A 142,823-nucleotide genomic window follows, 5' to 3' on the forward strand; every position below is an offset into this window, starting at 1 on the left:
GATGTGAAACTGAATTTGAATATTTAGTATCTCGGATTATGAAAGATGAAATTGGGCTAAAGGGACTCGTTAGTAGGGTTTATAAGATTATAAATTCTGATGAAAAATTACAAAGAGTGATGAGGACAAATTGGGAAAAAGATCTTAATATTGAAATACCAGAGTCAGATTGGAATGTGAATTGGAAGAGTAGAATTATGAGAACTTTATCTATAAGGATTAAAGAGCACAATTATAAAGTTGTTTGGAAATGGTATTTGACTCCAGTAAGATTGTCACAAATGGATAAAAAATTAGTAAAAATGTTGGAGATGTGAGATGGAATTGGGGACTTATGAACATATGTGGTATAATTGTGATAAGGTTAAAAGTTTTGGCAACAATTGGAGAAAATGATATTTGAAATGATGGGGAAAGTAATAACATTGAGAGTGGAAACTATATTATTGTTGGTAATTAAGGAAATAGAATTAACAAAATATGAAAAAGAATTGATTAGAATTATGATTATAATAGGTAGAATTATAATAGCTAGATATTGGAAACTAGATGTGATTTTTAGAATAGAAGAGTGGAATTCTGAAATGTGGAAATTAGCTTTAAATGATAAAATGACATGTGATATTAAAATTAGAAGTGGGGTGTATAAAGAAGATATTTTCTGGAAGACTTGGAAACCATTTGTGGACTTTGCGCTTGGAACATTGGACGCTTCAGTACCTGTACCTCGAGAACGTGGATTTTGGCAATCATGAGGATATATCCGAAGACCCAAATCTTCCTTTTATGTATAGCACAAGGGTGTAATAATGTATTTTCTTTTTGTTTGTTTGTTGCAAAAAAAGTAATAAAAAATTAAAAAAAAAAAATGCTTTTAAAAGTAAAAAAAAAAGCCTCTGATGATCGCGCGGCTCAGCTGGACATGAGGAGGGGCAGGGATTTTTGCTACCGGTTCTCCAAACCACCCGCTGCCATCGCTACCGGATCGGTACTCTCTCTCTCTTTTTTTAATCTTTAAAATAAAACGTTACTTTCAAATACGATTACTTTTTTTCTTTCCCTTTTAAAATGTGGTGCCTCTCCCTTATTGGTCTGTCTGGATAGGAAACATGCAAGTGAATCGCTGCCTTCCATATTGTACAATTACAGGAAGTCCTCGACATACGACCCAAATTTCTGTTCTTGCTAAGCGAGACGGTTGTTAAGTAACCTTTGCCTCATTTTACAAGCTCTCTTGCCGCAATCGTTAAGGGAATCACCGCGGTTGTTAAATCGGTCACATGGTTGTTAAGTGAACCCGGTTTCCCCATTGACATTGCTGGACAGAAGGTCATAAAAACGGGATCGTGGGACATTGCGACCGTCATAAATATGAGGCAGTTGCCAAAGCCTCTGAACTTTGAACATGGGACCAGAGGATACTGCAATGGTTGTAAGAGTGAAAAACAATCCTAAATCACATTTTTCAGTGCCGTCGTAACTTGGAACGGTCATTAAATGACTGGTCGTAAGTGAGGATTTTTTTTTTCTAGCACTTTCTGCAGTAAAGCTAAATATCTCCTTCCTGGATTTTCCTTGGCTGTGTTCACACAACATCTTAAACTGACGATTGCATTAAACCCTTTTATGGATTTGCAACCAGCAAAAATCAAGTTCAAACAAAAGTTATACTTCCACTAACTACAGCACACAGGTAGTTCTCGACTTACAGCCACAATGGAGGCCACTGGTTTCCGTTGCTAAGTGAGGCATTTGTTCAGTGAGTTTGGCCCCGTTTTACGACCTTTCTGGCCTCGGTTGTTAAAACGTATCACTGCGGCTGATAAGTGAGGAACCCGGTTGTTAAGTGAATCATGCTTCCCACATTGACGTTGCTTGTCAGAAGGTCGCAAAAGGGAATCACGTGACCCCAGGACCGTCATAAATATGAATCAGCTGCCAAGTGTTTGAATTTTGATCACCTAATCATGGGGATGTTGCAAAGGTCATTACTGTGAAAAGCAGTCACAAGTCACTTTTTTCGGTGCAGTCGTAACTTTGAACGGTCACTAAATGAACTTTTGCAAGTCAAGGACTATCTGCACTTCTTTCGCTCATTGGTGTAAGCGTGTGTAAACCCCACCAAAATTTGCACTGTAAACTGGTGACGAGAGTTGTTTCAGCCTTAGTCCTTCCTTATGTAGGTAATCCTCAAGTTACAACGGTTCGAAGTTAGAACGGAAGTGAAAAAAGCCACTAAGTACCATTCCTCACACTTACGACCATTTTCAGCATCCCCCCCCCCCAAGTCACATCATCAGATTTTGGGCCCTTGGCAAATGGCATGCATTTACGACGGTTGCAACATCCCGTCGCTGTGTGATCACCATTTGTGACTTCCCAGCCAGCTCTCGATAAGCAAAGTCAGTGGGGGAAACCAGATTCGCTTAATGACTGCACAATTCATTTAACGACCACATGATACATTTAACAACTGTGGCCAAAACTGTCATAAAATGAGGCTCAACTCACTGAACAGCTGCCTCGCTTAGCGCTGGAAATGTGGGCTTAACTGTGGTCACGAAGATTTGCTTAATGACCACATAATTCACTTAACGACTGCAGTGGTTCGCTTCCCCGCAGGTTGTAAAATCGAGCAGGACTCGACCTTTCTGGCCACCGTTGTTAAGTGAGTCACCATGGGTGATAAGCTAGTAACACTTCACTTAACAACCGTCTTGCTTAGTGATGGAAATTCTGGACCCAATGGTGGTCGTAAATGGAGGACCGAAAGCAGGGGAAATGTAGATTTCTGCTCCCATCGACCCCAACAGACAAAACCCTTCCTTCCTCCTTGCTTTAACGCACTGCCACAAACCACAGCATGAGAACACAATCGCTCCAAAAGTGGCCAAGCGTTTTCAGCTCCTCCAAGCCGAGTCTCTGGGGAGAACTGTCACCCCCGTTCCCATGATCTCATTCCTCCCAAAACAGCCGGCCCCAAAATAAACACAGGCAGCAAAACGATCGGAGATAAAATTGCCCCTGACCCTACGCAGAATGCCCCTTCCTCAACAACCCTGGGATTTTTAAAAAAATCACCCCCCCAAAAAAGTCAAAATTTCCATATATATTTTTTTCTGGCTGGCATTTAATGTTTGCTGGCAGCTTTTTCCTTGGCAATTTTTGTTGTTGTTGTTGTTGCTGCCAAAGGCTGGTCTTACTAAGGGTTCAAACGCCCCCTCCCTCCCTGCCCACACCCACCCCTTATTATCCACATTGCAAGAGGTTGCAATGCTGGGTTTTTAAAGCCGGAATCCAAGGCAGGGCAGGATTTGGTCCCTCTGTGTTTCTGCCTTTCGCCTCGGGTTTCGCTCCTGCTGAGGTCCACGGAGCCACGGATTCTGCACAGAAGGGTGGGTCTTTTATTCCGATAAACTGAAAACTGTGGACTGATCAATCCGATGGGATATAATTGCAGAGCTGTGGAGGGAAGATTTCACTCTCACACAGCCCCCCCCACACACACATTAGTTCTGCCAGCATCCAGCTCCTAATCTCCAGGGCCTTCATGGGGACAGCAGGAGGACCCCTAGTTCCTCCCCATCACTCAAAAAGGAACATACCCGGAGTCCTGTAGAGGCAGTGGGGCAGCCCCAGCTGATAACTGTTGCCCCCTTGCAGGGAAAAGGGGCTCCCGGGCCAGGCTTCCTGCTCCCCTGGCAGCTGCCCGAAGGACGGGGGCTGGATGGGAGCCGCAGAATTGGCAGCGGGGGGTGAGGTCAGGAGGTGTTCCAAAGTGGGGGGCCGCCCGGCTTCGTTGACGCAGAAATTCAAGGCCTGCAGGCGGCACTGGTAGCCTCCACCTCGAGATTCGGGATTGGAGTAGCCGAAGACGGGCAGGATTGAAGCTTTGGGATAACCTTGGTTGCCGTCGATGGTGGGCGATGGATGCTGCCTGTGGGTGGGCTGGGATGCTTTGCCGGGCCCCAGAGGAGCTGGGAAGTTGGGTGCCAGCTGGCCAAACACTTCGGGTACCCCCTTGCCACCTTGCCCAGGTTTCGGGAGGCCCTGGGAAGGACGAGTGCCGTTCTGCAGGCTTCCATTTATCTCTGGGCTGGATCGGGAGGGCAGCCTCTCCACAAGAGGGACCAGTGGGGCAACCTCGAGGTCATCCAGAAGGGCCCCTTTCACCTGGTAATTATTTCCCGGAGGACAGAATCCCGATGGTTGGCTGTAGAGCCCAGCTTTGGGGCCCGGGGCCCCGTGCAGATGAAAACACGGCATCTTAGCTCCCGTGGGGTTGATCTTGGCACAGGGCTGGCCCCGGGGGCTGAGGGGCTCCGGGCAAGGCAGGGTTGGATCCTCACCCTCCTGCCCAGCCATAAATGGATTTGGGGGCAAGAGCCCCTGAGCCCCTGGCACGGCACGGCTGGAACTCTGGCCCTGCCCGGAGGCATCCGCTATCCGCGGGCTGTCTTCTTTCTTGACCCCCTTTCCTGGCAACTTCTGGCCAGTCGGCTGGCTCCTGCCACCACGGGTCCCCTTCTTGGGCCCTTGGCCGTCCCCTGTGGCCCTGGAGGGGCCTCTCTTGCGGGTGAAACGCTGCCGGCGCCGGAGGAAGGAGCCATTCTGGAACATGTTGTGGCACTCAGGGTCCAGCATCCAAAAATTCCCTTTGCCGGGTTTCTTGTCGTCCCGGGACACTTTGACGAAGCAGTCGTTAAGCGAGAGATTGTGGCGGATGGAGTTCTGCCAGCCCTGCTTGTTGTCTCGGTAGTAGCCGAAGCGGGAGGTGATGAAACGGTAGATGCCGCTCAAGGGGAGCCGCTGGTCGGGGCTGCTCTGGATGGCCATGGCAATAAGCGCGATGTAGCTGTAGGGGGGTTTGGTACCCTCGGAGGACGGCAAGCGGGCGCCCACGCAGGATTCCGGGCCGTAGGCTGGGGGTCCCGCGGAGGGAGGTCCACCCGCGGCGCCCGCTTCGCCCACGCGGGACAGGACCGGCCGTGGAGAACCTGCGAAGTCCAGCTGCATCGTCCTTTGGCTGCCCGGACGGTCACCTCGCCGGATTTAAATTGCGCTGCGGTCCGGCCTCTGGGCTGAGCCGGGGGAAGGCGCTGGACGGCCCCACCTCCGCCCGCGGGTGGGTAAAGCCGAGGCAAGACGCGGGGCCGGGCTTTGCAGCCCACGGGGCCGGACGGCCGGCCGGCTGGAGAAGGGTCAGCTTTGGAGCGAGCCCCGCCTCCGTCCGGAGCCGTTCCCAGGCGGGGAGAGAACAGGAGGAGGGCGGGGGGGGGGGGGAGAAAACCCACGCAGGACGCGAGATGCTGGTTTCCCAAATCCAGCGAAGTTGCAAAAACACGTCGACAGACAGACAGACAGACATTCACACAGGTCCACAATCGGATCTGGATGCTGCTCTTTGGGGCTAGTTCCCCAGACCCAGCAAGTTTTTGGAAATGCGCGCGAGCCCACGCAGACACACAAACCCAACCAACCAACCAACCCCGAGTTGCGCTAGAAAAAATCGAAGGGTTACGAGCCAGTTGCTAGTTTCCGAAAATCAAGCCAGGTGTTTCAAACATGCGCTCGCCTGCGCCGGACACCCGAGCAAACCCGTGGGGGTTTCATTCCCGGTAGCTTTCAAGAAGAGACTGGACAGCCATCTGTCAGAAATGGGCGAGGGGTTGGACTAGATGACCTACAAGGTCCCTTCCAACTCCGTTCTTCTCTCCTCTCCTCTCCTCTCCTCTTCTCTTCTCTCCTCTTCCCTATTCTATCCTCTCCTCTTCTCTTCTCTTCCCTATTCTATCCTCTCCTCTCCTCTCCTCTTCTCTTCTCTTCCCTATTCTATCCTCTCCTCTCCTCTCCTCCTCTCTTCTCTTCCCTATTCTATCCTCTCCTCTCCTCTCCTCTTCTCTTCCCTATCCTCTCCTCTCCTCTCCTCTCCACTCCTCTTCTCTTCTCTTCCCTATTCTATCCTCTCCTCTCCTCTTCTCTATTCTATCCTCTCCTCTCCTCTCCTCTCCTCTCCTCTTCTCTATCCTCTCCTCTCCTCTCCTCTTCCCTATTCTATCCTCTCCTCTCCTCTCCCCTCTCTTCCCTATCCTATCCTTTCCTCTCCTCTTCTCTTCTCTTCCCTATTCTTTCCTCTCCTCCTCTCCTCTCCTCTTCTCTATCCTCTCCTCTCCTCTCCTCTCCTCTCCCCTATTCTATCCTCTCCTCTCCTCTCTCTTCCCTATCCTATCCTATCCTCTCCTCTCTCTCTTCCCTATTCTATCCTCTCCTCTCCTCTCCTCTCCTCTTCTATCCTCCTCTCCTCCTCCTCTCCTCTTCCCTATTCATCCTCTCCTCTCCTCTCTCTTCCCTATCCTATCCTATCCTCTCCTCTTCTCTTCTCTTCCCTATTCTATCCTCTCCTCTCCTCTCCTCTCCTCTCCTCTTCTCTATCCTCTCCTCTCCTCTCCTCTCCTCTCCTCTCCTCTTCCCTATTCTATCCTCTCCTCTCCTCTCCTCTCCTCTTCTCTTCCCTATTCTATCCTCTCCTCTCCTCTCCTCTCTTCCCTATCCTATCCTATCCTATCCTAGCCTACCCTATCCTATCCTATCCTTTATTCAGTATATTCTCTTCTCTTCTCTATTCCATTCCATATTTTCTATTCTATTCTATAGCGACCCATCTTATTTTTTTTATTTCTTTTTGTCACAACAGTATACACAAACAATTGTCATAGATAAAACAACATATTTTGAAGAAAAAAATATATATATAAGTAAAAAAATATGCATCAACTATATCAATTTGATATAATGAAGGGAACAATAGGACAGGAACGGTAGGCACTTTTGTGCTCTTATGCACCCCCCTTTTAATATCTTATAATATAACCAACTCTATGTGGCTCCCAAATCAAAAGTAAAAACATAAAAAGCATGATATAATTATAAAATAGCAATAAATACATTAAAAGCAATTCATAAAATGTGGCCTCTGTAACAGGATCTTTCCTGCATATGGAACGGAATTGTCCAGTGTCCTTTGCCAGCAAAACAAGAAAAACAAAAAACTCAAGAAGCTGAAACCATCAGGAAGGAGGAGGAAAAGAGCCTGGGCTAAAATAGCCATGGCCTCCCTCTACTGGAAGATCCATAAATAAGCTTTAATCCAAAATTTAGATGGCTAGCTTGCATCTATCATCCATCTATCTGCCTATCTGCCTATCTATCTATTACTTCTTCTATTTCAACGTATCATGATCTATATCATATATCATCTACCTATCTTTTCTGTCTCTCTCTCTCTCTCTCATCTATTATCTATCTATCTGTTTATCTATCATCTATTATCTATTTAAGGGCCGGGATAGCTCAGGCAATAGAGAAGCCTGTTATTAAAAACACAGAGCCTGCAATTACTGCAGGTTCGAGCCCGGCCCAAGGTTGACTCAGCCTTCCACCCTTTATAAGGTAGGTAAAATGAGGACCCAGATTGTTGGGGGGGCAATAAGTTGACTTTGTAAAAAAAAATATAGAATGAGACTATTGCCTTATACATTGTAAGCCGCCCTGAGTCTTCGGAGAAGGGCAGGGTATAAATGTAAACAAAAAAAAATATTATATATCTATATATCTATCTCTGTCATCTATCTATATGTGTGTCTATCATCTATCTCTATCATCTCTCATCTATCTATATCTATTTATATATCTATATATCTTTTATCTATATCTGTCATCTATCTCTATATCTATGTGTCTATCATCTATCATCTACCTACCTATCTACCTATCTAGCTAGCTAGCTATCATCTCGCTCATCTATCTATATCTATTTATATATATATCTATATATATCTTATCTCTTATTTATCTATATCACGCATCTATTATCTATCTCCCATGAAGTATTAGTACCACTCTATAAAGCCATACTAAGGCCTTGGAATCCTGCATCCAGTTTTGGTTACAAAGAAGATGTTGAGACTTTGGAAAATGTAGAGAAGAACAACTAAGAGGATTAAAGGCCTGGAGACAAAAACATACGAACGGTTGCAGGATTTGGGTTTAGCCAGTCTGGAGAAAAGAAGGACTAGGGGGGACATGATAGCAGGATTCCAATATTTGAGGGGCTGCCACAAAGAAGAGGGAGTCAAGCTATTCTCCAAAGCACCTGAAGGCAGGACAAGAAGCAATGGATGGAAACTAATCAAGGAGAGAAGCAACCTGGGACTTAGAAGAAATTTCTTGACAGTGAGAACAATTAATCAGTGGAACTGTTTGCCACCAGAAATTTTGGGTGTTCCAACACTGGAGGTTTTGAAGAAGAGACCAGCCAGCCACTTGTCTGAAATGATATTAGGTCTCTTGCTTGAGCAGGGGGCTGGACTAGAAGACCCCGCAAGGTCCTTTCCAGCTTCTGTGTCTATTGTCTGTCTGTCTGCATCTTATCCAAGCATATCCTATCTACCATCTAATCATTTAGATAGTACACACTATTAATAAATAAATAAATGAAATCATAGCAAACAATGATTTTACTTAATGACTGCAGCATTCATTTTACGATTGCCATGTTTGTTTAATGATCACTAGATGTGATAAAATCAGGTTTATAACTTTATTATAAAACTGTAAACTGTAACTCTGTTGCTGGCAATCCTTATGATTTATATTGATATATTGACCATCATTTGTGTTGTAAATGTTGTACCTTGATGAACGTATCTTTTCTTTTATGCACACTGAGAGAATATGCACCATGACAAATTCCTTGTGTGTCCAATCACACTTGGCCAATAAAAATTCTATTCTATTCTATGACTGTCACAACATATGACCACAATAGGCAGGCTCCCTGATGGTCGTTATGTTGTGGACTACCTGTAATCTCTCCGTTTTCAATTCTGGAAAAAAAGAAACAAAACACATAACAAATCTGCAAACCTTCATTTTATTTTTATCTTTATTTATTCCATTTCTGTTGGCCGCCCAGTTCAACCGAGCGCAGCTCAGGTAAGGTTGGTCGAACTGTTCTGCATCCTAAAACCTGCACCAATTTGCTTCTCTCGCAGCTCAGTCCCCACACTCACACACAAACACACCCTGCAAAGACCCACAAGGGAGGCTGCGGCAAATAGAGACCCCTGATGTAACTTCACAGTTTTTTAAAAAATAATAATAGCAGGCATAACAAATAATTGCTGTGAAAAGTATCAAAAGCCAGAGGTGAAATCCAGCAGGTTCTGGAGAACCGGTAGCAGAAATTTTGAGTACTTTGGAGAACCGGCAAATACCACCTCTGGCTGGCCCCCGAGTGGGGTGGGAATGGACATTTTGCAATATCCTTCTCCCAGGAGTAGGGTGGGAATGGATATTTTGCAATATCCTTCCCCCCAGGAGTGTGGAGGGAATGGTGATTTTGCAATATCCTTCCCCTGGAGTGGAGAGGGAATGGGGATTTTGCAGTATCCTTCCCCCTGGAGTGGGGAGGGAATGGGGATTCTGCAGTATCCTTCCTCTGGATTGGGGAAGGAATGGGGGATTTTGCAATATCCTTCCCCTGGAGTGGAGAGGGAATGGGGATTTTGCAGTATCCTTCCCCTGGAGTGGGGAGGGAATGGGGATTTTGCAATATCCTTCCTCTGGATTGGGGAAGGAATGGGGATTTTGCAATATCCTTCCCCTGGAGTGGAGAGGGAATGGGGATTTTGCAGTATCCTTCCCCTGGAGTGGGGAGGGAATGGGGATTTTGCAATATCCTTCCTCTGGATTGGGGAAGGAATGGGGATTTTGCAGTATCCTTCCTGTCAGGCCCACCAAGCCACACCCACCCACCAAGCCACGCCCACAGAACCGCTAGTAGAAACATTTGGATTTCACCCACTGTCAGAAGCTATTTCTTTATACAGGGAGTCCTTGACTTAAGACCACCACTGAGGCCAAAGTTCCAATTGCTAAGCGAGACGATTGAGTTGCTAGGTTAGTAACATGGCTGTTAAGTGAATCTGGCTTCCCCATTGACTTTGCTTGTCAGGAGGTCACAAAAGGGGATCGCTGCAACTGTCGTAACTATGAGTCAGTTGCCAACGTCTGAATTTCAATCACATGACCACTGGGAAGCTGCAATGGTCGTAAGTGTGAAAACGGTCATAAGTCACTTTTTTTCAGCGCTGTTGTAACTTTGCGCGGTCACTAAATGAACTGTTGTAAGTTGAGGACTACCCGTATATCTTCCTTTATATCTTTTTTCTACCTTTTTCTTATTGCACTTTTAATTTTTTTCTGTTGTTTCTCTTTCTCTCCCCGTTTTCACAGTTCTATTTTAGTTTACATTTATTCCTGTTATTGTCCTTCAAGCGCTTCATAAATATTATACATATTAAAAAAAGGAACATCCAAGCCAAACACAGACCCCCCCCCCATTCAACAAATGTTTTCTGTTATTTCTTTTTCCCCTGTTTTCTCTGTTCTGTTTTAGTTCTTATTGTTTAATTCAACTGAACAATAGTTTAATTCTTATTGTTCTTGAAATGTTTAATAAAAATTATAGATATATATTTAAAAACAGGACATCCAGGTAAAATCACAGAGTTCTTATTCACGCAACCATTTTTTTAATTCTCTTTTTTTTCCTTGTTTCCGCTGTTCTATTTAATTTATATTCATTCTTATCATTGTTCTTAAAATGTTTAATAAAAATTATAGCTATATATTAAAAAAGCGAATTCCAGAACTCTTATTCATAAATGCTTTTTCTATTATTTCTTTTTTTCCCTTGGTTTTTGTTTCCTTTGTTCTATTTAGAACAGAACAATCTTGAACTAAAGGCACTCAAAACAGTAAAAATGGTGGTGGATTTTAGAAGAAAACTTCCTATACTTCCACCTCTTACAATACTAGACAACACAGTATCAACAGTAGAAACCTTCAAATTTCTAGGTTCTACCACATCTCACAACCTAAAATGGACAGCTAACATCAAAAACATCATTAAAAAAGGACAACAAAGAATGTTCTTTCTGCGCCAACTCAGTAAGCTCAAACTGCCCAAGGAGCTCCTGATTCAGTTCTACAGAGGAATTATTGAGTCTGTCATTTGCACCTCTATAACTGTCTGGTTCGGTTCTGCAACCCAACAAGAAAGACACAGACTTCAGAGGATAATTAGAACTGCAGAAAAAATAATGGCTACCAACCTGCCTTCCATGGGGGACCTGTATACTGCACGAGTCAAAAAGAGGGCTGTGAAAATATTTACAGACCCCTCACATCCTGGACATAAACGGTTTCAACTCCTACCCTCAAAACGATGCTATAGAGCACTGCACAACAGAACAACTAGACACAAAGACAGTTTTTTCCCGAAGGCCATCACTCTGCTAAACAACTAATTCCTACAACACTGTCAAATTAACTACTAAGACTGTATTACTATTTTTCTTCTCATCTTTCCTAGTATCTATCTCCTCCCACTTATGACTATAACCATGTTGCTTGTATCTTTACAGTTTATATTGTTTTTATTGTTTCCTAGTATGATTTGATTGCTTATTAGTATCCTATGTCTATCACTGAATGTTGTATCTTATTCCATTCCATTCCATTCCATCTGTTTTAATTATTTCAAATTCTATTCTATTCTGCATTTTATTCTCACTGTCTCTCTCTCTCACACACACACACAATACATGATAGATCTCTGTAATAGTAGTTTTTAATACTCTGAAAATGTCAGCAGATGGCTAACAAAAGCTTAGTAGAATGAAATTTTAATTATTTTAGTTCCAGAGTTCAGAGAATGTCTGTTTCTTGTTTTACAAATATACCTGGAACTCGTATTTTTAGAATAGTTTGTAATACACACACACACACACACACTTTATGTATATATATAAAACACATTTTAAGAACGATAAGAATGAATATAAACTAAAATAGAACAGAGGAAACATGTATATATATGAACAAGGCACTCTCTTTCCTCAGATTTTTTAATAAAAATTTGCATATATTAAAAAAGGAACAGCCAGGCCAAATACAGAGTCCTTCTTCCTACAAGATTTCAGCCAGGGCAGCCATCAATTCCTTAGAGAAGAGGCTGAATCTTGAGGGAGGGCTCCCCTTGGTCAGGACTTCTCCTTCCAGGTCCGCGGTGACATCCTGAGCGGTCAAGAGGAAGAGAGTTGCTGCAGGATCTGGATGATCTTCTTAGGCGTCTTTGGTGGGCAGGTCCGAGAGCCCTGGAGGTACTGCTGGGCATGAAGGCAGAGATCGCGGGCAAACACCGGTTCCACCTAGAGAGCAAGCAGGAAGAAAAAGAGGGGACATTTTTCAGAGTGTGCACAGGTCTAACACGCGCATCAACCCAGGAGCAAGTGAACAGCCAACAGTGGTTTGTATGATACAGTGGTTTTTATCTACAATAGGAATATAGGAATACTATACATACATATGCTACAAGCAGTATCTAAACAAACAGCACTTACAGCAGGGGAAAAGCTCTATGAACCAACCAACACTCCAGCAGGGCCTCTTATTATTACAGAGGCTCTTAAAGGGATAACAGCCCAAAACCCTGCTGACTCATTCCCTTCATTGCATCAGCTAATCAGCTCTTAAATTATCACCTTGATCACATTCAAGATGTATCCTCAAGCTTCTTTAAAGTGAGAAGGGCCCAGAATTTGCATCCTACTAATGTGTAGATAACCAGGAGAGCCTCTCTAGAAACCATGGTTATGGAAAAGAAGGAATTGAGAATGTTGACCAGGAATGAAGCTATCTAAGAAGAGATCTAGCAGAGCGAAATAGACATATCTCAAGGTTACATAGCTATGGAGTCCGAGAGGGACCTTGGAGTCTTAGTGGACAACCAGCTAAATAGGAGCTAACCGTGTGCGGCGGCAGCCAAAAAAGCCAACGCAATCCTAAAGTGCATTAACAGAGGGCTACAATCAAGATCAAGGGAGGTACTAACACCACTCTATAAAGCCTTAGTAAGGCCACACCTAGAGTCCTGCATCCAGTTTTGGTCACCACATTATAAAAAAGATGTTGAGACTAGAAAGAGTGCAGAGAAGAGCAACCAGGATGATGAGGGGGCTGGAGACTAAAACATATGATGGACGGTTGCAGGAACTGGGCCTGGCTGGTCTAGTGAAGAGTAGGACCAAAGAAGACAGGATAGCATCTTCCAATATTTGAGGGATTGCTACAGAGGAGGGGGTCAAGCTATTCTCCAAAGCACCCAAAGGCCAGAGAAGGAATAATGGATGGAAACTGATCAAGGAGAGATTCAACCTGGAAATAAGGAGGAATTTTCTGACAGTGAGAACAATCCACCCATGGAACAGAAGTTGTGGGAACTTCATCACTGGAGGCTTTCAAGAAGAGACTAGATTGCTAGAAATGGTGTAGGGTCTCCTGCTTGGGCGGGGGGTTCTCACTACTTGAGAAATATGTTCTCTGCAGCCCACCTGGACAGTGAGTTATGCAGTAGAGAGAGAGAGGCCTGGTTTTTTAAGCCTCTCTTTCTCTCCAGCTCTGTATCCAGGAGGATCAGATATGTAAAAATGGGATCCCACACGTGTGTTAGATGTTTTCAAAACAAAACTCATTGGATGGAGTTACTTAAACCCTGAATGTTCAGGGTCTGGGGATTAACTGGTCAGTGGAGTGACTCTCTTGGGTGTTTCTGCAATTCACAAACCCTCCATTAACCTGGTTAATGGGACCCTTCGTGGTCGCCAAAAATATTCACCTGGGCCGTAATGAACCTGTGGAGCTTCTGGTTGGGAACAGGCGGAAATTCTTCTCCAAAGCAGAGGTGGATCTGGTACTGTGGTAGCGGCTTTCCGTGTTTGAGGAAACCTCGTAACTCTGGGAGAAACACAAGAGTTTTAAAGGATTTTTCTTGATCAAAAAACTGAACATTTAATTATAGCTGTCAGTTTTGGAAGGCAATTTTCTTTTTGCTTCTTAACTGCCACATATTTTAGTTGGGGAAGTTGGGAGGGGGTTGTTGTTGGAGAGGTAGAAAGTTAGTCATAACAACATTCCATATTCAAGGACATCCAGCGTCTGATCGAGACTGCCTGAAGATTGTATCCAATTGAGTATGAAGAGTTGATGGGACCATGTGATGAACTTGTGGGTGTGGGGCAGGGCTGTGAACTGTCAACTGGGTATGGAAAACCTGGAAGCTTTCAGTTTCGGGTTTTCGCAGCTGTGCCAACATGACATCTCTAATAAATTGGAACTTTGAGGAACCTCAATCCTCAGAGCCTTATTTTGTTGGGGCTGTTCCTTGGAACCCCGACATTAACAAGTTGAGAAGTAAAAAACATGGACCTTTTTTGCGAGAAACGGAAAGAAATGAAATTTTAATTCTGGGAATTGATAATTAGAATTAAATGGGAGTACAGGAGTAATGTAGACTAATATAGGCCTCTTCAAGATCCAGATAGCCTTGGGCCTCCAGTTTCTGTTAAAAAAACACCCACTCACACTAGTGTTGCTATGAGCATCGGAGGTGTGTTAGTATCGGCATGAGTGCCATGAGGGCACTACCATCACCAGGAGTGCTGCAGGAACCCTATTGTCACTGTGAGCGCCGCGCACACATTACCCTCTGTTGTGACTCGTCCTCCCTCTTCTCCTCAGCCGGGCCCCTCCCGTCTCCAACCGGGCCTTTTATCAGACTCCGAGTCTGATAATGAAGATGAACGGCCTGTCATGACTCCAGCCCCCAGCCCTGGCCCCATGCCCGGAGAGGATTCCAGGAGTGAAAGGACAAGCCCGATAAACCTCACTCATACAGCGTGTGTTCCTTTGGCTCAGCCTTCAGAGCAGAAAGCCAGCAGGTGGTGGAATTAACCGGGCCTACTCTCTCTGACCCTTCCCTTTCCCAGACGCTGACAGCAGATCCAGCTGAAGACAATTCAGAGGAGGTGGACCCTCGCTTCCGGAGATCTGAGAGGCGACGCCAGCAGAAGGAAGGGAGGGGCAGGCCTGGATAAATGCTGAGTCATGGAGCCACACCCCACAGCCTATATAAAGGACCTGCTTTTGGCATTCCAAACTTGAGTTAAGCGAAGTCTTATCGAGTTTGCTGATATCGGACTCTATCGCTGAAGTCACAACTTGGACTCCTGCCTGCCCTGATAAACCTCGAAGGAACTTGGCAAGCTGCAGAGGCTTCGTTGCCAAGTTTGTTACGGACTTCTTTGACTCCTTCGTTGGAGTGGGAGTGGGACACGACACCGTCCCATGAGTGGTGCATGCGCACAACCGTTGCCTTAAGGGCCACATGTGCACTCACGGCTCTGTTCATGCACGCACATGAATGCATTGCCCCCCCCTCCTTTGGGCCGCCAATCCATAAAGGTTGGGGAACTCTGTTCTAACCTCCGCAAGCGAAACCCGAAGTGAGCACATCTGGACTCACCCTGAAGGAATTGTTGCGTATCCAACAGCCAATAAGTTTTCTCCCTCTCCAGCTTGTTGGGCTGATCCTTGTGAGGTGCCAGAGGTCCCTTCCAGTAAACCCGACTTTGGCACTGGCGTTTCATGAAGACTCCTTCTGGAGCTACCCAAAGGAGCGCCCCGCGATTCAAATGGGGGAGCAACCTCTTCAAGACCCAGATGGCTTTGGGCCCCCAATTTTTGTAGCCCAGGACATCCGGAGGAGGGAACTGGATTTCTTCCATGCCGCTTGGACCATACAGGTCATCGTTCTCTGCCACCACCGGCTCGTAGGTGATCCGGCAACCTTCTGGTACACTTGTGGTCATCTCTTTGACTAGCACATCGCAATAGTACAGGCGAACGTGAAGGCAGCAATCTGGAAGGGGTCCGAAATTGACACCAGAGACATAGTTATGGAGTCTGTAAAGCCATATGTGTTGTGTCTTGCCCGCCCCCTTCTCCGCAGCCGGGCCCCTCTCATCTCCTGTTATCTCAGCCAGAGACTGATAATGCAGACGAAGGGCCTGGCATGCCTCCAGCCCCCAGTCCTGGCACCATGCCCGGACAGACCGAGCAAGACGAATGGCCTGGCATGCCTCCGGCCCCTGGTCCTGGCACAATGCCCGGACAAAACGAGAAAATAACCACCACCGCCACAGCATGTGAACATGAAGAACCTGAAGCCAGTCACGAGCTGGAATTGCCGGCAGCTGGAGGGTGGATGGATCCACGCTTCCGGAGAATGGAGAGGTGATGTCAGCAAAAGGAAGGGAGGGGCAGGCCTGGATAAGTGCTGAGTCATGGAGCCACACCCCATGGCCTATATAAAGGATCTGCTTTCTGGCATTCTTTGAGTCAGGCAAAGTCTAATTTGGATTGCTGAAGTCACATCTTGGACTCCTGCCTGCCCTGAGAACTCTGACAGAACTTTGGCAAAGCTGCAGAGGCTCTGTGGCCACGCTTGATACAGACTTCCCCGACCCGGCCGTCAGAGGAGGAGTGGGACACGACAATATGACTCTTATGGCTTGAAAGCAGAATCACAGAATTCTACAGCTGGAAGGGACCTTGGAGGTCTTCTAGTCCAGGGGTCTCCAACCTTGGTCCCTTTAAGACTTGTGGACTTCAACTCTCAGAGTTCCTCAGCCAGCTTTGCTGGCTGAGGGACTCTGGGAGTTGAAGTCTACAAGTCTTAAAGGGACCAAGGTTGGAGACCCCTGTTCTAGTCCAAACCCCCTGCTCAAGGCAGGAACCTTATACCATCCCAGTCAAACGATCGTCCAGTCTGGTTTTTTTTTGAAAGCCTCCAATGATGGAACACCCACAACTCTGGGAGGTCAGCCTTTCTGCTGTTTGCAAGTAGTCCTCAATTTATGACCCTTGAACCCAAAATTTCCGTCGCTAAGCGAGACAGCTGTTAAGTTTTGTCCCATTCTGCAAGCTTTCTTACCACAATTCTTAAGCAAATCCCTGCATTGTTCAGCTAGTAACATGGTTTTTAAATGAATCTGGCCACTTAAGGGGATCACATGACCCCCGGGACAGTGCAACCGTCGTAAACATAATTCATTGGTCAAGCATCTGAATTTTGATCACGTGACCATGGGAATGCTGAACACTTATGACCATAGAAATATCCCCATGGTCACGTGATCAAAATTCGGACCAGTGTGAAAACCGGTCCTGTCTCTTTTTTCAGCGCCGTTGTTCTTTTGAATGGTCACTAAATGAACGGTTGCAAGTTGAGGACCACCTTTCGCAAACGTACAGGCTGATCTACGTTTTTAGTTCATCCCAGAGAAGGTCAGTCTTTGTGGCTACGAATGGTGGACACTCATCAGAAGGCATTTAATCAATTAATCAGGGGTTTTATGGTTGCATTTAGCTATTTTTTTTTTTTTTGGTAAACTGCTTCAACTTGCAACTTCCTTCCTCCAAATGAAGAAGAAAACAAATAGTTTTTCGAATTAATTGCAATTCCTCTTTTTTTGGTGTTTTGTTTTGTTTTTCCTGGCCAATGATAGGGAACTATTTTGTGCAAACCTCCTCTTGGCCCACCTCCCAATCACACCTCCCATCCTAAAGCCAACCAGGCCCGACCCAGCTTAGCTTTTACAAGCTTCAGCCCTGGTCAGTGAGGTGCTGAATAGGACATGATGAAGAACCTTTGAAATCAATGCCCTTTGTACCTGAGTTGATGCTTTTGCTGGGGACAAACTGTGAACTGGGACTAACGAAAGCCCGGTTTGGAAGCTGGTAGATCTGTGATGGAGCCCAAGTGTGGAAAAAACCTTTCACCTGATACCCTGTGGAGTGGAGCACAACAAATGTTAAAGTGTTGCTTGAATAATGTACAAATTGCATTTATCCTCTTTGGCTGAATCCATTCTGATGGGTTCGTAGAAAACTCACTACCTGTTCTGTTTCCCTCCCCCAATACTCCCAACAAAGAGTCAGTCAAAGGCCTCCTCTTCTACTTTATTTACATAGATACATGTCCTGGCCACGTCTACCCACGGGCCTGCCAAGTTTCTGGAGATAACGAGGAAATTATAGATAAGGCCAGAATTACTCACGAATATATTCTTCCCTCCATTGATACAGTTTGCCCGCGCAAATTCATTGCTTTGTCCAAGACAAAAAACCAGGAAGTCCCGCCTCCTATTTATAGTCTCTGCAGATGTCACTGCATGACCATCATTCCTTGGCTTTATCCCAACGCTGCTTCTGCTGCGCGCGCCGGTCACGTCTGCGCAGTCTTGCATCACTCCAAAACTGTTCTTGGGGCGTTGCCAAATCAGAAGGCTCGAGAGAATCAGGCCTTGCCAGCCCCTCCTCCTCCCTTTGAGTGGGTGCCAGGGAGGGAGAGGGCCCAAGAGAAGCAGGGCTTGCCAGGTCTTCTCCCTCACTTTCTGAATCATCCGAGTCCAGGAGTCCGGGTCCAGGAACCTGGGTCACAACACTACCTGACTCTGTGGTCTCTTCTCAAAATTCCAAAAACTTCAACCAAAAACTGTCTACCATTGACCTCACCCCATTCCTAAGAGGACTATAAGGGGCGTGCATAAGAGCACAAACGTGCCTACCGTTCCTGTCCTATTGTTCCCTTTCATTATATCCAATTAATATAGTTGTTGCATACTTTTGCTTATATATATGTTTATATGATGTGTTGCTGTTTTATGTCAATGTTTGCGTATACTGTTGTGACAAATGAAATTTTTTAAAAAAATGCTGAACTAATTCCAGGAGCCAATTTTTCCAGCCGGCTTCCCCAGAAAGTCATTGGGGAAGCCAATGGGGATTTTTTAGGATCCAAGCTTCGTTTCGCCAGATCAGAACCGGAGTTTCCTCCTGCCTCCTCCTTACTAAGTAATTCTTTTCTCTCCATCTGCTTAGCAACCACATGGTTGCTTAACGACTGCAACTGGATGAGCCAGGATTGTGGTCGTTGAGCAAAGTAGTCACGTGGGCGTCTTATTTAACAATTGCTTGACTTAACAACTGAGGTTCTGGTCCCAATAAGTCGAGGACTACCTATACTGTAAATCTCTAGAAAAGAACTGTGATCCTGGAATACCCACTTTGTTGGTGCATTGTTCTTTTTGTTGTTCCACTCCATTATAGTATACAAACCCACCCCAGTTCAGACATCACTAAACATACAATGCTGTTATTTTTATTTTTTATTTATTTGAATCCCTCCTTGAGCCGTGGTGGCGCAGTTGTTAAAGTGCTGTATCGCAGGCCACGGCTCAAGGTCAACCCAGCCTTCCATCCTTCCAGAGGTGGGTCAAATGAGGACCCAGATTTTTGGGGCCCAGAGGCTGACTCTGTAAACCGCTTAGAGAGGGCTGCAAAGCACTGGGAAGCGGTATATAAGTCTTCTGTAAGTGCTATAACTTTTTTTTTTTTTTTTACAAATAACTCAAGGCAGTGCTCCATAATTTTTCAATCCAAAGATGCAGAGAAGTCTTTATTTCTACTTTACCCTGGAGGTCTGCACTGCTCAGCTTTATAAACCATTTAGAGGGGGGCTGTAAATCACTGCGAAGCGGTATTATTATTATTATTATTATTATTATTATTATTATTATTATTATTATTATTATTATTATTATTATTATTATTTATTAGATTTCTAGACCGCCCTTCTCCCGAAGGACTCAGGGCGGTGTACAGCCAAGATAAAACATAAACCATGTACAATTAAAAACGAATTAAGAAACTTATTATACAATTGGCCGAAAAATTAAAATATTTAAAATCTAAAAACCCCAATTTAAAACATAAATAGAATTTAAAATTTAAAAATCTAGACAGTTTAAAAGAAAAGCCTTAAGCCAGCCCCGCGCGAATGAACAGATGTGTTTTCAATTCGCGGCGAAAGGTCCGAAGGTCAGGTATTTGGCGTAGACCAGGGGGAAGCTCGTTCCAGAGAGTAGGAGCCCCCACAGAGAAGTCTAAGTGCTATTGCTATTGCTATTGCTATTGCTATTGCTATTGCTATTGCTATTGCTATTGCTATTGCTATTGCTATTGCTATTGCTATTGCTATTGCTTGCTTGCTTGCTTCCTTCTTAGCTGTGATAGCACAGTGGCTAAAATGCAGACTAATTCACTGCTCACTGCCAGCAGTTCGATCCTGACCGGCTCAAGGTTGACTCAGCCTTCTGTCCTTCTGAGGTTGGTAAAATGAGGACCCACATTGTTGGCGGCAAGCGGCTGACTCTGTAAGCCGCTTAGAGAGGGCTGTAAACCACTGTGAAGCAGTATATAAGTCCAATTGCTATTGCTATTGCTTTCTTCCTAGCTGTGGTGGCGCAGTGGCTAAAATGCAGTATTGCAGGTTGACTCTGCCCACCCTCAGCAGTTCGATCCTGACTGGCTCAAGATTGATTCAGCCTTCCATCCTTCCGAGGTGGGTAAAATGAGGAGCCAGATGGTTGGGGACAAAAGGCGGACTCTGTAAACCGCTTAGAGAGGGATGTAAAAGCATTGGAAACAGTATATAAGTCTAAGTGCTATTGCTATTTGTACAACTAACTCAAGCAAATGTCCTTAAAACAGATCTCCTTAAATTTTTCAATCAGAGACAAAGAGATGCCCTCTCTTCTGCCTTACCCTGGAGGTCTGCACTCCTTAGCTTCTTGGGGAGCAGAGCACCTCCTGGGTCATTTTGTGTTTTCTCATCAGGCTCCGAAGATGGTTTGGCCTAGAAAGAAATGAAATAAAAGAGGTTGAAATTGGGAAGAAGGCACCTAAATGCGTATTCTGGAATTTTGTGGTGGAGGAGATCAAGGTATTTTCCAAAGCACCTTTGAGGGCCAGACAAGGAACGATGGATGGAAACTGACCAAGGAGAGATTCAAACCTGGAAATAGGGAGAATTTTTCTGACAGTGAGGACCATCAACCCATGGAACAGAAGTTGCCTTTGGAAGTTGTGGGAGCTTCATCTCTGGAGGCTTTCAAGAAGAGACTGGACAGCCATCTGTCAGAAATGCTATAGGGTCTCCTGCTTGGGAAGGGGATTGGACTAGATGACCTAAAAGGTCGCTTCCAAATCTGTTAATCTGTAAAGAATATTGAGACTCTAGAAAGAGTGCAGAGAAGAGCAACCAGGATGATTAGAGGACTGGGGGATAAAACGTACGATGAATGGTTGCAGGAACTGGACTGGCTAGTCTAGTGAAGAGAAGGACCAGGAGAGACAGGAGAGAAGTCTTCCAATATTTGAGGGGCTGCCACAGAGAGGAGGGGATTCAACTAGTTTCCAAAGCACCTGAAGGCCAGACAAGGAATAATGGATGGAAACTGACCAAGGAGAGATTCAACCTGGAAATAAGGAGAAATTTTCTGACAGTGTGAGCAATCAACCAATGGAACAAAAGTTGCCTTCGGAAGCTGTGGGAGCTTCATCACTAAAGGCTTTCAAGAAGAGACCAGACTGCCATCTGTCAGTCTGTAGGGTCTTCTGCTTGGGCACGGGGTTGGGCTAGATGACCTCCAAGGTCCCTTCCAACTCTGTTAATCTGTAAACCTCCAGCAAGAGGATGTTAAAACTGTAAGGTGGAGTCCATACAGCGTTGAAAGCAATGGAGACATTTCTCTGCCCCCACCCAGCCAAGAATTCCTAAAGTCTGTCAATCCTTCTTCAACTTGAACTCTTGGAAAGAATGAACCACGCCTCCATTGTAAGTATGAAGTTTAGTGTTACTAAAATCAAGTACAAGCAGTCCTTGACGTACACCATAATTGAGCCCAAAATTCATGTTGCTAAGCAAAATATTTTTTAAATAGTTTTTTTTTTGCACCTCTATAACTGTCTGGTTCGGTTCTGCAACCCAACAAGAAAAACACAGACTTCAGAGGATAATTAGAACTGCAGAAAAAACAATGGCTACCAACCTGCCTTCCATTGAGGACCTACTGCACGAATCAAGAAGAGGGCCGTGAAAATATTTGCAGATCCCTCACATCCTGGACATAAACTGTTTCAACTCCTACCCTCAAAACGACGCTATAGAGCCCTGCACACCAGAACAACTAGACACAAGGACAGTTTTTTCCCGAAGGCCATCACTCTGCTGAACAAATAATTCCATCAACACTGTCAGACTATTTACTGAATCTGCACTACTATTAATCGTTTCATAGTTCCCATCACCAATCTCCTTCCACTTATGACTGTATGACTATAACTTGTTGCTGGCAATCCTTATGATTTATATTGATATATTGACCATCATTTGTGTTGTAAATGTTGTACCTTGATGAAGGTATCTTTTCTTTTATGTACACTGAGAGCATCTGCACCAAGACAAATTCCTTGTGTGTCCAATCACACTTGGCCAATAAAAATTCTATTCTATTCTATTCTATTCTATTCTATTCTATTCTATTCTATTCTATTCTATTCTATTCTATTCTATTCTATTATTAGTTTATAATATAGCATACAAAGAAAATATAAGAGGAAATAGTAGGGAAAATAGGAAAGGGAAATGGGAAAAGTGAAGGGAAAGAAGAAAGGGAAAAAGGAAAAAAAAAAGGCAACTTCCAACTCCCTTTGATGTCGTAGAATAAGGCATTAACCTCAAACCTCAACTTTTTACTTTTATATAATCGTATTAAGTAGCCATTTCTTTAACAACAGATCTATCTAATCGGTATACCCCAAAATCAAAGTTTCTCTTTTTTTTCCCACCTCGAGCACAAAGTCCAGAAGCGATTTCCAAGTAGAAATAAAAATATTTGTATTTTTCCCCCCCGTTGATCAAATTTATTTATTTTTTATTTATTTATTATTCAAATTTCTATACCGCCCTATCTCCCGAAGGACTCATGGCGGTTTACAGCCTTATAAAACATAAAGTATAAAATAAATACATGTTAAAACAACATTTAAAAAACTTATTCCATTAGGCCAAATTTAAAACTATAGTTAAAAATACAAAACCCCGTTTAAAATTAATTTTAAAATTAAACCCTAGGCCAGCCCTGCATGGATAAATAGATGTGTCTTAAGCTCGCGGTGGAAGGTTCGAAGGTCAGGAAGTTGACGTAATCCTGGGGGGAGCTCGTTCCAGAGGGTGGGAGCCCCCACAGAAAAGGCCCTTCCCCTGGGTGTCGCCAGTCGGCACTGCCTGGCGGACGGCACCCTGAGGAGTCCCTCCCTGTGAGAGCGTACGGGTCGGTGGGAGGTAGTCGGTGGCAGCAGGTCGTCCCGTAAATAACCCGGCCCTCTGCCATGGAGCGCTTTGAAGATGGTAACCAAAGCAGTCAATTTAACCATCTCTGCTAACTCCATCAGTTTTTGCAGCCGTTGTGGGGATCGAGGTGATCTTCACTAAGCGAAACATTTGTTCAAAGAGTTTTGACACGTTTTACTTCCCCCCCCCCGCGGTTGTTAAGTGAGTCACTGCAGCTGTTAAGTTAGTAACCCGGTTGTTAAGTGAATCAGCCTTCCCCATTGACTTGGCCCGTCAGAAGGTTGCAAAAGGGATCACGTGACCGTCATAAATTTGCCAAGTGCTGAAATTTTGGTCACGTGACCACGAGGCTATTGCAATGGTCTTGAGTGTAAAAAATGCTCATGAGTTGCTTTTTTCAGTGATGTGACTTTCAACAGTCACTAAACGAACTGTAAGTTGAGGGCTACCCATACAATAAGGCAAAGTCAGGTCTGAAGTTCCCCCGCCAGTTGCCTAGAAAAATCCCCCCCGTTCCCCATAGCTGCCCTCCCGTTGCTCCTCTTGTGTCCAATCGTATCACCTGAAATGTTAATACCACTTTGTAAGGCCTTGGGAAGGCCACACTTGGAATTCTGCATCCAGTTTTGGTCACCACGATGTAAAAAAGATGTTGAGACTCTGGAAAGAGTGCAGAGAAGAGCAACAAAGATGATTAGGGGACCGGAGGCTAAAACATATGAAGAACGGTTGCAGGAACTGGATATAGTTAATGAAAAGAAGGACTAGGGGAGACGTGATAGCAGTGTTCCAATATCTCAGGGGTTGCCACAAAGAAGAGGGAGTCAAGCTATTCTCCAAAGCACCTGAAGGCAGGACAAGAAGTGATGGGTGGAAACTAATCAAGGAGAGAAGCAACTTAAAACTAAGGAGAAATTTCCTGAAAGTTGGAACAATTAATCAGTGGAACAACTTGCCTCCAGAAGTTGTAAGTGCTTCAACACTGGAAGTTTTAAAGAAGAGATTAGACAACCATTTGTCTGAAATGGTATAGTTTCCTTCCCGAGCGTGGGGTTGGGCTAGAAGACCTCCAAGGTCCCTTCCAACTGTCCATTACATATTCTATTCTATTCTATTCTATTCTATTCTATTCTATTCTATTCTATTCTATTCTATTCTATTCTATTCTATTCTATTCTCTCTTGTAGTCTAGTCCATTCCATTCCATTCCACTCCACTCCACTTCCTTTCTATTTGTTATCTTCTATTCTATTATCTATCTCCTCTCCTCTTCTCTCCTCTTCTCTTCTCATTCAAATGTGGCTGCATTCTTTTCTCTGGCCGGGTGTCCTTGAGGCGGTGTCTCCAGCCGGCACAAAGCAGTCTGGAGTTCCCCTTTACCCAAACAGCTTCCCTCTCCCCCCCCCACACCCCTCCAAGGCCATGGCAGGCTGGCATTGACGCAAGGCAGAAGCGGGGAGCGAGGTGGCAGATCTGATAAAGCCTTTTTTTCTGGCTGTTCCCTTGAGAAGGGAGACAGTCTGGGGAGATTCTTGTAAATATGCAAGCAGCAATAAAGAAGGATGGTGCAGTTCTGGTTTCTTGCGCCCGGCAAGTAGTTCCAGATTTGACGCTGCTATTTTCATCTTTAGGGAAGCTGAATTTCAAAAGAAAAATCCAGAGCAAGAAATTTCCCGTTCGAGGCAAAAACAATCTCAGAGGAAGGATCTGTTGTTAGGATACAGAAAGTCCCATCCTCCCCCTTTTGCAAAATAATGGCTGCTATTTATGTTTTAAAACAGGGGTCTCCAACCTTGGCAACTTTAAGACTTGTGGACTTCAACTCCCAGAGTCCCTCAGCCAGCAAAGCAAAGCTGGCTGAGGAACTCTAAGAGTTGAAGTCCACAAGTCTTAAAGTTGCCAAGGTTGGAGACCCCCGTTTTAAAGACATGCAACGAAGACTGATAAGATTTTAATTTTGGTATTCATGGTGCAAATTGTTAACAATAACAATAACAACAACAGAGTTGGAAGGGACCTTGGAGTGTTTATTTTGATTCAATTTAGGTAATAATTAATTAAATTAAACTAAAGAAAATAAATTTAAGTTCACCACCCAGAGTCAGTGGTTGGGATGGGCAGCAACTCGAATGGGCGGAGGGAGGGAGGGAGGGAGAGAGAGAAAGAAAGAAAAACAGGGAGGAAGGAAGGGGTGGGAAGGAGAAAAAGGCAGGAAAGAAAAGGAAAGAGGGAGGGAGGGAAGGAATGAGGGAGGGAGGGAGGGAGGGAGGAGAGAAAGGGGGGAGAGTGGAAGGGAGGGAGAGTGGAAGGAAGGGAGGGAGAAAAAGGCAGGAAGGAAAAGGAAAGAGGGAGGAGAGAAAGGGAGGAGGGAAAGGGGGGAGAGTGGAAGGAAGAGCGGCAGAAGAAAGGGAGGAAGGAAGAAAGGAGGGAGGGAGGGAAGGAAGGAGAGAAGAAAGATACAGGCTGGCTTTTCAAGCAGAATATTCTTCGAAATCTCCATCATGATACATTTAAAACAGTGGACTGCATGTTTATTCATTAATTCCGCAGTCAAAATGTCGCCCCAGCGATCACCTTTTCCTATATGCTGGCTGGGGAATTCTGGAAGTTGAAGTCCGCACACCTTCAAGATGCCAAGTTTGAGAAACATACATGCTATCCATACAGGCAGACGTAACGCCAATCAATGCTTCTTTGCCAAACCAAGTTAAGGCAAAAACATGCAAATATTCCTCCCTCTGTTACCATCATCCCCAGCTGCTTGGTGCAGGTGAGCAGAGATCTCTTTGAGTAGGAATCTGTTCAGATGATGTTTACAGGATCTGAAGAGATCCCACGCAGGTGCTTACCTTGATGGACAAGTCATGGGCTGCGGCCACTTCAGGTACTGATGCTGAGGGACAATTCGACTGCAGAGGAGAATCCATTCCACTTTCCTTCTCTGAAAACAATAGAGGCAAAAGATAGATTCGCACACACATACACCCCCCCCCCAGGTAAAGCTAACACCAACCTGGACTAGACTAGATTTAATATTTTGTTTATGGCGGGCAGGCAGGGCGGGCGAGCAGCTAGCTGGCGGGGCCAGCCAGAGGCGGTATTTGCGGGTTCGGCAAACCAGTTAAAATTTCCGCTACCGGTTCACCCGAACTGAATACTACCTCTAGTCGCCATGATGTAAAAAAGATGTTGAAACTCTAGAATAGAATAGAATAGAAATAGAAATAGAAATAGAAATAGAAATAGAATAGAATAGAATAGAATAGAATAGAATAGAATAGAATAGAATAGAATAGAATAGAATAGAATAGAATAGAATAGAATTTTATTGGCCAAGTGTGATTGGACACACAAGGAATTTGTCTTGGTGCATATGCTCTCAGTATATATATAAAAAAAGATACCTTCATCAAGGTACAACATTTACAACACAATTGATGGTCAATATATCAATATAAATCATAAGGATTGCCAGCAACAAGTTATAGTCATACAGTCATAAGTGGAAAGAGTTTGGTGATGGGAACTATGAAACGATTAATAGTAGTGCAGATTCAGTAAATAGTCTGACAGTGTTGATGGAATTATTTTTTTAGCAGAGTGATGGCCTTCGGGAAAAAACTGTTCTGTGTCTAGTTGTTCTGGTGTGCAGTGCTCTATAGCGTCGTTTTGAGGGTAGGAGTTGAAACAGTTTATGTCCAGGATGCGAGGGATCTGCAAATATTTTCACGGCCCTCTTCTTGATTTGTGCAGTATACAGGTCCTCAATGGAAGGCAGGTTGGTAGCAATTATTTTTTCTGCAGTTCTAATTATCCTCTGAAGTCTGTGTTTTTCTTGTTGGGTTGCAGAACCGAACCAGACAGTTATGCAAATGACAGACTCACTAATTCCTCTGTAGAGTGGACCGAAGAGCAACAAAAAGAATTAAGGGACTGGAGGCTAAAACATACGAAGCACTGTTGCTGGAATTAGGTAGGTCTAGTTTAATGAAGGGATGCGGTGGCTTAGTGGCTAAGACGCTGAGCTTGTCGATCGAAAGGTCGGCAGTTCAGCGGTTCGAATCCCTAGTGCCGCGTAATGGGGTGAGCTCCTGTGACTTGTCCCAGCTTCTGCCAACCTAGCAGTTCGAAAGCAGGTAAAAAAAAAATGCAAGTAGAAAAATAGGGACCACCTTTGGTGGGAAGGGAACAGCGTTCCGTGCGCCTTTGGTGTTGAGTCATGCCGGCCACATGACCACGGAGACGTCTTCGGACAGCGCTGGCTCTTCGGCTTTGAGATGAGCACTGCTCCCTAGAGTCGGGAATGACTAGCACGTATGTGCGAGGGGAACCTTTACCTTTACCTTAGTTTAATGAAAAGAAGGACTAGGGGTGACATGATAGCAGTGTTACGATATCCGAGGGGCTGTCACCAAGAAGAGGAAGTCAAGCTAGTCTCCAAAGCAAGGGTCTCCAACCTTGGCAACTTTAAGACTTGTGGATTTCAACTCCCAGAATTCCTCAGCCAGCTTTGCTGGCTGAGGAACTCTGGGAGTTGAAGTCCACAAGTCTTAAAGTTGTCAAGGTTGAAGACCCTTGCTCCAAAGCACCTGAAGGCAGGACCAGAAGCCACACATGGAAACCCGTATTTTTTGGCATATAAGATGCACTTTCTCTCACCATTCCCCAAAAGTGGGTGGAAATGTCTGTGCATCTTATAATGTGAATGTTGCCGAAGCCCCACCCACCCACCCACCGGCTCCCACTCTTCAGCTTCTGCTTCCCAACAGTTTGCCTCCTTGCAGCAAACAGCAAACAGCAAGGTCAGCTTCAGCACAGCCTAATTTAGCACGAGCAGTTGATTGGCGGTTAGATCGGCCTCCTGGAATACCGCCAGGAGGTATTCCTGTTCCAGGCTGCAGGGATCGGCGCTGCCCGTTGCCGCTGCCTCCGTGTGCCCCATTTTTGGTCTCCATGCATCCCATTTTCAGCTCGTTCCCGAAGGTGAGAATTGCCGGTGCTGCCTATCGCCACTGAATGGTGGCAGAAGTGATTGGCGGTGATCCCACCACCTGGAACGGGTCAAAAACGGGACAAGCGGAGGCAGAAAACGGGACATGCGGAGGTTGAAAATGGGGCTCACAGAGGCCAAAAACAGGGGCGTGCATGGGTGGCGACGATCTCTGCACCCCGGAACAGCTGATCGGCAGTATTCCGGGAGGCCGATCCAACCGCCAATCAGCTGCTCCTGCTAAATCAGGCTGTGCTGAAGCTGACCAGGCTGTTGGCTACAAGGAGGCAAATTGCTGGGAGGCAGATTTTTTCTTCTTCTTCTTGTTTTCCTCCCCAAAAGCTAGGTGCGTCTTATGGTCCGGAGCGTCTTGTAGTCCGAAAAAATACAGTAATCAAGGAGAGAAGCAACCTGGAACTAAGGAGAAATTTCCTGACAGTGAGAACAATTAATTAGTGGAACAACTTGCCTCCAGAAGTTCTGGATGCTCCAACACTGGAAGTTTTTAAGAAGAGGTTGGATAACCATTTGTCTGAAGTGGGGTAGGGTTTCCCGCTTGAGCAGGGGGTTGGACTAGAAGACCTCCAAGGTCCCTTCCAGTCCTGTCCTGTTGTGTCCTGTCCTATTCCTATTCCATTATTATCTAGGTCTTTGATACTTTGTGGAAGGCAGCTAAAGGCTTGTATGCCACGAGGGGTACGGGTGGGCTGGGCTTTTCGTAGCAGGCCAGGGAAGAGGCACAAGTTTCATCAGATGCCAATTAGTGTGTGTAAAAACCTTGAGGGTCCCAGAGGCCCATTCCTCTCCCCTGGACCTCAAGTAGAGTCTTCACAAAAGTGCCCCCATTGGCACCATAAAGGGGATAAAATGCAAATTCATCTTTTGATTCTGAATTTATGGAAAGGAAGGTGCGAAAATGAGACCTTGCAGCCTTGCTTGGGGTCCAGAAGGGAGCACACTGGTGTGGGAGGGGTGAGTGCCGTGAAATTTCTCCCTCTGCTTTTAAATTCAGAACTGAACAGAATCACTCTGTTGATTCTGTTAGACTAGAAGACCTCCATGGTCCCTTCCAACTCTGGGAGTTGAAGTCCACAAGTCTTAAAGTTCTCAAGGTTGAAGACCCTTGCTTCAAAGCACCTGAAGGCAGGACCAGAAGCTAGTCTAACCCCCTGCTCAGGCAGAAAACTTTACTATTCCAGACAAATGGCTGCTCAAGCACCCACAACCTCTGGAAGCAAGTTGTTCCTTTGATTAATTGTCCTCACTTCTCCTTATTTCCAGGTTGAATCTCTCCTTGTTCAGTTTCCATCCATTATTCCTTGTCTGGCCTTCGGGTGCCTTGGAAAATAGCTTGACCTCCCTCCTCTCTGTAGCAGCCCCTCAAATATTGGAAGATGCTCTCCTGTCTCCCCTGGTCCTTCTCTTCACTAGACTAGCCAGGCCCAGTTCCTGCAACCGTTCATCGTATGGTTTAGCCTCCAGTCCCCTCATCATCTTGATTGCCCTTCATCCTTGTCTTTTGGAATTTTAAATCTAATATACTGCTTTTACGTTTAACTCTTTTATATGTACATTACCCTCTATGAGGGAGCTGAACGGTTTTAAAATTTGATAGGTCAGGAGGTAGGCTGATAGACAGACAGATAATATAGGTGACAGAGAGATAATAGGCAAGCTGTTAGATAGACAAATTAAGATAAAAATATAGAGAGGGAGAGAGACAGACAGACAGGCAGCCAGAGAGATAAAACATAGACTCATAGGGCTGGAAGGGACCTTGGAGGTCTTCTAGTCCAACCCCCAGCTCAGGCAGGAGACCTTGTATCAATGGAAACAAATGGCTGTCCAGGTTTTTTTAAAAGAGAGACTTTTAAAGAGAGACTAGATAAATGATAGATAGATGGGGGGGAGGGAGAAAGAGAGAGAGGGATGATAGATGGATGGATGGTTGGATAATATAGATAAGGAGGGAGGGAGGAAGAAAGATGGATATATATAATAGATAGGCAGACAGACAGACAGACAGATGATGAATGGATGTACAGGGAGCAATTCACAAATAATTAATTCAATTTTATTCCCATCAGATGTCACCAAAGTACCTTTTGGTCCCAGCCCTTGAAGTTGTTTTTGGTCTCCAGCCCTCAATCTCTGCCCCCCACCCACCCATCACCCTAAAAGCAAGCAAAACTTCCCTTTTATTTCCAGATTCACCCTTTTGTGTCTGTGTGGGGGGGAGACAACTGCAAATAAGAGATAGACTGGCATGCAGAATTGACCCAGCTGATTTCAGGGGGAACACCCCCCGCCCCCCCGGAAAGAAGACGCTTGGAGTTCTCCCCCCCTCCCAGAGGTCCTGAGTCTATGCTCCTGTCCCCAGCTGGGGGGTGGGTGGAGTTGAGCTCCTTTCTCAAGCCCCCTCCCCCGGGTGTTTTTAATCCTACCTGCGTCTGCTTGGGCTGCCTCGGGACAAACCACCTGGTAGACTTTGTAAGGTTCGGAGGCCTCCAAGAGACTTTTTTCGGGCACCTCTTTAAAATCGGGGCTTTTGTTGAGGGCGCAGCGGAGACGCGTCTTCCAGACGGAGGGGTCGGCTTGATCCAGCCCTTCCCGGTACTTGCCCTTGTAGACTGCCCAGGCCTGCGGGGCGGGGGGGGAGGAGGAGGAGAGTGGGGGATGGAGGAAAGGGAGGGAGGGGGCCGTCAGAAAGCCCAGGCAGAGACCCTCGCCAAGAACACCCCTCCCATCCGCTGCAACTCCTCTCCATCCCCTTGCCAGCCCGGGAAGGGCGTCCCCCTGAATCCCCGGGGCTGGGGTGGGGGTGGGTTGTTGACCCAGGCGGGGGTCTCCCCGACCTCCCACTACCCCGTCGTACCTTAAAGAGCGCCGCGTCCTCCCGCTCGCGGTAGTCCTGCTTAGCGGCGTGTTTCCAAGGGATGCGGAAGAGCGTTTTCCGCCCGTCCACCCAGCGCAGTCCCGGATAGCGACCGCTCTCCACCTGGGCCAGCAGCCACTCCTTCAGCCGCATGGGCTGCGGCGCCTCGGCCATGTGGCGCGGCTGCCTCCCCTTCCTCGGGACTGGGGGGCGGCCCGGATTGAGTGCTGAGAGCCCGGCCGAGGCGAAAAATCCCCGCCGCTCCTGAAAGTCGGGCTGAGCTGGAAAGCGCCACCAGCACCAACCGCGGGGAAAGCGAAAGGGGAGCCGCGGCGGCACTTTCACTTTCGCTCTCGCTCTCGCTTCCCCTTTCGCGCGGGGGGCCTCGTCGAATCCGAGGGCTTGGAAGGAGACGCCGGGACGGGCTCAAGCCGGAGAGAACCGAGCCGAAGGCCTCGTTGTCCGCGCTCTTAAAACCGCCTCCCAGTTGATGGGAGCGGCACCCGAAACTTCCCGAGGCGGGCGGTTCCACGGGTTAACTTAATTCTTCTCACGGTCAAGGAAATTTCTCCGTAGGTCTCGGTGGGATGATCGCTCCTTGACTGGTTTCCAGCTATCGATTCTTGCTTTCATGTGCTTCGGAAAATAAGTTGACAGACACCCACCCCCGTTTGACAGACAATCCCCCCCCCACCTTACCCCCACCTTCTTTGTGGCCGCCCCTCAAATATTGGAACACTGCTACTATCATGTTACCCTTAGTCCTTCTTTTCTCTAGACTAGATCTCTCTCCCACTCCCTCCCTCCCTCTTTCTTTCTCTTTCCCCTTTCTCTCTCTCTCTCTCTTTCCTCTCTCCTTTCCTCTCTTTCTCTCCCTTTCCCCTCCCGCTCTCTTTTTCTTGCTCCCTCTTTCTCCCTCCCTCCCTCTTTCGCTCTCTGTCCCTTTCTCCCTCTCTCCCTATATCTATCTATCTATCTATCTATCTATCTATCTATCTATCTATCTATCTATCTATCTATCTATCTATCTATCTATCAACCTACCTACCTACCTACCTACCTACCTACCTACCTACCTACCTACCTACCTATCTATCTATCTATCTATCTATCTATCTATCTATCATATAACCATCTTTCTTTCCCACACCCACCCTCCCTCCCTATCTATCATCTATCTAGATAAATAGATAGATAATTATATTTCTATATATCTGTTTGTCTATCATCTCTCTATTATCTATGTATCTATCTATCCATCCATCCATCATCCCTCCCTCCCTATCTCTCTCTCTCTTAGAAATCCTGACTTTTCTGCTGGAGAGGGGGCTGCTGGAATAGAATAGAATAGAATAGAATAGAACCGCTTCAAACTTGATTGCAGAAAATATGACTTCTGTAACAGAGTTGTTAACGCTTGGAACTCATTACCTGACTCCATAGTCTCTACTCAAAATCCCAAAATCTTCAACCAAAAACTGTCTACTATTGACCTCACCCCATTCCTAAGAGGACTATAAGGGTCGTGCATAAGAGCAGAAAAGTGCCTACCGTTCCTGTCCTATTGTTCCCTTCATTATATCAATTTAATATAGTTGATGCATATTTTTTTACACACACACACACACACATATATATATACATATATATATATATATATATATATATATATATATATATATATATATATATATATATATTCTTCAAGATATGTTGTTTTATTTATGACAATGTTTGTGTATACTGTTGTGACAAAAAGAAATTAAAAAAAGAATAGAATAGAATAGAATAGAATAGAATAGAATAGAATAGAATAGAATATATTTTTTTTATTGGCCAAGTGTGATTGGACACACAAGGAATTTGTCTTGGTGCATACGCTCTCAGGATACTGTATCTGCGTCACCCCCAAAATATATAGAACCAGCCTCTTTTATGTTGCTGGCCCCCTCTGGTTAAAGCTACCGGGGCTTATTTAAGGCATTGAGATGAAGCAGGCCACCCTGCGTGATGGTGCTTCCAGGCCACCAAGTCCTTCACACTGTGTGTGAAGGCCACGGTCCAATTGTGGAGGACAAGCCTTCCAGCTTTCTTTGAGTCAGTTGGAGGGAAGCCGTCAAGGAAAACTCCCGCCCGCCCTTGTTAAACCTTAGACTGCGTTTGCGCAGGACCCTTGACTTCGGTTAACCTCTTTGGTGCGTTTACACAATGCACTGAATTCTAAATTAATCAAGTGGGTTAGAGTTGTTTAGCTGAGGTTGATTGTAGCCAAGCGCATTTTGGAGAAAGGGGTAAAGAGAAAGTGGAAGTGAGTTTTTTTACAAAGTGCTTTGTACGGTTTTAAAAAAAATATTTTCTGGGTTTGTTTTGCTTTTTGAAACATTAAAAAAAAATCTTTTCATAAATCATATCTTGTTTGTTTGTTTGTTTGATTGATTTCTATAGCTACCCATCTGAGCAAACAACTCTTGAGAGTTCGTTTTAACTTCCACCTTCTTCTTCTTCTTCTTCTTCTTCTTCTTCTTCTTCTTCTTCTTCTTCTTCTTCTTCTTCTTCTTCTTCTTCTTCTCCTCCTCCTCCTCCTCCTCGTCCTCGTCCTCCTCTTTCTTCCTCCTCTCCCCTCCTCCTCTTTCCAACTCCTCCACTTCTTCTCTTCTCTTCTCTTCTCTTCCTTTCCTCCTCCTCCTCCTCCTCCTCCTCCTCCTCCTCTTCTTCTTCTTCTTCTTATTATTATTATTATATTATTTACTTTATTCATTAAACATGAAACTCAGTCAACTGAACATTCAAAAATGCATCAAAAATATCATTGACTGGTTGTTGTTGTTGCTATTATTATTGTTGTTGTTGTTGTTGTTGTTGTTATTGTTGTTATTATTATTTACAGTAGTAAATTTAAATGCTGATCAGTGCCCAGAGTTGTGGGTGGTTTGCTCTTTGCTTCTGCTTTTTGTTGTTGTTGTTGGATTTCCTTTATTAAGAAGCAAAAAATAACCAGGAAAATCCTGAAAAAACTCAGCTTGCCATATGTTCTCGGAACACATCTGGTTAGCTATGTTGTGCCAACTGAACTTAAGTCTTTGATCTTTGGTCCTGGGCTGTCCAACAACAGCTGGTTGGCCCAGAGTTGCTGCAACTGTGAGATGGTCAGCATAATAAATTGAATAAGGAAAGAAAGGTAGAAAGAAAGAAAGAAAGAGAGAGAGAGAGAAAGAAAGAAAGAAAGAGAAAGAAAGTAAGAGAGAGAGAGAAAGAAAGAAGGAAGGAAAGAAGAGGAAAAGAAAGGAGGGGAGGAGAGAGGAGACGAAGGAAACAGGAAAGGAAGAGAAAGGAAGGAAGGAAGGAAGGAAGGAAGGAAGGAAAGAAGAAAGGAAGGAAAGAAAGAGAAAAAGAAAGAAAAAAGATGGTAAGGAAGGAAAGAAGAGAAAAAGAAGAGAGGGGAGGAGAGAGGAGAGAGGAGAGGAAGAAAACAAGAAAGAAGAGAAAGAAAAAGAAAGAAGGAGAGAGGGAGGGAGGGAGGGAGGGAGGGAGGGAGGGAGGGAGGGAGGGAGGGAGGGAGGAAGGAAGGAAGGAAGGAAGGAAGAAAATTAGTTGTCCACTTGGGGTCTCTTCTGCATTTGGTGTACTGCATTAGGTTTCCTTGTCTGATATGGAGCAAAGCTAAGTAAAATGTGTCTGAGTTAATGCTTGGATAGGAGGCCACTAAGAGATTCCAGAGAAGGGGAAAACAGCCTGGATGATGATAGTGGCAAATCATGTCCATATTGCCATTGACAAAATATCTGTGAGTTTACCAGGAGCCAAGGTCAATTTAAAAGATGATTGATGATATTATTTAAATGTATTGATCACCCAACTCCCGTGTACTCTGGATAGGGGCACCTGTTTCCTGGTTCAGTGGTAAAGACACAAAGTTAGAAAATGGGAGATGGTGAGTTTTTTGTTTTTTTTAATTTGCATTTATATCTCGCCCTTCTCCAAAGACTCAGGGCGGCTTACAATGTATAAGGCAATAGTCTCATTCTATTTGTATATTTACAAAGTCAACTTATTGCCCCCAACAATCTGGGTCCTCATTTTACCTACCTTATAATGGATGGAAGGCTGAGTCAACCTTGGGCCTGGTGGGACTTGAACCTGCAGTAATTGCAGGCAGCTGCTGTTAATACCAGTCTGAGCCGCAGAGGCCCATCAAGTTCTTGTCCCGTCTTAGTATGAAAGCCAGTTGGGAAACTTTGGCCCAATCACCAGGAGATGGTGAGTTCTAGTCCTGCCTTCTGCACAAAAACCAGCTGGGTGACTTTGGGCCAGTCCCCCTCTCTCTCTCAACCCAGCCCACCTCACAGGGTTGTTGAGGGGAAAATAGGAGCAGGAAAGAGTCTATTCAGTGCTTTCAGTTACTTGTAGATTAATAAAGACAAGAAAAATAAAATAAAATAATAAATAAACTAAAATATAAAATACAATACAATAATAAACTAAAATAAACTAAAATATAAAATACAACAAAATAAAAAATAATACAATAAAATAAAATAATAAAATGAAATAAAATAAAATAAATAAAATAAAATAAACAATAAAAAAAATAATGAAATGAAATAAATAAAATATAGAATACAATACAATACAATAATAAACTAAAATAAGATAAAATAAAAAAATACAATAAAATAATAAAATAATAAATAAACAATAAAATAAAATAAAATAACATGAAATAAATAAAATATACAATACAACACAACACAATAATCAACTAAATAAGATAAAATAAAAATACAATAAAATAAAATAATAAAATGAAATAAATAAAATAAAATAAACAATACAATACAATAAAATAATAAAATGAAATAAATAAAATATAAAACACAATAAAATACAATACTAAAATAAAATAAAAATACAATACAACAAAATACAATAAAATAAAAAATAAACTATAAAACGCAATACAATAATAAATTAAAATAATAAACTAAAATATAACATATAAACTAATAAGCTAAAACAAAAATAAAATAAATAAATATAAAATGAAATGAAATAATCTTGCAGGAACCAGGAAATACACGTTCTTCTCTTGGGCTGCTAGTTCTTTGAAATGTCATTCTCACACACACACACACCCCATGAATTTGATCCCATCCTACCCCCATACCCACCCTGCCTGCCTGCCTGCCTTTTGCAAAGCTGTCAAGATGTGGTTGTGTTTTGGACTTGCAAGAAAATCAAGGCCTTTTGGATAAGAATTTGGTGGATTATTCAAAATGTCCTGAAGAAGAAGATAAAGTTCCTGCCGCAATTTTTCCTTTTGGGAATTATAACGGATTGTACAGGGATTGAGACTAAATTGATTCTGAATTTAATAACAGCAGCAAGACTATTGATTGGACAATACTGGAAGAAAGAAGAGATACCTACAATAGAAGAATGGATATTGAAAGTCACTAACTTGGCTGAGATGGCTAAAATCTCAGCCTTTTTGAAAGACAATACGCAGGAAAGATATTTAATTGAATGGAAAAAAATGGATTGATTATTTACAAAACAGATATCAGATTAAGGGATATCAGATTGCCTTTGAATAATTAGGATGTATTATTTTATATAATGGGGGGGTTAGGAAATGAAAAGACTTGGATGAGGTTAATTGGATTAGAAGGGAAAATTTTATTCTGTGTTTGGTTTATGTATAACAATACCTTCTGATTGACCCGGGAAGCGGGGGAGGGGGAGGAAGGGGGGGTTGCGGGAGGGGGGGAGGGGGGAAAAGGGGAAAAAATAGAATAGAATAGAATTGAATTTTTATTGGCCAAGTGTGATTGGACACACAAGGAATTTGTCTTGGTGCATATACTCTCAGTGTACATAAAAGAAAAGATACGTTCATCAAGGTTTTTGTTTGTTAAAACTTTTTCAATTAAAAAAAAAAAGATGTGGTTGTGTTCCTGCGTGCAGGGGTGGGGGAGGGCGGGAGGGGGGCAGAATGTCAGTCAAAGCCGGTGAGATGGTTATTTTAATCATTGTTTAGCTTGTATCTTGGCTGCCGGTTGAGTGTTTATCTTGCTGCTTGTCACCAAGGTGTCAACTGAATAAACGAATAACAACTTGCGCTGCTATTTACCCCTCTTATCATTTTAATTGCAATGTAAGGCGTTGTGTATCAGAGAAAATCCACTCTCTCATCATCCATTCTGGCTTAATAGAGAGGCTGCAATAGCCCAGGAATCGTGGTTTGATGGATAAGGGTTGCTTCTTTTGGTATCGCGATGTTCTGCCTTACCAAGCTTTTATGAATTTCCAGGTTTTGAAGATGTCTTCTAGCATCAGAGCCACGCTGACTATAAATAGTCCTCATTTTACGACAGTTCATTTAGTGACCGTTCAAACTTACAACAGCGCTGGAAAAAGTGACTTCCGATCGTTCTCAAACTTACGACCATTGCAGGACTCCGTGGTCACGTGATCAAAATTCAGGAGCTTGGCAACGGACTCATATTTACGACGGTCGCAATGTCCCCAGGGAGGGGGGGGTCACGTGATCCTCCTTTTGCGACCTTCAGACAAGCAAAGTCGACGGGGAAGCTTTACAACCACATTCCTAAGTTAACAACTGCCGTGATTCGCTTAACGACGGTGGAAAAGAACGGTCATAAAATGGGGCAAAATTCACTGAACTGTCTCATTTAGCATCATCAATGGTGGTCATAAGTCGAGGACTACCAGTGACATAAAATAAATCCCTGGAACTCCCCAGACTGTCTGAGGATACTTTCTCAGGAGTCAGTGTGTCCTGCAAACTCAACTCTCAGATCTTTAGCTGAACATGACTGACGGTGTTGTGTGAAGGCAGCTGTTGAGGTCTATCATGTCAGCCAACCATTGGTGGACTCTCCTGGTCACGAGCAAACCAGGTTCAACCGGGTTGTGCAATGACACGGTTACAAGATCATCGGTGCGCAAGATGATCTCATCGACGGTCAAGCCTGCCTTGTCATGGATCTCTCTAGACTCCAGACATTTGTCTGGATCAGCGACAGACTGTCTCCTGGACAACTGGGCTGCAATAGGGCAGTATTAATAAAGGCATAAATATTTTCTTTATTTATGAATTTTATCCGCCACCCGTTTCACTCTCCAGAGTGACTCTGGGTGGCTTACAATCGGAGGACTCTAGAAAGAGTGCAGAGAAGAGCAACAAAGAAGATTAGGGGATTGGAGGCTAAAATATACAAAGAATGGATGCAGGGATTGGATAGGTCTAGTTTAATGAAAAGGAGGACTCGGGGTGACATGATAGCAGTCTTCCAATATTTGAGGGGCTGCCCCAAAGAAGAGGGAGTCAAACTATTCTCCAAAACACCTGAGGGTAGAACAAGAAGCAACGGGTGGAAACTAATCAAGGAGAGATGCAACTTAGAACTAAGGAGAAATTTCCTGACAGTTAGAACAATTAATAAGTGGAACAACTTGCCTGCAGAAATTGTGAATCCTCCAACACTGGAAGTTTTTAAGAAAACGTTGGATAACCATTTGTCTGAAATGGTGTAGGGTTTCCTGCCTGGGCAGGGGGTTGGACTAGAAGGCCTTCAAGGTCCCTTCCAACTCTGATATTATTATTATTATTATAGAGGTGGGATTCAGACAGTTTGGACAAACCGGTAGTGGCAACCTGCGGGATCGCAATCCCGTGTGTTTTTGACACCGCACGAATGTGTGGACGGTGCGCGAGAGCGAGTTGCTGTGTTGTTTGACCTCACATGCGTGCGCGGACGGCACGCGTGAGCCGAATTGCCATGTTTTGGGATCGCGCACGCATGCACAGGTGGCCCACGTGTGATCGAAGCAAGCTTGCGCACGCTCAGATTTCCGGTGCTGGGCGAACCGGTTGCTACAGTATGCTTACAATGAGATAAAAGCATAAATAGAGAAGCATTAAAATTAACCGCTGCCCAGAATACCTTATCTGAGAGGTTCATCCCCATGTAATGTGAGAAGGACCGTTGTTTAATTTTACTCCTGATCTGGTGTAAAACCCCGCCTGAATATTCTCGATGCAAGAAATAAGGCTGTGATCATTATTTCCTAGCAGTGAGGACAATTAACCAGTGGAACGACTTGCCTCCAGAAGTTGTAGGTAGCTTCATCACTGGAGGCTTTTAAGAAGAGACTGGCCAGCCATTTGTCTGGAATGGTATAGGGTATCCTCCTTGAAGAGGGGGTTGGTCTAGAAGACCTCCGATGTCCCTTCCAGGTCTATTCTGGTTAAATGATTGATTCAGAAGATGCATTACATGATAGCGGTCTTCCAATATCTGAGGGCTGCCACAAAGAAGAGGGGGTCAATCTGTTCTCCAAAGCCCCTGAAGGCAGGACAAGAAGCAACGGATGGAAACTCATCAAGGAGAGAAGCAACCTGGAACTAAGGAGAAATTTCCTGACAGTGAGAACAATTAACCAGTGGAACGACTCGCCACCAGAAGTTGTGGGTGCTCCATCACTAAAGGTTTTCGATAATAGACTGGACTACCATTTGTTGGGGGGTGGGGGGTGGACTAGATGACCTACAATGTCCCCATTTGTTGGGTGGGGTTGGACTAGAAGACCTCCGATGTCCCTTCCAGCTCTATTCTGGTTAAATGATTGATTCAGAAGATGCATTACATGATAGCGGTCTTCCAATATCTGAGGGCTGCCACAAAGAAGAGGGGGTCAATCTGTTCTCCAAAGCACCTGAAGGCAGGAGAAGAAGCAACGGATGGAAACTCATCAAGGAGAGAAGCAACCTGGAACTAAGGAGAAATTTCCTGACAGTGAGAACAATTAACCAGTGGAACGACTCGCCACCAGAAGTTGTGGGTGCTCCATCACTAAAGGTTTTCGATAATAGACTGGACTACCATTTGTTGGGGGGTGGGGGTGGACTAGATGATCTACAATGTCCCCATTTGTTGGGTGGGGTTGGACTAGATGACCTACAATGTCCCTTCCAACTCTGTTAATCTGTTAAGGATGGTACAGTATAAGGTCTCCTGCCTTGAGCAGGGGGCTGGACTAGAAGACCTCTGAGGTCCCCTTCCAGCCCTACGATTTTATGTTCTAAACAAGAGTGACCTTATCATCTGTTAACGTCTGATGAGAGGGAACAGTGACCAATCCTAGTCACTAAGTCTCTATAACTATGCTTTGTTGGCACGAGGCTCGCGGCAGGCACAGAGATTGGCAGTCAAGAAAGCGAAAATTATTCCTGGCTTCAAAGCCAATTTTCGGAACTTGAGAACGAATAAAACAGCTGGTTCTGTCCCCCCCTCGCCTCAGTCCGAGCGATGACTTAATTAGCCGGCACTATCAGCTCTGGCAGTAAACTAGCGAGCGTCTGCCAAGTGTCTCTGTTATCTCCCTTGATGCCGATGAGTCAGCTCTAGTTAAGCAGTTGATTTTCCTGCTACAAAGAGGCATAGCAGCCCTTGCTGCTTTTATATCCTGTGGGGTGTGGCTCCATGACTCAGCACTTCCTAGGCCTGCCCCACCCCTGCTTCTGTTGTTCCCGCCTCTCCTGCCTACAAAACCTAGGGTCCAGCCAGGCCTGATTGCCATCAGCTGGGTCTGGAGGCATGGCCTGGGGGGAAGGAAAGAGTCAGGGGACGGAGGCCTCGTTATCTCTTCCATCTGGCCTGCCTCTGGCTCCTGGAGCTGAGCCAGGGAAGCCGGTGCTCCCGAGGTAAATCCTGATGGCCCTTCCCCCTCACTTTCCAAGTCACTTTCTGGCAGGGGCCCCGGCTTGGGGGGGTGCAGACACAACACAGCTTTTTAATTTGGCCGGGGGAAATTGGCAAGCAGAAAGGCTGAGGGCATCATCCACCACCCTAAATTTGGTCTTGGAAGTAATCCAATTTTCGGAACGGGCACAATACATTGGCCCATCCACGAATCTCTCCGGACAAGCCGTAAAACGCCTCCCCTCAATGCTAAACCTATCTAAGCTTTGCTCCTGATTGCAATGCAACTGCTGGATGAAAGGCTAATCCTGATTCTAAAGATTGTCTGAATAGAGCTGTAGACTAGGGGGTCTTCAAACTTGGCAGCTTTAAGACTTCCAACTCCCAGAATTCCCCATGGCTGCCTAGGAAATTCTGGGAGTTGAAGTCTACAAGTCTTAAAATTGCTAAGTTTGGAGACCCCCTCCTGTGGAGAAAATACACCAGGGGTGGAATTAAACCAGTTCAGACCGGTTTGGACGAACCGGATGCTAATTTTAATCTGGTTCGCCAAATCAGTAGTTACAAGAACTCGCTGACCTCGCCCACCCGGTCCCTCCCCTACCAGCAGAGTCTCCACGGGGTCCTTTTTGGATGCCAGGTAAGTGCAGGGCCCTCATGGAGGCTCTGGGAGGATGAAAAACGGGCCTACTGGAAGTCCGGAAATGGGCCCATCTCTGGCCAGGGGAGCCCAATTTCGCCCTCCTAGAGGCTTGAGGAAAGCCTCCGGAGCCCAGGGGAGGCTGTTTTCACCCTCCCAGAGCCTTGAGGAACGCCTCCGGAGCCTGGGGAGGGCGAAAATGCCCACCCAGCAACCAGGCAGAGAAATTTCTGAAATCCACCCCTGAAAACACCCATTATTGGTGTCCAGTCTAGCAACAAAATCATCTGAGTTAAATTTGGGTTTGTTTCTCTTTTTTCTTTTCTTTTATTAAAAACAGTTGGGGTTTTGCTTTCCTGCCAAAGTGACCCTGCCAGTCTGAGCGATCTCCAGTTCCTTCCCAAATCTTGGCTGAGGTTCCTGGCTTGAGACAGGTAAGATGCTACCGTAAATTTTCTAAGAGTGAATTACAATACCAGTATTGTACAAATTCAATACTTCGTTAGCAGAGGGTTTTGAAACTTTAATCTTCTCTTTATTAAATTATTATCCTGTTATCTAGTTTGTCATGAATATAATCTATAGATGGCAGGTTAATAATTTGCAAATAGATTTACTAGTTTAAAAAAATTTTTTTGGCGGGGGAGCTGTTTCTCAGGGGATGGGAACCAATATTGTAGCATTGTACCAATCAATATTCAACTAGGCAGGATAATATGTATATATGTTTTAATTCAATTCAATATTCACCGAGTCTTTTTATTTGTTCGGGTCTCTGACTGTAATAAACTGAATTGAATTGAATGTATATTCAGTATGTTTTGGCTTTCTTTTTCTCTTTAGTGCACTTTTTAAATGCTTTATTGCGGTTTTTTTCTTTGGTTTTTTTAAAATTTTGGATTTTAACGTTTTTTCGAATAAAATAAAAATAGTACATCCTGGAAACCCATTTCACTGTTTTTAGGGTGCTTTGAGTTGAAAATCCTTCCAATGGGAATTTGGGAGCAGTAGAAAATATGCCAATTTTGCCTGGCACTGCCAACGTTTTCCAGTTCCTCATCTCCAGCTCTGCCCTGTCCATTCTGTTTCCTCTTAGGGATGTCAACGGATAAGATCCCTCTTGTCTGGTCCTGCTTTTGCTTCTCCGTCATAGGAATCTCCTTGCATTTTCAGAAAAAACTTTGGAAAGTTTCATTTAAGACAGCTGGGCAAACAGGAAAAGGTATCCTTCACCCTTATCAGAAAAGAATCCATGTGTTTGACCCCGCTGCCGGTGGTCTTGGGCCCCGGGGCCGGCCAAGGCCGCTCGGGGCTGGGGGGCTCCAGCTTTCGTCCAGAGGGCAGAAGACCTCGGAGAGCTTCGCGGTCATTGAAAAGGGTTCCTCGGGGCGGGGGCTGAAGTTTCTGGCGGATCTGGCAAAGACACACAAGGCAACGGATGAGAGTTGGGGGAAAACCAGGGTAAAACTGGGACTTTCCGATTTTCGTTTTACAGGGTGCAGATTCCAAATCTGGCTTTTAACCGTCCTTCCCAGCAAGTTTCAACCTCTGAATGAGGAGAATGGGACAGATTAGACGTAGAGGTTGGAAGTGGACTTCAACCCCCAGAATTCCCCAGGCAGAGGTTAGAGATTGGAGATGGACTTCAACTCCCAGAATTCCCCAGCCAGAGGTTAGAGGTTAGAGATTGGAAGTGGACTTCAACCCCCAGAATTCCCCAGCCAGAGGTTAGAGGTTAGAGATTGGAAGTGGACTTCAACCCCCAGAATTCCCCAGGCAGAGGTTAGAGATTGGAGATTGGAGGTGGACTTCAACTCCCAGAATTCCCCAGCCAGAGGTTAGAGGTTAGAGATTGGAAGTGGACTCCAACCCCCAGAATTCCCCAGGCAGAGGTTAGAGGTTAGAGATTGGAGATGGACCTCAACTCCCAGAATTCCCCAGCCAGAGGTTAGAGGTTAGAGATTGGAAGTGGACTTCAACCCCCAGAATTCCCCAGCCAGAGGTTAAAGGTTAGAGATTGGAGATGGACTTCAACCCCCAGAATTCCCCAGCCAGAGGTTAGAGGTTAGAGATTGGAAGTGGACTTCAACCCCCAGAATTCCCCAGGCAGAGGTTAGAGATTGGAGGTCGACTTCAGCTCCCAGAATTCCCCAGCCAGAGGTTAGAGGTTAGAGATTGGAGGGGGACTTCAACCCCCAGAATTCCCCAGGCAGAGGTTAGAGATTGGAGGTGGACTTCAACCCCCAGAATTCCCCAGGCAGAGGTTAGAGATTGGCAATGGACCTCAGCCCCCAGAATTCCCCAGCCAGAGGTTAGAAGTTAGAGATTGGAGGTGGACTTCAACCCCCAGAATTCCCCAGGCAGAGGTTAGAGATTGGAGGTGGACTTCAGCTCCCAGAATTCCCTAGCCAGAGGTTAGAGGTTAGAGATTGGAGGTGGACTTCAGCTCCCAGAATTCCCCAAGCAGAGGTTAGAGGTTAGAGATTGGAGGTGGACTTCAACTCCCAGAAATCCCCAGCCAGAGGTTAGAGGTTAGAAATTGGAGGTGGATTTCAACTCCCAGAATTCCCCAGCCAGAGGTTAGAGGTTAGAGATTGGAAGTGGACTTCAACCCCCAGAATTCCCCAGGCAGAGGTTAGAGATTGGAGGTGGACTTCAACCCCCAGAATTCCCCAGGCAGAGGTTAGAGATTGGAGGTGGACTTCAACCCCCAGAATTCCCCAGGCAGAGGTTAGAGATTGGAAATGGACTTCAACTCCCAGAATTCCCCAGGCAGAGGTTAGAGATTGGAGATGGACTTCAGCTCCCAGAATTCCTCAGCCAGAGGTTAGAGGTTAGAGATTGGAAGTGGACTTCAACCCCCAGAATTCCCCAGGCAGAGGTTAGAGATTGGAGATGGACTTCAGCTCCCAGAATTCCTCAGCCAGAGGTTAGAGGTTAGGGATTGGAGGTGGACTTCAACCCCCAGAATTCCCCAGGCAGAGGTTAGAGATTGGAGGTGGACTTCAACCCCCAGAATTCCCCAACCAAAGGTTAGAGGTTGGAGGTGGATTCCCAGAATGCCCAGCCAGCATGTCTGACTGGGGCATTCTGGGAATTGAAGTCCACACATCTTACAGTGGCCATGTTTGAAAAACAGTGCTAGAGACCAATCTTCTTCTTCTTCTTCTTCATCATCATCATCCAGGGTACAGGAAGTGAGGTATCTACCTGCCTGCTGACGAGTTCCTTAGCAGCATTGCTTCTTAAGAGGGAAACCCCTTCGCCAACCTGGTGCCCTCCAAGTGGGTGGGCTAAGCTCCCCCAGCAGGGCACGGGGTCAAGTCACAGGGAGAGGAAGGGGGTCCCAGGGCTTCTCTGTGTTTAAGCCCAAAGCAACGAGGGTGGTTTTATTTGGAGCTGCCTGCTTTATGGGTAGAACCTCGACTTACGACCACCATGGAGCCCAAAATGTCCGCTGCTAAGCGAGACAGTGGTTAAACGAATTTTGCTCCGTTTTACGATCTTTCCAGCCACTGTTGTTAAGTGAGTCACGGCAGTTGTTGAGTTAGTAACAGGGTTGTTAAGCGAATCGGGCTTTCCTGCTGACTCTGCTTGCCGCAAAAGAAGACCAAAGGACCCCCCCCGCCCCCGGGAAGCTGCGCCCGTCATAAAAACGAGTCAGTTGCCAAGCATCTGAATTTGGACCACAAAGATGCCGCAGTGGTCGTAAGTGTGAAAAACGGACTCATAAATCACTTTTTTGGGGTGCCTTTGTAACTTTGAACAGTCACTAAGCGAATGGTTGTACGTCGAGGACCACCTGTACTGAAAGACCGGACAGGAAACACAACCAGGTAAACTAATTGTAGACCTAAACTTTCAGCGTCTTACGTGATCAAAATTGAGACACTTAGCAACTGACTCATATGTATGACGGTTGCAGTGTCCCGAGGTCCTGTGTGATCCCCTTTTGCGCCCTGCTGACAAGCAAGGTCATTGGGGAAGCCAGATTCACTTAACAACCGTGTTAGTCACTGATCAAATGCAGTGATTCACTTAACGACGCTGACAAGAAAAGTCGTAACACGGAGCAAAACTTACTTCACAAACGTCTCGCTTAGCAAGAGGAATATTGGGCTCAATTGCGGTTGTTAAGTTGAGGAGTACCTGTCCTGGTAACTCACACTTATGACCGTTGCGGCATCCTCATGGTCACGTGATCAAAATCCAGACGCTCGGCAAAGTGACTCATATTTATGACGGTCGCAGTGTCCCGGGGTCAAGCTTTTGCGACCTTCTGACCAGCAAAGTCTAAGGGGAAGCTGGATTCACTGAACAACTGTACAATTCACTTAACAACCTCCACAAAAACGGTAAAAGTGAGCGATTCACTTAACAACTGCATGGCTTAGCGACGGACGATCGAGGGACAGTTGTCATAAGTTGAGGACTAGCTGCACCATTACAAGGCCACAGATGCCTTAATCTTATTCCTCACCTTCTGCACTGACCGGCTACGTCCGAACTCCTCCAGCTGCCGACGAAAACCTAGGTTGGGGTTGGCCACTGGACGCACGGCCTTGACCGCTTCGAGGGCCTCAAGCCAGCCCAGCTGCGTCACCACCATGAGGTAAGCCAGGACGATGGTAGTGCTGCGGGAGATCCCAGCTAGGCTGGAAGGCGAGTTGAAGGACAGGATTAGAACCCGGAGCCCTCTTGCCCTCGGCCACCCTCTCTCTGCCGGCTTCCCCGCAGAGGCTAAGTGACAGGGCACCCCAAAAGTCTCTTGAGTTGCTGGGTGTTCCCACTTTGTATTGGTTGACGTTGGCCAGGCGTAATGTGTGAAGGCGGTCATGTCGGCTTGTAAATCATGGCTTACAGTAGAATGTACGAACCCAGCCATGTGGATTATGGTTTAATATTATACAATTAGCCAGAGGAACAGCTTGCTTTCAGAAATCGAAGGTGCTCAATCTGGGGGCGGGAGGTTGAGCAGGGGGCTGGACTAGAAGATCTCGGAGATCCCTTCCAGCTCTATTCTTTTCTATTAAGTGAGAACATTTTTTTTTGTTGTTTACATTTATATCCCGCCCTTCTCCGAAGACTCAGGGTGGCTTACAGTGTATAAGGCAATAGTCTCATTCTATTTGTATATTTTTTTTTTACAAAGTCAACTTATTGCCCCCCCAACAATCTGGGTCCTCATTTTACCTACCTTATAAAGGATGGAAGGCTGAGTCAACCTTGGGCCGGGCTCGAACCTGCAGTAATTGCAGGCTCTGTGTTCTAATAACAGGCTTCTCTACTGCCTGAGCTATCCCGGCCCTGGCTATTTTGAACATGGCTATTTTGGTTCATAAATCATGGCTTATAGTTTAGTATCCAGTGTGAACCCAGCCTTCTGGATTATGGTATGTATACAACCACCTTGGTTCATGCGTCATGGTTTGTAGTTTAGCATAAAGTCTGAATCCGCCCATCTAGGTTATGGCTTAGTGATTACGTGCATTTTGGTACGTAAATCAAGGCTCAGGGCAAAGAATAAAGCCAACAATCTAGGTTTGTAAATCACGGCTTATTGGTTAGTAGGAAATGTGCACCCAGCCATCTGGATCAGGGGTCTCCAACCTTGGTCCCTTTAAGACTTGTGGACTTCAACTCCCAGAATCCCTCAGCCAGCTTTGCTGGCTGAGGGACTCTGGGTGTTGAAGTCCACAAGCCTTAAAGGGACCAAGGTTGGAGACCCCTGATCTGGATTACAACAATATCAAGTGTGAGAATGGCTATTTGGCTTCATAAATCATAGTTTACGGCTTAGTATTCAGTGTGAATTCAGCCGTCTGGATTATGATTAATGTCACCTATGAATACGGCCACTTTGATGCATATATCATGGTTTATAATTTAGCATGAAGTCTGAATCCTTTTATTCTGGATTATCCCTTAGAGATTACACCCATTTTAGCCTATAAATCATGGCTTAATAGAAAGAATAAAGCCAAACACTGAGCTTTGTAAATCATGGCTTATTGGTTAGTAAAATCATGTTAACCCAGCTATCAGAATTACAGCCAGTGTCAAGTGAATATACGGCCCCTTTGCTCATACATCATGGTTCATATTTTAGCATAAGCTTTAAACCAAACTATCTTTATTATGGTTTAGAGATTACACCCATTTCGGTAGTGAATCATGGTTTAGCACAAAGAATAAAAATTGTCTAGGTTTGTAAATCACGGCTTATGGCTTAGCCTGAAGGGCAAACTTATTTGGGTTTCTTCCATAAACCACCATAAAACTATGGTTTAGGATTTAGCATAGTGTTTCTCCACTTTGAGATGGGTGGATTTCAACTCCCAGAATTCCGCAGCCAGCCAGCTAGGGAATTCTGGGAGTTGAAGTCCACCCACCTCAAAATGGAGAAACACTGTTGTAGCCTATTTCATGAACCCGTCTTGTGGGTCCCAGACATATTCTGCCCCCCAGACCCACAAACCTGCCCCCTCTTCCGCTCCCCGCCCCCCCAATTTACTCGCGCGGGGCTGGCTTAAATTTTATAAATTTTATAATTTGATCGATTTTAAATTTCTTACTACTAATTTTAAATGGGGTTTTAGTTTTTTATATATTTTAAAGTTTCTAGGCTAATTATAATAAGTTTTTTAACTTGTATTTTAAATTGTATATTGTATTGTTTGTTTTTACTTTTGCCTGTACACCGCCCTGAGTCCTTCGGGAGAAGGGCGGTATAAAAATCAAATAAATAATAATAATAATAATAATTTTTCTACCTACCAATGAACGAGGCAGGTTCCTCCTTGCAGCCGACAGGAATGGATGAAACGGATGCATTTCTTAAAATGCTTCTTGCTGGATGCGGAGACAATTGGGAGGAAGCAAACCTCACTATTTTAAAATGTTTATGATACTTCAAAAGAAAGTTCTGGTCCTCGATGTACAACTATCCATTTAGTGACCGTTCGAGGTCACACCAGCATTGAAAAAAGTGACTTGTGATCCTTTTTCACACTTACGACCGTTGCAACGTCCCCATGGTCACGTGATCCAAATTTGGACGCTTGGCAACTGGCATGGATCTATGACGGCTGCAGTGTCCTGGGGGGTCATGTGACCATCTGGACCTCTTTAAAGATGTGCGGACTTCAACTCCCAGAATCCCCCAGTCAGCCAAGCTGGGTGGGGAATTCTGGGAGTTGAAGTCCGCACATCTTAGAGTGCCCAGAACTGAAATTGAACTACACCTATCTTGAAGTTAGGAGTTCAAGTCCTCATGTTTTAAAGCCAGCATGCTAGCTGGGGAATTCTGGGAGCTGTAGTCCACACCACATAAAATGGCTGAGGTTGAGAAACACTACATTAGAGCAACATCTGTCACAAGAAGGTTGAACAACTCAAAAGAACCAGAGTCTCCGATCTGTTCAACCTCCATTTTACCTGGATTATGACGGAATCAATCTGGATTATTATTTTAGGAGCGGTGCGGTGGCCTAAAGGTGGAGCTCACGCCTCACAATCCGGAGGCTGTGAGTTCGATCCTAGGTAGACGCAGATATTTCTCTCTCTGGGCACAATGAGAATGTATCTGCCGAACAAAACTCCGCATCGGCAACGGGAAAGGCATCCGGCCATTAAAACATTCTGCTAGCTTCATTCAGTTGCCCAGACTCCACCCCACGAGGGATTATGAGGTCATTAAAAGAAGATGATGAATCAATGTTTTAATGGACCCTACTATCTTTTCCTCGTTAAAAAGAACAACACATGGCTGAATAAATAGATAAATACTTACATGTTGGCCTCAGGAGTGTCTGGCAGGACGATCCGAAGATAAGTGATTCCCTAGAAGAGAACATCAATATCGTTGAGGAACATCTCCCGAACCTAAAGTCAACTTCTGAAGTCCCACAGATCTTCTCACTTTGCCAGTCTTTAGGTATCTCTGAGTCAGTGGTGGGAGTCAAATAATTTAACAACCGGTTCTCTGGCCAAATGACCGGCTGGGTGGGTGTGGCTATGGTGGGCGTGGCCAAGGGGTGTGACGGGCAGCACTCGGCCTCCCGGCACTTACCTGGGAGCCAAACACGACACATGGGGACTCCTGGAAGGGGCGGGGCCAGCCAGCAATTTAACAACCGGTTCGCTTGAACCGGCTTGAACCAGTTGGCTTGAACCGGTCTGAACCGGTTCGCCTGAACCGGTCTGAACCGGTTCACCTGAACCAGTCTGAACCGGTTCTCCTGAACTGGCCCGAACCGGTTGGCCCGAACCGGCCGAATCCCACCACTGCTCTGAGTCCAATATTACCTTTTCATCTCTAGCTACCATTAGTGCAGGGGCTGGGGATGATGGGAAGCATGATCCCATCAGAGAAAGCCATTATGAGGATTGAAGATCATTCCAACCCCTTTCTACATTCTCCACAGGGAGACAAATAGGAAGTCCTCGACTTACAACCATTCATTTAGTGACCGTTCAAAGTTCCAAAGACACTGGAGAAAGTGTCTTATGACCATTTTTCCACACTTACGACCATTGCAGCACCCTATGGTCAAAATTCGGGTGCTTGGCGACTGTCTCCTATTTATGACGGTCGCCGGATCTCCTTTGGCGACCTTTCAACCAGCAAAGTCAAGGGGGGAAGCCAGGTTCACTTCACAACCGTGTGACTCACTTAACAACTGTAGTGATTCACTTAACAGCCGTGGCAAGAAAGGTCGTACAACGGGGCAAAACTCACTTGTCTCGTTTAGCAAGGGGGAATTTTGAGGTTCAGCTGTGGTTGTAAGTTGGAGTAGTGCGGCGGCCTAGAGGTGGAGCTCTCGCCTCGCAATCAGGAGGCTGTGAGTTCGATTCTAAGTAGAGGCAGATATTTCTCTCTCTCTGGGCACAATGAGAATATATCCGCTGAACAAAACTCCGCACTGGTGACGGTAAAGGCATCCGGCCAGTAAAACACTCTGCTAGCTCCATTCAGTTGCCCAGACTCCACCCCGCAAGGGATTATGGGATTGTTAAAAGATGATGATGATGATGAGTTGTGGTTGTAAATTGTGCATTTAATCACAGCTTCCAGTGGGGCTGAGTTCCAAGGACCAACATCCATTCTGCTGCCTCCAGCTTGATGCAGTATCTCGGGTTGTCACGCTAGACGCCCCTCCCCCCCCCAGTTGACCCCCTACCGGAATGAAGGGCTGCGGGGACTCGTGAATGGAGACGATGTGGGTGATATCGTTCCTGCTCAGCTGATCGAGGTCCTTGGCATCTAGGAGAGAAGAAGGAGGAACACAAGAGCGATTGTTTAGAGACGTCCTTCCCTATTCTACGCAGATGTTTTTGCTGTACATCCTGCAGAAACGCTGACGCACCAGCACACGGAATGCCCCATGTGCGCGGAGGCCTGGCCTCTGTGCCAAATGCTTAACCCACTATGACGTCCTGAAGCAGGCATAGGAATAGAAATAGAATAGGAATTGAATAGAAATGGAAATAATTAGAGTAGAGTAGAACAGGATAGAAACTGAAATAATTAAAATAGAATTTGAAATAATTATAGAATAGAAATAGAATAAAATAGAAAATAGAATTGAATAGAATAGAAATAGAACAGAATAGATTAGAATAGCATAGAATAGAATAGAAAATAGAATAGACTAGAACAGAGTAGAGTAGAGTAGAGTAGAGTAGAATAGGGCCTCTGGTGGTTCAACAGATTAATACAGTCTGTTATTAACAGCAGCTTGCTTGCAATTACTGCAGGTTCAAGTCCCACCAGGCCCAAGGTTGACTTAGCCTTCCATCCTTTATAAGGTAGGTAAAATGAGGACCCAGATTGTTGGGGGCAATAAGTTGACTTTGCATATAATATACAAATGGATGAAGACTATTGCTTGACATAGTGTAAGCCACCCTGAGTCTTCGGAGAAGGGCGGGATATAAATGCAAATTAAAAAAATAGAATGAATAGAATAGAAATAGAAATAGAATTGAAATTGAAATAATTATAGAATAGAATAAAATACAATAAGAATAGGAATAGCATTAGAAATAGGAATAGGAATGGAATAGAATAGAATAGAAATTGAAACCTTTGCTGGCTGAGGAACTCTGGGAGTTGAAGTCCACAAGTCTTAAAGGGACCAAGGTTGGAGACCCCGGTTCGGAGAACCGGTAGCAAAAATCCCTGCCCCTCTTCGGCCGAATAGGTTGTAAAAAAAAATGCTTTTAAAAGTAAAAAAATAATAATAGTGCGCCATAGCTGATCACACACACCCCGTACATGTTGTTCTACTTACCCCATGCCTCCTTTTGGGGTGCACTGCACCCTCTCGCACCTCGCATTTGGTGCATGGTGTGCGTTGCACAAGCGGCGCACATGTGCAGCTAGCAAACGGGTAGTAAACCGGTTCAGATTTCAACGTTGGTCCAGATCCTTTTTCAGGCACGGCTGAACAGCTGGCAGTGACTCACTGGGGTATCACCCCCCCCTCTCTTCCATGCCCACCCACCCAAAATGCAGACTATGGCGGTTCCTTGGTTCCTTCCGGAGCACATGCTGAGCTCAGCAGAACTGCAGCCTCCCTGGCAATCTGAGCGCCAGGAAACAACGACTGCAGGCAGCTACTCCTGCGTAGACTTGCGGGAAAGATTCTTCCTGACTCCCACCCGGCTCCATGACTTGCCTCCCCTGCCGTCCACCCCCAGCCTCATTTTAATTCTGGCCACAGCTCCAGGCATTGATTTATTGATTGGACTGTTTTTTAAAAAAATAATAATAATCCTGCTTTTATTTTGTTTATCAATAACTCAAGGCGATGTGCGTACCTAATATTCCTTGTTTCTCCTATTTTTCCGACAACAACCACCACCTTGTGAGGTAGGTTGGGCTGAAAGAGGGAGAGAAAGAGACGGGCCCAAAGTCACCTAGTTGGCTTCAGTGGCTAAAGTGGGACTAGAACTCACTGCCTCCTAGTCACACGGGCTTCCTTGCTTTTCTTTTCTTCCTTCCTTTCCTTTCCTTCTTTCTTCTCTTTTTGCTCCTCCTTCCCTCTTTTCCTTCCCTCTTTTTTCTTTCCTATCCTCCCTTTTTTCTCTTTCCTTCCTTCCTTCTTTCTCTCTCTTTCTTCTTTTTCCTTCCTCCCTTTTTCTTTCTTTCTCTTTCTTTCTCATTCCTTCTCTTTCTTCTTCCTTCCATCCTTCCTTCTTTCTTCTCTTTGCTCCTCCTTCCCTCTTTTCCTTCCTCCCTTTTCTTTCCTCTCTCTCTTGACTTTCTTTCCTTCCTTCTCTTTCTTCTTTTCTTTCTCTCCCTTTTCTTTTCTTTCCTATCCTCCCTTTTTTCTCTTTCCTTCCTTCCTTCTTTCTCTCTCTTTCTTCTTTTTCCTTCCTCCCTTTTTCTTTCTTTCTCTTTCTTTCTCATTCCTTCTCTTTCTTCTTCCTTCCATCCTTTCTCTCTTCTTTTTCTTTCTCTCCCTCTCCTTCCTTCCTTTTTCTTTCCTCTCCTCTCTTGACTTTCTTTCCTTCCTTCCTTCTTTTCTTTCTCTCTCTTCTTTCTCTTTCTTTCTCATTCCTTCTCTTTCTTCTTCCTTCCATCCTTTCTCTCTTCTTTTCTTTCTCTCTCTCCTTCCTTCCTTCTTTCTTCTCTTTGCTCCTCCTTCCCTCTTTTTCTTTCTCATTCCTTCTCTTTCTTCTTTTCTTCCTTCCTCCCTTTTCTTTTCTTTTCTTTCTCATTTCTTTCTCTTTCTTCTTCCCTCCATCCTTTCTCTCTTCTTTTTCTTTCTCTCCCTCTCCTTCCTTCCTCTCTTTTTCATTCTTTTTCTCTTCCTTCTCTTTCTTTCCCACCCTTATTATTTTTACAAATAATTCGAGGCAGCACATATATCCAATACATGCTCTTCCTCCTATTTTCCTGACCACAACAACTCTGGGAGGTAGGTTGGGCTGAGAGAGAGAGTGGGGGGGGACTGTCCCAAAGTCACCCACCGGCTTTCCTGCCTAAGGCGGGATTAGAACTCCCCATCTCCTGTTTTCCAGCCTGGTGCCTTCACCATTAGACCAAGCCATCTCCTTGTAGGTTCTTCCTACAGGAGACGTATCTGCCCGCTGGAGGATGTCTTAGAAGCTTGGCCAAGCTGGGAAAATGCCAACCACATTGAACCAACTACAATAGTGGCCGAAATTGTGGAAACCTTTTGGGAAAAGTGAATTTTCTAAAACTAGACCACTTTTTTTTTTTGAGTAGTACCATAAAATTATATGTATCTCAATGGAAAGATAATTTAATGAAGAATGTAATGCAATAGCTTTTATGAAGGATTTTCTATTAGAATAGCAATTGCAGCATAAAGAAGAAAAGTGAAACACGTAGAAAAAATGAAATATGCAAAAATTATCACTATGTCAGTTAATCCTTAGTTGGGTAACTTTTAGCATGAATTACAGCCTTACAACATCTTTTTTTATTTTTTTAAAAATTTATTTTTAATTTATTTGTCACAACAGTATACACAACCATCAACATAAAATAACTACATATCACATAAGCATATATATGAGCAAAAGTATGCAATAACTATATTAATTTGATATAATGAAAGGGAACAATAGGACAGGAACGGTAGGCACTTTTGTGCTCTTACGCATGCCTCTTAGGAATGGGGTGAGGTCAATAGTAGACAGTTTTTGGTTAAACCTTTTGGGATTTTGAGAAGAGACCACAGAGTCAGGTAGTGTATCTTCCCATGGAGTGAACCAAGTCTTTGAGTTCTGCAGCTGTTCTAATGTGAAACCAAGATTGAATGATGGCTAACTGGGTTTCATTGCTGGCTAACAAGTTTCTTTAGTCCAGGGGTCTCCAACCTTGGCAACTTTAAGACTTGTGGACTTCAACTCCCAGAACTCTGGGAGTTGAAGTCCACAAGTCTTAAAGTTGCCAAGGTTGGAGACCCCTGCCTTAGTCGGCTCCATAGATTGTCAATTGGGTGAAGGTGTGGGCTATTCCCAGGCTATTCCAGCAGTGGAATAGGATTATCTTGAAACTCCCCCCCAAAAAAGTGGTGTTATTAGCTATCAAACCTCAAAAATACACTTTTCCCAAAAGGTTTCCACAATTTTGGCCACTACTGTAACTTGATTCATCACCTCTGAGGCAGGTTCACGCTTCACTTACCTACAATGTTCCCAAGAAAGAGACCCGGAAGAATCTGTAAAAGTTTAAAAAAGAAACATTAGCGTACATATATTTTTTTATGATTTGCACCACGCTCTAGCCTGGCCTCCAAAGGCATCGAACAGGTCACAATTCATCGCTTCACTCAAAGCCAACTCTCGGGCATCCCATTAAATCTGAATATAATTTATTTCTTCGGGCCTGAAGAAATGGCACCTGAAGCCAATATTTACGCTGGCTCGAACTCCAGTTTGGGGTTTAATATGTCAACCAAGAACAGGAGAAAAAAAATAATAAATTTCAGAGTGACAGACCCAAAGCCCCCCCCCCAGCTGTTTTTTCAGGCCCAATTCAAGCAGTCCTTGACTTATGACCACAACTGAGTCCAAAATTTCTGTTGCTAAGCAAAACATCTGTTCAGTGAATTTTGCCTCATTTTAGACCTTTCTTAACAACGGTGGCAAGAAGTGAATCCCTGCAGCTGATAAGTTAGCAAGACGGTTGGTAAGTGATTCCGGTTTCCCGACTGACTTTGCTTGTCAGGAGGTTGCAAAAGGGGATTACGTGACCCCGGGACACTGCCACCGTCATAAATATGAGTCAGTTGCCAAGGGCCTGAATTTTGATCATGTGACCACGGGGATGCCCCAACGGTCGTAAGTGTGAAAAACGATCATAAGTCACTTTTTCAATGCTGTTGTAACTTTGGTCATTAAATAAACCGTCATAAGTCAAAGACTACCTGTAATTTATTCTTTCAGGCCTAACTTGACACATGTGTGGGTTAAAACCCCAGTTTAGAGTTTAGCATCTCACGCAAAGCCCGAAACAACCAGGAACGAGATTAAAAATTAATAAATTTCAGAGTGACCGATTCAAAGTCATCCAGCTGATTATTATTTTTTTTGGATGCCTCGAGGCAGAATTAGAACTCGCATCTCCTGATTCCCGGTCCAGAACTTTCCCCGCCTGCTACACCCCCAAGTGACTCACAAAAGAACACAACACACAACACCCCCCCCATCAAGGTGAACCAGACCTTCGATTTTACACCGCCAAGTTGTCGTATCGTCAAAGAAAAAGTTGACAATACGACAACTTCTCTCGAAAGCCGAAAGGGAAAACACCAATCTTACAAAATATCTCAGGGAGAATACGAATTGTAGTTGTCGGATGTAAATTGGGGAAGGGGCACTTTTAATGTGGGTTGGTCCTCCCGTTTTCTGCCTTGCTTTGAATTCAGGATGTCCAAACTTCACAAAGATGATATTAAAAAAAATAAAAAATTAAACATCTGATTTCCTACCTTATTCATGCCGTTGCCCATAACCTTTCAAAGTGACCTTAGCAGCTCCCAAGACAGACCGAATGTCCTGGGCACAATTCCCCCCCTTGCTCTTTATCCAAACGTCCAGCGATAGCCACTTCCCTCGGGCAGGCTCTGGGGCAAGATTTACAAACCCCCCCCCCTCGCCTAGGCTGGCGGTCCCTTGTTCCCCGTCCTTGGCCCGTCCCCAAAACAGCAATCTTCCCCAGGGTGTGTGACCGTGTGACAGCTGCGTATTTTGTGGCACGGAACAAAATCTGCAGAGGCCGTGGGTTGCACTGTCCGTTTTTCTCCTCCTCCTCCTCCTACGTGCGGGCTGGCTCATCAAAGGAGCTGCTCCTATCAAAAATGCCTTTTCCAGGGTTGGCAAAATCCCACCTCCTTGCAAATGGGGAGGGGGGGCCTGGGCTGTGGGGGTGGGGGGAGAGAATCACCCAGGCCTGGTTGCGTGGCTGTTGCGAACGCACAACGCAAAGACTTGTGGTGTGCGGGAGAATGCATTCTTTTGTCTGGCAGAGAAGGCAGCTGCGGCTTCGTGGCATTTCGCCTTGGCACCAGGCAGCTGGCAGGGTGGGGGGCTGGGGGTGGGGGAGGGAAATAGGACCCCAGGATAGACCGCACTAGCAAAACAAGCCCACCCACTGACACCCCCAACCCCAAAAAACCCAGTTTTGGGAGGTCACCAGATTTTTTTGGTGCTTCTGGGCAGCCACGGGTGCCCACGGGTGAAACGGGCAGGCCCAGAGTGACCAGCGCCAAGGGGAAGGCAATGGGGGTGGGTGGGTTTTTTTTTTTGTCCTTCTGGGGCTGAACATGTAAAGTCATTCCAAGAAATGTAGGGGTGGGGAGGGAAGGGGGAGAACCGGGGAATGCAATGTTCCCAAGCCAGTGGAATGTGCCAAGTTGGCATTGCTTGCGGGAAGTAATTGAACCCTTGTGGGGGGGTGGGGGGTTACGGTCAACCTGCCCAAAATAGAGTTTTCCAGGATCAAGGCCACCTTGCCCCGCTCGTTCGGGGTCGGGGTGTGTGTGTGATTGGTGGGGAACAAGGTCCCGTTTCCAGCCATGAGCCCTGGGGAATCTGTTGGACGATAGGGAGAGGGGCAGGCGGAGCAGAGGATCTGGAATCTTCCTTTGATTTTGAACCAGAATAGAGCTGGAAAGGGACCTTGGAGGTCTTCTAGTCCAGCCCACTGCTCGAGCAGGAGATCCTATACCATTTCATTTGAAAGCCATCAACCAATGGAACAAAAGTTGCCTTCAGAAGTTATGAGAGCTTCATCTCTGGAGGCTTTCAAGAAGAGACTGGACTGCCATCTGTCAGAAATGGTGTAGGGTCTCCTGCTTGGGCGGGGTGGGGGGTTGGACTAGATGACCTAAAAGGTCCCTTCCAACTCTGTTAATCTGTTAAAGGGGGGGAGGGTCAACCTATTATACGAAGCACCTGAAGGCAGGACAAGGAAGAATGGATGGAAACTGATCAAGGAGAGATTCAAACTGGAATTGAGGAGACACTTGCCAAAAGTGAGGACAATTAACCAGTGGAACTAGAAGACCTCCAAGGTCCCTTCCAACTCTTGTTATTCTGTCATTCTGTAAGGATCTCCTGCCTGAGGAGGGGGCTGGACTAGAAGACCTCCAAGGTCCCTTCCAACTCTTGTTATTCTGTCATTCTGTAAGGATCTCCTGCCTGAGGAGGGGGCTGGACTAGAAGACCTCTGAGGTCCCTTCCAACTCTTGTTATTCTGTAAGGATCTCCTGCCTGAGGAGGGGGCTGGACTAGAAGACCTCCGAGGTCCCTTCCAGGTCTATTCTGATGAAACTCGGGAACAGGTCGGGGGAGGGGAGGGGCTGTTGGAAGATGCCCGGGGGTCGCAGCTCGGATGGCCTGCAGGTGCGGAGCGTTACTCTCGAGGAAGCCAACCAGGGGCTTCCAAAATGCAGAAGCCTCTCCCCCCCACCCTTCCCAAAGTTGGGACCACCCCTCTTTTACGCCCCTCTGCAAAAGAGACGAAGCGGGGCGAGACCACCCACCAGGCATGCAATAAGGGGCGGGGGGGGGACTTTCCTCCGCCTCCCCCCACTAAGCCCCGCCCATAGAATCCCCGGTTGCCCCGGCGACGGGACGCGCATCGGAGGAAGGACCAGCATGGCCAAGAACAAGGTGGTGGGGCGGCGGGAGGGGTGGGAATCCCCCTGCCTGGGGAGGGGAGGGCCGCCGCCTTCTCCACCCCCCTTCCAAAGCCCATCATCCCCAGCCATAAGAGCTGGGCGGGACTTTGGGCAGAATAAAGCCGGCTGGGGGACGATGGGGGTGTCCCATCCCAGGAGAGTGGATGATGGGGCTTGTAATCCACCTTTTCGACCCTCATCCCAGGGGCGCCTGGTTTGGGGGGGAAGACAGGGATGATGATGATGATAATGATGCCCCTCCCGGATTTTGGAACCTTTGCAACGTTGGCATTGCAATGCGGGATGGCAAACCAATCGCGGCTTGCAAGGTTGAAAGGCATCGTGGCTTATTCGGAATCCGGGATGGTGTGAAACTTTCCTGGCCATTGCACGTGGCGGAGGGTTGGACTTGGATCCGGGTTTGTCAAACCTGGGTGCTTTAAGAAGGCTGGACTTTCATTCCCAGGATTTCTCAAGACCATCTGTAACATGGGTCTCCAACCTTGGCCCCTTTAAGACTTGTGGACTTCAACTCCCAGAGTACCTCAGTCAGCTTTGCTGGCTGAGGGACTCTGGGAGTTGAAGTCCACAAGTCTTAAAGGGACCGAGGTTGGAGACCCCTGCTTTGCTGGCTGAGGGACTCTGGGAGTTGAAGTCCACAAGTCTTAAAGGGACCAAGGTTGGAGACCCCTGCTTTGCTGGCTGAGGGACTCTGGGAGTTGAAGTCCACAAGTCTTAAAGGGACCAAGGTTGGAGATCCCGATCTATAGAGAGTGCTCAACCTACGACTGCAACTGTGCTCCAAATTCCTGCCGTTTGAGTGAGACGGTGGTTGATTTGGCCTCGTTTTATAACCTTCCTTGCCACTAAGCGAATCACTGCTGCTGCTGAGTTAGTAACCCAGTTGTTCAGTGAATCTTATTGACTTCGCTGGTCGGAAGGTCGCAAACGGGGATAACATGACCTGCTGGGGCGTTGCGATCGTCGTAAGTATGAGTCCGTGGCTGAGTGCCTGAAATTTTGATCACGTGTCCACGGGGATGCTGCAGTGGTCGTAAGTGTGAAAAACGCTCCTAAGTCACTTCTTTCAGTGACCTTGTAGCTTCCTACGGTCACTAAATGAATCATTGTAAATCGAGGACTACCTGTGCCCCCATGAGTAGTTGGATTGCAGCAGGATAGAAATGCGGCAGAGATAAAAATATCAATTCAGGTAGTCCTCGACTTATGACCGCAATTTGAGCTAAAATTTCTGTCGCTAAGTGAGGCAGCAGTTAATTTCCCCCCATTTTACGACCTTCCTTGCCACTAAGCGAATCACTGCAATTTGTAAGTTAGTAACCCGATTGTTAAGTGAATCTAGTTGGATTGTACCAAGGATAGAAATGCGGCAAAGAGATAAAAATATCAATTCAGGTAGTCCTCGACTTATGACCGCAATTTGAGCTAAAATTTCTGTCGCTAAGCAAGGGGGCTGTTAAGTGAGTCATGCCCGATTTTACAGGCATGTAAAAAAAAATTTTTTCCCCTGGTTGCTAAGTGAATTTCTGAGTTACAGGTTATAAACATTGGTAGAATCTAGCAGAAAAAAGCCTCTTTACTAAAAACATTCATCTTAATTATATAAATGAATAAATAGAGTTTTTCATCCCATCTTAAAAGGTCTTTTTTAAAAAATACCATTCCAAAGAAGCAGAAAGTTATTCTGAAACTGTTTTGAATATGTAAATCTGGTCTTGTTGCAGAACGCAAACCATAAAGGACCATACGGTTGCCAAAAGCTGAAAGAACGGTGAGTGGTTTTCTTTTTAATATTCAAAATTTTTAAAAAGTTTTAGGCAGGGAAAAAACAAAGTTATAAGCACAGATTAGGTGAAACGTGGCTCAAAAAACTGTAACTGTGAGATGGATCTTGGAGTCTTAACGGACGATCACTTAAACCTGAGCCAGCCATGTGTGGCAGCAGCCAAAAAGAGCCTCTGGTGGGCTCAGACTGCTAAGACAGTCTGTTATTAACACAGCTGCTTGCAATTACTGCAGGTTCAAGTCCCACCAGGCCCAAGGTTGACTCAGCCTTCCATCCTTTATAAGGGAGGTAAAATGAGGACCCAGATTGTTGGGGGCAATAAAAGTTGACTTTGTATATAATATACAAATGGATGAAGACTCTTGCTTGACATAGTGTAAGCCGCCCTGAGTCTTCGGAGAAGGGCGAGATATAAATTAAAAAAAGAAGAAGAAGAAGCTAATACAGTCCTGGGTGATATGAACAGAGGGATAGAATCAAGATCACGTGAAGTCTTAGTACCGCTTTATAAATCCTTGGTAAGGCCACACCTGGAATCCTGCAGCCAGTTTTGGTCCCCACATTACAAAAAAGATGTTGAGAATTTGGAAAAATTGCAGAAAAGAGCAACTAAGATGATCAAAGGCCCGGAGGCTAAAACATACGAAGAACGGTTGCAGGATTTGGGTCTGGCTAGTCTAAACAAAAGAAGATTTAGGGGTGACAGGATAGCAGTATCCCAGTACTTGAGGGGCTACCCCAAAGAAAAGGAGGGTCAGATTATTTTCCAAAGCCCCTGAAGGCAGGACAAGAAGCAACGGATGGAAACTAACCCAGGAGAGAAGCAACCTGGAATTAAGGAGAAATTTCTTAACAGTGAGGACAATTAACCAGTGGAACGGCTTGCCACCAGGAATCATAGGTGCTTCATCACTGGAAGTTTTTGTCTAAAATGGTCTAGGTTCTCCTGCTTGAGTAGGGGGGTGGACTAGAAGACCTCCAAGGTCCCTTCGAGCTCATTCATTCTATTCATAAGTATAAACTAGGTGGCTCAGTGGCTAAGATACTGAGCTTGTCGATTAGAAAGGTCGGCAGTTCAAATTTCCAGTACAGATTTCCTGCGTGAGCAGGGGTTGGACTAGATGACCTCCAAGGTCCCTTCCAACTCTGTTACTGTTAAATGAGAGCTTTGTGTTTATGTGTGTGTTTATGTGTTTGTGTATCTTCAGGGACATCCCAAAAGAGGACAGGACATGTGGCATTGACAAGCCATGCATGAATGCAGATGTGAAGCAAATTAGTCCTCGTTTAGTGACCACAACAAAGGCTCAGTTAAGCAAAGGTGTCACTAAATGAAACCACAAGTCTGCATACGGCCTTCCTACAGCCCTCCTTTGTCTCACATACCCGTAAAAGTTGTCAAAGGCCACAAATGCCCACCAGGTTATTTTTTCATCGCCGTAGTAACTGTGAATGGTCGCTGAAAGAGGCAGTCACTGAACAAGGACTACCTGTGTAGAATTTGGGGTGCTAAAAAATTGGCTTGGTTTGCGTGGCGATAGCATGACACAACGTGATATCCTAAATGCTTGTGCCAGGATGATTATGTGACATCTCTTGACGTCATCACAAAAATGGTTGGCGCTATAACAATAGCACAACAGTCGTTAAGTGATCCTGAGGTCGTTAAGCGAACCCATTGTTTGCTATGGGGTGGGTTTTGGTTTTTTTTGGCCAGAAACGGGAAGTAAAACCCAGTTTCAGAGGAGAAAACCAAGCTAAATTTAATATTTATATTAAATTATATTATTGTATATTTAATTCATACATTTTTCTTTAGAATACATAAAAACTCAATATCTTCATGAACAGTGTGCTGTCTGGGTACAATTAATTTTGAAAAATAATAATAGTAATATTAATATTCATAGCATTCATGATAATCACATGAATCATAATAATATTTGCCTAATAATTGCCTTCCATTGAGGACCTGTATACTGCACGAATCAAGAAGAGGGCCGTGAAAATATTTGCAGATCCCTCGCATCCTGGACATAAACTGTTTCAACTCCTACCCTCAAAACGATGCTATAGAGCACTGCACACCAGAACAACTAGACACAAGAACAGTTTTTTCCCGAAGGCCATCACTCTGCTAAACAAATAATTCCCTCAACACTGTCAGACTATTTACTGAATCTGCACTACTATTAATCGTTTCATAGTTCCCATCACCAATCTCTTTCCACTTATGACTGTATGATTATAACTTGTTGCTGGCAATCCTTATGATTTATATTGATATATTGATCATCAATTGTGTTGTAAATGTTGTACCTTGATGAAGGTATCTTTTCTTTTATGTACACTGAGAGCATATGCACCAAGACAAGTTCCTTGTGTGTCCAATCACACTTGGCCAATAAAAAAAAATAATTCTATATTTGCTTATTATTCATGCTAACAAACTTTCATTGAAAAGTTGATCATTCTCTTAAACTTTTGAGTTTCTAACTTCCGTTTCTATTCACCAACCATCACAGGTCTGTCATACAGATCTGTCGTAACTCTGTCATAAGTCAAGGAATCCATAGAGTAGAGACTCCATAGTCTCTACTCAAAATCCCAAAATCTTCAACCAAAAACTGTCTACTATTGACCTCACCCCATTCCTAAGAGGACTATAAGGGGTGTGCATAAGAGCACAAAAGTGCCTACCGTTCCTGTCTTATTGTTCCCTTCATTATATCAAATTAATATAGTTGATGCATATTTTTTTACTTATATATATGTATATATTTTCTTCAAGATATGTTGTTTTATTTGTGACAATGTTTGCGTATACTGTTGTGACAAAAAGAAATAATAATAAAAAAAGAATACCTGTACGTTATCCCTCTTATGCTTCATGAGGTCTAGCGACATGTCAAAGCAGACCCAAGCAGCCGTAAAACTCCAAAAATGGAGCGATCTTTATCTTTGTTTCATCCTCTTATGATTCAGGACCCTATAAGAAAAGAGCCAATGGGCTGCTTGCAATATATAAAGCAGGGGTCTCCAACCTTGGCAACTTTAAGACTTGTGGATTTCAACTCCCAGAATCCCTCAGCCAGCAAAGCTGGCTGAGGAATTCTGGGAGTTGAAGTCCACAAGTCTTAAAGTTGCCAAGGTTGGAGACCCCTGATATAAAATGTGCTTGCTATTTTGAAAGAACAGGGATGTTTAATTTAATTTAATTTATTCTTTAAACAGGGAACCCCGAGCTTCCATCCGATTCAAGTGTGCCCTCACCAACACCATCTTAGATGTCCTTCAGCAGAGACCCGGATGGGTGGAAGTGAAAGAGTGAGATTTATTTTTATTTTTATTTTTTTTAATATGATGGGAGACGATAAAAGCTGGCAGGGCCCCGAGAAGACGTTTCTCTCTTCCACGAAAGCTTAGGAGGAAAAGCAGATTTTTCTGGTTTCTGTTGGACGCATACAAAAAGCCCGGAGCATCCTGTGAAGTGGGATTATTATATCTGAGATCAAGGATTAGAGCTGCTTCTTTGGATCAAAGTTTACGAGATAAAGGAGAATATTTGTAGCTCAGGGTTGAAAGGAGTGTTTCTGGGGGTTTTCTTGCAGACGTTTCATGACCCAACTAGGTAACATCATCAGTGCTACAAGGGAGTGGGTCTGCTCCTCGTTTTTATATATACAGGGCAAGCCTCTTGTGTATAAACAGAAAACAAACCCTTCTAGCACTGATGATGTTACCTAGTTGGGTCGTGAAATGTCTGCATGAGAGAGCACCAAGGACCCCACAGTCGTCGCTGTCATCCTCCTGCTGCTCCTCCTCTTCCTCCTTGCAAACCCCACTCCCTTCCTGTCGTGTCCCACCCCCCACTCTGACGAACGAGTCAAGGAAGTCCGTAACAAACTTGGCAACGAAGCCTCTGCAGCTTGCCAAGTTCCTTCGAGGTTTATCAGGGCAGGCAGGAGTCCAAGTTGTGACTTCAGCGATAGGGTCCGGTATCAGCAAACTAGATAAGACTTTGCTTGACTCAAGGTTGGAATGCCAAAAGCAGGTCCTTTATATAGGCTGTGGGGTGTGGCTCCATGACTCAACATTTATCCAGGCCTGCCCCACCCTTCCTTCTGCTGGCATCGCCTCTCAGATCTCTGGAAGCGAGGGTCCTCCCAATCTGAATTGTCTTCAGCTGGATCTGCTGTCAGCATCTGGGAAAGGGAAGGGTCAGAGGGAGTAGGACCGGGTAATTCCACCACCTGGCTGGCTTCCTGCTCTGAAGGCTGAGCCAAAGGAACACACGCTGTATGAGTGAGGTTTATCGGGCTTCTCCTTTCACTCCTTGAATCCTCTCCGGGCATGGGGCCAGGGCCGGGGGCTGGAGTCATGACAGGCCGTTCATCTTCATTATCAGACTCGGAGTCTGATAAAAGGCCCAGTTAGAGACAGGAGGGGCCCGGCTGAGGAGAGGAGGGAGGACGAGTCACAACACTTCCAGAATTGATGGTATTACCTAGTTGGGTTGTGAAACGCCTGCAAGAAAACAGCCGAGCCTGTAGTAGACTCCTTCTTTTCTTGTGCTGGGAATTGAACCCCAATACACGCTCATAAAAACGGTATATACTTTACAGTCGGCTACTAAGGCCCCATTTCCCTTTAGATGTAAAATTTAAGCAAGGTTGGGCTTATCAATATTGCCATTTGAGAAATCACAGCTAATGCAAATCTCTCTGCCTTTGAACATGATTAGCCAAAGCTGGCTGAGGAACTCTGGGTGTTGAAGTCCACAAGTCTTAAAAGAGCCAAGTTTGCAGACCCCTGGCCTAGGGTATTTCCCAGCCTTGGCACTTTCAAGATGTTTGGACTTCAACTCCCAGAATTCCCTGGCCTCTGCTCACTGTTTCTAAAAAAAACCTGTCCCCATGTAATGATGCTTCTCACATTTCTGGGGTGTTGCTACTCCCCATCAGCACACACTGCGAAGTTCTGGGGCCTGCAATGTTGACTGTAGAATTTTAGAACCACCTTTGGGTGTCTGGGGTGGTGCGGTGGCCTAGAGGTGGAGCCCTCGCCTCACAATCCGGAGGCTGTGAGTCCGATCCTAGATAAGAGGTAGATATTTCTCTCTCTGGGCACAATGAGAATATATCCGCTGAACAAAACTCCTCATCGGCAACAGGAAAGGCCTCCGGCCATTAAAACATTCTGCTAGCTCCATTCAGTTGCCCAGACTCCACTCTGCAACAGATTATGGGGTCGCTAAATGAAAATGATGATGATGATGACGACTTTGGGTGCCTGGGGGGCGGGGATCACAACCACCTTGAGAAAGTAAAAGAATTCCTGGCTGACCACTCTCCGTTTGGCCTTCATCTCCAGCGAGGGCGAGTGGGACTTCTACTGGTGCGACGTCCGCTGGCTGCAGGAGAACTTTGACCACACCTACATGGACGAGCATGTCCGCATCAGCCACTTCCGCAACCATTACGAGGTGGGCAAAACTGGGCAGCAAGAGGGTTTGCCCGAACTGGTAGTAAAAAAATGCTACCGGTTCACGCGAACCTGTAGTAAAAAAAAAATGCTTTTAAAAAGTAAAAAAAAATAAAAATTCTGATGATCGCACGGCACAGCTGATCGTCAGAACTTTTAAAAAACTTTTTAAAGTTAAAAATGCTTAAAGCAGTAAAAAAAGGGGGGCCACGCCCACCCAGTCACCTGACCCCCTAACCGAGCCACGCCCACAGACCCTGTAGGGAAAGTTTTTGAATTTCACCACTTGCTTCGGAGGGTCGTGGACAGTGGGGGGTTTCAAAAATTTTTTTACTACCGGTTCTGTGGGTGTGGCATGGCTTGGTGGGCGTGGCAGAGGAAGGATACTGTAAAATCTCCATTCCCACCCCACTCCAGATTGCAAAATCCCCATTTCCTGCCAATCAGCTGGGACTCGGGAGGCAGAAAATAGACGGGGGGGGCGGGGAGTCAGAATTTTTTACTATCGGTTCTCCAGAACTGGTCAGAACCTGCTGAAACCCACCTCTGGTCCTAGAGGATCCTGTCTTGACCCCTTGAGCTCCCCACTTCAGATGTAGGACGATAGCTTAGTGGGGGGGAGCCCTTGTGCCCCCCCCCTGTAGAATCTCTTTCCCAAGTGAGGAATAGATGGCGCTGAATGAGCTTCCTCCGAGGGCCAATTCGGATCCAGGGGCCCGATCCGGAGCACCCTGGGCTGAAGCCGTTCTCCTGCCCTTCTCGCCCTTGGCAGCTGACTCGGAAGAACTACACCGTCAAAAACTTGAAGCGCCTCCGGAAACAGCTGGAGAGGGACTCCGGGAAGCTGGAGGCCATGAAGTGCGACTTCTTCCCCAAGACCTTCGAGATGCCGTCCGAGTATCACCTGTTTGTGGAGGAGTTTCGGAAGAATCCCGGCATCACCTGGATCATGAAACCGGTAAGGAAGAGGAGGAGGAAGAGGAGGAGGAGGAAGACTGCAATGCCTGGTGGTTTTCTTGCAGACGTTTCATGACCCAACTAGGGAACATCATCAGGGAAGGAAGGAAGGGAGGGAGGGAGGAAGGGAGGGAGGGAGGAAGAAGGGCAGGAGGAGCAGAACTGTGGGGTCCCTGGTGCTCTCTGAGATGTTTCTTGCAGATGTTTCATGACCGAACTAGGTAACATCATCAGTGTTAGAAGGGAGTGCGGTTTGTGGAAAGGAGGAGCGGGGGGAGGAAAAGAAGAAAAAAAATCCTTCCTTCACTCTTCCTCTCCTTCCTTCCTTCCTTCCATCTTTCCTTCACTCTTCCTCCCCTTCCTTCCTTCCATCTTTTCATCCTCCTCTCTTTCCTTCCTTCCATCTTTCCTTTCTTCCTTCACTCTTCCTCCCCTTCCTTCCTTCCATCTTTCCATCCTCCTCTCTTTCCTTCCTTCCTTCTTTCCCTCCTACTCTCCTTCCTTTCATCTTTCCTTCCTTCTTTCCCTCCTCTCCTTCCTTCCTTCCTTCTGTCCATCCTCCTCTCCTTCCTTCCTTCCTTCCATCTTTCCTTCCTTCTTTCCCTCCTCTCCTTCCTTCCTTCCACCTTTCCTTCCTTCCTTCTCTTCCTCCCCTTCCTTCCTTCTTTCCCTCCTCCTCTCCTTCCTTCCTTCCATCTTTCCATCCTCCTCTTTCATTCCTTCCATCTTTCCTTCCTTCTTTCCCTCCTTCTCTCCTTCCTTCCTTCTTTCCCTCTCCTTCCTTCCTTCTTTCTTCCTTCCTCTTCCTCCTTCCTTCTTCTTTCCCTCCTCCTCTCCTTCCTTCTTTCCTCCTCTCCTTCCTTCTTTCCCTCCCTCCTCTCCTTCCATCCTACCATCTTTCCTTCCATCCTACCCTCTTCCTCCCCTTCCTTCCTTCCATCTTTCCTTCCTACTTTCCCTCCTTCTCTTCCTTCCATCTTTCCTTCCTTCTTTCCCTCCTCCTCTCCTTCCTTTCATCTTTCCTTCCTTCTTTCCCTCCTCTCCTTCCTTCCTTCTGTCCATCCTCCTCTCCTTCCTTCCTTCCTTCCATCTTTCCTTCCTTCTTTCCCTCCCTCCTCTCCTTCCTTCCTTCACTCTTCCTCCCCTTCCTTCCATCTTTCCTTCCTTCTTTCCCTCCCTCCTCTCCTTCCTTCCTTCCATCTTTCCTTCCTTCCTTCACTCTTCCTCCCCTTCCTTCCTTCCTTCTTTCCCTCCTCCTCTCCTTCCTTCCTTCCATCTTTCCTTCCTTCTTTCCTTCCCTCCCTCCCTCATCCTTCCTCTTCCTCCTCTTCCTTCTCCTCCATCTCCATGGTTCACATCAGGAGCAATCATTTGGGGCAGCCCCAGCTGGCAGCATTTTCCTCTTCCCTTAAAGAGAGGGGAGGGCTTATGCAAATGAGGGGGGGCTTATGCAAACGAGACCCTGAATTCTTGCCAAGAGATTATTTAACGCCTCCAATGATAATTTCTGTTAATTGCCAGGTTTCATGGGGCTTACCTGTCTCCTTTCCAAGCAGGTTGGGGAAGAAAACGAGGATTTGCTAAATTGAGGTTGCATTTAAAAGGTTGCAAACAGTGAGGAGTGGAGGAGGAAGGCGGGGTGGATGGGAAGGGGAGGAGGAGGAGGAGGAGGAGGAGGAAGAGGAAGAGGAAGAAGAAGAAGAGGTGATCCTCCTCCTATTCCATTAGATCTCTCTGATTTCGTAATCCGCCCTCCCACTGGGACGGAAGGAAAAGTGAATTTCCAAAAAGGCAAAGCCAGCGACTTCTTCCACCTGGGAATTCTTCCCAGCAACATTTGTGCCAGGGGAGGGTGGAGGGAGCAGCCCCCAAGGGTGTTTTTTGAAGGGGGGTTGAAGATGAATGGGGTGGAGGGTGGGGGGTGGGGGGGAGGTCTGGCAGGGAGGGAGGGAGGGGAGCCTCCCTAACTTCATATTTAACCTTCTGACAAGCTAACTGACAAGTCAATGGGGAAGCCAAATTCACTTAATGACCCTGTTACTAACTTAATAACATCAACGAGTCACATAACCACCCATGGAAAGAAAGGTGGCAAAATTGAGACCAAACTCACTTGACAATTATTTTCCTGACAGTGAGAACAATTAATAAGTGGAACAACTTGCCACCAGAAGTTGTCAATGTTCCAACACTGGAAATTTTTAAGAAGACATTGGACAACCATTTGTCTGAAGTGGGGTAGGGTTTCCTGCCAGAGCAGGGGGTTGGACTAGAAGGCCTCCAAGGTCCCTTCCAATTAGTCCTTCTCCTAGTCTTAGTCTTATCCTATCCCATATTCTATTCCACTCCGTTCCATATTTTCTTTTCTATTCCATTCCATATTTTCTATTCCATATTTTTTTCTTTTCCATTCCATTCTATTCAATTCCATTCCATATTTTCTTTTCTATTCTATTCCATTCCATATTTTTTTCTTTTCCATTCCATTCTATTTAATTCCATTCCATCTTTTCTTTTCTTTTCTATTCCATTCCATATTTTCTATTCCATTCCATATTTTTTTTCTTTTCCATTCCATTCTATTCAATTCCATTCCATATTTTCTATTCTATTCCATTCTATTCCATGCCATATTTTCTTTTCTTTTCTATTCCATTCTATATTTTCTATTCCATTCTATTTTATTCCATATTTTCTTTTTTCTATTCCACTCCATTCCATCTTTTCTATTCTATTCCATTCCATATTTTCTTTTCTGTTCTATTCCATTCCATATTTTCTATTCTATTGTATTCTATATTTCTATTCTGTTCTGTTCCATTGCATTCCATATTTTCTTTTCTATTCCATTCCATTCCACTTAATTCATATTTTCTATTCCATTCCATTCTATTCCATTCCATATTTTCTTTTCTATTCTATTCTATTCTATTCTATTCTATTCTATTCTATTCTATTCTATATTTCTATTCTGTTCTGTTCCTTTCTGTTCCATTCCATTTCATATTTTCTATTCTATCTTCTCCTCTCCTTGCTAAGCCAGACTTTTTGAGCTCAGTTGTGGTCCTGGGTCAAGGGCTACCTGCAACATTAGAATTAGCTCATCTGGTCACGTTTGGTCTACCTGGCAGGGTTGATGGAAACCCTGAGGAAAGGAAAACCAGGTGATGGCAGGGGAGGTCCAGAATCTCTCAAGGAAGCGAGTGACTCTCTTCTTTGTCTCCACCAGGTTGCCCGATCTCAAGGGAGAGGCATTTTTCTCTTCCGGAAACTCAAGGATGTGATTGATTGGAGGAAGGTGAGATGACCTCCTTTTCCTCACCTCTGAGGAAGGGACTAGTTGGGAAGAGCCCGCCTTGAAGCTTGGCTCGGTGAGCGGCCCTTTGGTCTTCAGCTGCTCAAGACTGCTGCCTCCAGTCTTCTTTTGGTCCTTAGACCCGCCATGGAAGGTGGCGATGACCTTCTGAGGTTCTGCGATGGAGCCACCCATGGGGAACTTCTCAGGTTCTCTGTGGTCTCAAAAGCTTCCCATCTGGAAAGGACTGCTAGTTCTTCTCCACTTGGGTGGCATCTCCGGTGGGTTCCCATTCAGCCTTATCCAAAACCAAAGCCCTTAAGAATCTGAGTGGAGGAAGCGCATCTTCTCCTCCAGCCTCACCACTCCAACCAGAAGTCTCCCAAGAAGTTGGGGAGAAGGAGCAAGTTAGATGGGTCCATTGGCTTGGAAAGCCACTTGAGGGTTCTCCAACCTTGGCAACTTTAAGCCTGGTGGACTTCAACTCCCAGAATTCCCCAGCTGGCTGGGGTATTCTGGGAGTTGAAGTCCACCAGGCTTAAAGTTGCCAAGGTTGGAGACTTCTGCTCCAAAGGGCTTCTGGAATAGCTGGGCTCCCTGTCCATGGATGGGAAAGAACATAGACGTGACTTTGGGAAGGGGAAGAGAGATGGGACCGTTAAGGAAAGAGAAAAGTCACCGGGTTCCAGGAAAGGGGAAGGTGTGAGAAAGTACCCATCACTTTTGTTGTCGTTGGTGGAGGAGGAGGAGGCAGATTCCGACACGTTTCACAATTCTTTTTTTTTTTTGCATTTATATCCCGCCCTTCTCCGAAGACTCAGGGCGGCTTACACTATGTCAAGCAATAGTGTATTGCTGTCCTTCTGTCCTCCACCAATACAAAGCATGACCACAATCCATGACGCCATTCCTGGTTCTTTACCTAGCTTATCCCCTAGAGGTCATGGTGGGCTCCGTTCCTACGTTCCCCTGGTACCTAACAACGTAAGAATCAGGCTAGTGGGTGTCCATTTCAAGTGATCCCTTGCGGACCGGGGGGGGGGGGATGGACTATCCTGCATCACCTGGAACTCCTGCTTCACCAAAGATATCCCGGGAATTCTCCGCCTTGCAAAGGTATTACCTTGATTCCTCTGGGCTTCTCAGGAGCTTTGACGATCTAGAACAGGGGTCTCCAACTTTGTCAACTTTTAAGACTTGTGGACTTCAACTCCCAGAATTCCTCAGGGCTCAGGAATTCTGGGAATTGAAGTCCACAAGTCTTAAAAGTTGCTAAGGCTGGATGGAAAGTTGCCAAGATTGGAGACCCCAATCTCGAAGGAGCTGCTCCTTTGATGACCTAGAAGGGCCCTATACTTCTCCTTTGATGGTCTAGTACAGTGGTCAGGAACTATGGCCCTATGATGATCTGTGGACTTCCAATTCCAAAAATTCCTGAACCGGCATGGCTGCCTCAGGAATTCTGGGAATTGAAATCCACAAGTTATGAAGGGGCCATAGCCAGTATGGTTGCCTCAGGAATTCTGGGAGTTGAAGTCCAAAAGTCATGAAAGGGCCAAAGCCAGTATGGTGGCTCAGGAATTCTGGGAGTTGAAGTCCAAAAGTCATGAAAGGGCCATAGCCAGTATGGTGGCTCAGGAATTCTGGGAGTTGAAGTCCAAAAGTCATGAAAGGGCCATAGCCAGTATGGTGGCTCAGGAATTCTGGGAATTGAAGTCCACAAGTAATAAAGGGGCCATAGCCAGTATGGTCGCTCAGGAATTCTGGGAATTGAAGTCCACAAGTAATAAAGGGGCCATAGCCAGTATGGTCGCTCAGGAATTCTGGGAATTGAAGTCCACAAGTAATAAAGGGGCCATAGCCAGTATGGCTGCCTCAAGAATTCTGGGAGTTGAAGTCCACAAGCCATGAAAGGGGGCATAGTTCCCTACCCCTGATCTAGAAGGAGACATTTTTTCCTGCTCCTTCTAGAGCTTGGCCAGATGGAAGGACCTTCCGCAGGTGGTCACAAAGCCAAGATGGAGGCTGCAGTGCAATCCAGCACACATGGACCAAGGGCAGGCCTTTCCCGCCTCCGATATGTCCCTGCAGGTGCTGGTTCCGTTCTTCTTCCTAAACCCACCGGGACCCCCGGTTTCTTCCCCAGGATGCCGTGCGCCCCGATGATCAGAAAGACGACATTCCGGTGGAGAATTACGTTGCTCAGCGTTATATCGAGAACCCGTACCTAATAGGGGGTAAGTTGCCCATTCGCATGACCCAGATACAGGTAGTCCTCAACTTACGACCACAAGGGAGCCCAACGTTTCTATCCCTAAGCGAGACAGTTGTGTGGTGAAGTCTCTCTCGCCCCGTTGGATGAGCTTTCTTGCCACCGTTGCTAAGCGAAACGCTGCAGTTGTTGGGTTAGTAACACAGTTGTTAAATGAATCTTGACCTCCCCGTTGATTTATGGCCATAGAAAGAGGATCACGTGACCCTGGGACACTGCGACCGTCATAAGTATGAGTAACATGGTTGTTAAGTGAATCTGGCTTCCCCATGGACTTTGCTTGTCGGGAGGTCGCAAATGGGGATCACGTGACCTCTGGACACCACAACCGTCATAAATATGAGTCAGTGGCCAGGCCTCCGAATTTTGATTGTGTGGCCATGGGAATCCCACAATGGTGGTGTGAAAACGGTCCTAAGCCATTTTAGTGCCGTTGTAACTTTGAGTGGTCACTAAACGAACTGTCGTAAGTCAAGGACTTCTGCACACCCAGCTTCTTAGCTAGCCGTGTCCCGAGTTCAAATTTCTTGGAGAGCATCTACTGTCAGGCCCAAAGAACCGAGAAGGACACGTAGAGTTACTACTCCTGAGTAGTGTCTTTATTACTGTTCTCCTACAGACAGAATCCTACCCCCGCAACGGGAGCCTTAGCAATTTCTGTTGCTAAGCGAGACGGTTGTTAAGTGAATTTTGCAGCGTCCCGAGGTCCCCTGGTCCCCTTTTGCGTCCTTCTACGCAAGCAAAGTCCTTGGGGAAGCCACGTTCCCTTCACAACTGCATTACAGGTAGTCAGCCTACGACCCCGAGGATCGCAAGACCAACATTTTTGTCGTTAAGTGAGTTTTGGCCCATTTTACGACCTTTCTGTCCCACGATTTTTAAGTGAATCACTGCAGTTGATAAGTCAGTAACCCGGTTTGTTAAGTGAATCCGTCTTCCCCCCTTGACTTTGCCGGTCAGAAGGTCGCAAAAGAGGATCACATGACTTTGGGACACTGCAGCCGTCATAAATATGGATCCGTGGCCAAGGGCCTGGATTTTGATCGTGTGACCCCAGGGATGCTGCAGTTGAGTGAAAAACGGTCCTAAGCCACGTTTTTTTTCCGAGCCTTTGTAACTTCGCTCACTAAATATTTGTGTGTGTATGTGTGTATTTTTTTACATATTTATTTCATTCTGAGCCCCCTTGAATTTGTTTGGGGTGCCCTGAGAAGATGCCAGTCCATCTTTTGAGACCCCCGGAACGAAGACAACGAATCAATGAACAACATACAGAATAACAAGAGTTGGAAGGGATCTTGGAGGTCATCTAGTCCAGGGCTCTCCAACCTTGGCAACTTTTAAGACTTGTGGACTACAACTCCCAGCTGGCTGAGGAACTCCGGGAGTTGAAGTCCACAAGTCTTAAAAGTTGCCAAGGTTGGAGAGCCCTGTTCTAGTCCAAACCCCTGCTCGGGCAGGGAACCCCACAACATTTCTGACATGGCAGTCCAGCCTCTTCTTAAAAACCTCCAGTGATGGAGCATCCACAATTTCTGGTGGCAAGGAGTTCCACTGGTTAATTGTCCTCACTGTTAGGAAATTTCTCCTTAGTTCTAGGTTGCTTCTCTCCTTGGTTAGTTTCCATCCGTTGCTTCTTGTCCTGCCTTCAGGTGCTTTGGAGAATAGCTTGACTCCCTCTTCTTTGTGGCAGCCCCTGAGATATTGGAAGACTGCTATCATGTCTCCTCTAGTCCTTCTTTTTATTAAACTAGACATACCCAGTTCCTGCAACCGTTCTTCATATGTTTTAGCCTCCAGTCCCCTAATCATCTTTGTTGCTCTTCTCTGAACTCTTTCTAGAGTCTCCCAAATTGACTCCCATCTTCTTTGTGGCAGCCCCTGAGATATTGGAAGACTGCTATCAGGTCCCCGCTACTCCTTCGCTTCTCTAGACTAGTCAAACCCAAATCCTGCAACAGTTCTTCATATTCTTTAGCCTCCAGTCCCCCAAATTAATTGTTCTCATTGTCAGGAAATTTCTCCTTAGTTTTAGGTTGCTTCTCTCCTTGATTAATTTCCATCCGTTGCTTCTCGTCCTGCCTTCGGGTGGTTTGGAGAATAGCTTGACTCCCTCTTAATAAAATCCAATAAATGTTTTATTTATATAATTGATTTATATCTCTTTGTTTCCCAGGTCGGAAATTCGACTTACGGGTCTACGTTTTGGTAATGTCGGTGAGTGTTGGTAACGTCGGTTCTCTTTTCTCTTCCCATTCTAGTGGAAAGGATTTTTAACCAAATTCAAGGTGAAGGAATTCTGGGAATACAGGTTGTCCTCGACTTACGACCACAATGGAGCCCAACATTTCCATTGTTAAGTGAAAAATTTGTCATGAGTTTTGCCCCAAGTTGCGACCTTTCTTGCCCTGTTTTTTAGGCGAATCACTGCAGTCGGTAAGTTAGTAACCCGGTTGTTAAGTGAATCCAAAAGGTTGCAAAAGGGGATTACGTGACCGCCCCCCCAGATCCTGCAACTGTCATAAGTACATGCCAGTTGCCAAGTGTCAGCCTCCACCTCTGAATTTTGATCACATGACCATGGGGACAAAGGTTGTGACTATGAATAACGGTCATAAGTCTCTTCATCCCCTGCCCTTGTAATTCTGAACGGTCACTAAACAAATTGTTGTAAGTCAGGGACTACATGTAAGGCTAGTCCTTGACATGACTGTAATGGAGAATGCCCATTATGGTCCTATGTCACCACTGATCCAATTTTGCGATCATCTTTATGGTTGTCATTAAGCAAAGTGAACTCTGCAATTCCGATGCCCCCCTGGGGTCATGTGATCGGATTTGGGGCGCTTAGCAAACCAGGCTACATTTATGGCTTTTTCCAGGGGTGCTATTCTGCAGGTTCTAACAGGTTCTGGAGAACCGGTAGCGGAAATTTTGAGTAGTTTGGAGAATCGGCAAATACCACCTCTGGCTGGCCCCAGAGTGGGGTGGGAATGGAGGTTTTGCAGTATCCTTCCCCTGCCACACCCACCAAGCCCCACCTACAGAACCGGTAGTAAAAAAAAATTGAATTCCACCACTGCCTGTTTCTAGTGTCTGGCATCACATGAGAGTGATGTGTGACATTTCTGCCAACCATTTGATGTTTGCTTCTGGTTTTCATTAAAAATGAAATTCGCTTAATGACTGCAGTGTTTGCTTTATGAGCGCCACAATTTGCTTAATGACTGCTGCAAACCAGTGGCCGTAAAATCAGGCTGGTCTCCCGAGCTGCTTTAAGACTTAAGAGGCTCCATTACTGTTGTAAGTCAAGGACTACTTTCTGGCTGGCTAGGGGATTCTGGGAGTTGAAGTCCATACTTCCTCAACCATGATGGGTAGGGAATTCTGGGAGTTGAAGTCCATTCATTCTCAACCATTCATCCTGTGGCTAAGGGATTCTGGGAGTTGAAGTCCATACTTCCTCGACCATGATGGGTAGGGAATTCTGGGAGTTGAAGTCTATTCATCCTCAAGCATGCTGACTAGGGGATTCTGGGAGTTGAAGTCCATACTTCCTCAACCATGTTGGGTAGGGAATTCTGGGAGTTGAAGTCCATTCATTCTCAACCATTCATCCTATGGCTAAGGGATTCTGGGAGTTGAAGTCCATACTTCCTCAACCATGATGGGTAGGGAATTCTGGGAGTTGAAGTCCATTCATCCTAAAGCATGCTAACTAGGGAATTCTGGGAGTTGAAGTCCATTCATCCTCAACCATTCATCCTGTGGCTAAGGGATTCTGGGAGTTGAAGTCCATACTTCCTCGACCATGATGGGTAGGGAATTCTGGGAGTTGAAGTCTATTCATCCTCAAGCATGCTGACTAGGGGATTCTGGGAGTTGAAGTCCATACTTCCTCAACCATGTTGGGTAGGGAATTCTAGGAGTTGAAGTCCATTCATCCTAAAGCATGCTAACTAGGGAATTCTGGGAGCTGAAGTCCATTCCTCCTCAACCATTCATCCTCTGGCTAGGGGATTCTGGGAGTTGAAGTCCACCTATCTTAAAGTGGCCCAGGTTGAAAGACCCCGGCTGGAGTTCCGGGACGATCCTGGCTCTCCTCACCAACTTCTCTTTCCCGCAGTATCTCCCTCTCAAAGCATGGCTTTACCGAGACGGTTTTGCTCGCTTCTCCAACACGCGGTTCACCTTGAACACCCTGGATGACCAGTGTATCCTCTTACCTGCTGCCAGAGAGACCTGGAGGGGCTACTGGGCAGGGGGAGGCAGGGACGTTAGACGGGGTGGGTGGGTGGTCCTGCTTGAATTGTAGGGAGTCCCTCTTGCTGGCTGGAAAAGCCAGGAGAGTCAATGTCCCCATGCAAGCTGGGGAATTCTGGGTGTTGGAGTCCCCCCATCTTAAAGCAGGCCAGCAGGGGAATTCTAGGAGTCAAAATCCCCCCATTGCCAAGGTGGAGAACCACTGAAGTAGTCAAACCATTTGTCATTTTGGTGTGTCTTCAAATTAAATGTGTGACTCCTGGTAACTGCCTTGCCAGTGCTGCCTCTTTAGGGCTGAAAAAGAGTGACTGGCCCACGACTGGCTAAGGGATTCTGGGAGTTGAAGTCCACCCATCTTAAAAGATGCCAAGGTTGGAAACCACTGATTGAATACATAACGGGAAGTTGCTACCGTGTTTCCCTGAAAATAAGACCCTGTCCTTCATATGTATGTATGTATGTATGTATGTATGTATGTATGTATGTATGTATGTATGTAGGTCTTTGGTTACAAAACCTCAGAAAACAAGTATGTATGTATATATATATATATGTATGTATGTAGGTCTTTGGTTACAAAACCTCAGAAAACAAGTATGTATGTATGTAGGTCTTTGGTTATTCGGGTTTTCTCCTGCGTAAAATTGGAAGTGTCTTGGCAACATTTATTTTAGACGAAGTTTCATTCGTCATCTTCAGGCTTCAGCTTGGACTGAACAAGGACAAACTGAACAAGGACTGGAGAAACCAACAGAAGAATAAGCGCACGCATTGAAGAACACAAGAACTCAGTCAAAAAAGAGGAGCCAACTTCTTCCCTGGTCCAACACCTTAAAGCCACAGGACACGATATTGACTTTAAAAAGACCAGAACTATCCCCAAAACTGAACACTTTAACAACAGAATAATCAGAGAAGCCATCGAGATAGAAAAACACCCACACAGCATGAACAAACGAGATGATACCTCCCGCCTACCAGCCATTTGGAAATCCGCCTTATTGACAAACGAGTCCCTAACACAAGGAATGACACCAGACCCACACTCATGAGGTCCACACAGGATGTCACCACCACACATCCACCCAGAAAGCAGACCCAAACCCACACTGATCATGAAGCACAACCAAGGACCAGAAGCCAGACCGCAGCTGCAACATTAGCCATTTCAAACCCCTCCAATCCATACATGCAGCAGACTGACACCCACTATGAAGATGTAGCAGGACCACGAACACGAAGCCAAACAACAGCAATGCAGCTCACCAGCTCAAATCCCCCTGCAACTCAGACTAATCTGAGCACAACCAAGCCCCTACCCAAACAGGACACACCCCCAGCCAATCAGAGCACAAAAAAAACCCCATCCAATCAGAGCACAGCCAAGCTCCCACCCAATCAGTTCAAACCCCCACTAGCAGTTAAAAAGGAAGAAACAGCTGCAATCACACATTGCTCCCAGAAGCACGAAGCTGAAGCCTGAAGATGACGAATGAGACTTTGTCGAAATGTATATATCCACCAAAAAAGGGACCAGATCTTATTTTCAGTGGGATGTCTTCCACTGACTCATCTCAGGAGCTTCTTCTATGGCTGGCAAGCCTTTCCTGAAGGCCTCTACAGCCGATAACAGAGCTCTGGATTGTCGGGGTGTGCGAGGTGTGGCTGCACCCACCCACCCCATCCCCACCCTAGCTTAAGTTTTACCGATGCACCCTGGAGTGGGAGGGTCTTAATTAGGGCTTATTTTGGGGGGTACGGCTTATATTGGGTGCACGTGTAAAAATCAAGCTAGTAGGAAGGATTCAATGAAGGCGGATAAGTCAAGCAACAGGCAGTTGTGTCTTTTTCAGTCCCGCTGTAACTTTCAGCGGTCACTGAACGAACGGTTGAAAATTGAGGAACTTCACCTGCCTGCGTGGTTTCTTTTCCACCTGCACCAGAGGTGGGTTTCAGCAGGTTCTGACCAGTTCTGGAGAACCGGTAGTGGAAATTTTGAGTAGTTCGGAGAACCGGTAGTAAAAATTCTGACTGGTCCCGCCTCCATCTATTCTCTGCCTCCCGAGTCCCAGCTGATCGGGAAGAAATGGGGATTTTGCAGTATCCTTCCCCTGCCACGCCCACCAAGCCACGGCCACAGAACCGGTAGTAAAAATTTTTTGAAACCCACCACTGACCTGCACGATCCTTACATCCTCCTCGATGCCAGACATTCACCTAACCAACGTAGCTGTGCAGAAGACGGCCCCCGACTATGATCCAGAGAAAGTAAGCCTTTTTTAAATTTATTTTTTTTAAAAACATTCCGCTTATAATTCTTCATCCCTCGCGGTTTACAAGAAATCCCGTTTTTAAAATGAAGCAAAAAATAAGAATGGAGCCCCATGGCGGCTAGTTGTTATTTTTGCAATAATGATGGGGGGGGGGGAAGGAGGGTGGTGTCAAAAATGCCCAGAAGGTGACCGTGATTGCTTTGATGTCCATCTGCGGCTGCCATCAGGATTGTTTTCTCGCAGATGTTTCCTGACCTAACAAGGTCACATCATCAGTGCTAGAAGGGGACTTTTTATGGAGTGGGGCTTGTGGAGATGAGGAAGAGGAGGAGGAGGACTGTGGCGTCCTTGCTGCTCTCTGAGCTTGGTGGTTTTCTTGAAGACGTCTCATGACCCAACCAGGAAACATCATCAGTTCTAGAAGGGAGTGGAGTTTACTTTCTGTTTATATGCTTGTCCGGTCAGCACCAAGGACCCCCACAGTCCTCTTCTTCCTCCCTCCTCCTCCTCTCCCTCAACCACCTCCTTCTCCTTCTCTTTGCAACCACACCCCTTCTAGCACTGATGTTCTCCTCCTCCCCACAACCTCATTCCCTATTAGAATAGAATAGAATAGAATAGAACAAAAGTTACTTAACAACGGTTCCGTTTAGCCACAGATAAGTCGAGGACTAACTGTATAGAAAACAGCGCAGTCGGAGAGGTAACTGGTACACAGTCTTTGGTGCAAATTTTACTCTTACTCTCTGATTTTTAGGGAAGAGATTTGGATGAGGGTGGATTTTGAACTTTATTTTATTTATTTATTTTATTTATTTATTTTGTCACAACATCATATAAAAAGATTTTATAGTATATAAACATATATATGAGTAAATATTGGGAGGTACAAGCATCTATATATATATAGGAAGAAGAAAAGAAAACTTATCCCTGGCCAAGAAAACAGAAAAAGGATTTTAACAAAACCTTGGCCAAAATGCCTTTAGATTGTTCTCCAGGTTTTGGTGTCACGTTCAGCCAATTTCCCCAGCGGGCAGCTGTCAAAACTACTATTTAGAAATAGAATAACAGAGTTGGAAGGGACCTTGGAGGTCTTCTAGTCCAACCCGCTCCTTAGCCAGGAAACCCTACACCACTTCAGACAAATGGTTATCTAATCTCTTTTTAAAAACTTCCAGTGTTGGAGGATTCACAACTTCTGGAGGCAAGTTGTTCCACTGATTGATTGTTCTAACTGTCAGGAAATTTCTCCTTAGTTCTAAGTTGCTTCTTTCCTTGATTAGTTTCCACCCGTTGCTTGTCCTAACCTCAGGTGCTTTGGAGAATAGCTTGACTCCCTCTTCTTTGTGGCAGCCCCTGAGATGTTGGAACACTGCTATCATGTCTCCCTTAGTCCTTTTTTTCAATAAACTAGACATACCCAGTTCCTGCATCCGTTCTTCATATGTTTTAGCCTCCAGTCCCCTCATCATCTTTGTTGCTCTTCTCTGCACTCTTTCTAGAGTTTCAACATTTTTTACATCGTGGCGACCAAAACTGGATGCAGGATTCCAAGTGTGGCCTTACCAAGGCATTATAAAGCGGTATTAATACTTCACGTGATCTTGATTCTATCCCTCTGTTGATGTAGCCCAGAACTGTGTTGGTTTTTTTGGCAACTGCTGCACACGGCTGGCTCATATCTAAATGATTGTCCACTAGGACTCCAAGATCCCTCTGGCAGTTACTACTATTAGCACTGAGGATGGTCCCCAGTTGGGTCATAAAATGTCTCCAAGAAAGCAACCAAGCTCAGAGACCAGCAAAGACCCTAGAGGAGTCCTCCTCCTCTTCCTCCTTCCCCACAAATCACGATCCCTTCTAACACTGATGAAGTTACCTAGTTGGGTAATGAGATGTCTGCATGACACCAAGCTCAGAGACCACCAAGGACCCCTCCCCTCCCAACTCCTCCTCTCTGCAAACCCCACTCCCTTCTAGCACTGACATTGTTCCCTAGTTGGGTCATGAAACATCTACAAGAAAAGCCCCCAAGCTCAGAGAGCACCAAGGACCCCACAAACTGACCACTATAGAGCGAAAAAGATCCCCAAATCTGTGGATGGGTTACGGAGCAATGTTAGGGCGCCAAAGACAGAGAAGCACCTTTGGGGGGGGGTCTCATTTCTGGAGGTGAACCTCAGACACAGTCTTCCCTTGAGTACTTGGTGGCTCCACCTCTGGTTTTCTCTCAAGAGTGTTTACAGCGTGACCGGTGGTGAAATCTGAACCGATTTACTACTGGTTCGCTGGCTGCGCATGTGCGCTGCATGCGCAGTGCGCATCACGCACCAAATGCAAGGAGGCATGGGGTAAGTAGAACAGCACACGGGAGGGGATGATCAGCTGCGGTGCGTGATCTTTTTTTTTTTAACTTTTATAAGCATTTTTTTAAAGCCTATTCAGTTGTAAAAAAATGCTTTTAAAAGTAAAAAAAAAAGGCTCTGACGATCGCACAGCTCAGCTGTGATTGTCAGAGCCTCTTTTTTTTTTACCTTTTAAAAGCATTTTTTAAAAGAAGCAGCAAGCGGGGAAGCAGGTGACCGGGCATTGGGTGGGCATGGGCGGGGGGGCAGGGATTTTTGCTACCGGTTCTCCGAACCATCCACCACCATCGCTACCGGATCGGCTGATCCGGTCCGAACCGGGAGCATTTCACCCCCGAGCGTGACTACTATTTTGAGACCACCCAGGAGCAAAATACAGGACACAGAAGTTTTTGTCATTACAAACAGTGGTTTATATACAAGACTTCTATATACAGACACACACATGGTAGCCACATACCAGGCAAGCAATCAGTCCTCACCTCTACACAGAGAACTACAACGCAGATCGAACAGGACGAGGAGAGAGATACACGAGGAGAGAGAGAGAGAAAGATGCCCTCTCATGGCCTCCCTTATATAGGCAGCTTCTTAAAGCTGCCGACTCATCCTCAATCCATCATCCTGGTCCACAGTCTGACAGCGGCTGGTCAGCTATTAAATCCTCCTTACCTTGACACTTTCTTCACCTGCAGGGCTGTAAATGGATGATCCAGCAATTCCGCCTTTACCTGACGGCCAAGCACGGGGCCGAAGCCGTGGAGATGCTCTTCTCCGAGATGGACAACATTTTCATCAAGAGCCTCCAGAGCGTCCAGAAAGTCATCATCAGCGACAAGCATTGCTTTGAGCTCTACGGCTACGACATCCTGATCGACCAGAACCTCAAGCCGTAAGGAAGGCAGCGGGGTGGATCTTCAGGGACTCTTCCCCAACCTTTGGCCTTTTAAGACAGGGGGGACTTCGACACTCGGAACACCCCAGCCAGCCACCAATGTTATAACTGACTTGCTTAGCAGCTGGAAATTCTAGTCCCAATTGGAGTTTTAATTTGAGGGCTGCTTGTTCTTTGGGGTCCCTGGTGCTCTCTGAGCTTGGTGGTTTTCTTGCAGACGTTTCATGACCCAACTAGGTAACATCATCAGTGCTAAAAGGGAGTGTGGTTCGAGGAGGAGGACTCTGAGGTCCTTGGTGCTCTCTGAGCTTGGTTGTTTTCTTCCAGACGTTTCAGGACCCAACTAGGTAACATCATCAATGCTAGAAGGGAATGGGGTTATGGAAGGGAGGAGGAGGAGAAGGAAGAGAAAAAGAAATATGACGTCCTTAGTACTCTCTGACCTAGTTTGTTTTCTCTCAGACGTTTCATGAGCTAACTAGGTAACATCATCAGGGCTACAAAGGAGGGCAGTTCCAAGCACTGATGACGTTCCCTAGTTGGGTCATGAAACGTTTGCAAGAAAACAACCAAGCTCAGGGAGCACCAAGGACCCCACAGTCCTTCTTCCTTGCCCTCCTCATCCCATTCAACCGTCTCCTCCTCTCCACAATCCCTTCTCCCTTCTAGCACTGATGATGTTCCCTAGTTGGGTCACGAAATGTCTGCAAGAAAACAGCCAAGCTCAGGGAGCACCGAGGACCCCACAGTTCTCCTCCTCCTCCCTCTCTCTCGCCACAAACCCCCACCCCTTCTAGCACTGATGATGTTCCCTAGTTGGGTCACGAAACATCTGCAAGAAAAAGGACCCACACTTCCAAACACTTGGACTAGAAGAACCGTCCAAGCTTAGCCTGCAACAGGTCCCTTTCTACCCGTGACCTTCTTTCTGCCGTCCCGCACAGGTGGCTCTTAGAGGTCAATGCCTCCCCTTCTCTCACCGCTAGCAGCCAGGAAGACCACGACCTCAAGACACGCATCTTGGAAGACACCTTGAACATTGTGGACATGGAAGGCCGGTGAGTAGAGGACAAAGACGGGGATGGGGAGGTGGGGAGGTGGCGGTTCAACCCAGTTTTACCACAACTTTTTTTTTTAAATTTGTATTTATATCCCGCCCTTCTCCAAAGACTCAGGGCGGCTTACACTGTATTAAGCAATAGTCTTCATCCATTTGTATATTATATACAAAGTCAACTTTTATTGCCCCCAACAATCTGGGTCCTCATTTTACCTACCTTATAAAGGATGGAAGGCTGAGTCAACCTTGGGCCTGGTGGGACTTGAACCTGCAGTAATTGCAAGCAGCTGTGTTAATAACAGACTGTCTTAACAGTCTGAGCCACCAGAGGCCCCTTAACATTAAGAGACACCAAGAAAGCTTTCAAAGTATGTAACCAAACTTCCTTATCGCCCTCAATATATAGCTGCCCTGTGGTTTCTTCCAGAGATGGTTCGAACCGGTTCAGGCGAACCGGTAGTGGAAATTTTAACTGGTTCGCCGAACCGGCAAATACCTCTGGCTGGCCCCGCCCCCTCCCGCTCGTAAAGGGACAGGCTGCAGGAGCCGCCTTTTCTGTGGGCGTGGCTTGGTGGGGTGATGTCGAGTTGGCCACACCTACTCAGTCACATGACACCCCCACCAAGCCACACCCACAGAACCGGTAGTAAAAAAATGTGAATCCCATCACTGGTTTCTTCCATAAACCAAGAGCCGACTATCCGTCAGGCTGGTCATCTTCTTCAACCTGGTCCCTGCCAGATAGAGCAACCAACGGCCATGCCATCTGGGGGGAAGTTGTTGTTGTTGTTGTTGTTGTTGTCGTAGGTGGAGGTTCATTCTCTGAACTTGTGGATTGGTTTTCCAACATTTCGATAGCAGGCTAGGTAACTTCTTCAGCCGAGTTTAGGAGGAATGTCAGAGTCTTCTGCTTCTAAGGGCGCTTGAAGTGTGGGTGTGTCAAGGGAGGGTCTCGTGACGGGTCAGCTGTGAGTCAACGGTGAGCCTTGTGATGAGGTCATTGGGAGATGAACTGCTGGTTGGTTGAGGATCGAAGCCTGGCCCTCCACAAGCCACCCCATCAACAGACACACCGACCTAGAACCAGCCTACGAACCCCTCAGAATCGAAGTCCACTGCACGGCCAACCAGAGCAGGGGTCTCCAACCTTGGTCCCTTTAAGACTTGTGGACTTCAACTCCCAGAATCCCTCAGCCAGCAAAGCTGAGTCCACAAGTTTTAAAGTGGCCAAGGTTGGAGACCCCTGCTTTGGAGAATAAGTTGAAACCCACCCACCCATCTTCTTTATTTATTTATTTTATTTTGTCACAATATCATACAAAAATATTATATAGTATATAAACATATATATGAGTAAATATTAGGAGGAATAAGCATATATATATAAGGAGCTAAGGAGCTACGGTGGTGTGAGAGTGCGTGCAGATAGCGGTTTGTGTGTTTTCTTCTGATAGATGGTGTGTCCTAGGGAGCCATTGGGTTTCCTGTAGACTAAGACATCTAGGAAGGGAAGTTGGTTGTTAACTTCTGTTTCCATGGTGAACTGTATTTCAACAGCCAAACAACAGCTATCCAGCTCACCAGCTCAAATCCCCCTGCAGCTCAGACTAATCTGAGTACAACCAAGCCCCCACCCAAAGAGGACACACCCCCAGCCAATCAGAACACAAAAAAAACCCCATCCAATCAGAGCACAGTCAAGCTCCCACCCAATCAGTTCAAACCCCCACTAGCAGTTAAAAAGGAAGAAACAGCTGCAATCACACATTGCTCCCAGAAGCACGAAGCTGAAGCCTGAAGATGGCGAATGAGACTTGATCGCATAATAAGATAATAATAATAAATAAAATAATATAGGAAGAAGAAAAGAAAAAAAACAATAGGACAGGAACGGTAGGCACGTTTGTGCGCTTATGCACGCCCCTTATGGTCCTCTTAGGAATGGGGTGAGGTCAATAGTAGAAAGTTTTTGGTTAAAGCTTTTGGGATTATGGGAAGAGACCACAGAGTCAGGTAAAGTGTTCCAAGCACTGATGATTCTGTTACAGAAGTCATATTTTCTGCAATCTAGATTAAAGTGGTTGACATTAAGTTTAAATCTATTGGTTGCTCTTGTATTATTGCAATTAAAGCTGAAGTAGTCTTTGACAGGAAGGACATTACAATAGATGATTCTATGAGTTAAACTTAGGTCTTGTCGAAGGCAACGGAGTTCCAAGTTTTCTAAGCCCAGGATTTCAAGTCTGGTGGGATAATGTATTTTGTTGTTTTCAGAGGAATGGAGAACTCTTCTTGTAAAATATTTCTGGACACGTTCAATTGTATTGATGTCAGAGATGTGGTGATCTTTGTGGCAACACCTAAAATATTGTAAGATGCTACTGTGTCACCTCTTAGTCCTCCTTTTCTTTCTTTCTTTCTTTCTTTCTTTCTCTTTCTTTCTTTCTTTCTTTCTTCCTTCCTTTTTCTCTTTCTTTTTCTTCCTTCCTTCCTTCATTCTCTCTCTCTCTCTCTCTCTCTCTCATTCATTCATTCATTCTTTGTCCTTGCAGTTTGACAGGGAAGGAAAAACGTGTTGGGGGCTTTGATCTCATGTGGAACGACGGCCCCATCAGCAGAGAAGACGCAAACCTGGACACGCCGATGAACGGCTTCGTGTCGAACACCCACCTAGGTATTGTACCCGATGGCTCTTCTGAGGGTGGGATGCTGATGCTTTGGAGACTGGCAATGCATTGTGGTGGGCTGGTCCAAAGACAGGCAGTCCTTGACTTACAACAATTCGCTTAGGGACCGGTCAAAGTTGCAGCAGCACTGAAAAGTGACTTAGGACCGTTTTTCAGAGTTACGATCTTTGTAGCCTCTCCATGATCAGGTAATCGAAATTCAAATACTTGGCAACTGGTTCCTCTTTACGACGGTCGCAGCGTACCTGGGTCATGTGATCCCCTTTTGCCACCTTCCGACAACCCAAGTCAACGGGGAAGCCAGATTCGCTTACCGACCGGGTTGCTCGCTTATCAACTGCCGTGATTCACTTAACAACCGAGGCCTGTAAGATCGCAAAATGGGGCAAAACTCAAATGTCTCCCTTAACAAAAGAAATCTGGGGCTCAATTGTGGTCATTAGGTCGAGGACTAGCCGTCATTGAAGCGGGACTTGCTTAACAACCTCACGGTTCGTTTAACAACGGCGGCAATTTGCTTAAGGACCAAGGTTAAAAAAAAAAAGGTTGCAAGATCGGACACAACTACTGCCTTACTCAGCAATGAAAATTCCAGTCCCGATCGTGGTCGTTAAGTCAAGGACCCCCTGAAGCATTTTTTAATTTAACCTTGTGTTATCGCCAATACTGGAGGTTCTCAAGAAGGGACCGGAGAGCCATTTGTCTGGAACGGTATAGAGCAGGAGTCTCCAACCTTGGACCCTTTAAGACTTGTGGACTTCAATTCCCAGAGTCCCTCAGCCAGCAAAGCTGGCTGAGGAACCCTGGGAGTTGAAGTCCACAAGTCTTAAAGGGACCAAGGTTGGAGACCCCTGGTTTCTAGAGACTCCTGCTTCAGCAGGGGGTTGGACTAGAAGACCTCCAAGGTCCCTTCCAGCTCAATTCTGAATTGAATTGCCTAATGAAGAGAAGGACTGGGGGTGACATGATAGCAGCCTTCCAATATTTGAGGGACTGCCACAAAGAAGAGGGAGGGAGGGGTGTCAACCTATTCTCCAAAGCACCTGAATGGCAGGAAAAGACGCAATGAATGGAAGCTTATCAAGGAGAAGCGACTTGGAATTAAGGGGAAACTTCCTGACAGGGAGAGCAATTAACCAGTGGAACTGTTTGCCACCAGAAGTTATAGAGCTGGGAAGTGGCTCAACAGGCTAATGCAGTCTGTTATTAACACACAGCTGCCTGCAATTACAATTACTGCAGGTTCGAGTCCCACCAGGCCCAAGGTTGACTCAGCCTTCCATCCTTTATAAGGTAGGTAAAATGAGGACCCAGATTGTTGGGGGGGGCAATACAAGTTGACTCTGTAAAATATACAAATGAATGAGACTATTGCCTTACACAATGTAAGCCGCCCTGAGTCTTCGGAGACGGACGGGATATAAATTCAAAAACAATAATAATAATAAAAAATAGGTGCTTAATCACTGGAAGTTTTAAAGAAAAGACTGGACAGCCATTTAACTGGGAGGCTGTAGGGTTTCCTGCCTGGGCAGGGGGTTGGACTAGACGACCTCCAAGGCCCCTTCCAACTTTGTAATTCTATTCTATTCCGTCTCTTCCGCTGCAGGTTACAGCAATGACAGAAAGAAACAGCTGAAGCAGCTTTTCAAGTCGATCCAGGCTCAGCAAAAAATTTAATGCCCAGCCAGAAGGTGGCTGGATTTTTAAAAAACAAAACAAAAAAAGAACACCACCCCCTGAAGCCGGACAAGGGATGGGAGGGTGGGGGAGCTCCCTGCTTTACAGAGCTAAACCAGGAACCGTTTCCACGATTCCTGCCTTCACCTGGATGTCTCTTTATTTCGTCACCATCCTTCAACCTTGGAGGAGTTTCGACGGGCAGGCTGATCACGGGCACCGAAGGGCTCTGAAGATGGACGGGACAGCAAGTTATCTCCATGGCACAGATTCCGGAGACAGACTGGCTGCGAAAGATGTTGGCTCTGCCCAGGGGCAGAATTGCCGCCCGCTGGCACTGAAGCTGGGCAGAAAGAGGCAATCTTAACACAAGGACACTTCTACCCATGCAGATTCCAATTCAAATCCTTTGGAACGAGCGGGATTCATAAAAAGAACACCTTTGCACTACAAAGCATTCGGAAACCTTCTTGTGATCTTAACGGCAAATATTATTTGGCAATTGTGGGGTCCTTAAGTGTTCTCAGAGCCAGATTTTTTTTTTATTATTTGCATTTATATCCCACCCTTCTCCAAAAACTCAGGGCGGCTTACACTGTGCTAAGCAATAGTCTTCATCCATTTGTATATTATATACAAAGTCAACTTTTATTGCCCCCAACAATCTGGGTCCTCATTTTACCTACCTTATAAAGGATGGAAGGCTGAGTCAACCTTGGGCCTGGTGGGACTTGAACCTGCAGTAGTTGCCAGCAGCTGTGTTAATAACAGACTGTCTTAACAGTCTGAGCCACCAGAGGCCCGAGCCACCAGAGGGTTGTTCTCTTGCAGACGTTTCCTTACCACGCTAGGTATCATCATCAGGGGTACAAAGGAGTGGGATTTGTGTAGTGGAGGAGGAAGACGACAACAACAGGGCCTTGGTGCTCTCTGATCTTGGTTGTTTTCTTGCAGATGTTTCATGACCCAACTAGGGAGCATCATCACTGCTAGGAGGGAGTGGAGTTGGAGGAGGAGGAGGAGGAGGAAGGCAGGAGAGGAAAAGAAGGATGAGAGGGAGGGGGAAGAAGCAGGAGGAAGAGAAGAAGGAACTGGAGGAGGAGGAGGGGGACTGTGGGGTCCTTGATGCCCTCTGAGCTTGGTTGATTTCCTGCAGACGTTTCATGACCCAACTAGGGAACATCAACGGTACTAGAAGGAAGTGGAGGAGGAGGAGGAGGAAGGCAGGAGAGGAAAGGGAGGATGAGAGGGAGGGGGAAGAAGGAGGAGGAGGAGGAGGACTGTAGTTCCTGGGTGGTCGCTGAACTTGGTTGCCTTTTGGAAGTCGTTTCATGACCCAACTAGGGAGCATCATCAGTGCTAGAAACGGGAGGACCGTAGGGTCCTTGGTGCGCTCTGAGCTTGGTTGTTTTCTTGCAGATGTTTCATGACCCAACTAGGGAACATCATCAGTGCTAGAAGGTAGTGGGGTTTGTAGGGAGGAGGAGGAAGAGGAGTGGTGGAGGAGGAGAAGAGGACAATGACAACTGAGGGGTCCTTTATATTCTCTTGAGTATGATTGTTTTCTTGCAAGCATTTCATGACCCAACTAGCTAACGTCATCAGTGCTAAAAGGGAGTGTGGTTTGAGGAGGAAGAGGAGGACTGTGGGTTCCTTGATGCCCTCTGAGCTTGGTTGATTTCTTGCAGACGTTTCATGACCCAACTAGGTAACATCAACGGTACTAGAAGGGAGTGGAGAAGGAGGAGGAGGAAGGCAGGAGAGGAAAGGGAGGATGAGAGGGAGGGGGAAGAAGAAGGAGGAAGAGGAGGAGGACTGTGAGGTTCTTTGTGCTCTCTTGAGCTGGGTTGTTCTATTGCAGACCCTTTGTGACCCAACTAGGTAACATCATCAGTAATGTGTGGGAATGGGCTTTGCTCTCTGATTAGATACAGCGACTACATTGAAGAACAGCCTAATAGAATAGAATAGAATAGAATAGAATTTTATTGGCCAAGTGTGATTGGACACACAAGGAATTTGTCTTGGTGCATAGGCTCTCAGTGTACATAAAAGAAAAGATACGTTCATCAAGGTACAACATTTACAACACAATTGATGATCAATATATCAATATAAATCATAAGGATTGCCAGCAACAAGTCAATCAAGGAATTGTCAAAAAGAAAACAGCAATCCCAGCAACATGGCAGTATAAAGTACCATCTATAAAGAGAGAAAAACCCCGTGGATGAAACGGGATGGGATGGGTGGGGGGGAGAGAGAAATTGTCCTTCATCTCAAAGAGTTTTAATAGAGGCGATTGCTGTGGGTGGACAGAAACAACCGAAGCAAAGCAGAGACCATTTTCCACCCTTCTCCCAACAGATGTTGGAATCTTGTTCAATTTATTGTCACGCAGGCCCTGCGCGTAGAGACCGGTAGAAAAATGGGATGTCCTACAGCCTCGTTTTCAATCATTCGCGTTCAATATCAAATCTCAAAAAAAGCGCAAAATTCTGACCTCAAGGAATTCTTCCCCCTCAAATTTTCGTCAACTGTCCATAAAGCGTCAACGATGTCTTCTCCGGTCAGATTTGCAGGCATCTCACCAGCTTTAAGAGAAGGGCCATAAAAGACACCCATGACATGCTCAACTGCTCAGCAAGCACTCAAGAGCATGGAGGCGAGGAGCACGGATAGCAACTCTCCTTTGCGCGCTGCCCATGCCAACCGCTGCCACATGAATCCACCCCACGAGAACCTCAGTTGTCCACCACTTTCTTCATGAACCACATTTCTTCAGCGGTCAAGGGTTTCAAATTGTAGCCTTTCAGTTCTGGTTTACCTTCAGGAAGACATTATTAAACCATTAGGAGCCGGTTTGGTTTAGTGCCTAAGGTGTTGTGTCTCGTCCGATCTCACCTCAGCCGGGATCTTCTTATCTGCTTCCGAACACGGAGGAATGTTCTAGTATGCCTCCCGGCCCCAGCCCTGGCTCCATGCCCAGACAGGCTGAAGAGGAAGAAATACCTCCAGCCCCCAGCTCTGGCTCCATGCCCAGGCAAACGGAGCAACTAGACCCCTCCCACTCCTCCACAGCATGTGAGCCTGAGGGAGGTCAATTGCCAACAGCTGCCGACTGGAGTGACCCTCGCGTCAGAAGACTTGATAGGCGGAGGCAACAGAAGGAAGGGAGGGGCAGGCCTGGATAAGTGCTGAGTCATGGAGCCACATATAAAGGACCTGCTTTCTGGCATTCTCTGAGTCAGGCAAAGTCTAAACATATCTTGCTGAAGTCACTTTCTGGTCTCCTGCCTGCCCTGAGGACTTTGCTAGGACTTTGGCAAAGCTGCAGAGGCACGCCTGATTCGGATTTCCCTGACCCGGCCGTCAGCGGAGGAGTGGGACACGACATAAGGCACCAGGCTAAAAAATGGGAGGTAGTGAGTTCTAGTCCCATCGCTGCCGTGAGAGGAGGCTGGGAGACTTAGAGCCAATCGCCAGGAGACTCGGAGTTCTAGTCCCACCTTGGGCATGAAAGCTGGCTGGGTGATTTTGGGCCAATCACCAGGAGACAGAGAGTTCTAGTCCTGCTTAGGTATGAAAACTGGCTGGGTGATTTTGGTCCAATCACCAGGGGACTGGGAGTTCTAGTCCTGCTTAGGCATGAAAACTGGCTGGGTGACTTTGTGTCAGCCCCTGTCTCTCAGCCCACCTCATCTCACAAGGTGGTTGTGAGCAGAATAGGAGGAAGACGTATTAGGTATGTATAAAAATAAATAAGGCCAAGATATAAATGCTAAATAAAATTAAGAAATAAAAATTAAATTTCAAGAAAGGAACCCAAACCTCCTCCCTCCCAGTCTACCACACCACGTCTGGGATTGGTCCAAAGGTGCCCAGAAACTACTCTGAAGAGGGGCGGGGGTGGGGAGAGAGAGATGCTGTGTTTCCCAGCTCCTAGTCCAGCCCCTTCCCCATGGCTCTCAGGAACTACCTTACAACCTTAATAACTGGAGGGAAGGAAATGTTAACTGTGCTCAGGACAAAACCCAACAATAGCCCCAAACAAGGTAAGATGCCACTCACACAATTAAAACACGGCTCAGGTTTCCTTTGGAATCAGGTGAGGGAGCCAGGTGGGTTACCTACCTTGGGCCTCCATGAGGTTGCTGACTTTCACCTTGAGCTCCTGCTGCAATTTCCCGATTTCTTCCTCCAGCAGCTCTTGATCTGCGGAAAGAGGAGAGGAAGAGCCAGCTGTTGGTGAGATTGAAGGCCCACATGGATGCCTGCTGGAATTCATTCGATTACTGTATTTTTTCGGACTATAAGACGCACCTAGATTTACAGGAGGAAAACAAGAAAAAAATAGTTTTTGGCCTCCACGTGTCGCGTTTTTGCCCTCCCAATCCCTCAGAAGCACTCTGCAGTGTTCCGCATGGCCCATTTTTGCCAAAAAACGTGCCCTTTTTTGGCCTGCAGAATGCTTCTGGGGGCTGGGGAGGGAGAAAACACAGGGCGCGGAGGTTTCGGGAGCCCAAAAATGCCCATATTTGGTCTATAACAGGGGTCTCCAACCCTGGTAACTTTAAGCCTTGTGGACTTCAAGTCCCAGAATTGAGAGATTTGAGGGATTGAGAGTTTCTGGGAGTTTGAGGGATTTGAGGGATTGACGATTCTGGACGTTGAAGTCCACAAGGCTTAAAGTTGCCAAGGTTGGAGACCCAGGGTCTATAAGACGCACCTAAATTTTCACCCACTTTTAGGGGGGAAAAAGGTCTGTTTTATATTCTGAAAAATATGGCAATTAACATAATAACAGAGTTGGAAGGGACCTTGGAGGCCTTCTAGTCCAACCCCCTGCCCAGGCAGGAAACCCTACACCATTTCAGTCAGATGGTTATCCAACATTGTCTTAAAAATTTCCAGTGTTGGAGCATTTACAGCTTCTGGAGGCAAGTTGTTCCACTGATTAATTGTTCTAACTGTCAGGAAATTTCTCCTTAGTTCTAAGTTGATTCTCTCCTTGACTAGTTTCCATCCGTTGCTTCTTGTCCTGCCCTCAGGTGCTTTGGAGAATTGTTTGACCCTCTCTTCTTTGTGGCAACCCCTGAGATATTGGAATACTGCTATCATTCCATTAATTCCAATTCCATTCCATTCCATTCCAATTCAATTCCATTCCATTCCAATTAATTCCATTAATTCAAATTAGTTTAATAGAGCAACAAAGATGATTAGGGGACTGGAGGATAAAACATATGAAGAACGGTTGCAGGAACTGGGTATGTCTAGTTTAACAAAAAGAAGGACTAGGGGAGACATGATAGCTGTGTTCCAATATCTCAGGGGCTGCCACAAAGAAGAGGGAGTCAGACTGTTCACCAAAGCACCTGAGGGTAGAACAAGAAGCAATGGGTGGAAACTGATCAAAGAAAGAAGCAACTTAGAACTAAGGAGAAATTTCCTGACAGTTAGAACAATTAATAAGTGGAACGACTTGCCTTCAGAAGTTGTGAATGCTCCAACACTGGAAATTTTTAAGAAAATGTTGGATAACCATCTGACTGAGATGGTGTAGGGTTTCCTGCCTGGGCAGGGGGTTGGACTAGAAGGCCTCCAAGGTCCCTTCCAACTCTGATGTTATGTTATGTTATGTTATGATTCAAATTAATTCCATTAATTAATTCAAATTAATCCCATTAATCCATATTAATTCCATTGATTAATTCAAATTTATTTATTCAAATTAATTCCATTAATTCAAATTAATCCAGATAGCCATTCGTTTAGCAACCGCTCAAAGTCGCCACACTGAAAAAACTGACTTATGACTGGTAGTCACACTTTATGACCGCTGGTGTTTCAGCTTTCCCACGGTCCCATAATCAAAATTCAGATGCTTGGCAACTGGCCCGTACTTATGACGGTTGGGGCGTCACACGACCACTGTTTGTGACCTACCAAGGCCAGCTTCCGACAGGCAAATCAATGGGGGGGAGCTGGATTCACTTAATGACCATATTCTGACCCAACCTTTAGTAGAAGCAAGAAACAGACTCCTGGTCACGAAAAACCCTCTTTATTTACCTCTTGTGAATTAATTAGCATTCACCCACAGAAAAGTCCAGGCAACAGTCCTGCAAGGAGTTAATGGTAGTAACAGACCTTATCAGTTCATTGAGATAATTGCAAGGCCGTGAGCTCCCAGCTGAAAGGCTACAAATTAAGTTCTGCCAAGCAGTCTTTGTGGCACAAAAACACAACTAGCAAAACCTTCAGAAATACGAACGGTTGTCTCCTATGACCACCCCCCACCCTTTCCTTCTATTTATTCCCCAGCCAGGGAGGGGCCATTCAGCATCCATGTGTGCCTTGTTTTCCGAGTCAATTCCTCCATTGTTCACTTCTCCTAACTGCTCTGTACATGTGTGCATCTGGAACAGGCCCCAGCTGTTCTTCCTCCTCACTCATCTCAGCCTCCAAAGGCAGCTGCCTCTCCAGTGGCTGGGAAATGTCGGACGGCCCTGGCTCTATCTCTGCATCCGACGCAGAACATTCATCAGAGCCTTCCCCAGACTCCAGTGCTGGCCCAATTTCGTCTTCAACCTCCTCATCGTCTTGAGTCTGACGGGCTACAACAGACCACAGGATTCACTGAACCAACTGCAGCTTCCTTTCCTCCTCTTCCTTTCCTTTCCTATCTCCCTCTTTCTTTCCTTTCTTCTTTCTCTCTTCCTTTCCTCTCTTTTCCTTTCCTCCTCTTTCTTTCCTTTCCTCTCTCTCCTTTCCTCTCTCCTTTCTTTCCTTTCTTCTTTCTCTTCCTTTCCTCTCTTCCTTTCCTCCTCTTTCTTTCCTTTCCTCTCTCCTTTCCTCTCTCCCTCTCTTTCTTTCCTTTCTTTTCTCTCTCTCTTCCTTTCCTCTCTCTTCCTTTCCTATCTCCCTCTTTCTTTCTTTCCTTCTTTCCTTCTCTCTCTCTCTCTCTTCCTTTCCTCTCTCCTCTCTTCCTTTCCTTTCTTCTCTCTCTTCTTCTTTCCTCTCTCTTCCTTTCCTTTCCTCTCCTCTTCTTTCTTTCCTTCTCTCTCTTCCTTTCTTTCCTTTCCTTTCCTCTCTTTCCTTTCCTATCTCCTTTTCTTTCCTTTCTTCTTTCTCTCTTCCTTTCCTGCTCTTTCTTTCCTTTCCTCTCTCCCTCTCTTTCTTTCCTTTCTTCTCTCTCTCTTCCTTTCCTCTCTTCCTTTCCTATCTCCCTCTTTCTTTCCTTCTCTCTCTTCCTTTCCTCCTCTTTCTTTCCTTTCCTCTCTCTCCTTTCCTCTCTCCCTTTCTTTCCTTTCTTCTTTCTCTCTTCCTTTCCTCCTCTTTCTTTCCTTTCCTCTCTCCTTCCTTCCTTCTTTCTTTCCTTTCTTCTCTCTCTCTCCTTTCCTCTCTTTTCATTTCCTTTCTTCTCTCTCTCTCTCTCCCTTTCTTTCCCCCCCTTTCTGTCTCTCTCTCTCTCACACACACAGAGTGTAACCCCTCGCAAGTAGCCGAAAACACCCCTGAATTTTTATCCTGTAGAATCATTCTGATAGGGATCTGATTATCCATATTTTGCGCATTTCAGCCAAAGGTTCTGAAAAGCTGAGATGCTTAAGACACACAGGTGATTTTGATTGGATTTCTTTTTTCTTTTTTTCAAAGAGGTCTTCTCAAACAGAACTGCAGATGGCTCCTGAGAGACATGTGCCGAGACTGGCACCGCTTTCTAACAGCCTGGCAAGCCCTTATGCCACCTTCAAGAGAAGGAATGAGGGGGACGGCCCAATCTGGTTCCTGAATATGCTGAACCTCCCGCAGAGAAAAAAACAGGGAGGCGGGGAAGAAAGAGGCGGACGAACCAAAAGGAACAAAAGTCTTGTTTCCCTCTTATTGGAAATAGTTTAATTTAGCCTTTGGCCCCTTCGGCTCCAAGGGGAGCCATGTTTGCTGTACAGGCACCCTGAAAATCTGTTTTCATTTCATATATAAGACTCGGATGGTGATGCTTCCCAAATCAAAGGAGGAATTTCATGGAAAAATGGGGGCCTTGGAGCTCTCTGAGCTCGGTGGTTTTCTTACAGATGTTTCATGACCCAACTAGGGAACATCATCAATGCTAGAAGGGAGTGGGGAAGAGGAGGACTGTGTGGTCCTTGATGCTCTCTGAGCTTGGTGGTTTCCTTGAAGACCTTTCATAACCCAACTAGATAACAACATCAATGCTAGAAGGGAGTGGGGTTTGCAGAGACAAGGAGGAAATGGAAGGGGAAGAGGAAGGAGGACGACGACTGTGGGTTTTTTGGTGTTCTCTGTGGGTTTTTTTTTTAGTTTTTTTTTTGGCAGACATTTCATGACCCAACTAGGGAACATCATCAGTATTAGAAGGGAGTGGGGAGGAGGAGGATTGTGCGGTCCTTGGTGCTCTCTGAGCTGGGTTGTTTTCTTGCAGACGTTTCATGACCCAACTAGGGAACATCATCAGTGCTAGAAGGGAGGAGGGATTTTAGGAGAGAAGAAGGAGGATGACTGTCGCGTCCCTGATGCTCTCTGAGCTTGGCGGTTTTCTTGCAGACATTTCATGACCCACTAGGTAACATCATCAGTGCTAGAAGAGAGTGGTGTTACTCTCTTTACATATGTTCCGAGAGTCGAAATTAGTGTGTCATAAAGTCAACAATCCTGAGAGAGACTGTTATAAGTTACAATCCTATCAGCAACCACAAATCTGAGCCACCATGAGGGAAGAGTGGAAGAAGTCTTCAATATTTTCCTGTCTGACACCATTCCATGCGTCTATCAAATCTTGCCTAACTCAGCCCTTGAACCGTTAATTCTGCAAATAGATCGCAGAACTAAATTATTATTATTATTATTATTATTATTATTATTATTATTATTATTATTATTATTATTATTATTATTATTATTATTAATTCGATTTCCATACCGCCCTTCTCCCGAAGGACTCAGGGTGGTGTACAGTCAAAATAAAAACAAACAATACAATATACAATTAAAACAAGAATTAAAAAACTTATTACACAATTGGCCAAAGACTTTAAAAACATTTAAAATTCTAAAAACCCATTAAAATTCATAATATAAAGTTAAAACCAACAAAATTTAAGCCAGCCCCGCGCGAATAAATAAATGTGTTTTCAATTTGCGGCGGAAGGTCCGAAGGTCAGGTATTTGGCGTAAACCAGGGGGAAGTTCGTTCAGAGGGTAGGAGCCCCCACAGAGAAGGACCTTCCCCTGGGGGCCGCCAGCCGACATTGTTTGGCGGACGGCACCCTGAGAAGGCCCTCTCTGTGAGAGCGTACGGGTCGATGGGAGGCATACGGTAACAGCAGGCGGTCTCGTAAGTACCCGGGTCCTAAGCCATGGAGCGCTTTAAAGGTGGTAACCAGGATCTTGAAGCGCACCCGAAAGACCACAGGAAGCCAGTGCAAACTACGGAGCAGAGGTGTTACGTGGGCGCCTCGAGCGGCTCCCATTACCACTCGCGCAGCTGCATTCTGGACTAACTGCAGCCTCCGGGTGCACCTCAAGGGCAGCCCCATGTAGAGAGCATTGCAATAATCCAGCCGAGACGTAACCAGAGCGTGAGTGACCGTGCATAAGGCATCCCGGTCAAGGAAGGGACGCAACTGGCGGACCAAGCGAACTTGGTAAAAAGCCCTCCTGGAGACGGCCGCCAGATGTTCATCAAAGGACAGCCGTCCATCCAGGAGGACGCCCAAGTTGCGAACCACCTCCTTTGGGGCCACTAACTCGCCCCCAACAGTCAGCTGCAGCTGCAGCTGACTGAATCGGGGTGCCCGCATCCACAGCCACTCCGTCTTGGAGGGATTGAGCTTGAGCCTGTTCCTCCCCATCCAGACACTAATCCAGAAATTAGTGGGAACCTCACCTCTCTGTAGCATCTCCTGGGTCTTAGTTTTTGGAAGCTGTATGAACATACTCCCGAAGCAAACCGTGGCTTTGTCTGAAAGCAAGAAAAGAAGGCATGCTGAATTTAAAAGCATCAACATGTGTTTTTTTTTTTTAAAACCAAACAGGTCCTGTTTTAAAATCTCAGCATCCTGGAGCAGAAACATGAAACCTTCCAGATGTGGCTGAACTACAAGACCCAGCAGCCTCAGCAGCATCTTGTAAAGGGAATACAAGAAAAGAAGGCCTGCTTAATTTAAAAGCATCAACAAGATTTTTTAAATTTTGAGGGGCTCCCACAAAGAAGAGGGGGTTAACCTTATTCTCCAAAGCACCAGAATGGATAAAATCGATGGGTTGTTGTTGTTTTTTAAAAATTAAAAAAACCAGATTTTTTAAAACTTAAATCAAATTTTTTTAAAATTTAAATCGGATTTTTAAAATCAAATTTATTTTAATAAAATGCTTTTCGAGTAAAGATCTATCTAAAGATAGTTTTCTATTTAAGAAACATTAATACTTCGGGAGAAGGGCGGTATAAAAATTTGATTAAATAAATAAATAAACAAACAAACAAACTTTAGTTTATTCAGCATGAAATGGTGCTTGGTTATATAGCACGAGTCTGTAGATTCTGCAGTGTTTACATTTTTGGGTAAACTCGTTCAAGGAATCCAAGCTCCGCAAGCTGAGATAACGTGCACTGCATGGATGGATGCATTCACACAATTTCACAGGAACCATGAGATCAATCATAAAACAACGTTCGGGAATATTCCTTTATCCCCTTGTTTTGCAAATCTATGCACACTACGAAGTATATGATGGTTTGAAGGGAAATGCATCTGCGCCACCAGGCTCTAAGTGTGAGGAGGAAGGGCGAGCAGTAAAAAAATGAAAGAATAGAATAGAATAGAATTTTATATTGGCCAAGTGTGATTGGACACACAAGGAATTTGTCTTGGTGCATATGCTCTCAGTGTACATAAAAGAAAAGATACCTTCATCAAGGTACAACATTTATAACACAATTGATGGTCAATATATCAATATAAATCATAAGGATTGCCAGCAACAAGTTATAGTCATACAGTCATAAGTGGAAAGAGATTGGTGATGGGAAACTTTCACTGCTTAGAAAGTGAAACTTTCTAAGCAGCTTATAAATGTAATATTAAAGAGCAGCTGTCATTTCAGATCCATCCTGGCAACGCCTGTTAGTGGGCATCCACTCACCTGCCGCTTTCGTTCCATCAGAGAGGGTGCTACGTGCCATAGGTTCGGCATCATGGGGCTAGGGTCTCCTGCTTGAGCAGGGGGTTGGACTAGAAGACCTCCAAGGTCCCTTCCAGCTCTTGTTACTGTTACCTTCTCCCATGGGGCCAGGGGCCCCTCTCATCCCACTGCATCAGTGCAGGCCAAGCGTATTTATTCCAATTTGTCCCCCCCCCTTAATACAAAAGTTACAGAATGACTCAGACTGTTTGCTGTGAAAAATATTTCCCCGGAGGCAAAAGGCGCCATGAGGGCAGACATTAGTCACTGGCGGTAATGTGGATTTAGGAAAAAAAAAAGAGAGAGAGGAAAAGAATGAGATAGAAAGAGAGATAGATAAAGAGGGAGGGAAAGGAAGGAAGGAAGGAAGGAAGGAAGGAAGGAAGGAAGGAAGGAAGGAAGGAAGGAAGGAAGGAAGGAAGGGAAAGAGACAAAGAGAGAGGAACAGAGAGAAAGAAAGAGAAAAGAGAGAGAAAGATAAGAGAGAAAAACAGAGAGGAACAGAGATACAGAGAGAGAGAAAGGGAGAGAAAGATAAGAGAGAAAAAGAGAAAGTGAGAAAGAGAAAGAGAGGAACAGAAAGAGAGTCAGAGAGAGAAAGGAAGAGAAAGAGACAGGAACAGAGAAAAGGGGAGAGAAAGTGTGTGAGAGGGAAAGAGGGAGAGAAAGAGAAAAGAGAGGGGAAGTGAGAAAGGAGAAAGAGAAAGAAGGAGAAAGAGGGAGAAAGAGGGAGAGGAAAAAGAGAAAGACAGAGAGAGGGGGAATAAGAGAAAAAAGAGGGAGAGAAAGACAGAGAAAGCAAGAAACAGAAACAGAGAAAGAGAAGGAAAAGAGAGACAGGTAAGTCACATAAGGAAGGAATGACCTGCACAATTTTCACAGAAGGTCCCAATCACTCCCTATTCTCTGATGTGTCATAACCCTCTATGTTTTTTTTTTTAAAAATAGCATTTTAAAATGTTCTCCAGCGACAAGCAGCATTTCAATTAAAAAAAAACAACAACCCCTGAGCCAGACCAACGCCAGAATAAGTTGCACTGCACACATACACACTTCTTGCAACAAAAAAGAAAAGTCGTTTCAGCAAGGAGGCCCCAAAAGAGAAGAGAAAATCTGATTTTTGGCCTTGGATGTGATTTATTAGACAAGTGGTTAAAAAAAACAAAACCCATGTATTAGCAGATAAGAAGCCAGAGACAGAGCCGAAAAGAATATTTCAAATTTTCTCCGATTCAGCAGGAACGTTTTCGGCCGTTTTTCCAGCTCCTGCTATCCTAAAGCCTCCAGAAAGATAACAATACCTCAAGCAGACATAGAATAGAATAGAATAGAATTTTTTATTGGCCAAGTGTGATTGGACATACAAGGAATTTGTCTTGGTGCATATGCTCTCAGTGTACATAAAAGAAAAGATACCTTCATCAAGGTACAACATTTACAACACAATTGATGGTCAATATATCAATATAAATCATAAGGATTGCCAGCAACAAGTTATAGTCATACAGTCATAAGTGGAAAGAGATTGGTGATGGGAACGATGAGAAGATTAATAGTAGTGCAGATTCAGTAAATAGTTTGACAGTGTTGAGGGAATTATTTGTTTAGCAGTGATGGCCTTCGGAAAAAACTGTTCTTGTGTCTAGTTGTTCTGGTGTGCAGTGCTCTATAGCGTCGTTTTGAGGGTAGGAGTTGAAACAGTTTATGTCCAGGATGCGAGGGATCTGTAAATATTTTCACGGCCCTCTTCTTGATTCGTGCAGTATACAGGTCCTCAATGGAAGGCAGGTTGGTAGCAATTATTTTTTCTGCAGTTCTAATTATCCTCTGAAGTCTGTGTTTTTCTTGTTGGGTTGCAGAACCGAACCAGACAGTTATAGAGGTGCAAATGACAGACTCAATAATTCCTCTGTAGAACTGAATCAGCAGCTCCTTGGGCAGTTTGAGCTTACTGAGTTGGCGCAGAAAGAACATTCTTTGTTGTCCTTTTTTAATGATGTTTTTGATGTTAGCTGTCCATTTGAGATCTTAATTGCTTATATCTTAAATTAAATATAAGCAATTTAAACAAAACCTTACAGGACATTTCAAGAAAACAAACTCCATCTTCTCCTAAAGCTAGACAAAATGAAAAAATAAAATAAAATAAGGCCTTCTAACGTATCCAAAAGGTTGGCTGCTTTCTACGAGGAGCAAAAACAAATACTCGACTTGCGACCAATCGTTTAGCGACCGTTAAAAGTTACGACAGCACTGGAAAAACAGCACGTATGACTGTTTTTCACAATTACGACCGTTTGCTGCACCCCCAGGGTGGGTCACGTGATCAAAATTCAGACGTTTTTGACTCATATTTGTGACGGTTGCAGGTCACGCGATCCTCTTTTGCGACCTTCTGAAAAGCAACAACAACAATAAGAGAGTTGGAAGGGACCTTGGAGGCCTTCTAGTCCAACCCCCTGCCCAGGCAGGAAACCCTACACCATCTCAGTCAGATGGTTATCCAACATTTTCTTAAAAATTTCCAGTGTTGGAGCATTCACAACTTCTGGAGGCAAGTCGTTCCATTTATTAATTGTTCTAACTGTCAGGCCAAGTCAGTGGGGATGCCATTAAGTGTGACTAACTTAACACCTGCCGTGATTCATTTAACAACGGTGGCAAGAAAGGTCGTAAAATGGGGCACAGCTCACTGAACAACGGTCTCGCCTAGCAAGGGAAAAGCCGTAGGTCGAGGATTGCCTGTCTTGTTGCGATTTCCAGGCACGTCGACCGCGACGGATACCTGGCAGAGAACTTGGGTGCATGTAAATTGATATTTTTCTTCCACTTCCTTTGTTTAGACACAGCAAATTCCGCCCAGAGTTATGATGCTTAGGATATTCGAGGGCGTCCACTTTAATTTGCAATGTTTGTTCTCAAGGAGGTACATCCGGAGCCTTCCCATTTCGCCTGGGAGTTGTTGAATTTGGGAAAAGGAAAAAAAAAAAAATAGGGAAAGATGAAGAGCCCTGACAAAGGGAGGCATTTTTCCTGTTCTGGCAACAATCAGGTTCTATTCAATTTAGCTAGTTAACATCTGCCACAATTAGCTGCTTTTGTAACATGGCGCTCGCGTTCCTCACTTCAGGCCAAGAATGTTTTCTTCCACTGTCGATTTGTGTGCTTGAATCATCCACGGAAGAAATTATTCCAAGTTATAAAACTCATTTCCCCCCCCCTCCCCACCATTTCCGGCAGTCTGCTTTCTTTCATTCCTTAGAAACTCTTCCCGTTTAGCTAAAGGTGGCTATGAATGGTGGCAGGAGCTGGATTTGAGAGGAAAGAAGGACGGGGGTGGGGGGAGACGTGATAGCAGTCTTCCAATATCTCAGGGGCTGCCACAAAGAAGATGGGAGTCAATTTGGGAGACTCTAGAAAGAGTGCAGAGAAGAGCAACAAAGATGATTAGGGGACTGGAGGCTAAAACATATGAAGAACGGTTGCAGGAATTGGGTAGGTCTAGTTTAATGAAAAGAAGGACCAGGGGAGACATGATAGCAGCCTTTCAATATCTCTGGGGTTGCCCCAAAGAAGAGAGAATCAAACTATTCTCCAAAGCACCTGAGGGTAGAACAAGAAGCAATGGGTGGAAACTAACCAAAGAGAGAAGCAACCTAGAACTAAGGAGAAATTTCCTGACAGTTAGAACAATTAATCAGTGGAACGGCTTGCCTGCAGAAGTTGTGAATGCTCCAACACTGGAAGTTTTTAAGAAGAAATTGGATAACCATTTGTCTGAAATGGTGTAGGGTTTCCTGCTTGAGCAGGGGGCTGGACTAGAAGACCTCCAAGGTCCCTTCCCACTCTGTTATTCTGTAATTCTGTAAGCGTCTCTTACTTGAATAGGGGGCTGGACTAGAAGACCTCCAAGGTCCTTTCCAACTCTACAATAGCTGTAAAATCAGCACCTGAGGGTAGGACAAGAAGCAATGGATGAAAACTAATCAAGGAGAGAAGCAACCTAGAACTAAGAAGAAATATACTAATAGTGAGAACAATTAATCAGTGGAACGACTTGCCTGCAGAAGTTGTGAATGCTCCAACACTGGAAGTTTTTAAGAAAATGTTGGATAACCATTTGTCTGAAGTGGTGTAGGGTTTCCTGCCTGGGCAGGGGGTTGGACTAGAAGACCTCCAAGGTCCCTTCCAACTCTTGTTGTTGTTGTAATTATTTATTTATTTATTTATTTTCCAAAGCCCCTGAGGGTAAAACAAGAAGCAATGGATGGAAACTAATCAAGGAGAGAAGCAATCTGGAAATAAGGAGAAATTTCCTGACACTGAAAACAATTCGTAAGCGGAATGACTTTGCCTCCAGAAGTTGTGGGTGTTCCATCGTTGGAGGTTTTAAAGCTAGGACTTTGTCTGAAATGGTATAAGGTTTCCTACTTGAGCAGTGCATTAGACCAGGGGTCTGCAACCTTGGCAACTTTAAGACTTGTGGACTTCAACTCCCAGAATCCCTCAGCCAGCAAAGCTGGCTGAGGGATTCTGGGAGTTGAAGTCCACAAGTCTTAAAGTTGCCAAGGTTGGAGACCCCTGCATTAGACTAGAAGGCCTTTAAGGTCCCTTCTAACTCTGCTATTCTGTTAAATGTGGCTTATGTTTAGGGACAGGTCTGCAGCAGGCATAGGAATAGGACCGGGATGGCGAACCTATGGCACCAATGCTGGGAGTGGCAGACAGAGACATCTCTCCAGGCACGTGAGCCGTTGCGCGTTGCTCTTCCCAGTTCCGGTGCGCCGGCCAGCTGATCTTCACGCGCGTGGGAGCGCAGGAAACCAGAAGGTCATTTTCCTGGCACGCGCATGGGCACCGGATGGCTGTTCTTCCTGTTTCCGGCATGTGCATGCGCACCAGCCAGCTGGTCTTTGCGCATGCATGAGCATCAGAAACCGGAAGACAAAGGTGGATGGTGCACATGTGTGCGCCGGAAATCAGAAGATCATCTTCCTGGAGCATGCGTGGGCACTGAGTGGCCGCTCTTTCAGTTTCCGGCACGCATGGGCACTGGCCAGCTGGTCTTCATAAGCACAAGAAACTAAAAGACCAGATGGCCAGTGCACATGCGCACGCCGGAAACAGGAAGGTCATCTTCCTCGAGGATGCATGCGCACTGGGCGGCTGGGCTTTCGGTTTCACGCACACATGCTCCTGTTTCAGCACTCGGTGCCGAAAAGGTTCGCCAACCCTGGAATAGGACATGACTTTTTTTTTTATAAAAAAGTTTATTTTTTTTCCTTATACACATATTGTAAATGTACATTTTCTTATTCATAGATAATCATACGTATTCTCTCTGAAGAAAGCACAAAAATAAAACATTTTAATTGCATGTGGAGTTGCTCTTCTACCCTTTCTTTCCCTCCATTTTACAACAAACCTTCTTCTCCTCTTTTCCCTCCTTCTGTTGTGTCTCGTCCGATCTTCACCACCACAGCCGGGGCCTGCTTATCTGCTTCCGAACACTGAAGAATGTCCTACCAGGCCTCCCGGCCCCAGCCCTGGCTCCATGCCCAGACAGGCTGAGGAGGGGGCATCTCCCGGCCCCAGCCCTGGCTCCATGCCCAGACAGGCTGAGGAGGGGGCATCTCCCGGCCCCAGCCCTGGCTCCATGCCCAGACAGGCTGAGGAGGGGGCATCTCCCGGCCCCAGCCCTGGCTCCATGCCCAGACAGGCTGAAGAGGGCATCTCGGCCCCAGCCCTGGCTCCATGCCCAGACAGGCTGAGGAGGGGGCATCTCCCGGCCCCAGCCCTGGCTCCATGCCCAGACAGGCTGAGGAGGGGGCATCTCCCGGCCCCAGCCCTGGCTCCATGCCCAGACAGGCTGAAGAGGAGGAAGTATCTCCAGCCCCCAGCTCTGGCTCCATGCCCAGGCAAACGGAGCAACTAGACCCCTCCCCCTCCTCCACAGCATGTGAGCCTGAGGAAGGTCTATTACCAACAGCTGCCGATTGGAGTGACCCTCGCGTCAGAAGGATTGATAGGCGGCGGCGTCAGAAGGAAGGGAGGGGCAGGCCTGGATAAGTGCTGAGTCATGGAGCCACACCCCATGGCCTATATAAAGGATCTGCTTTCTGGCATTCTCTGAGTCAGGCAAAGTCTAACATATCTTGCTGAAGTCACTTTCTGGTCTCCTGCCTGCCCTGAGAACTTTGCTAGGACTTTGGCAGAGCTGCAGAGGCACGCCTGATTCAGATTTCCCTGACCCGGCCATCAGCGGAGGAGTGCGACACGACTCCTTCCTTCTTCTCCTTTCCTACCTTCTTCTTCCTCCTCTCCTTCCTCATACCTACTTCCCTTTCCTCTCCCCCACTCCTCTTCTCTTTCACTCCTTTCTCACCTTCTCTCCTATTCTTATCCCCTAATTTATCTTCTTCTTCTCCTTCCCTCCATCCCTCTCTCTCCTTCACCTCCTCTATTTTACCTTCTATTCCTCTCTTCTTTCTTTCTTTCTTTCTTTCTTTGTTGTATGATATTTCCCTTGTTTGGTAACTGAGCAACTCCAATCTTCTGATATTATGTACTTTCTTTTCAGTTTCTTTTCTATTTTACCCAATCTATCATTTCATAATTGTACATTTATATTTATAATCTTCTCTTCTTCCCCCCCATCCCCCTTTTCTATTTACTCTGGCGGTATTTGGGTTTCTGTTTCTTAATTATCGTTTCTCTCATTTAATTTCCATTTATTAACGTTGTTTATCTATCTATCGTCTTTTATTTCTGTCTCTTTTCTAACCATGCATAGAATCTTTCCCATGTCTTGAAATACACCGGTTCCTCTTTATCTTTTATTCTTAAAGTTAATCTATTCATTTCCGCACAATCTAAAATCTTTTTGATTACTTCACCTTCTGATGGGATTCTGACCACTGAAGTAAAGACAAGGATAGCAAACGCTTGGAACGGCATTCTTCGAAATGCAAAAGGTCTTCTGCAGTCCCGACATAAGCCTAAGACTGAAAATGAGGCTTGTCAGATTGTTCCACCTTTCTATCCTGCTCTACAGAATGGAGAGTTGGGTCTCTGACAGAAAGCCACTTGAAGAGACTAGAAGCATTTGAAATGTGGATTTGCAGGCGGCTGGTACGGATAAGCTGGGTTGACAAAATCAGAAATGAGGAGGAGATAAGCCGCCTGGGAAAGCCAAGGGAGATCATCAAAACCATTAAAAAGCGAAAGTTGGACTATTTCAGACGTGTGATGTGACACCTAGAAAAATACAGCATACTTCACTTAATCCTTCAAGGAAAGATTGAAGGCAAAGGAGGTCCAGGCAGAAGAAGAACATCATGGCTTCAAAATCTAAGGGGACAAAACTCAGCAGCACTTTTTTGTGCGGCTGTTGATAAAAATAGGATCACCAACATGATCGCCAACATCCGATGACGGATATGGCACAAGAATAGGAATGGAATTGAGTTGGAAGGGACCTTGGAGGTCTTCTAGTCCAACCCCCTGCTCAAGCAGGAAACCCTACACCATATCAGACAAATAGCTGCCCAATTTCTCCTTGAAAACCTCCAGTGTTGGAGCATTCACAACTTCTGGAGGCAGGTTGTTCCACTGATTAATAGTTCTCACTATTAGTAAATTTCTTCTCAGTTCTAGGTTGCTTCTCTCTTTGATTAGTTTCCATCCATTGCTTCTTGTCCTGCCCTCAGGTGCTGATTTTACAGCTATTGTAGAGTCTTAAGTGATGGGGAGTGGATGCAATTGTAAAAAAACAAACAAACACAAATAGAGGTAGTCCTTGAATTACAATCACAATTGGGACCAAACCTATTGTCCTGAGTCACTGCAGATGTTAAGTCAAGCTGGACCCAATTTTATGACAGTGGTCATTAAGCGATTGCAGCTTAATAGAATAGAATTTTTTAGAAATTTTTTTTTACCCGCAATGGGTATTTTTTTTGTCAGAAATCAACAAAAAACATCACAAATCATGATCATGTGACCACAGGGTGCTGCAACCAGTTCTACAGAGGAATTATTGAGTCTGTCATTTGCACCTCTATAACTGTCTGGTTCGGTTCTGCAACCCAACAAGAAAGACACAGACTTCAGAGGATCATTAGAACTACAAAAAAAATAATGGCTGCCAACCTGCCTTCCATTGAGGACCTGTATACTGCACGAATCAAGAAGAGGGCCGGGAAAATATTTGCAGACCCCTCGCATCCTGGACATAAACTGTTTCAACTCCTACCCTCAAAACGACGCTATAGAGCACTGCACACCAGAACAACTAGACACAAGAACAGTTTTTTCCCGAAGGCCATCACTCTGCTAAACAAATAATTCCCTCAACACTGTCAAACTATTTACTAAATCTGTACTACTATTAATCTTCTCATCGTTCCGTCACCCATCTTCTTCCACTTATGACTGTATGACTGTAAGTTTGTTGCTGGTATCCTTATGATTTATATTGATATTGTTTCCTAATTGCTTGTTTGTACCCTATGACTACCATTGTGTTGTATCTTTAAGGGTTAAATTTGTACTCTATGATTATCATTAAGTGTTGTAAGTGTTGTACCTTGATGAAAGTATCTTTTCTTTTATGTACACTGAGAGCATATGCACCAAGACAAATTCCTTGTGTGTCCAATCACACTTGGCCAATAAAATTCTATTCTATTCTTCTATTCTAAATGCCAGTTTGTTGTCAAGTGCCAAAATTGCAATTGTGTGACTGCAGGAATGGTGCAACTATCGTTAAGAGCAAATTCAGGTCGTAAGTCACTTATTTGACAGACCAAATCAGTGTATTTGAACCCTGGAGACTTTGGAGACATGCTGGCTGGGGAATTCTGGGAGTTGAAGTCCACCCACCTAAAAGTATCCAAAGTTGAGAAACACTACGAGGCTAAGTCGTTACAACATCATATGGACCAGAAGTCTGACTTCTTCACACAATTCCAGAACAAAAACTCACCAGCAGAATCCAATTCCTTGCTCAGGGCTCTTAAGGCTTCCCGGTTCTGGTTCCGTTTCTGATTCAGATCGACAATCTACAGGAGACATGGATAAAACCTCAAGCTAGTCTCGCTTCCTCCCCTCTGCAGATTGGACAAGCCATCTTTATTCATTTATATCCAAGTACTAGTCCTCTATTTAAAACCATCAAAGCTGCTCAGAGTCACTTTGGAGGGGAAATGGCCAGATAGGAAGGGAAGAAGGGAGGGAGGGAGGGAGGAGAGAGAGAGAGAGAGAGAGGGAGAGAGAGAGAAAGAAAGAAAGAAAGAAAGAAAGGAAGGAAGGAAGGAAGGAAGGAAGGAAGGAAGGAAGGAAAAGAAAGAGGGAGGGAGGAGAGGAAAGAAAAAGGAAGGAAAGGAGGGAGGGAGGAGAGGAAAGAGAAGAAAGAAGGAGGGAGGGAGGGAAAGAAAGAGAGAGAGGGAGGGAGGAGAGGAAAGAAAAAGGAAGGAAAGGGAGGGAGGGAGGAGAGGAAAGAGAAGAAAGGAGGAGGGAGGGAGGGAAAGAAAGAGAGAGAGGGAGGGAGGGAGGGAGGACAGGAAAGAGAAAAAGAAGGGAAGGGAGGGAGCGAAAGACATTAAAAGAATAAATGTTCTTCTGGGGTGAGGTGTCAGTCTCCCTGTATAGGAGTTTTAAAATAAGAGGCTTTACAGATATTTTCCTTGGATAGCACACGCGAGGCCTTGCTGCCCATTGCTTAGGGGTGGACTGGACGACCTTGGGGGACCCCTTCCAAGGAGACTTATTCTCTGGACGTGGCCTGACTGGGCGGGGGGTGGGGGGAGGAGGGGGATCTGGTTGTTGGACTAGTGGATCTCTAGGGTCCCCTTCCAAGTGGACAGTTCTACACTTCCTTCTCGCGATCCCCTATTACCCCTCCAGCCCAAGTGTTTGCAATCTTTAATCTTGTTGTATATATTTTAAATTATATGGCAGGGGTCTCCAACCTTGGTCCCTTTAAGACTTGTGGACTTCAACTCCCAGAGTTCCTCAGCCAGCTTTGCTGGCTGAGGGACTCTGGGAGTTGAAGTCCACAAGTCTTAAAGGGACCAAGGTTGGAGACCCCCGTTATATGGGGGGGTTTTTTGGTGGGGGGGGAGGCGTAAATTTCTAGGCCTGCCTTGTTCTAGGCGCGGGTGGGGGGGGGGGCAGGCGGAGCACTACAACCCCCATCATGCCTCGCGGTGGCGCCAGTCCGCCCCAACGGAGCTCCGCGGCCTACCTGCTGCCTATTGGCCATCACCTCCTCGGCTAGCGCCTCCACCTCGGCCAAGTAGCGGAGCACGAAGTCCGGATCCGCACCGGCCATCGCGCCGGATCTCGAAGGAAGAACGACGCCGGGAAGCGGTGCGGCCTAGTCGGCGCAGGCGCCCTGAGCCGGCCGGTTGCCATGGCGACCGGCCTGGCTTTGAGGCCTACTCCAGGCCTTCGCGGGCCTCCCTTACCGAGTTGGGACGGAAGCGGGCTGTTAACCCGCTTCCTCTTCGCGGGCGACAGCCGGGGAGGACAGGCGGGCTTTCCCCGGACGCCCTTCGAGGCCTTGGACTTCATTTCTCCTCCTCCTCGGACTCCCACGATCAGGATGGGCTCGGATTAGTTTTGGCCTCCTTCCTGACGCTCAGCGGCCCTTTCCTGATAGTTCTCTGAGGATGGATTACAAATCCCATCATTCGCCCTCTTGCGGGGCCGGGCGTGATGGAGAAGTGAGTGATGCACTGAAAATCGCCAGAGACAAGAAGCAAGGAAGACCACGGCCAGATTTTTCCAGTGTGAAAACTCCTTGCTGGGTGTGTGTGTTGTCTGAACCCAGGCACTTGGGTCAGCTTGACGGCATTCACATGACACCCAAAGCTTCCTTTTGAAATGTGGGGCCAACCCAGCCACTTGTGCCAGCATTGTGTGAACACCAAAATTGGGTTAATTCACCAACCCTGATTTGGGCCAAGGGATGAAACATGCATCGTATATCACCAGTTCTTTCTTTCTTTCTTTCTTTCTTTCTTTCTTTCTTTCTTTCTTTCTTTCTTTCCTGCTTTTGTTGTTTTTAATAAAGAACGCAATGCCAAAGATGCTTTTGCAAGAGGCAACTGGACTTTTTGGTGTTTTTTTCTTCGAAGACGTTTCGCTTCCCATCCAAGAAGCTTCTCCAGTTTCGGAGCTTGAGAGAAAGTCAGTTGTCATTTAGGGCAGAGTTTTTCAACCTGGGCAATTTTAAGATAAGTGGTCTATAACTCCTGAAATGTCTTCAAAGAAAAAACCAGAAAGTCCAGTTGCCTCTTGGAAAAGCACCTTTGGGACAACCATGACCTGAACGGCTGAGAAATCTCCATAGACTAACATAGCGAACGTACACTCCTGCTACCTATTTTCCCCACAACAACAACCCTGCGAGGTGGGTTGGGCTGAAAGAGTGACTGGTCAAAAGTCACCCAGCTGGCTTTCATGCCGAAGGCAGGACTAGAACTCTCCATTTCCTGGTGATTGGCTCAGAGTCACCCACCTCTTTTTATGCTCAGAGCTTATAACATAACATAACATAACATAATAACAAGAGTTGGAAGGGACCTTGGAGGTCTTCTAGTCCAACCCCCTGCCGAGGCAGGAAACCCTACACCATTTCAGACAAATGACTATCCAACATTTTCTTAAAAATTTCCAGTGTTGGAGCATTCACAACTTCTGCAGGCAATTTGTTCCACTGGTTCATTGTTCTCACTGTCAGGAAATTTCTTCTAGGTTGCTTCTCTCCTTGATTAGTTTCCACCCGTTGCTTCTTGTTCTACCCTCAGGTACTTTGGAGAATAGCTTGACTCCCTCTTCTTTGGGGCAACCCCTGAGATATTGGAACACTGCTATCATGTCTCCCCTGGTCCTTCTTTTCATTAAACTAGACATACCCAGTTCCTGCAACCGTTCTTCATATGTTTTATCTTCCAGTCCCCTCATCCTCTTTGTTGCTCTTCTCTGCACTCTTTTTAGAGTCCCAACATCTTTTTTACATCATGGCGACCAAAACTGGATGCAATATTCCAAGTGTGGCCTTACCAAGGCCTTATAAAGTGGTATTAACACTTCACATGATCTCGATTCTATCCCTCTGTTTATGCAGCCCAGAATTGTGTTGGCTTTTTTGGTAGCTGCTGCACACGGCTGGCTCATATCTAAATGGTTATCCACTAGGACTCCAAGATCCCACTCACAGTTACTACTATTGAGCAAGGTACCACATATCCAGTACCTGTGCATTTTGTTGTTGTTTTTGCCACTCACCATCTCCTATCTATTACTATTTCTGTAACAAGATAAAATTTTAATGGTGTAAAGTCGGGATTGCTCCGTAACCACTCCCGAAGGGAAAGGGTAAGGAAAGAGGAGTAAAGAAGGAAGAAAGGTAGGCAGGCAGGTAGGTAGGTAGGAAAGAAGGGAGAGAGAAGAAAGGATAGGAGGAGGAGAAGGAGGGGAAGATAGAGGGTTAGAAAGGATGGTAGTGAGAAGTGGGAAAGAGGAGGGGAAGTAGGAAAGCGAGGAGAAGAATGGTGGGGAAAGTTGAAGAAGGATGAGAAGGGTAGAAAGGATTAAGGAAGGGAGTGGCGGTCGAGCAGGCCTGATTGAGCATAATCTGAGTATAGGATCGATTGTTGGATAAGTGATTGTATTGTACACTGGTCAAATTGTGGGAATTATTATGGAAAATAAAAAATTTTGCCCGGAAAAAAAAAATTAATCTTCCATTTCTCTTCCTCGGTATATCTTTCTTTCAGTTCTTGGAGAGGAAAAAAGAGAATATACTGTGGAACAAAGCTATATTCAGATAAGATCTTTTCCCCCCCCATTCCTCCATGCCTTCCTTGCCCTGACAACTTTCTCTGGCCAAAACTCCTGTGATGGATGATTTGCTGCAGAAGCGGCTTTCCAAGAATTGGCAGCCCAAAATGGGGAAGGGTTATGGCATCTGTGGGGGGTGGGAGGGAAATGGCTGATTCCTGGAAGAGAAAAAGCCAGCAGAACTTTTGATGAACTGCACGGAGTCCTAAATTACGTTAATGTAATTAAACTGGATCGCTCGGCTCATGAGAGGCATCTGTTAAAAAGCACAGAAACAATAAAAGTGAGAAATTGTGGCTTTTAGGAGAACGGTGTCTGCCAGAAAGCCAATTGTCATTTAGGACAGAGTTTTTCAACCTGGGCAATTTTAAGATACGTGGTCTCCAACTCCCAGGATTCCACAAGTCTTAAAAGTTGCCAAGGTTGAGAAAATAGAATAGAATAGAATTTTTATTGGCCAAGTGTGATTGGACACACAAGGAATTTGTCTTGGTGCATATGCTCTCAGTGTACATAAAAGAAAAGATACGTTCATCAAGGTGCAACATTTACAACACAAATGATAGTCAATATATCAATATAAATCGTAAGGTAAAGGTAAAGGTTTCCCTCGCACATATGTGCTAGTCGTTGCCGACTCTAGGGGGCGGTGCTCATCTCCGTTTCAAAGCCGAAGAGCCAGCGCTGTCCGAAGACGTCTCCGTGGTCATGTGGCCGGCATGACTCAACGCCAAAGGCGCACGGAACGCTGTTACCTTCCCACCAAAGGTGGTCCCTATTTTTTCTACTTGCATTTTTACATGCTTTCGAAAGTGCTAGGTTGGCAGAAGCTGGGACAAGGAACGGGAGCTCACTCCGTTACACAGCAGCACTAGGGATTCGAACCGCCGAGCTGCCGACCTTTCGATCGACAAGCTCAACGTCCTAGCCCCTGAGCCACTGTGTCATAAGGATTGCCAAAAACCCTGATTTAGGAGATTATAAACTTAATAGAGACCCTTTCCTTGCTGCCCAAGTCCGTTGCTAGAAAAGGCTTCGAATATAGAACAGGGTCACAATTCGTAGACTGGGAAGACAGTTGTTAAATGAATTTAGGCCCCTTTTACAGCCTTTCTTGCCACACTTGTTAAGTGAATCACTTACATTGTTAAATAAGTAACCTGGTTGTTAAGTGAATCTGGCTTCCCCATTGATTTGTTTCTTCAGAAGGTTGGATCACAAGCAAGCGTCGTAAATCTCCGTCAGTTTTTTTTTTTTTGTCACAACTGTATATATAAGCATAAGCATGAAACAACCATACAACATATAAGCCAGTGGTGGGATTCAGCCAGTTCGCACCACTTCGGGAGAACCGGTTGTTAACTTTCTGAGCAGTTTTGCTGAACTGGTTCTTGGAAGAAATCATTAAGGCAGAGAACCGGTTGTTAAATTATTTGAATCCCACCACTGATATAAGCGTATATATAAAGAAAGGAAACAATAGGACAGGAACGGTAGGCACGTTTGTGCGCTTATGCACGCCCCTTATGGCCCTCTTTGGAATGGGGTGAGGTCAATAGTCGAAAGTTTTTGGTTAAAGCTTTTGGGATTATGGGAAGAGACTACAGAGTCAGGTAAAGTATTCCAAGCACTGATGATTCTGTTACAGAAGTCATATTTTTTGCAATCTAGATTAAAGCGGTTGACATTAAGTTTAAATCTATTAGTTGCTCTAGTAGTATTGCAATTAAAGCTGAAGTAGTCTTTAACAGGAAGGACATTACAATAGATGATTCTATGAGTTAAACTTAGGTCTTGTCGAAGGCGACGGAGTTCCAAGTTTTCTAAGCTGAGGATTTCGAGTCTGGTGGGATAAGGTATTTTGCTGTTTTCAGAGGAGTGGAGAACTCTTCTTGTAAAATATTTCTGGAGACGTTCAATTGTACTGATGTCAGAGATGTGGTGAGGGTTCCAGTTGCCAAACATCTGAATTTTGATCAATAATAATAATAATAATAATAATAATAATAATAATAATTATTATTATTATTATTATTATTATTATTATTATTATTATTATTATTATTATTATTTAATTTTTATACCGCCCTTCTCCCGAAGGACTCAGGGCGCTGAACAGGCAGATAAAATAATAAAATACATTACAATAAAAACACTATTTAAAAAACTTATTCAATAAAGCCTAAATTTAAAATACAATACAAAATATAAAATAAATCCCAATAAAATCCATGTTTAAAAACCCTATTAAGCCAGTCCTGTATCAAGTGACAACGAAGATGCTACAAGGGCCGTAAGTGTGAAAAACGGTTCCTAAGTCCCTGTTGTTGTTTTTCCAGGGCTGTTGCAACTTTGGACGGTCACTAAACAAAAGCTTGTAAACCAAGGACTACCAGTAAGTCAGGAGAGAATGAGAGAAGGAACACCTGAAAATGCATGACTGCATTCCCTCCAGGACAGTATCGTCTCACCTTGGCAACGTCAAGATAATGTGGACTTTAACTCCCAGAATTCCCTAGCCAGCATTTCAATGCAAAATGTGGAAGGGAACTTTGGGACAAAACACTTTGGTTTTGGGAAGGAGTTTAATGCTTTAGTCCCGCCCTCTGTGCTTTATGCAATCTGGAATTAAGGAGAAACTTCCTGACTGTGAGAACAATTAATCAGTGGAATGACTTGCCTCCAGAACTTAGTGACTGCTCCATCACTGGAGATTTTCCAAATAACAGCTGTCATGGTTTACAACTATAGTTGTTGACACAACTACAGTCATATGTTGAGGACCACCTGTGCCACTGGGGTCCCCCAGAATCATTTAACAGTCGTGCTACTAACCAACTCAGAAAGCTCAAACTGCCCAAGGAGCTGCTGATCCAGTTCTACAGAGGAATTATTGAGTCTGTCATCTGCATCTCTTTAACTGCCTGGTTCGGTTCTGCAACCCAACAAGAAAAACACAGACTTCAGAGGACAATTAGAACTGCAGAAAAAACAATGGCTACCAACCTGCCTTCCATTGAGGACCTGTATACTGCACGAATCAAGAAGAGGGCCGTGAAAATATTTACAGATCCCTCACAACCTGGACATCAACTGTTTCAACTCCTACCCTCAAAACGATGCTATAGAGCACTGCACACCAGAACAACTAGACACAAGAACAGTTTTTTCTGGAATGCCATCTCTATGCTAAACAAATAATACCCTCAACACTGTCAAACTATTCACTAAGTCTGCATTACTATTAATCTTCTCATCATTCCCATCACCCGTCTCCTTCCACTTACGACTCTATGTCTGTAACTTTGTTGCTTGTATTCTTACGATTTATTGATATTGATTGTTTCCTGATTGCTTATTTGTACCCTATGACTATCATTAAGTGTTGTACCTTATGATTCTCAACGAACCTATCTTTTCTTTTATGTACACTGAGAGCATAGGCACCGAGACAAATTCCTTGTGTGTCCAATCACACTTGGCCAATAAAAAATTCTGTTCTATTCTATTCTATTCTATTCTATTCTATTCTATTCTATTCTATTCTATTCTATTCTATTCCATTCCATTCCATTCCATTCCATTCCAACAACTGTAGTCATTCACTTAACGGTGGCAAGAAAGGTCATAAAACCTCATAAAACGGTCTTGCTTGGCAATGGAAATGTTGGGCCCAATTGTAGTTAAGTTGAGGGCTACCTGTAATGTGTTATCTGGACCCACACCGTGTGACAATTTGTGGTTCAGTGAACTTTTCGCATCAGAAATGGGGTAATTCAACAGCAGGGTTAAGGATCTGTGAAAGCAGCCATCTTTTATTTATTTATTTATTTATTTATTTATTTTTATTTTTATTTGCATTTATATCCTGCCCTTCTCCGAAGACTCAGGGCGGCTTACACTATGTCAAGCAATAGTTTTCATCCATTTGTATATTATATACAAAGTCATCCATTTGTATATTATATACAAAGTCAACTTTTATTGCCCCCAACAATCTGGGTCCTCATTTTACCTACCTTATAAAGGATGGAAGGCTGAGTCAACCTTGGGCCTGGTGGGGCTTGAACCTGCAATAATTGCAAGCAGCTGCTGTTAATAACAGACTGTCTTAGCAGTCTGAACCACTCAAGGACCCTTTTCATCCTGGTTTTGTAACGTCACTTCTCACAATCACTTCTCACACTCACCACACTTGTCTTTAGGGGACAAGTTCTCGCAATATGACAGCATAATCCAAGAGCAGAATTTTGTCATCACTGTCATCCGTTCAGTCATGTTCGATCCTCGGTCACTCTGTGGTTCAGCACTCCCCCTGCCCCTCTGTCTCACACTGCCTCCTTCAGGTCAGCCGTGGTCATCCTTTATAGCAGCGGTCACCAACCAGTGGTCCATGGACCACTAGTGGTCCGGGAGAAAATTTTGGTGGTCCGCAGAAAAATTATTTGCATTTTTTATATTGCACTAAATGCTATTTATCTTTTTTTTAAAAAAATCATATTAGTGGTCCTTGGGATTTAAAATTAGGAATTTAGTGGTCCCCGAGGTCCGAAAGGTTGGTGACCCCTGCTTTATAGTGTCTAGCCAGTGGGTACTGGGGCAGCCCCTTCTGCTTTTTCTGGTCATCACGTTTGATTTTTTGAGTGCCCTGGCTCATATGACATGACAAAGATATGACAGCTTCTGCTTGGCGATCTTGGCTTCAGGTGATATTTTTAGTGAGGTTCAGTCTAGGACCTATTTATCATTTCTGCAGGAACAGAGGATAAAAAAACAGATCTGCAAACTGTCGTGTCCCACTCCTCCGCTGACGGCCGGGTCAGGGAAATCCGAATCAGGCTTGCCTCTGCAGCTCTGCCCAAAGTCCTAGCAAAGTCCTCAGGGCAGGCAGGAGACCAGTAAGTGACTTCAGCAAGATAAGTTCGACTTTGCCTGACTCAGATACTGCCAGAAAGCAGGTCCTTTATATAGGCCATGGGGTGTGGCTCCATGACTCAGCACTCATTAAGGCCTGCCCCTCCCTTCCTTCTGTTGCCTCCGCCTATCCAGTCTTCTGATGCGAGGGTCACTCCAATCAGCAGCTGTTGGAAATAAACTTTCCTCAGGCTCACATGCTGTGGAGGAGGGGGAGGGGTCTAGCTGCTCCGTTTGCCTGGGCATGGAGCCAGGGCTGGGGCCGGGGGATGCCCCCTCCTCTGCAGCCTGCTTGGGCATGGAGCCAGGGCTGGGACCGGGAGGTGCCCCCTCCTCTTCAGCTTGTCTGGGCATGGAGCCAGGACTGGGGCCGGGAGGCATACATTCCTCCGTGTTCGGAAGCAGATAAGCAGACCCCGGCTGCGGTGAGAGCGGGAAGACACAACACAAACATCTGCAAACAAAGTTATTACTAATAGCCAGCACAGGTTTGTTAAAAATAGATCATGCCGAACCACTCTTATTTCACTCTCTGACAAAGTGACTAAATTAGTAGACCAGCGAAATGCTGTGGATATAGTATACCTAGATTTTAGCAAGGCATTCGACAAAGTAGATCACACTCTGCTTCTTGGCAAACTAGAAAATGTGGAATAGACAGCATCACCCACCAGATGGATTTGTAACTGGCTGACAAACCGTACGCAACGAGTCGTCTAATGGTATTACATCTACACGGAGGGAAGTAAGTGGGATACCACAAGGTCTTAGGCCCAGTATGCTTCAACATCTTCATAAATGACTTGGATAATAGAATAGAATAGAATAGAATAGAATTTTTTTTTATTGGCCAAGTGTGATTGGACACACAAGGAATTTGTCTTGGTGCATATGCTCTCAGTGTACATAAAAGAAAAGATACGTTCATCAAGGTACAACATTTACAACACAAATGATGGTCAGTATATCAATATAAATCATAAGGATTGCCAGCAACAAAGTTACAGTCATACAGTCATAAATTGGAAAGAGATTGGTGATGGGAACGATGAGAAGATTAATAGTAGTGCAGATTTAGTAAATAGTTTGATAGTGTTGAGGGAATTATTTGTTTAGCAGAGTGATGGCATTCGGGGGAAAAACTGTTCTTGTGTCTAGTTGTTCTGGTGTGCAGTGCTCTATAGCGTCGTTTTGAGGGTAGGAGTTGAAACAGTTTATGTCCAGGATGTGAGGGATCTGGAAATATTTTCACAGCCCTCTTCTTGATTCGTGCAGTATACAGGTCCTCAATGGAAGGCAGGTTGGTAGCAATTATTTTTTCTGCAGGAAATAGACAATATAGAATAGAGTCTCCTGCTTGAGCAGGGGGTTGGACTAGAAGACCTCCAAGGTCCCTTCCAGCTCTCTTCTGATTCTGATTCAGCCTGTGAGATGCGTAATAGTAGTCTCCAGGACTACTATTCAAAGTTGTCCACCCTCCTCCTCTCTGCCTTTATCAGAATCCATCTGCTTTATAAAAAAATCCACCTAGATCCAACTGGGAATTTTCACAATTGCACCTAGGAGTAAATAATTCTAGTTTCAGAGGGCCTTTCTCCAGTTTAAGGGAGCCTCAGTTCTTTGCACGCTCATGGCACAAAGCTTCCCATTGCAGACTTCATCTAGGCCCCTGGAATGGAGGGCTGTTTGTCACACTCAGTTCGCCCCAGCATCTCCTGGATAAAACACACTGACGTGGGCTCTTGCACAACTACACCATCAGACACATGAGCTCATCGCTGTCACAGAGGGACAGATTTGTTGAGATTTGGCTTTGACCCCGAGAAGAGAACACCGCCTGCAGCTGATGGTGTCTGATTTTATTTATTTATACCTCCTTTTTAGAAAAAGCTGGTTCATAAATAACATGAAGCTCAGCCCTAAATCCCGAGGAACAAAATTCAGTGGCTTGTGTTAACCCAGGGAAAAAATAACTTATGTCTGAGTGCAAAGGTGGGGAGACGGTGTTTTGTTCCATAAACTCACATGCGTCAGATAAAGAGAGAGTAGGATTGGCTATATTTGTCCAATCTTGTTAAACTTGATTAACCTTAACTTAGATAAATCTTTGTTGTCATTATTGTAACATGATGTGCAACACAGACTATTTAGTAATATTATGATTCAGTGTTTTGCTTGAATCCAGGACATGAGTAAATATTAATGAGGTAATAGTTAGTGTAGTGGTTAAAGTGCTGGCCTAGAAACCAGGAGTCGGTGAGTTCTAGTCCCATCTTAGGCATGAAAGACAGTTGGGTGACTTTGGGCCAATCATCAAGTGTTGGTGAGTTCTAGTCCTGCCTTAGGCATGAAAGCCGGCTGGGTGACTTTGGGCCAATCACCAGGAGTCGGTGAGTTCTAGTCCCGCCTTAGACATGAAAGACAGTTGGATGACTTTGGGCCAATCACCAGGAGTCAGTGAGTTCTAGTCCTGCCTTAGGCATGAAAGCTGGCTGGGTGACTTTGGGCCAATCACCAGGAATCGGAGAGTTCTAGTCCTGCCTTAGGCATGAAAGCCAGCTGGGTGACTTTGGGCCAATCACCAGGAGTCGGTGAGTTCTAGTCCCGCCTTAGACATGAAAGACAGTTGGGTGACTTTGGGCCAATCACCAGGAGTCGGTGAGTTCTAGTCCCGCCTTAGGCATGAAAGCTGCTGGGTGACTTTGGGCCAGTCCCTCCATCTCAGCCCAACCCACTTCACAAGGTTGCTGTTGCAGGTAAAATACAAGGAGGAAGAAGTATTAGGTATGTTCATTGCCTTGAGTTACTTTAAAATAATAAAAGTAGGATGAAATCCAATTATAAAAAATAAACAATGCAGTAGTCAAATTAAGGTAGTTGTCTGAAGCCAGCCAATACTGGATTCTTACAATATTCTGACCTCAAATTATCCAGCCATATTCTAGACTACCACAGTATATCTCCATCTTGTCAATGTGAAGATCTGTGGACTTCAACTCCCAGAATTCCCCAAGCAGCTGGCTGGGGAATTCTGGGAGTTGAAGTCCACAACTCTTCATGCTGGCTGGGGAATTCTGGGAGCTGAAGCCCACCCTCTAAAATCCAGGCAGCGGCTAAAGTGCCCATTAGCTTTCTTCTCATGTCAGTGGCATTCCATTCAGAAATCAGATTTAATTGCTGCTCGTGTGCCAGCAGCCATCATCCACTGCTGGCTGTTTGAGATCCGGAGCAGCTGCAAAACCATCAGCTGGGAAAAAACCTCATCTTGTCTGGCTGCACAACCACACCTGATGTCGTGTCCCACTCCTCCTCTGACGGCCGGGTGGGGAAAGTCTGTATCAAGCGTGGCCACAAAGCCTCTGCAGCTTTGCCAAAGTTCTGTCAGAGTTCTCAGAGCAGGCAGGAGACCAGGATGTGACTTCAGCAATCCAAATTAGACTTTGCCTGACTCAAAGAATGCCAGAAAGCAGATCCTTTATATAGGCCATGGGGTGTGGCTCCATGACTCAGCACTTATCCAGGTCTGCCCCTCCCTTCCTTTTGCTGACGTCGCCTCTCCATTCTCCGGAAGCGTGGATCTGTCCACCCTCCAGCTGCCGGCAATTCCAGCTCGTGACTGGCTTCATGCTCCTCATGCTCACACGCTGTGGGGGGGGGTTTATTTGCTCAATCTGTCCGGGCATGGTGCCAGGACTGGGGGCTGGAGGCATGCCAGGCCATTTGTCTTGCTCGGTCTGTCTGGGCATGGTGCCAGGACTGGGGGCTGGAGGCATGCCAGGCCATTCGTCTTGCTCGGTCTGTCTGGGCTTGGTGCCAGGACTGGGGGCTGGAGGCATGCCAGGCCATTCGTCTGCACTATCAGTCCCTGGCTGAGATAACAGGAAATGAGAGGGGGCCCGGCTGCGGAGAGGGGGGCGGACGAGGCACAACACCTGAGCCAGCCACATCCCTGGTAGCCTTCCGTTCTGCATGTTCACCTGCAATTTGCAATCTTAATATCCGAGACCCAGGGTGATATTTGCAGACAAGGAACTGGCAGGGGCCACCAAGTCCAGGTTCAGACAGGGGACAAGGGGGGCAAATCCTTAAGAAAGGGTCAATGTCTATGGAGAGTCTCAGTCATCCATGTGGTTATCTCAAAGGTGCTTTTTTCTGGTTTTTCTTTGAAGACATTTCACTTCTCAAGTAAAAAGCTTCTTTTGCTCTGACTGGATAGCGGGGAATGGAAGAATTTATACTCCTTGCAGAAAGCTGATCATTTGCATCCGTTTAGAGAGTCATTGAGGCCACCTGGAAGTTTATCTGTATCCTGAGGGTCACCTGAGTGGTGCAAATGGATGTGGAGTTCCTTGGAACTGCTGAAAAGACCGTGTGGTAGACTAGAGATAGACAATGTTGTATCCCTCTTTTGTTGTGACTCCGCCCCCTGGGCCTGGCTTCCTGAAGCCGGATGACTCAGAGAGTGAGGAGGTGGAGCTGGCAAGGCCTCCTTCCCCCCTGGATCCTCCTCCTCCCTGGCACCGTCCCAGGTTCCAGCTGCAGGCCAGGAGGAGGAGCTGACAAGGCCTCTTTCCCCTGACCCCTCCTCCTCCCTGGCAACGCCCCAAGAGCCAGCTGCTGAGGACCAATCTTGGCTCGATCTGAGACAGCAACGTCGAGAAAGGTGTGAGCAGCAGAGAAAGAGTTGGGGCAGGCCCAGGGAGTGTTGAGTCACGGAGCCACACCCCACAGGGCTGGCATGTATTCACTGGAGAGGTGTGGGGGGGGGGCAGAACATATTTCCTGTTGAGAGAGGGCTGTTAAATTTGGACATAGATGGCCTCTTTGACCCCTCTTCCAAACCAGCAGTCCTCTCTGTCCACATTTGGAATGGCCTTTGTCTTCTAAATGGATGGCGAATCTAGTCCTATGTAGTCCTAGTTCTCCTATGTTGGGCCATGCGTTTGTGAAGTGGCTGTTTTGTTTCCCCAATGTACAGATCTGCACATGGTTCACTGCAGGGGTGGGTTCTACTTACCTTTACTACCGGTTCGCAATGGAAGCGTGTGCATGCGCAGATTGTCCATGATGACATCCGGGCAGGTGGGCGGAGCCTCCCGCCGGTTTTACTACCAGTTTGCAAGAACCAGACCGAACCGGGAGTTCATTGCATTGTACTGCATATATCAGGTTGCTCAGTACGGCTTGGGACCAAGTCATTTGAAGGACCGTCTTTTTCCCAGTCACATCTACCGGACTGTGGACTGTTCAGTTTGGACATAGATGGCCTCTTTGACCCCTCTTTCAAACCAGAGGTCCTCTCTATCCAAATGTGGACTTTGCTATCTTCCAAAGAATGGCCTTTTCTGATGTTTGATGTTAATCTCCGGGTGTTGATTTATGTAGATGTTGTTTTTCTCTATGTGCCAGTTGATAGCTGATTTGGCTGAGCGCCAGGCATCCAGCTATCCTCTAGTGTAGGGCTCTTTTAAGACTTGTGGACTTCAATTCCCAGAGCAAAGCTGGCTGAGGAACTCTGGGAGTTGAAGTCCACATACCACATTTCTGACATCAATACAATTGAATGTGTCCAGAAATATTTTACAAGAAGAGTACTCCACTCCTCCGAATACAACAAAATACCTTATTGTTGTGCCTCGCCCGCCCTCCTCTCCGCAGCCGGGCCCCTCCCATCTCCTGCTATCTGAGTCAGAGTCTGATAATGAAGAGGAACGGCCTGGCATGCCTCCAGCCCCCAGCCCTGGCACCATGCCCAGACAGAATGTCAGGAATGAGCAAACAAACCTCCCTTCTACAGCGTGTGAGCACGAAGCCAGCCACGTGCTAGTATTGCCGGCAGCAGATCAGGAGGACGGAAAGTCACAGTGGACGGATCCCCGCTTCTGGAGAATGGAGAGGCGACGTCAGCAAAAGGAAGGGAGGGGCAGGCCTGGATAAGTGCTGAGTCATGAAGCCACACCCCATGGCCTATATAAAAGACCAGCTTGAGTCAAGCAATTTGAGTCAAGCAAAGTCTCATCTGGTTTGCTGAAGTCATACCTTGGATTCCTGCCTGCCCTGAGAACTCTGACAGGAATTTGGCAAAGCTGCAGAGGCTTCGTGGCCACGCTTGATACAGACTTCCCAGACCCGGCCGTCGGACGGGGAGTGGGACACGACACTTATGCCACCAGACTTGAAATCCTGGGTTTAGAAAACTTAGAACTACGCCGCCTTCGACATGACCTGAGTTTAACTCATAGAATCATTTATTACAATGTCCTTCCTGTCAAAGACTACTTCAGCTTCAATCACAACAATACACGAGCACACAATAGATTTAAGCTTAATGTGAACTGCTCCAATCTTGATTGCAGAAAATATGACTTCTGTAACAGAGTTGTTAACGCTTGGAATACACTACCTGACTCTGTGGTCTCTTCCCAAAATCCCCAAAGCTTCAACCGAAAACTACCTACCATTGACCTCACCTCATTCCTAAGAGGTCTGTAAGGGGCGTGCATAAGAGCACAAAAGTGCCTACCGTTCCTGTCCTATTGTTTTCCTTCGTTATATCCAATTAATATAGTTATTACATACCCATACTCATAGATACGCTTATGTGTTGTATAATTGTTTCATGCTTATATATACTGTGCGACAAAAATAAATAAAATAAATAAATAAGTCTTAAAAGAGCCAAGTTTGCAGACCTCTGTTCTAGTGCAAAGGTGGGGAACTATGGCCCCTTTATGACCTTCCGTATTTCAACTCAGGAATTCTGGGAGTTGAAGTACACAAGTCATAAAAGTAACCCACCCTTGTTCTAGTGTTTTTGGACTTAGTTTTGTCTAGGACGAGCACCGTTTCCCATTTGATATTGTTCCCCTCTGAGCGCCTCTAGAGAGCCCAGGGCAGAACCTCAGCCATAGATGGGGTCAATATGAACATTAAATCAGAGACAAGCATGACGGGGGGCTGAGAGCATTGCAGACAGTGGGCTGTCACGCCTTAATTGATTGCCGAAATGACTGGTAGATTATGCCACGCGAGGCCACGAATAGGAGCCGATGATGTTTCACTAGCCAACCATCTGACGCATTGTCGAACGGGGCACGAAGAGCCAGAAGTAATTTCGTCAACAAAAGAAATTTTTGTTGACAAAAGGGCCTCTGGTGGCTCAGCACACTACGTCTGTCTGTTATTAACAGCAGCTGCTTGCAATTACTGCAGGTTCAAGCCCCACCAGGCCCAAGGTTGACTCAGCCTTCCATCCTTTATAAGGTAGGTAAAATGAGGACCCAGATTGTTGGGGGCAATAAAAAGTTGACTTTGTATATAATATACAAATGGATGAAGACTATTGCTTGACATAGTGTAAGCCGCCCTGAGTCTTCGGAGAAGGGCGGGATATAAATGCAAATTTTTTTAAAAAAGTTTCGTTCATCAGAAGAGCTGCCGAGCGTGTTGCGCACAACTGCTGGAAGGTCTACAATCCAGAATTCAGCCACAAGGAAATCATAGCATTGCAGAATTGCAGTCCTCAAGGATGTGTTTTCTCAAGCTTGGAGATTGTAAGATGGGCAAACGTCAACTCCCAGAATTCCCAGCCAACGTGTGTGGACTTCAACTCCCAGAATCCCCCATCCAGCATGAAGAGCAACAAAGATGATTAGGGGACTGGAAGATAAATCAACCGAAGGATGTTGCAGGAACTCGGTATGCCTAGTTTAATGAAAAGAAGGACTAGGGGAGACATGATAGCTGTGTTCCAATATCTCAGGGGTTGCCCCAAAGAAGAGGGAGTCAAACTATTCTCCAAAGCCCCTGAAGGCAGGACAAGAAGCAACGGGTGGAAACTCATCAAGGAGAGAAGCAACTTAGAACTAAGGTGAAATTTCCTGACAGAACAATTGATCAGTGGAACAAGTTGCCTCCAGAAGTTGTGAATGCTCCAACACTGGAAGTTTTTAAGAAGATAATAATAATAATATCAGAGTTGGAAGGGACCTTGGAGGTCTTCTAGTCCAACCCCCTGCCCAGGCAGGAAACCCTACACCATTTCAGACAAATGTCTATCCAATATTTTCTTAAAAATTTTCAGTGTTGGAGCATTCACAACTTCTGCAGGCAAGTTGTTCCACTTATTGATTGTTCTAACTGTCAGGAAATTTCTCCTTAGTTCTAAGTTGCTTCTTGTTCTACCCTCAGGTGCTTTGGAGAATAGTTTGACTCCCTCTTCTTTGTGGCAACCCCTGAGATATTGGAACACTGAGATATTGGAACACAAGATGTTGGATAATCATTTGTCTGAAGCAATTATAGAATAGAATAGAATTGGTTATTGGCCAAGTGTGATTGGACACACAAGGAATTTGTCTTGGTGCATATGCTCTCAGTGTACAGTTATTTTGGAATAGTTGGCGATAAAAGGCAACCAGGCCACCAGAAAACTCGGTGGCTGGACACCAACCAGAGCATCGGAAAATTCAAGGAAGCAGCGCAGGATCAGAAAACATGGAGAGACCACCTCACCTGTGGTCTCTAAGAATCAGACACAACTCAGTGGATAACCTCAGCGGCAGCATTGCTTGAGCAGGGGGTTGGACTAGAAGACCTCCAAGGTCCCTTCCAACTCTGGCATTCTATTCTATTCTATTCTATTCTATTCTATTCTATTCTATTCTATTCTATGGGCTGCCACAAAGAAGATGGGCCCACCTATTCTCCAAAGCACCTGAATGCAAGACGTGAAACAATGGATGGAAACTAATCGGGGAGAAGCAACCTGGAATTAAGGAGAAATTTCCTGGCAGTGAGGATAATTAACCAGTGGAACTGCTTGCCACCAGAAGTTGTGGTTCCTCCATCGATGGAGGTTTTTAAGAAGAGATTGAACAGCCATTTGTCTGAAACAGTATAGGGTTGGACTAGAAGACCTCCAGAGTCCCTTCCAATTCTATTATTCTATATTCTATGTTCAGCCAAAGTTGGACACAGGCAACCACCCCACCAGGATCCAAAGTGTGTGATACAAATGTTGTGGACCCAGGCAGATGCAGCTTGCCTTTGGGGGAAAGGACAGGCCTGAAATGGTCTATGGGGGCCTCCTGGCTTGAGGAGGGGGTTGGACTAGAAGACCTCTAAGGTCCCTTCCAACTCTTACTCCGTTAGGGTCTCCTAACAGAAGGGGAGGCAGGGGGTTGGACTAGAAGATCTCCAAGGTCCCTTCCAACTCTTGTTATTCTGTTTCTTTGGTGTTGTTGTTTTTTAATGGTAATGAGAAATTTGGCTTCTGTTTTGCTGATTCTGGGGGAGGCCTGCTACGGCTTTGCATTTGTCTGATCTCTTCCGAAAGCTTTCACTTCATCGACCGCGCCGGAGCCGTCACTTTGACAGAAAGCCCTTCCCAAGGAAGGCAGGTGTAGCTTTCTCACTGGGGAGGACCCAGAAGTGGTTTTTGATGGGTCCCAGGACACCAGCAACAGGCGAGGCGAACAGATGCTGGCAATCTGTGGCCGGGGCCAAAGAAATTTGCAAGCAAACTGGTGCTTCCGTCACATGCACATCGTACGATGTGGGGCAACAGTGAAAGATTTTTGCTCTCGGGAAGCTTTCCATGGTCTGTAACTGTGATTATTGATCAAATGTTTCTTTTTATTTATTCTGTTTTGCTCAAAAAAAAAAAAAGGGGGGGAAATGAAAGACAAAGATAATTATAATGACAACCGATGCCAAAAAGACCGCTTTAAAAGTGCTTTTAAGAAGTGAAAAGAATTTAATAGGGGAGGGGGAAAGAAATCAATATATATCAGTATAGTAATTAATGGTTACAATTCTCTCTATATAATTATTTAACAGAAACATATTATACATCTATGTCATCTATATCTATCTGTCTCTCATCTATCTATCTATCTATCTATCTATTTATCTATCTATCTATCTAATCTAATCTATTAACTATCAATCTATCAATGTCTGTCTGTCTGTCTAATCTATCTATTCAGCTATCTATCTATCATCTATCTCTATCTCTATTGTATCTGTCTGTCTGTCTGTCTATCTATCTATCTATCTATCTATAACTAATCTCTCTTATCTATCAATCTATCAATATGTCTGTCTACTCTATGTATCTATCTATAATAATAATAATAATAATAATAATAATAATAATAATAATAATAATAATAATAATAATAATAATAATAATATCAGAGTTGGAAGGGACCTTGGAGGTCTTCTAGTCCAACCCCCTGCCCAGGCAGGAAACCCTACACCATTTCAGACAGATGGTTATCCAACATTTTCTTAAAAATTTCCAATGTTGGAGCATTCACAACTTCTGCAGGCAAGTTGTTCCACTGATTAATTGTTCTAACTGTCAGGAAATTTCTCCTTAGTTCTAAGTTGCTTCTCTCCTTGATTAGTTTCCACCCATTGCTTCTTGTTTTACCCTTTGGAGAATAGTTTGACACCCATTTCTCTGTGGCAGCCCCTGAGATATTGGAACACTGCTATCATGTCTCCCCTAGTCCTTCTTTTCATTAAACTAGACATACCGAGTTCCTGCAACCATTCTTCATATGTTTTAGCCTCCAGTCCCCTAATCATCTTTGTTGCTCTTCTCTGCACTCTTTCTAGAGTCTCAACATCCTTTTTACATTGTGGCGACCAAAACTGAATGCAATATTCCAAGTGTGGCCTTACCAAGGCATTATAAAGTGGTATTAACACTTCATGTGATCTTGATTCTATCCCTCTGTTTATGCAGCCCAGAACTGTGTTGGCTTTTTTGGCAGCTACTGCACACTGCTGGTTCGTATCTAAATGGTTGTCCAAGATCCCTCTCACAGTTACTACTGTTGAGCAAGGTACCACATATCCGGTAGCTGTACATTTTGTTTTATTTTGTGATAGATCTATTGATCTATCTAATATCTATTATCTATCAATATCTTTCTAATCTATCTATCTATCTATCTATCTATCTATCTATCTATCTATCTATCACTAATCTCTCTTATCTATCAATCTATCAATATCTGTCTACTCTATCTGTCTATCTATTTATCTAATATATATTATCTATTAATATCTGTCTACCCTATCTATCTATCTATCTATCTATCTATCTATCTATCTATCTATCTATCTATCTATCTTTGTATCTATATAATCTATCTACATAAACCCAAATCCTGCAGCCGTTCTTCGTATTTTTTAGTCTCCAGATCTTTGATCATCTTGGTTGCTCTTCTCTGCACTTTTTCCAAAGTCTAAACATCTTTTTTTGTAAGTACGGTGACCAAAATTGGTTGTGGTGTTCCAGGTGCAGACTTACTATAGAGTTTTATAAAGCGGTGCTAATACCTTCACGAGATCCTGATCCTATGCCTCTGCTTATACAACCCAGGATTGTATTAGCTTTTTTTGGCTGCTAGATGACCTCTGAGGTCCCTTCCGGGCCGAGGATTCTATGATTCTTTTCCAGTTTCCCCATTCGGGGCCCAGCTCAGCCCCATTTCTTGCAAGGACTTCCTTCGTGGCAAGGCCGAAACAGCCACCTCTCCGTACGGCTTAAGATCAAGCCAGCAGATGCATCGCGAGTAATAAAGATCATTGTTTGGTCTTACATAATAATGTCTTATGAAAGACGACTTCCTAAATTTGGAATCCGGAGACGGATCATAATCAGAGAAGGTCTGTTCTTGTTCGGAGGAGAGGCTGTCCCTGGAGACCCCCAAGCTGCACCTGGGAAGCTGAGCCGAGTACATGGCCGTGACTGGAATTGCAATTCTGGCAGACAAGTTATTATTTTTCTCTATTTTTTTCCACTCTATTTTATTCTCTCTCTCTCTTTTTAATTTTCTCTTTCTTTTTTCACAGTTCAAGTGGTGTGACACCGGGGCGTGTACAGAAAAAGACTCCCCATAATTAATTAATACCAATTATTTATTACCATGGTAATTATTACCATTAAGTGGAAGAATTGTAATATAATATAATATAATATAACAACAGAGTTGGAAGGGACCTTGGAGGCCTTCTAGTCCAACCCCCTGCCCAGGCAGGAAACCCTATACCATCTCAGTCAGATGGTTATCCAACATTTTCTTAAAAATTTTCAGTGTTGGAGCATTTACAACTTCTGCAGGCAAGTCGTTCCACTTATTAATTGTTCTAACTGTCAGGAAATTCCTCCTTAGTTCTAGGTTGCTTCTTTCCTTGATCAGTTTCCACCCATTGCTTCTTTTTCTACCCTCAGGTGCTTTGGAGAATAGTTTGACTCCCTTTTTATTGGGGCAGCCCCTGAGATATTGGATTGACTGCTATCATGTCTCCCCTAGTCCTTCTTTTCATTAAACTAGACATACCCAATTCCTGCAACCGTTCATCGTATGTTTGAGCCTCCAGTCCCCTAATCATCTTTGTTGCTCTTCTCTGCACTCTTTCTAGAGTCTCAATATCTTTTTTACATCGCGGCGACCAAAACTGAATGCAGTATTCCAAGTGTGGCCTTTCCAAGGCCTTATAAAGTGGTACTAACACTTTACGTGATCTTGATTCTATCCCTCTGTTTATGCAGCCCAGAACTGTGTTGGCTTTTTTAGCAGCTGCTGCACACTGCTGGCTCATATCTAAATAGTTGTCCACTAGGACTCCAAGATCCCTCTCACAGGTACTACTATTGAGCAAGGTACCACATATCCGGTACCTGTGCATTTTGGGTTTTTTGCCTAAATGTAGAACCTTACTTTTTTCACTGTTGAATTTCATTTTGTTAGATAGCGCCCAATGTTCAAGTCTGTCAAGATCTTTCTGTAACTTGAGCCTATCTTCTGGAGTGCTGGCTATTCCTGCCAGCTTGGTGTCATCTGCAATACCTGTAGTCTCCCTGTATACCTGTAGTCTCCCCCACACTTATGACCAGTCCTTGGCTTACGTCCAGCGGCTTAGCAACAGTTCAAAGTTACTAGTATGGACCCTGAAAAAGCTGCTTAGGACATGGATTCCAAGCTCCATCCTCCTGCCCTCTCCTATAATCACGTGACCACATTTTGGGTACCGGGCAACTTCTGTTTTTCAGCAAAAAAATGACCCATCGAGAAAATGCGTTTGTTTAATGACTGCCAGATTCACTTTACGACTGCTGTGTCTACTTAACGACTACAGCAAAAAAGGTCCTAAAATCAAGCATGGCTACATGGTGAGCCAGTTTACAACCGTTACAGTTTATGACCAAAATGAGTTTGCTTGACAACGGCCGTGAGAAAGGTCACAAAACCAAGCACAGCTCTGTCTGCGGTGATCCCCTTCTCCACCATCACAACTTATGACTGAAATTGCGGACGTGCGACCACAATTGAACCCCGAAATTTTCATTGCTAAGCGAGGCGGTTGTTAAGTAAATTAAGAAACACATTTTTATGACCTTTTGTGCTTCCATTGTTAAGGGAATCACTGCATTTGTTAAGTGAATTCAGCATGTCCCGTCCCCCCCCAAAGACTTTGCTTGTTGGAAGCCAGCTGGGAAGGTTTTAAATACAGGTAGTCCTCGACTTACAACGGTTCACTTAGTGACTGTATCAAGTTACAACAGCACCGAAAAAAGTGACTTGCGACCGTTTTTCGCACTTACAACCGGTGCGGCATCCCCAGGGTCATGTGATTTACATTTGGATGATTGACAGACTCACATTTATGACGGTTGCAGTGTCCCAGGGTCATGTGATCCCCTTTTGTGACCTTCTGACACTCAGTGGGGAAACCAGGTTCACTTAACAACGGTGTTACTAATTTAAGAACTGCAGTGATTCACTCAACAAATGTGCCGAGAATTGTAGTAAAATCGGGCAAAATTCATTTAACAGCTTTCTTGCTTAGCAACGTAAATTTTGGCCTCAATGGTGGTCATAAATTGAGGACTAGCTGTGGTAATCACATGACCCCAAACGAGTCATAAACTACCATATGTATTTTTTCTGTAATGTTGTAATGTGTTTCTGTAATGTTGTAATGTAACGACAGGCACACATGCGAAGAGCTGCCAGAAGGCAAGAGCAGCTAAAGCAAAAAGGACGACTTGGGAGTAAGGCCAGGAGGTGATTGGCCTGTCCCATAACGCTTAAAAGAGCAGCAACGGCTCTTGGGCTCTTTGTAGGAAAGCAACCTTGCTACAAAGGTTTCTAGTTGGCATGTCTTGTTTCTGAACTTCATGGGGCTTTGCCAAGAAAAGTCTTTGGCAGGGTGCTGAAGAAGACAAAGGTTTGTGATAAGGCCGAAGGAGTTTTTCTGAAGGATTTGCTTTGGAATTAATTGGGACTAAGCTGGGAATGAAGTAATTCCCAGCTGTTATAATAAAATAGGGTTCTTTTAAGACTAAGTGTGTCTTTTATGCCTAAGTGAGCCTAGGTCACGACACCGTCATAGATATGAGCCCACTTGCCAAGCGTCCAAATTTGGATCAGGTGACCATGGGGCGGGGGAGGCTTCAACGGTCGTAAGTGTGAAAAACAGACGTAGGTCACTTCTTTCAGGGCTGTTGCGACTTCAAACGGTCGCTAAACGAACTCTGGTACGTCGAGGGTTACCTGCACGTCAAAGCCACCCGCATGGTTTGTCGGGTCGCAAAAACCCAGGCAATTTGGTTTAATGGCGTAAAAAGCCCCCATGGTTAAATGTACATTGCACACTCAAGGGAGAAGGGGATGGAAAAGAATCCATTAGCTATTGGAAAACAAAAATGTCCTCCTTACTATATAGCCCCACGCATTTGCAACTGAATTGCTCCTTCAGGAGCCCTGTAAAAACACACAGTATAAATAATAAATGCACACAGACATAGGAAGGGGGTGAAAAGCAGAGCAAATACTATCAGCACACACCGTCTTTATAAAAAAAAAAATACACATATGCTTCCTGTAAAAAAAAAATAATAATAATAAGGATGTGAGCGGTTGGAAAACAATTGAGAAGTGCTTTGGTCTCTCCGGAGCATAGGGCCCCCTCTGCCATTCATTTAAAGTAGCCACGGAGTCAGCTCAGACGGAACACTAACTGATTGTTGCATTCACACAACGTATTTAATCTGGGTTGCTGAGAGGGGGAAGGGATGGTTAATCAGAATAACAGAGCTGGAAGGGAAGTTAGAGGTCTTCTAGTCCAGGGGTCACCAACCATGGCAACTTTAAGACTTGTGAACTTCAACTCCCAGAATTCATTTTATTTTATTTTATTTTTATTTATTTATTTTTGTCACAACATCATATAAAAAGGATTATATTATAGTATATAAACATATATATGAGTAAATATTAGGAGGTATAAGCATCAATATATTTATAGGAAGAAGAAAAGAAAAGAAAAAACAAAAACAAAAACATTAGGACAGGAACGGTAGGCACGTTTGTGCGCTTATGCACGGCCCTTATGGTCCTCTTAGGAATGGGGTGAGGTCAATAGTAGAAAGTTTTTGGATAAAACTTTTAGGATTATGGGAAGAGACCACAGAGTCAGGTAAAGTATTCTAAGCACTGATGATTCTGTTACAGAAGTCATATTTTCTGCAATCTAGATTAAAGCGGTTAACATTAAGTTTAAATCTGTTGGTTGCTCTTGTATTGTTACAATTAAAGCTGAAGTAGTCTTTAACAGGAAGGACATTACAGTAGATGATTCTATGAGTTAGACTTAGGTCTTGTCGAACGCGACGGAGTTCTAAGTTTTCTAAGCCTAGGATTTCAAGTCTGGTGGGATAAGGTATTTTGTTGTTTTCAGAGGAATGGAGAACTCTTCTTGTAAAATATTTGTAAAAAATTCCTCAACCAGCAAAGCCACTAAAAGATGTGGTTGCTCCATTGCTGGAGAGCTTCAAGAAAAGATTGGGCAACCATTTGTCCGGGATGGTAAGCAGAGGTTGGACTTGAAGATCTCCAAGGTCCCTTTCAAGTTTCAACCCTAGGATTTTATGATTCTATCAATTCATATATCAATATCATATAGACGAGAGGTTGAACGACTAGCCTTGTGGTGCAACCAAAACAATCTGGAATTGAACACACTCAAAACTGTAGAAATGGTGGTAGACTTTAGGAGAAACCCTTCCATACTTCCACCTCTCACAATACTAGACAACACAGTATCAACAGTAGAAATCTTCAAATTTCTAGGTTCTACCATATCTCACAACCTAAAATGGATAGCTAACATCAAAAACATCATCAAAAAAGAACAACAAAGAATGTTCTTTCTGCGCCAACTCAGAAAGCTCAAACTGCCCAAGGAGCTCCTGATTCAGTTCTACAGAGGAATTATTGAGTCTGTCATTTGCACCTCTATAACTGTCTGATTCGGTTCTGCAACCCAACAAGACAGACACAGACTTCAGAGGATAATAAGAAATGCAGAAAAAATAATGGCTACCAACCTGCCTTCCATTGAGGACCTGTATACTGCACGAATAAAGAAGAGGGCCGTGAAAATATTTACAGATCCCTCACATCCTGGACATAAAAGTGTTTCACCTCCTACCCTCAAAACGACGCTATAGAGCACTGCACAACAGAACAACTAGACACAAGGACAGTTTTTTCCCGAAGGCCATCACTCTGCTAAACAAATAATTCCCTCAACACTGTCAAACTGTTTACTAAATCTGCACTACTATTAATCTTCTCATCGTTCCCATCACCCATCTCTTTCCACTTATGATTGTATGACTGTAACTTTGTTGCTGACAATCCTTATGATTTATATTGATACATTGACCATCATTTGTGTTGTAAGTGTTGTACCTTGATGAAAGTATCTTTTCTTTGATGTACACTGAGAGCATATGCACCAAGACAAATTCCTTGTGTGTCCAATCACACTTGGCCAATAAAATTCTATTCTATTCATCCATCGCTTTGATTTCAGGATCAATTAAACCATAAGCTGAGCCAACAGGGTGCATTTCTGCAACACACTAAGCCAGGGCTCTGCAAACTTGGCCCTTTTAAGACTTGTAGACTTCAACTCCCAGAATTCCTCAGCCAGCTTTGCTGGAATTCTGGGAGTTGAAGTCCACAAGTCTTAAAATGGCCAAGTTTGCAGACCCCTGCACTAAGCCATGAACCAGGGGTGAAATCCAGCAGGTTCTGACAGGTTCAGGAGAACCGGTAGCGGAAATTTTGAGTAGTTCGGAGAACCGGCAAATACAACCTCTGGCTGGCCCCAGAGTGGGGTGGGAATGGGGATTTTGCAGCCCACCAAGCCACGCCCATAGAACCGGTAGTAAAAAAACTGCCATGAACCAACCAGCTGTGATTAAATTCAGCCAAGCTTCGCAAATTGCCTCTTTTATTTATTTAATCTTGTTTTGAAATAAATAACAAAGAAAAAGAACAAAAGGAGGAAAATACAATGATAATAGCATTTATTATACTATTGTATTTATTATAGTATTTATTATACGATGGAGAGGCAGACATTGCCAAAAAGAAGTAAAAAGGATACTGAACAAACGCTTTATCAAAAAAAAGTGAAAGAAAATACGACGAAGAAAAGAAAATCACAATATAGTATGTAATTATAACAATGAGTACTGTTGACCTCACCCCATTCCTAAGAGGTCTGTAAGGGCAGTGGTGGGATTCAGCCAGTTCGCACCACTTCGGGAGAACCGGTTGTTAATTTTCTGAGCAGTTTGGCAAACTGGTTGTTGGAAGAAATCATTAGGGCAGAGAACCGGTTGTTAAATTATTTGAATCCCACCACTGTGTAAGGGGCGTGCATAAGCGCACCAGCGTGCCTACCGTCCCTGTCCTAATGTTTTCTTTTATTTGTATCCTTTTTGTGTATTTATAATTATGTTTACACTTGTATCCAGTGGTGGGATTCAGCCAGTTCGCACCACTTCGGGAGACTTAACTTTCTGAGCAGTTTGGCAAACTGGTTGTTGGAAGAAATCATTAGAGCAGAGAACCGGTTGTTAATTTACTTGAATCCCATCACTCCCATCACTGCTTGTATCTGTCATAAAATACATGCTTGACGAAATAAATAAAAAATATAAATAAATAAATAAATAAATAAACGCTGCTCTCCTGTCTCCTGTTTCAACTCCTACCCTCAAAACGACGCTATAGAGCCCTGCACACCAGAACAACTAGACACAAGAACAGTTTTTTCCCGAAGGCCATCACTCTGCTAAACAAATAATTCCCTCAACACTGTCAGACTATTTACTGAATCTGCACTACTATTAATCGTTTCATGGTTCCCATCACCAATCTCTTTCCACTTATGACTGTATGACTGTAACTTTGTTGCTGGCAATCCTTATGATTTATATTGATATATTGACCATCAGTTGTGTTGTAAATGTTGTACCTTGATGAACGTATCTTTTCTTTTATGTACACTGAGAGCATATGCACCAAGACAAATTCCTTGTGTGTCCAATCACACTTGGCCAATAAAATTCTATTCTATTCTCCCCTGGTCCTTCTCTTCACTAGACTAGCCAGGTCCAGCTCCTGCAACCGTTCCTTCTTTTTAATATTTCCATGATAAGGGTGAGTCAGCTCTCCAGGAAAAGTTGCCATGTTAATGGGATTTAAATATTTTAGCAGATGCATTGGGAAATCGTCAACAGGAAATGAGAAGTGAGGCCAAAAGCTTTCCAGTTCCATGTTGTTAGCTCTGCCAGGACCAGCCTTTGCAGTTCCTTCCCCAAAATATTCCACTCCCGGTTTTCTTTCCAACATTAAATTCCAACAATTGAATTTGGCGAGGGGAGACAAAGCTTTTTAGGGGTTATTCTTACCAAAGGGCATCGGATCAGCCCCAAATCGACAGCAGCCACTCAGGGAATTTGCAGAAGGATCCCAAAAAGTCAAGGTAGCCTGACAGAGCAGGGGGTTGGACTAGAAGACCTCCAAGGTCCCTTCCAACTCTGTTATTCTGTCTCTGTTTCATTTAGTTTGGCCATGTCATCCTAGGAAATTCACTAGAGAAAGCAATTACGTTGGGAAGAGTCAGCAGTTAATCTGGCTGCGCCAACAACTGAACACTGTGCTGCGTCCTTGGCTATTGTGCATTTTAATTTGTAATGTTTGTACGGTGAGGTGTAGCTATGAACATAGTTTCCTACGTTTCCCCCGTAGCTACCAATGGTTGTGAAAGTTGGACCTTAGGAAAGCAAGACAGGAAGAAAATGGGCCTGTTTTGAACTGGGGTGCTGGAGAAGACCCCTCCGGTTCCTTATCACTGGAAGGCAAAATCACAGAAATGCATCTCACTTACTTTGGCCCTATCATACGAGGGAACTCACTGGAGAAAGCAATTATAGAATAGAATAGAATTCTTTATTGACCAAGTGTGATTGGACACACAAGGAATTTGTCTTGGTGCAAAGGCTCTCAGTGTGCAGTTATTTTGGAATAGTTGGCGGTAAAAGGCAACCAGGCCGCCAGAAAACTCGGTGGCTAGACACCGTCAAAGCTGACACCAACCAGAGCATCGGAAAATTCAAAGAAGCAGCGCAAGATCAGAAGACGTGGAGAGACCACCTCACCTAAAGGTCAGACACGACTCAGTGGATAACCTCAGCGGCAGCACCGCTTGAGCAGGGGGTTAGACTAGAAGACCTCTAAGGTCCCTTCCAACTCTGTCATTCTGCTGTGTACTAGGAAAACGGTTGGAATCATCTAAGCTTTGGCTCTAGAAAGCTGACTTAAATTGTGATTATGTCATGTTCCAGTTTTATTTTAAGAGATGTTAAGAGCCCTAACCAGCTTCAAAGATGCCCATCTCTAAACACTGCTCCTGCTGCATTCTTCTCATGCCATGTCCAAAAATGAGACCTATGAGGCCCATAGAATCTCCAAGTAAACTGAGATAATAATAATAATAATAATAATATTTTAATTTGTATACCGCCCTTCTCCCGAAGGACTCAGGGCGGTGAACAACCAAATAAAATACAAACACAGACACATACAATATTAAAAAACAACCCTTAAAAAACTTATTCAATTTGTCAAAAAATTTAAAATACAAATTACACCCATAAAATTACAAAAATTTAAAACCCATTTAAATTAAATTAAAACTTTAAAAATCAAGCCAGTCCAGCCATACGAAATAAATAGGTTTTAAGTTTGCGGCGAAAGGTCCTAAGGTCAGGTAATTGTCGAAGTCCAGGGGGAAGCTCGTTCCACAGGGTAGGAGCCCCCACAGAGAAGGCCCTCCCCCTGGGGGCCGCCAGTCGACATTGTTTGGCTGACGGCACCCTAAGGAGTCCCTCTCTATGGGAACACACCGGTCGCTGGGAGATAGAAGACGGCAGTAGACGGTCCCGTAAGTAACCCGGTCCTAAGCCATGGAGCACTTTGAAGGTGGTAACCAATACCTTGAAGCGCACCCGGAAGACAACAGGTAGCCAGTGCAGTCTGCGCAGGATCGGTGTTACATGGGAGCTCCGACCCGCTCCCTCAATAACTTGCGCAGCCGCATTCTGGACTAGCTGAAGTCTCCGAGTGCTCTTCAAGGGGAGCCCCATGTAGAGAGCATTGCAATAGTCCAAGCGAGAAGTAACGAGAGCATGAGTGACCGTGCATAAGGCATCCCGGTCCAGGAAGGGACACAACTGGCGGATCAGGCGAACCTGATAAAAAGCTCTCCTGGAGACGGTCGTCAAATGTTCTTCAAAAGACAACCGCCCATCCAGGAGCACGCCCAAGTTGCGCACCCTCTCCATCGGGGCCAACGACTCGCCCCCGACAGTCAGCCGCATCTGCAGCTGACTGTACCGGGGTGCCGGCATCCACAGCCACTCCGTCTTGGAGGGATTAAGTTTGAGCCTGTTCCTCCCCATCCAGACCCGTACGGCTTCCAAACACCGGGACAGCACTTCGACAGCTTCACTGGGGTGGCCTGGGGTGGAAAAGTACAGCTGAGGGTCATCAGCGTACAGTTGGTATCTCACCCCAAAACCACTGATGATCTCACCCAGTGGCTTCATATAGATGTTGAACAGGAGAGGCGAGAGAATCGATCCCTGCGGCACCCCACACATGAGGCACCTCGGAGTCGATCTCTGCCCTCCTGTCAACACCGTCTGCATCCGGTCAGAGAGGTAGGAGGAGAACCACCGATAAACGGTGCCTCCCATTCCCAATCCCTCCAACCGGCGCAGCCGCATTCTGGACTAGCTGAAGTCTCCGAGTGCTCTTCAAGGGGAGCCCCATGTAGAGAGCATTGCAATAGTCCAAGCGAGAAGTAACGAGAGCATGAGTGACCGTGCATAAGGCATCCCGGTCCAGGAAGGGACACAACTGGCGGATCAGGCGAACCTGATAAAAAGCTCTCCTGGAGACGGTCGTCAAATGTTCTTCAAAAGACAACCGCCCATCCAGGAGCACGCCCAAGTTGCGCACCCTCTCCATCGGGGCCAACGACTCGCCCCCGACAGTCAGCCGCATCTGCAGCTGACTGTACCGAGGTGCCGGCATCCACAGCCACTCCGTCTTGGAGGGATTAAGTTTGAGCCTGTTCCTCCCCATCCAGACCCGTACGGCTTCCAAGCACCGGGACAGCACTTTGACAGCTTCGTTGGGGTGGCCCAGGGTGGAAAAGTACAGCTGAGTGTCATCAGCGTACAGTTGGTATTTCACCCCAAAACCACTGATGATCTCACCCAGTGGCTTCATATAGATGTTGAACAGGAGAGGCGAGAGAATCGATCCCTGCGGCACCCCACACATGAAGCACCTCGGAGTCGATCTCTGCCCTCCTGTCAACACCGGTCTGCATCCGGTCAGAGAGGTAGGAGGAGAACGGTACCTCCCACTCCCAACCCCTCCAACCGGCGCAGCTCCTCCTCCTCCTCCCCCCCAAACCTCATTTCCTTCCACCATTGATGTTCCAGGGGAGCTTTTTATCAGGTGCGCCTGATACGCCAGTTGCGCCCCTTCATAGACCGGGATTCCCTGTGCATAGTCACTCACTCCCTTGTCACTTCCCGCCTGGACTACTGTAACGCTCCCTACATGGGGTACCCCTTGAAGGGCTGGTGAATGGCGCAGGCTGGTAAGGCCTGTTATTAAGAACAGCCTGTTATTAAGAACACAAAGCCTGCAATTACTGCAGGTTCGAGCCCGGCCCAAGGTTGACTCAGCCTTCCATCCTTTATAAGGTAGGTAAAATGAGGACCCAGATTGTTGGGGGGGCAATAAGTTGACTTTGTAAAAAATATACAAATAGAATGAGACTATTGCCTTATACACTGTAAGCCGCCCTGAGTCTTCGGAGAAGGGCGGGGTATAAATGTAAACAAAAAAAAAAAAAAAGGGCACCCGGAGGCTCCAATTGGTCCAGAATGCAGCTGCGCAGGTGATAGAGGGAGAGACTCGTTGCTCCCATATAACACCTCTCCTGCGCAGGCTGCACTGGCTTCCGGTGGTCTTTCGGGTGCAATTCAAGGTGTTGGTAACCACCTTTAGAGAGCTCCATGGCACGGGACCGGGTTATTTACAGGACCGCCTGCTGCCACCGATAGCCTCCCACAGACCTGTGCGCTCCCACAGAGAGGGTCTCCTCAGGATACCGTCAAGCCAAACAATGCCGGCTGGCGACCCCCAGGGGGAGAGCCTTCTCTGTGGGGGCACCCACCCTCTGGAATGAGCTTCCTCCGGGGTTACGATCATTCCCCGACCTCCGGACCTTCCGTCGCGAGCTCAAGACTTTTTTATTTCACCGAGCAGGGTTGGCCTAATTTACTATTGTTTTAAATGGGGTTTGATCATTGTTTTTAGTATAATTTTTAATGGGTATTAGCCATATAGAATTAGATTTTTATACCGTCTTTTAAGTTTGTTTGTAAATACTGTTTTATGTTGGCTGTAAACCGCCCTGAGTCCTTCGGGAGAAGGGTGGTATAGAAATTTAATAAATGAAATGAAATGAAATGAAATGTTTCAAAACCTGTTGCTACCGGTTTGCTCATGGGCATGCGTGTAATCGTGCATGAATGCAACATTTCTGCACATGTGCAGAAACGTCTGGGCAGATGGGCAGAGTCTCCCACCACTATTGGTTCTTCCTATCCGGAGCGAACCGGTAGCAACTCACCACTGTGATGTTGCCTAGTTGGGCCAGGAAACATTTGCAAGAAAACCACCAAGATCAGAGAGCATCAGAGACCCTACAGTCTGCCGCCTCCTCCTCCTCCTCCTCCTCCTCCTCCCCCAAACCTCAGTTCCTTCCACCACTGATTGTCTGGTCTATCAGGGCAACCTGGACTACCCAAATATAGGTAAAGGTAAAGGTTCCCCTCGCACATCTGTGCTAGTTGTTCCTGACTCTAGGGGGCGGTGCTCATCTCCGTTTCAAAGCCAAAGAGCCAGCGCTGTCGGAAGACGTCTCAGTGGTCATGTGGTGGCACTAGGGATTCGAACTGCTGAGCTGCCGACCTTTTATTTATTTATTTATTTATTTTGTCACAACAATATATGTAGGTATCATACAAAAAGATTATATAGTAAATAAACATATATATATATGGGTAAATATAAGGAGGTATAAGCATATATATATAGGAAGGAGAAAAGAAAACAAAAACAATAGGACAGGAACGGTAGGCACGTTTGTGCGCTTATGCACGCCTCTTATGGTCCTCTTAGGAATGGGGTGAGGTCAATAGTAGAAAGTTTTTGGATAAAGCTTTTAGGATTATGAGAAGAGACCACAGAGTCAAGTAAAGTATTCCAAGCACTGATGATTCTGTTACAGAAGTCATATTTTCTGCAATCTAGATTAAAGCGGTTGACATTAAGTTTAAATCTATTAGTTGCTCTAGTATTATTGCAATTAAAGCTGAAGTAGTCTTTAACAGGAAGGACATTACAATAGATGATTCTGTGAGTTAAACTTAGGTCTTGTTGGAGGCGACGGAGTTCCAAGTTTTCTAAGCCTAGGATTTCAAGTCTGGTGGGATAAGGTATTTTGTTGTTTTCAGAGGAATGGAGAACTCTTCTTGTAAAATATTTCTGGACACGTTCAATTGTATTGATGTCAGAGATGTGGTGAGGGTTCCAAACTGGTGAGCTGTATTCTAGAATTGGTCTAGCAAATGTTTTATATGCTCTGGTTAGTAGTGTAGTGTTTTTGGAAAAGAAGCTACACAAAATTAGGTTTACAATTCTTAGAGGTTTTTTTGCTATGTAGTTGCAGTGGGCTTTGGCACTTAGATCATTTGACATGAAAACTTTTGATCGACAAGCTCAACGTCCTAGCCCCTGAGCCACCACGTCCCTTACTCAAAATATAGTATGAAGCAATACTGCTTCCGCTTTCGCCTTTCAGCCCCAATCCAGGGTCCTTCGCAGACAGTCGCTTTCGCGACAAGCTATTTTTGCGTTGAATTTATATTTTACCGACAAAGAAATAAAGGGAGACTAGTATAGATCTATTTCAAGCTATTTAGTTTTTTTGGGGGTGGGGGGGTTTGGTAAAATGTAAATTCCATCACTGATGTTCCCTAGCTGGGTCAGGAAACATCTGCATGAAAACCACCAAGATCAGAGAGTATCAAGGACCCCGCAGACCCCTTCCTCTCCATCATCATCTTCATCATCACACTTCTCCCTTATGGTTGAGCCTTGACTCTCACCGCTGTGCCAAAACGTGTCCTACAAATTGGGACTCCAAACCACCGAAGAGCCGAGACTCCTCTTGACCCCCACAGCATCTCTGAAGGGCCTCTCCAGAAGACACAAAGCACAAAGTTTAGGATGCCACAACAAATCACGAAGGTCCTTCGTCCCTGTCTCTTGTCTAGCCGCTCATTCATCACGATGTGGAAGGCTGGTCTCTAACCTTGAAGATGCCAGAATGACAAAGCGTGCATCGGGGCACCGTAACAACAAACTCATCTCTTTCGCACTTGTGTTGCACGCAAGGGCATCAGGGGCATGTGTGTATGTGTGTGTGTGTGCACAATGGAGCCAGAGATTCTGCCCCTTGCCCCGCAGACGTCCCTAGGGGAGATGTCTGGGAGAAGCTGCCATGATGTCACTGCACAAAGCATGCAGAAGGGAGCATTTGGGCTCCTCAGCCTGGCTTTGATGCCAACGGCAGGATTCCGCAGAGGTGTGCAAAGCCCCAGGAGATGGTTGTGACATTCTCCTTCCTGTGGATACCATCAGGCTTAGCAGCTCTTGAAAGTTGCTCCACATTTAATCCTTCTTTCCTTCTTTCCTTCCTTCCTTCCTTCCCCATTTCCTTTATCTCGCTCTTCCTTCTTTTTTTCATTCATTCATTCATTCATTCATTTTCTTTCTTCCTTATTAAATTATATTAATTATTAATTAATTATTAATTAATAATAATTATATTATATTCTTCCTTATAAATATTTGCAGATCCCTCGCATCCTGGACATAAACTGTTTCAACTCCTACCCTCAAAACGACGCTATAGAGCACTGCACACCAGAACAACTAGACACAAGGACAGTTTTTCCCCGAAGGCCATCACTCTGCTAAACAAATAATTCCCTCAACACTGTCAGACTATTTACTGAATCTGCACTACTATTAATCTTCTCATCGTTCCCATCACCCATCTCTTTCCACTTATGACTGCATGACTGTAACTTTGTTGCTGGCAATCCTTATGATTTATATTGATATATTGACCATCAATTGTGTTGTAAATGTTGTACCTTGATGAAGGTATCTTTTCTTTTATGTACGCTGAGAGCATATGCACCAAGACAAATTCCTTGTGTGTCCAATCACACTTGGCCAATAAAAAAAATCTATTCTATTCTATTCTATTCTATTCTATTCTATTCTTTCCTTTCTCTTTTGTTCCTTCTCTCCTTCCTTTCTCTCTCTCTTTCTTCCCTCTATCCCTCCCTCCCTCCCCTCCTTTCCATTCTACCCTCCCTCCCTCCTTTCCTTACCATCACCTGGTGATTGGGTCAACCACCCAGCCGGTTTTATTTTATTTTATTTATTTATTTATTTTGCCAATCATTTATAAGATAAGAGGTAAAAGTATAAACGCAATTTGGATACATGAAAAGAGTAAGTAAAAAAAAGGAATATTAGGACAGGAATGGTAGACACGCTGGTGCTCTTATGCACGCCCCTTACAGACCTCTTAGGAATGGGGTGAGGTTGACAGTAGACAGTTTAAGCTTAAAGTTTGGGGAGTTTGGGGAAAAAACCACAGAGTCAGGTAGTGCATTCCAGGCATTGACCACTCTGTTGCTGAAGAGAAGAGAGGAGAGAGGGGAGGGAGGAGGGAGGGAGGAGGAGAGAGGAGAGAGAGAGAGGAGAGAGGAGAGGAGAGGAGAGGAGAGGAGGAGAGGAGAAGAGAAAGTTTTAAAAAGGAATATTTGGACAGGAATGGTAGACACGCTGGTGCTCTTATGCACGCCCCTTACAGACCTCTTAGGAATGGGGTGAGGTTGACAGTAGACAGTTTAAAGTTTGGGGAGTTTGGGGAAAAAACCACAGTCAGGTAGTGCATTCCAGGCATTGACCACTCTGTTGCTGAAGAGAAGAGAGTTTGTATTTTATTATTTGCTTGTGTATTGTTGTGGTTGAAGCTGAAGTAGTCATTGACAGGTAAGACATTTTGGTAGATAATTTTATATACTATGCTTAGGTATTAGTATTAGTATTAGTATTAGTATTAGTATTAGTATTAGTATTAGTATTAGTATTAGTATTAGTAGGTTTCATGCCTAAGGCAGGATTACAACTCACAGCTGGGT

At 45.3% G+C, this 142,823-nt stretch overlaps 4 protein-coding genes across 7 annotated transcripts; 1 reads left to right on the forward strand and 3 right to left on the reverse strand.

Moving 5' to 3' along the window:
- Positions 1–3,257: 3,257 nt before the first annotated feature.
- Positions 3,258–5,056, reverse strand: FOXS1 (forkhead box S1). Its single transcript, XM_058178546.1, has one exon. The coding sequence runs from the start codon at positions 5,014–5,016 to the stop codon at positions 3,586–3,588; it is 1,431 nt and encodes a 476-aa protein (XP_058034529.1). The 5' UTR covers positions 5,017–5,056; the 3' UTR covers positions 3,258–3,585.
- A 3,869-nt stretch (positions 5,057–8,925) lies between these two features.
- On the reverse strand, positions 8,926–31,648 carry LOC131195940 (interferon regulatory factor 4-like). 2 transcript variants are annotated; one of them, XM_058178251.1, is made up of 8 exons: positions 31,027–31,647; positions 30,596–30,791; positions 26,011–26,102; positions 20,572–20,662; positions 17,637–17,753; positions 15,428–15,823; positions 13,742–13,860; positions 8,926–12,275 (listed from the first exon to the last, which is right to left on the reverse strand). In XM_058178251.1, exons 1-8 carry the CDS (start codon positions 31,198–31,200, stop codon positions 12,150–12,152), a joined length of 1,311 nt encoding a protein of 436 aa, XP_058034234.1. In that variant the 5' UTR covers positions 31,201–31,647; the 3' UTR covers positions 8,926–12,149. The 2 variants fall into 2 exon arrangements, with proteins under 2 accessions (XP_058034234.1, XP_058034235.1); XM_058178252.1 differs by lacking the exon at positions 17,637–17,753 and having other exon boundaries at positions 31,027–31,648.
- A 10,096-nt stretch (positions 31,649–41,744) lies between these two features.
- On the reverse strand, positions 41,745–108,776 carry LOC131194619 (dual specificity protein phosphatase 15-like). Of its 3 annotated transcripts, none has more exons than XM_058175816.1 (9): positions 108,552–108,776; positions 107,292–107,367; positions 97,011–97,085; positions 91,232–91,420; positions 50,574–50,656; positions 49,184–49,233; positions 48,169–48,243; positions 45,872–46,046; positions 41,745–42,804 (listed from the first exon to the last, which is right to left on the reverse strand). In XM_058175816.1, exons 1-9 carry the CDS (start codon positions 108,636–108,638, stop codon positions 42,583–42,585), a joined length of 1,032 nt encoding a protein of 343 aa, XP_058031799.1. In that variant the 5' UTR covers positions 108,639–108,776; the 3' UTR covers positions 41,745–42,582. The 3 variants fall into 3 exon arrangements, with proteins under 3 accessions (XP_058031799.1, XP_058031800.1, XP_058031801.1); XM_058175817.1 differs by having other exon boundaries at positions 91,232–91,312; positions 108,552–108,772; XM_058175818.1 differs by lacking the exon at positions 97,011–97,085 and having other exon boundaries at positions 91,232–91,312.
- Positions 57,436–88,901, forward strand: TTLL9 (tubulin tyrosine ligase like 9). The gene is made up of 14 exons (XM_058175815.1): positions 57,436–58,047; positions 59,801–59,847; positions 63,097–63,189; positions 65,236–65,347; positions 66,119–66,304; positions 69,533–69,601; positions 71,745–71,835; positions 74,047–74,087; positions 75,997–76,084; positions 78,343–78,401; positions 81,471–81,667; positions 82,615–82,728; positions 85,283–85,404; positions 87,027–88,901. Exons 1-14 carry the CDS (start codon positions 57,700–57,702, stop codon positions 87,095–87,097), a joined length of 1,638 nt encoding a protein of 545 aa, XP_058031798.1. The 5' UTR covers positions 57,436–57,699; the 3' UTR covers positions 87,098–88,901.
- Positions 108,777–142,823: the final 34,047 nt, after the last annotated feature.

The sequence above is a fragment of the Ahaetulla prasina genome, chromosome 3 (assembly GCF_028640845.1).
Source record: "Ahaetulla prasina isolate Xishuangbanna chromosome 3, ASM2864084v1, whole genome shotgun sequence".
In the NCBI taxonomy this organism is placed as follows: domain Eukaryota; kingdom Metazoa; phylum Chordata; class Lepidosauria; order Squamata; family Colubridae; genus Ahaetulla; species Ahaetulla prasina.

Bases quoted from the DNA above. Each gene is read 5' to 3' on its own strand.
- LOC131195940 (XM_058178251.1), bottom strand. From the start codon at position 31,200: ATGGCCGAGGCGCCGCAGCCCATGCGGCTGAAGGAGTGGCTGCTGGCC. The intron at 20,663-26,010 runs GTAAGCACCTGC...ATTTCTTTCTAG, and splicing joins CCCATGACTTGTCCATCAAG to GCCAAACCATCTTCGGAGCC. The intron at 12,276-13,741 runs GTGAATATTTTT...CTTGCTCTCTAG, and splicing joins ACAGGTTCATTACGGCCCAG to GTGGAACCGGTGTTTGCCCG.
- FOXS1 (XM_058178546.1), bottom strand. From the start codon at position 5,016: ATGCAGCTGGACTTCGCAGGTTCTCCACGGCCGGTCCTGTCCCGCGTG.
- TTLL9 (XM_058175815.1), top strand. From the start codon at position 57,700: ATGAAACTCGGGAACAGGTCGGGGGAGGGGAGGGGCTGTTGGAAGATG. The intron at 82,729-85,282 runs GTGAGTAGAGGA...TTGTCCTTGCAG, and splicing joins ATTGTGGACATGGAAGGCCG to TTTGACAGGGAAGGAAAAAC. The intron at 85,405-87,026 runs GTATTGTACCCG...CTTCCGCTGCAG, and splicing joins CGTGTCGAACACCCACCTAG to GTTACAGCAATGACAGAAAG.
- LOC131194619 (XM_058175816.1), bottom strand. From the start codon at position 108,638: ATGGCCGGTGCGGATCCGGACTTCGTGCTCCGCTACTTGGCCGAGGTG. The intron at 49,234-50,573 runs GTAGGGGGTCAA...GTTCTCTTCTAG, and splicing joins CCCCGCAGCCCTTCATTCCG to GGAATCACTTATCTTCGGAT. The intron at 48,244-49,183 runs GTAAGTATTTAT...CTCCGCATCCAG, and splicing joins GACACTCCTGAGGCCAACAT to CAAGAAGCATTTTAAGAAAT.